General features: G+C 39.8%; 4 protein-coding genes and 1 pseudogene across 7 annotated transcripts; all 5 read right to left on the reverse strand.

The window, feature by feature from the left end:
* Nucleotides 1–1,415: 1,415 nt before the first annotated feature.
* On the reverse strand, nucleotides 1,416–26,783 carry LOC116282977 (uncharacterized). Of its 2 annotated transcripts, none has more exons than XM_072974680.1 (5): nucleotides 26,651–26,783; nucleotides 9,242–9,279; nucleotides 5,460–5,586; nucleotides 5,042–5,137; nucleotides 1,416–3,005 (listed from the first exon to the last, which is right to left on the reverse strand). In XM_072974680.1, exons 2-5 carry the CDS (start codon nucleotides 9,254–9,256, stop codon nucleotides 2,116–2,118), a joined length of 1,128 nt encoding a protein of 375 aa, XP_072830781.1. In that variant the 5' UTR covers nucleotides 9,257–9,279; nucleotides 26,651–26,783; the 3' UTR covers nucleotides 1,416–2,115. The 2 variants fall into 2 exon arrangements, with proteins under 2 accessions (XP_072830781.1, XP_072830780.1); XM_072974679.1 differs by having other exon boundaries at nucleotides 5,460–5,634.
* EXO5 (exonuclease 5) lies at nucleotides 21,965–26,789 on the reverse strand. Its single transcript, XM_072974681.1, has 2 exons — nucleotides 26,651–26,789; nucleotides 21,965–23,478 (listed from the first exon to the last, which is right to left on the reverse strand). Exon 2 carries the CDS (start codon nucleotides 23,449–23,451, stop codon nucleotides 22,339–22,341), a length of 1,113 nt encoding a protein of 370 aa, XP_072830782.1. The 5' UTR covers nucleotides 23,452–23,478; nucleotides 26,651–26,789; the 3' UTR covers nucleotides 21,965–22,338.
* Nucleotides 26,790–32,364: 5,575 nt separating this feature from the next.
* Nucleotides 32,365–64,966, reverse strand: ZFP69B (ZFP69 zinc finger protein B). The gene is made up of 13 exons (XM_072975874.1): nucleotides 64,746–64,966; nucleotides 63,805–64,228; nucleotides 61,439–61,524; nucleotides 59,654–59,780; nucleotides 59,301–59,396; nucleotides 55,025–56,190; nucleotides 46,110–46,730; nucleotides 45,925–46,008; nucleotides 44,314–44,494; nucleotides 42,877–42,962; nucleotides 37,947–38,073; nucleotides 37,518–37,616; nucleotides 32,365–33,713 (listed from the first exon to the last, which is right to left on the reverse strand). The coding sequence occupies exons 2-13, from the start codon at nucleotides 63,929–63,931 to the stop codon at nucleotides 32,539–32,541; spliced, it is 3,975 nt and encodes a 1,324-aa protein (XP_072831975.1). The 5' UTR covers nucleotides 63,932–64,228; nucleotides 64,746–64,966; the 3' UTR covers nucleotides 32,365–32,538.
* LOC140700698 (cytochrome c oxidase subunit 6C-like) lies at nucleotides 39,305–39,517 on the reverse strand (annotated as a pseudogene).
* A 15,348-nt stretch (nucleotides 64,967–80,314) lies between the features above and the next one.
* SMAP2 (small ArfGAP2) lies at nucleotides 80,315–134,590 on the reverse strand. Of its 3 annotated transcripts, none has more exons than XM_072974687.1 (10): nucleotides 134,528–134,590; nucleotides 96,611–96,744; nucleotides 95,270–95,355; nucleotides 94,228–94,306; nucleotides 90,468–90,554; nucleotides 89,186–89,267; nucleotides 88,052–88,161; nucleotides 87,095–87,260; nucleotides 86,152–86,468; nucleotides 80,315–81,709 (listed from the first exon to the last, which is right to left on the reverse strand). In XM_072974687.1, exons 3-10 carry the CDS (start codon nucleotides 95,350–95,352, stop codon nucleotides 81,584–81,586), a joined length of 1,050 nt encoding a protein of 349 aa, XP_072830788.1. In that variant the 5' UTR covers nucleotides 95,353–95,355; nucleotides 96,611–96,744; nucleotides 134,528–134,590; the 3' UTR covers nucleotides 80,315–81,583. The 3 variants fall into 3 exon arrangements, with proteins under 3 accessions (XP_072830788.1, XP_072830787.1, XP_006215918.2); XM_072974686.1 differs by lacking the exon at nucleotides 134,528–134,590 and adding an exon at nucleotides 122,668–123,202 and having other exon boundaries at nucleotides 87,167–87,260; XM_006215856.4 differs by lacking the exon at nucleotides 134,528–134,590 and adding an exon at nucleotides 122,668–123,202.
* Nucleotides 134,591–142,996: the final 8,406 nt, after the last annotated feature.

Here is a 142,996-nt window from a genome sequence, read left to right on the forward strand (position 1 = left end):
TGACCTACACAGCTGCTCTCCCAAGGGGACCTCACGTCATGCTGACAGCAGTAGAGCCCCCTACTCCCTCCTAAAATGCATTCTCTTCCTGCAGTCTTAAGTAGTTTGGAGTCTCTTAGATGAGAAGCATGGACATGGGGAGAGGAGATAGGATGGGAACAGTGAACACTAGGCAGGGCAAAACGAGGATTTCATGTAGGAAATGAAACTGTTGAGCTGAAAAAAAGGCATGTCCCGGGACAATACATACCCAAAGAATTTGGCTAGCAAACTGATTCTGAAGACAATCCCAAAAGAAAGGTAATAGTGTAGTCAATACATAGCCTCCTAAAATAACTGGGAAAATATGAAAGAAAAAAGTATTCAGTGACATTTCTTAAAGATGACAAATGACAAGTCAGATTTTACTCAGGACTGGCGTGATAGGTAGAGAACACTGCAATGGGATTTTAGTGGGGGTGGGGAGAGATTGGACCCAGAGAGATTGAATACAGCATGGTCAAGTGGGAATTTATAGCCAAGGAGTAGGGTGGAGGGTCTGTGGGTGGAAAATTAATAAGAGAAAACATCAGGGGCAGGGAGGGTTCTGGCTAAACCCACTTAACAAAGTTCTTCCTGAAGACAGGACAGGGTGATCAGACATCACCTGAAGGATGATGGAGAATGAGGAATCTGATCAGATATTGAGGGTGGAGGGTTCTGGCTAAAATGACTTAGCAGGGTTCTTGCTAAAACTAGATTTTACAAGGGAGTGTATAGACGGACCTACGGGAAGCTTCAGGAGCCTGACTGAAGTTTGGTCAAGCAAAAAAATCTTTGTCAGCCAATGAAATTTAATTGAGATCCTTAAGTTATAGTATGCTTGTTCAAAAAAGCACTGTCATTCATTTATAATCATTACTCAACATTAAGTTCAAAAAAATGATGAATGAAAGAAAAACAATGCCAAGTAGTTGTAACTGAGCTTAAACTTGAAAAGGCTTGATTTCTGAATTTAGGTTCAAGCTGTTTTGTCACAACTCAAGACATAAATTTTTTGATATCATCAAGGAATATTGTGGATAGCAATAAAAACAGTAGCTTAAATAATGGCTGGTTCATCCTTTTAAGGGAATATAAGGAACTTACAAAATGTCACATTCCAAAGTGAAGTTGCTAAGCAAAAAACTTGCTCTTTTCAACTTGATTAATACTGCTTATGCTGTTACATAGAAAATTCCACACACACCTAGGGGCCAAGCCAGTATCAATTTCATACAAGAAAACAAAAACCAGACCGAAACACTCACTCCCTGAAAGTTGCAAAGTATCATGATACTCTACTGTATTAAAATGAAATACTGATGACAGCTCAGTTAAGCACTATTTGAGCTATGCTTACACCTTATGTAGATACACCAATGAAAAAGAACAGGTACGCTTGAAGTGCAAATGTTTTATTTACATACTTAAATACTTCTTTTCCGCAACTGAATACTTACTGTAATACGGAATACAACCGCTTTCCCCCTCTCAATCGGTATCTTGTTAAATTTTTTGCTTTCATGTTTACATACATAGGAAAACACCTTTATAACAAGTTTTAGAATTAAAGAGGAGACTCTGAGATTCAGCAACACTGCCATACCCATTCAAAGTGCCAGCAAATGGATGAAAATATTACTGAAACTCATACTACAAATTAAACCACATTTTTTCACTTGCATGTTGTTAGGATGGAAGAAAAAAATGGTGATATTTACTGCAGAAACTCTTAATAGATATGATTCAACATAATATATAAGCATATTTTATACTCACACTTGCATAAGTGTATAATGTATTACAAAAATAAAAAATCAGAGATGGTAAATATAGTTTTCATTGATTCCTTGATTGTTTAATTTATGCTTACTTTCCAAGCTCTACAGGCTATCATTTATAAATTAATGTTTTCTGTGATCTTTTCACTAAAAACTTTATTATCACTTTCAGAACATGATTGGCATCAAAAATTTTTTAATGGGAATCTATTCTTCCAATTCATTCAAATTGGTGGATTTCTCCTCACCATGAATTCTCTACTTAATAAGGTTTATAAAATATTTAAGGTTTTCTCATACTCTTAAGTGAACATTATGTATGAATTTTCTGATGTACAATGAGATTTGACTTCTGGGAAAATGCTTTCCCACATTTGCTACATTCATACGGCTTTTCTCCTGTATGAGTTATCTGATGTCTAAGGAGATGAGACTTCTTGATGAAGGCTTTGCCACATTCAATACACCCGTAAGGTTTCTCTCCTGTATGAATTCTTTGATGTGTAACAAGCACAGATGTGTTGCCAAAGGCTTTGCCGCATACGATACATCGGTAGGGTTTCTCTCCTGTATGAAACCTAGAGTGTTTATAAAGGGACGAACTATACCTGAAGGTTTTCCCACACTCCTTACATTCAAAGGAGTTCTCAAGGGTATGAGATTTCACATGTTGCGTAAAGGAAGAGTTCCAAGTGAATGATTTCCCACACTGACCGCATTCGTAAGGCTTCTCTCCTGTGTGGAGTCTCTGGTGGACCACCAGTTGTGCTTTATGCATGAACGCTTTCCCACAATCAGTGCACACAAAGGGTCTATCTCCATTATGGATTTTCTGATGAGTTGCAAGGTGTGCCTTCCTGCTATAGGCTTTTCCACAATCGTTGCATTCAAAAGGTTTTTTTCTTGCATGATTTTTTTCATGTCTAATAAAATGAAACTTCTTTTTGAAGGCTTTCCCACATTCATTGCATTCGTAAGTGTTTTCTCTAGTATAACATCTGTTATAATTAAGTAATTCTAAAGTAGGCTGCAAACTCTTTCCATATGACTTACATTTATATGATTTTTTTCTTGTAGGATTAAGACCTGTGCTCATATTACAACCATGGAGTCTCTCCACAGTCAGAATTTTACAGAATGTGAACAAAACTGAGTTCAAAACATTGTCTTTGCTTTCCTGGTGCTTGCCTGGGCAGTCAGCTTCTAAAAAGGAGTACAATAAGACATTCCTAGTTAATTTCTGCCATCAACGGTTATAGAAAGAAACTTACATGTTTTCAAATCTAATCTGTCATTGTGAAGCAAATCCTGTATTTGCCTTGCTCTCGAGCTTTAAGAATAAAACTGCTGAAGAGGAAACAGGAGAACAGACTGGCAATGAGAAGAGATGGCTTAACTTGTGAGCTTGAGGAAAGGTAGTAAAGTAGGTACAAGGTACAGTGGGTAGGGTACAAAGGAAATAAAGCTGTTCAACAAAGGTGCATGGTTAGCTCACAGAATGAAGAGAGCCCACTATGGAGATGAGATCAATGAACAAAGTAACCAGGGGAACAAGAAACAAGAAACAAGAGAGTTAAGGGAAAATAAAAAAATACAGCATGCCGGTTTTAGTAGGTGGAGCACAGCAGAATCAAAAGGACTGATACAGAGAAGATGATTGTGTACAGAGGATGCTGAAGAGTCCAACTGCCATGAAATAGGAAAAGATGGACAATTCTGGATAAACAAAATGGGATCACATTAAAGAAGGTCTTATAAGCCATTTAAAGACCACAGTACAGGTTACAAAGGAATAATTTATATTTATTTGTCAGAAGACTGACAAAAAAAACTAAGTAATTTGAATAAATCTTGCAGGAACATCTAAGATGAACCAGCAAATAGAACGGAATTGGCAATATAGGTACAGAAACAGCCTAGACAGCATATCAGGAATTAAAACCCATTTGGTTTATGTTAGTAGAAAATGGGGCCCCAGGGAATCTAAAATACACTTAATTGGTGTCTTACTCATTTGAAACATACTTCTTTTATGAGCTCTGTGGAAAGGGAAGATTTTATTTTGAATTACTTGGGTAAACCAATAGTTGAAATCATAGGTAATAAATCATAGGTAGTATTTAAGGAGAAATTCTTAAGAGAAAAAACCAAATCGCTTACCACAGTGATTTTGAGACTACAAAGCAACAGGCCAGTCATTACCCTTGATTGTAAAGATAAAGGTAAAAGGCTGAAGGATATTAAAAATTGGTTACTATGAAAAAACAGACAATAAAGCCAGGTGGGATAAAATTATGGGAATGGAAAGTTCATGAGGCAAAGAGGCTGAAGACGACACAAAACAAATAACTAATCTTCAGAGTGATGAAGTTTCTGAGGGAGTTATTGTGGGGAGAAATGCAGAAGATGGAAGAAAAGGCAAGACACAAACGGGGAATAAGCAGTAAGAAAGGGTGAAGGCATATTAGTGAGAACCAATTCAAATAAAATTGGACGAGAATTTCAAAAAAATATCAATATTGTCAAGTGAAACAGAAAGATGCACTAGAAGGCAGATATCCCAAGTGAACTTGAAGACTAAAGATGAACCAGGTGGGTACACAGGTGGAGTACTTGCTGCAAGAAAAGGGGTGACTTTTTTTTTTTAAAAAAAAGAAAAGAATTTGAGCATATGTTACTAACAGTTTTGAAATAAAAACAACATATACTGAACACTTACTGCCCGTCAACTAATTGAAGGGTTCTGCATCTATTAACTCATATAATCTTTACAAAAACTTGAGGTAAAGACTAATATTATCCCTATTTCATAAATAAAGTTGTGCTACAAAAGAATTAGGTTACACAGTGATTGGTGGAATAAGATCAAACCCACACAATCTGACCACATTATTAGAACTAGGTGTATGACAAGATCTGCAATCATGTTGAGGAGGGAAGAAGAATGAGGATTCTAGGAATTAAGAGAACCAAGCAAGCACTTAGATGGAACAGGCAGTGTGGGGAGCCAGAGCAGAGGGACATCCCCCCACACCAGAGCTGAGAAAGAGGAAGGGCAGCCACGTGGGAGAGTGGAAGTGAAGGTGCCACTTGGGGATCTGAGGATGTTGTGTCACCTCCAAAGGTGTGTGGCTTTTAAGAGGTGCTTCCTGGAAAGTATTTCAAAGGTGCCTGTCCCTCACACGCCACCTGGGATCCCCAACTCCAGACTCCCGTCTACTTGATTTTCGCTGACTCACCTGGAGTGCGCCAACGTGGGTTCTCTCCCTCCACCACCCATGGCTCCTGTCCTTGCTCCACCTTGAAGATCACTTTTGTCTTGCTGTCTGGACACCCTGTTCATGGGAAACAACACAGAATTGGGGACAAAGTGCTGGGGACAAACAACTATCTCACAATTTGGATTTGCCTCCTGGAGTCTCGGGGCCTGTAAAGGATGACAAACAGGCTTTAGAACAGAAAAGACCCTTTGCCTCCATCTGGGAAGCATGAACACACTATCTGACCCCCAAAAGGGATTAAGAATCTTTGACCACAAAAATTCAGGGCCAGACTCATTAATGCTTCAGAATGTTCACAGCTTCCACAAGTCTTAAAGGAAGGGCACTAATAAAACATTCTGAGTTTCAATGAAAAGTTACCACCCACTGTCCTTACCCACTGAGATGAGGTTTCTAAAGTTCTCCAACATCACATCCCAATACAGGGTTCTCTGATCACAGTCAAGAAGCTGCCACTCCTCTGGGGTGAATTCCACAGCCACATCCTGGAGTGTCACTGATCCCTGGAATAGTACATGGATCTTCAAACTAAAGTGTGCATCATTTGAGGACTTGCAAGAGAAACATGGCAGCCTCTTAGGATCATATCATGTCCACTGGTGAGTTTTCAGAAAGTTATGTATCATAACTACTGTACACCTGATTCAGAAACACACTTTGTGATAGAAACAACAATTGTGTTAAAAATATTCAACTAGTGCCAAGATAATTCAATGGGAAAAAGAACAATCTTTGAAACAAATGGCTTTGGGATAACTGGATAACCACATGCAAAAGAATGAAGTTAGACTCTTCCCAACACACACACACCTCACATCATATACAAAAATGAACTAAAATTGGATCAGAGACCTAAATCTAAGAGTTAAAACTACAGGTGACCCTTAAACAACTTGGGGGTTAGGGATGCCAACCCTCCCCACACTCAAAAATCCACACGTAACTTTACACCCTCCATATCTATGGATTCAACCAACCATGGGTCATGCAGTACTGTAATATGTATTTATTGAAAAAAATCTGCTTAGGAGTGGACCCACACAGTTCAAACCCATGTTGTTCAAGGGTCAACCATATATAATTCTTAGAAGAAAACAAGGGAGTAAATCTTTGTGACCTTGAATTAGGCAGTGGTTTCTTAGACGCTAAACATAACAGGAAAAGTATAAGTGACAAAAGAAAAAACAGACAAATTGGAATTCATCAAAATTTAAAATTTTTATGTTTCAAAGGACACCATGAAGAAATTGAAAAAGACAACTCACAAAATAGGGGGAAATATTTGCAACAAGATATCTGTATCTAAAACATAAAAAGACCTCTTACAGCACAATGATAAAAAAGACAATCTGATTTAAAAATGGGCAAAGGTTTGAACAGACATTTCTCCAAAGACACATATGGTCCATAAGCACATGAAGAGATGTTCAACATCATTAGTAAAATACAAATCAAAACCACAATGAGACATCACTTCACACCCATTAGGATGGTAAAATCAAAGGCAGACAACGACAAGTGTTAGCAAGGATAGGGAGAAACTGGAACTCTCAGACATTGCTGGTGGAATTCTAAAATGGTGCAGCAACTACGGAAACCAGTTTAGGAGTTCCTCAAAATGGTAAACATAGAGTTACCATATGACCCAGCAATTTTTCCTAGGTACATACCCAGAAGAATTGAAAACATATATCCACACAAAATATTCATAATAGGTAAAAGTGGCAAGAATATGGGTATCCATCAAACAATAAATGGATAAACAAAATGAGGTATATTCATATAATGTAATATTATTCAGCAGTAAAACTATAGAGATGATCCTTGAAAAATATTGTGCTAAGTGAAAGAAAAGAGTCACAAAAGACCACATATTGTATGGTTCTATTTGTATGAAATGTTCAGAATAGGCAAATCCATATAAACACAAGGTTATTTCGGGTTGGGGAAGAAAGGAGTGGAGAGTGACTGCTAATAAGTATGGGGTTTCTTTTGAGGGTGATGAAAATGTCCTTAAATTAGACAATTCACAACTATGAGAATATATTTTTTTAAAATACCAACTAAATTGTATACATTCAAAGAGATCAATTTGTAGTATGTGAATTACGTCTCAATAGAATTATTTTAAAACACTGCTTATATGTTCTTCATTCACTCATAACAGTATTTAATGAGGACATACCAAGTACAATACTAGTTATACAAAAAAGAACAAAATTATTACTGCCCTCAGAGATCTTACAATCTACTAGACACTGCAAAATAAACATGTTAAGTGTAATAAGATGTTTGTGAGGCTATAAGGGTAACAGGCTAGCCTCACATAAGCATAATAAAATAGAAAAATATAGATTTCTTATATGATAAAATATATCATCTTAACCATAAAGTCAAAATCGTGTTTAACTTAGACTGAAATTAAAAAAGGCATGTGGAGGGGGAGGGTATAGCTCAAGTGGCAGACTGCATACTTAGCAAGCACAAGGTCCTGGGTTCAATCCCCAGTACCTCCATTAATAAAAAAAAATTTTTTTTAATTAAAAAAAAAAGGCATATGGCAACACGTCCATCACAAAGAGATAGTTAAAACTATGTAGAGCAGCGGTCAGCAAACTATAACCCACAAGCTAGCTTCCTATATTTGTAAATAAAATGTTACTGAAACATAGTTATGCCCATTTGTTTACTTATGCTACAAGGGCAGAGTTGAGTAGTTGCCATAGAGGGTATATGGCCTTCAAGCCTAAAATATTTACTATCTGCCCCCCGCTTTTTTTCTATCTGTCCCTTTAAAAAGTTAAGAGACTAGGTAAGGTTTATCCTAGAAATGCATAGACAGTTCAGTTTTGGGAAATGAAATCTTTAAACTGCTGTATTAAAATAAAACACAAGATTTCATTGACAGGTATAAAAAAAAAGGATATAAGAAAAGAGTTCTCAATTTACGAAAACAATCTTGAGCTAAAAATCTTTAACTTGATTTTTAAAAAAAGCCAAAAAACAAAAACCAACCAACCAAACAAAAACTATCTGCCAGAATATAGGAGGAAACAGTAAAACACTGGGAAAATTGCCATTAAAATTGGAACAAAAAAGATTTTGGCTAGCAATAACATTCAAAATTAGTTATGAGAAGTCTTGCCCATTACAATGAGACAAGAAAAAAATGGAGACATACATATTGGGCAAAAAGGGACAAAACTCCATTTGAAGAGTTTAGGATGGTCTACCTAGAAAATCTAAGAAGCAAGTATAAAACTCTTGGACTTAGTAAGAATTCTGTAAGTTGACATAAAGTCAAATAGATAAACCTATACTTTCCTATATACCAGAATAGCCAATCAGAAAATATAATGAAAAAAAAATCCATCCTATTCTCAATAGCAACTTAAACCATATATAAGAATAAACATTATAAGAAACATACAAGAGTTATGATAATAAACCTATAAAACTGTAATGAAGGACCAAAAGAAAAACTGAATAAATGGAGAACTCATTATTGAAAAGTTACAAATTCTCTCCAAGTTAATCTAAAAGTGTAGTGCAATCACAATAAAAATACTCTTATGAACCTTGGCAAGCTGACTGTAAAATTCACATAGAAGAGAAAATGCTCAAGAATTCCTGAAGACTCTGGAAAAGGTACAAGGTTTACTTATGGATCCAAATGAACATTAAAAAGGCTATGTACCTGGGTTTACAAATTGAGTTCATGTAGCACTTCTTGGCACTAGGTTCCCTGCTTATTCTAGGGAACAGTCTAAGAAAGTCATAGAAAATCTGATGTTATATTTGTCACAGGATTGTCACCATCAACAGTGTTTCTAATATTATCCCTATGAAATCCAAATGTAAGATATTTTCTTTGGAGAATTGTGCCAGGAAAAAATTTTACTTATCTGAGGAATTGTTTTGAATTATCCTCACGGAAAAAGCCAATACTTTAACTGGTTGGCTATCCATTTCCTATGATCCCCAGGAAGATTGGTTATACATATGCAGCTCCAACTACGTACAGAGCCTATAATCTGGATATCAACTTACCAATTTTCTGAATTTCCTTTTGGATCGAATCTACATTTCCCCTGACTACACAGTTTCTTTTTATACGGATTTTTAAGAGATTTAAATAACAGAAAGTGGGTGCCTTACCTTGAAGTTGATCATTTCTGCAGCACTTGCACAGAGATCTATGAAAGCAGAAATGAGGAAGAGAATAAAGACATGAAATACCAGGACTGCAATATAGAACCATGCTCTATGAGAACAGAAGCACACACATTGCAGCCTCAGAAAATGCCACCCAGTGGGAGAATGACGTGCCTAGCAAGTCAGAAAATTCCTATTTTATAAGCAACTATCTCTACTTGTGTTATGAATACATGGAGTTTGATATGTTATACATTTCTGTCCTACAGACCTAAGAGCAAGTTGTTAACATTTAAACCAGTGCCTTTTTTTCTCAGAAATTTATCCTAAGTAAATAATAATGAGTTAAAAGGATAACTAAAAGCCTGATCTCTGAAGCTCAGTATCTTTGGAAGCCATTCCTTCCTGTGATTCTTGGTCTCTGTTCTATAGCTGGAGTAAGACATCTCAAATTAGGTCTCTTGAGAAGGCTGGATGGAGGGACTTGGGGAAATTTTTTTTTTAAGCAGGAGTTTTCAGTTTAGACTCTAGATCTGTTTCATTCTCTCTGGGAACTCACCAACTGCTATGAGCCCAGTTTGGGCTTTTTGAAATTCCAACCAGCACTTCTAGGGCCCTAGAAAGGCTAAAATGTGCAAAAGGGACCCCGAGCTTTATTTACAGTCTTCACTGGAAAATCTTCAGACTCACCAAGAGATAATTGGAGAAAAAAAAGAAGACAAGCTGAAATTTACTCAGCATACATTACTGGAATAGTTCAAAAGGAAAGTAAGTCCAACACTTTATTCTTCAGGGTTTTTGTTTTTTTTTTCATCTTGCAGAAAGAATGGAATGTGGAGAAAACTCATCTGGATCTGAATCTCAGATCTTCCACTATACTAAACCGTGTGAGTCAAGGAAAGTTAACGTCCCCTCTCTCAGCTTTAGTTAATTCATATGTAAAAGGGAGATAACATTTATTTCAGAAGATTGTTATGAGAGCATCCTAAGAAGAGTGCACCAAACTTTCTCTAGAAATATTTTCTTCCTAGATCCCTTAAAATAGTTTAATATTTCCTTTTGCAAGCTCTGGTACAGCAAACGGTGCTCTTGAAATCAGGAAAGGTGCAATCTGATGCAGACTTCTACACAGTGATCTTTACTTATGAGGGCAGGAAAGCAGAGCTGCTCTACCCCCACCTGGGATCTAGGAACCCACCCAGTGGCAGTGAGACCCTTCTCTTGCTTTCTCTGAATTACTCCAAAATTGGACAGGACCCACACACCCAAAATGAAGTTACCGCACGTGAGAGTTTTAAAGTTTTATCTTCGGTTGAGTAAGCTAATAAACCAGTCCCTTTCCCCCCCCTGCCCTTCCTGTATGTCCCCCGAGTTCTGCAGAGTCATACCTGCCAGCCTCGCACCATCACGCTCCCAGCTCCGACTCTAAGCTGTTTATCAGGTTAGAGCTCTCCTACATCTGGGAGAAACCCACTCTCACTTCAGGCGATGCTGGTTGGAAAATTACGGAATACCGACTACTGCCCCACTGCGCGTGTGCGGAAGTAACTACCCGCCCGGAGTTCCCAGGCTCCCCTGCGGTGCAGGCTATTCATCTGACACTACATTTCCCACAAGGCCTGTGGAGTTGGTTTCCGGTAGGTGTCGGAGGCTTTCTGCTTCTTTGAGGAGATATTCCTGGGTTGGTGTGTCTGGCTATGCTTAGAGAGACGCGCTCATTTTTATAAAAGGGAAATATGTCTATCATTAAATGATAGACACCAGAATTTTTAAGTACTGGAAAATCTAAATCAGCAAGATGCTAAGGGAATACGATACCCTTATTCAGTTGTTTCTTCTAGCAATACACCAGCTTCGGTTGGGACATGAAGAGGACCCAGTAAAGAAGACTGAGAGAATAATCTGTGAGGCAGATTAAAAAGCAGTGTTTTTGTGATACTGTGGTTTAGACTAAGAAATATACTTTTGGCCTTCATCCCCAATTCTGGCTCAGCATTCCTAAAACTTTTGGAATTTCCTAAGTGATGAGAGCAATAATGGTGTCTTTTGTTACATTAATTAGGTGATTTTTGGACTGCACTTAAGGATGGGGCCTGGTTGCCAAGAAAACCAACCACGTGATTAGAAAGTTGGAACTTTCAGTTCCACACCTCCTAACCTTTGGGAGGGGAGAGACGGGTGGTTGAATCAACTACCAATGATTTAATCAATCATGGCTATGTAATGAGGCCTCCATACAACCCCAAAAAGATGGAGTTCAGATAGCTTCTGGGCTGGTGAATGTATGGCGGTGCGGGGAGAGTGATGTGCCAAGAAACAGCATGAAACTGCCATGCTTTCCGCAGATCTTGCCTTATGCATTTCTTCTAAGAGCCCCGCTGTTCCTGAGTTATATCCTTTAATAACAAACTGGTAGTAGAGTAAGAAAAATGTTTCTGAGTTTTGTGAGCCACTTGGGTAAATTAATAAAACCTAAGGAGGGGGCTGTTGGAACCTCCAACCTATAGCCAGTAGGTCAGACGCACAAGTAGATACTTGGACATGTAATTGGCATCTGAAGGAGGAGCAGTGGGGCAGTCTTCAAGGACTGAACCCTTAACCTCTAAGACCTGACATTATTGCCAGGTAGATAGTGTCAGAATTGTGTTGAATTGTAGGACAACATCTGGTGTCTGAAAATTGCCTGTGGTGGGGAAAACCCTGCACATTGGAATTGGTGTGAATAAAATCGTAGTTTTGTCAATGACTATACCTCCAGGGCCTGGCACATAATAGATGCTAAATAAAGAGGAGTGAATGTGAAAATGTCTATAGTTCCATTTCCATAAATGCATCATGCAAGCTGTCTGGCTAGGGTCTTAAATCCATAGATCAATTTGAGTGAAACTGACATCCTAACAATACTGAGTTTTCCAATCCATGAGCATGATACATCTCATCATTTAATTTAGGTATACTTTAATTTCTCTCAGCAATATTTTCTAGTTTTCAGTGTACAACTCATATATTTTTGGTCAGATTTATCCCTAAATATTTCATATTTTTGATTTTTTTGTATCCCTAAATATTTCATATTTTTGATAAGTTGTAGTTTTGAATTTCCATTTCCAATTGTTTGTTGTGACGATGTAGAAATACATTAAGTATAATGTTAACTGTAGGTTTCCTGTAGATGCTCTTCATGAGATTGAGGAAGTTCCCTTTTAGTTTTAGTTTTCTGAAGGATGGATGGTGAATTTTCTCAAAAAATTTTCTGTATCTATTATCATGTTTTTTTCATTTTTGGTATATTAATATGGTGAATTACACTGATACTTTTAATTTTAAACCAATCTTACAATTCTGGCATAAACCTCACTTGGTCATGGTGTGTTGTCCTTTATATATATTGTTGGATTCTATTTGCTAAAACTTTATTCAAAATCTTTGCATCTATGTTCACAGGGTACACTGCACTGGTCTATAGTTTTCTTTTCATGTAATATCTGGTCTGGGTATCAGAGTAATGCTGGTATCATTGAATGAGTAGGGACGTTTCCCTCCTCTTCCATTTTCTGAAAGTTTGTGTAGATTTTATTTGTATTTCTTCTTCAAATACAGAGAGAGGGAAAGATTGAGATTGAGAGAGAGAGAGATGGATGTTTGGAATTGGTTCAAGCATTTACGGAGGCTAAGAAGTTCTCCAAGCTGCTGTGTGCAAGCTGGAGAACCAGGAAAGCCAGTGTGTGTAATTCAGTCTTGGTCTGAATGCCCGTGAACCAACAGAGCCAAATGATGGTGTTATGCCTAGTCTGAAGCCAAAGGCCTGAGAATAGGAGTGGAGTGCATGCACTAGTGTGAGTCTTGGAGTACCGGGTGCTCCAATGACTGAGGGCAGAAGATGGATGCCCCAGAACAAGGAGAGAGCAAGAAATTGCCCTTTCTTGACATTTTTTGTTCTTCTGGCCCTGAACAGACTGGATAATAACTGTCCACTGGTAAGGGCAGATCTTCTCTACTTAGTCAACACCCTGATTCAAATGCTAATCTCTTCTGGAAACACTCTTACAGACATACCAAGAAATAATGTTTTTTCCAGCTATCTGAGCATCCTTTAGCCTACTCAAGTTGACACATAAAATAAACCATCACAACTTCCTCCTCTAGTGTACCTCCAGCACCCTCTACTGACAAGCTTTCTTTGGAGTAATGTTAACATGGTATATCTTTTTGCATTCTTTGAGTTTTAACCTATTACTATCTTTATATTTAAAATGAGTTTCTTTTAGGAAGCTTATATTCGTCTTTTTCCTACAATCTGACAATCACTGCCTTTTAATAAGTTCTTCAGAACATTTACATTTAATATGATTGGTATGACCAGTTTAAACCTACCATCTTACTAAGTGTTTTCTATTTCTCCCATTTGTAATTTGTTCCTTTTTTCCCCATCTTCCTTTGGATTAAACATTTTTAATGATTTTTAATGACTTTATTTTAATCTTCTGTGTTGGCTTATTAGAGCTATATATCTTTGTCTCTTTAGTTGGTTGCTTTAGCATCTACAGTATACGCTTTTAATACAGACTACTTTTCAAGGTATATTATACCACTTCACTTACCAGAATATAAGAACCCTATAACATATAATGTTACATGTCAATTATATCTCAATTTTTAAAATGGCATTTAAAAAAAAAGGTTACAACAGTAAACTTTCATTTCTCCCTTCTTGCTTGTTATGCTTTTGTCATACTTCTAAATACATTATAAATCCCACAAAACACTCTATTATCATTACTTTATTAAACGGGCAAGTTACCTTTTAAAGAGATTTAAATAATTTTAAAGTGTTTGTATTTACTCACATAGTTACCACTTCCTATGGTCTTCTTTCCTTTGTATATATCCAGATTTCATTCTGGTATCATTTTCCTTCTGCTTGAAGGACTTCGTATAACATTAATTCTATATAGGCCTGCTTGTGATGAATTCAACTTCTGTATGTCAGTAAGTCTTTATTTCACTTTCACCTCTGAAGAATATTTTCACAGCATAAAGAATTCTAGGTTGATAGTTTTAATTTAAGGACCTTAATAAAGATAATGCTCCACTGCTTTCTGTGGCTTCTATCATTTCCAACAAACAGTCTGCTGTCATCTTTATTTTTCTTTCCCTCTCTCTTTACTTCCCTCTTTATTATTACTATTATTTTTTTGGTTACTTGTAAGATTTTTTTCATTATCACTGGCTTTAAGCAATTTGATTATTATGTGTTTTAGTTTAATTTTCTCCATGTTTCTTGGAGAAGTCATTAAGCTTCTTGGATCTGTGTGTTTATAGTTTTCATTCGATTTGGAAAATTTTTCATCATTATTTCTTCAAATACTTTTCCTGTCCTCTGTCCCTTCCCTTCCTTTGTGGACAACAATTACATATGTATTAGACCATCACTTACAGTTTTCCCATTGCTAATTGATGTTTTTTCATTTTCAGTACTTTTTTTTTCTGTTTCATTTTGGCTAAATCTGCAACCACTAATCTTTTCTTCTACAGTATCAAATCTGTCATTAATCCCATCCAGCTTATTTTTCATCTCAGACATTGTACTTTTCATCTTTAGAAGTTCAATTTGGGCATTTAAAAAGTATCTTAAATAAATTATTATCAAGGTCTATTAAAACAGTGGATCTATGTAATTAATTAATGACTACTCTAGACCTCTGAGAATTATGAGTTCCAGTTTCAAAGGCTAATATGTCTAAAATTAAATGGAAGAGAAGTTAAGAAGTCCAGAAAACACTTGATCTTGATCACTGGATGTAACATTTTCAAGATTTAGAAAACTAAGTGACAGATGAAACAATTATGTCTCTAAGTAGGAGTCTAGAGCGTATGTTAGGAGAGAATGTATATTATTATGTTCATAATGCAGCAAATGAACCATGAGATTAAATGATAAAACCTCTATTCATTTTTATATGAACATAAATCTAAAAAAAGAAATATATCCATAGCCACTGAGTGACTTGCATGTAAACATTCCTAAACAATTTTTCCATGAATACCAATTTTATATATTTCACTCTACTCAAGGTACTAATGAGATTAATCTCCTAGATATCATATTTTTTAGTTAGAAGCTGTACAAGTTGTTAAAATGTTCTCCCCAAATTGCACATGTAAGAGTTTCTCTGTATTTCAATGCATAAAAACAGTAGAATAATGGTTACCTGGGGCTCGGGCTGGGGCTGGGGCTGGGGCTGGAGGGGTGGGTTGAAATTGGGCAGCTATAGAAAGGTATAAAATTACAAACAGTAGATAGTAAGTTCTGGAGGTCTGATGCACAATATAGTGACTATAGTCAACAATACTGTATTATAAATTTTAAAATTGCTAAGAGACTAGATCTTAACTGTTCTCAACACAAAAAATGATAATTATGTAATGTGATAAAGATGTTAGCTAAGAGGGGAGGGTACAGCTCAAGTGGTAGAGCACATGCTTAGCATGAATATGGTCCTAGGTTCAATCCCCAGTACCTCCTCTAAAAAATACATAAACCTAATTATCTCCTCTACACACAAAAAATAAAATTAAATTAAAAAAATTTTTACAGATGTTAGCTAAAGCTACTGTTGTAATCATACTGCAATATATAAATGCACCCCCGAAAAACGTGTTTCTCTGGCTCTATTGTTTCTCTTTTTAATTTATACCATTGAAAAAGCCCTTATCATACTGGTTAACAAAGTAAATAACTCTCTGAATGAAAGCCTTACCTTCATTTTTATAGACTCACTCTCTGTGTAATGAATATGAATTGTGTTACAACTGAAGACTTTACCATATGTATCACATTAAACAGTTTCTCCCTTTTGTGAATAATCTTTACAGTAAAGACCTATGTTCTGTTTGAATCCCCACCACATTCATCACATTTAATGGTCTCTGTGTGGACTTTCTGATGAGCTCAATACTCAGGTGAAGCATCTACTACACTTGTTATGCTTATAACATTTATTCCTTATGTGGAAAAAGGGAAATCAGAGAACAGTGAGATTTTGTGGCATGAAAAATAAATCACTGAACAAAAACTTCAATGGCTTCTTGAATAGAAGAGAAAACTGGAAAAATGTAGGAATCTTACTTAGTTAACTAGATAACAGGTCAAAGAATTCTTAGAATGTAAAGATAAAAAGTAAAAAGTGAAATATGAGACAAAAGATAATAGATATGGAAGGCAGATCAAGGAAATTTAATGTACATATAACAAGCAGTCCAGAAGAAGGGAAGAGAATAGAGGGATAATACTCAAAGAAATATTTTCTAAGTTGAAGAAGTTGAAGACCAGCACAAACAATTTTCTCAGTATTAAGAGAAAATGACAGAATAAAATAATAAGAGGAAAAATTAGGAGATGCAGAAAACATATATAATAGAAATTATAGAGAAAATAAGAGAAGCAACAACCAAAAAAATAATAGTTGAAAAAATTTAAGGAGTACTTTCTTCCTTACATTTTAATGTACTTTTATTATTCTTTAATGTATTTTTTGGATTTTTTAGATCATGAACATGTGGAACATGTATTATTTAATCAGAAAACTCCACCATAAGGGAAATTACAAGACATGCAATAAACTGGCTTTTAAGAATCATTTAAAAAGATTAAAATCCTCATTAAAAATGGGCAGTGAATATGAGAAATTCATAAAAGTACAAATTATCAATAAATAAAGGACAGATATTCGTCTTCCCAGATTATCTGAATAGTGCAAATTAAAACATTAAGGTTAAAATACCAATTATCTCACACTGGCATCATTTTAAAAAATTATTCTACTACTGTTAGGGTGTAGAAGAACATACATTTTTATGTACTTCTTTTTAGAAAATAATTTTGAGTTATTATGTCATATGATGATAACAGTGACAAGTACAAAAGACCCTTGCTTTGGGGAATCCTAGAGACTAAAAGGTATAATATTTTCGCAGGGCAATCTGGATCCAGATGTATTTTAAATGTGCCCATGTTATACCCCAAAATGTCTAGGCCTTGGAATAAGAGGAGGAAAATTAGAAAAATATTCGCAGTATCAATGTTTATATACAGGCTGTGCACATCTATGTGTCTATATTTATCCCTGTATGTGCCGACAGGGAAGGAATAATTAAATGATAAATTATATCACACCTATAGAATGAAATACTGTATTATCCAGCTGCTGATATGATACTAATATGAAAATATGTTCATGATAAAACTTGACTGAAACAAGCAAGTTATGGAGGATTTTTTGTGTCTAATCACATACACCCCAATACACACATATTTGTTTTATACATAAAGATATATTGATATGTCCATAAAATGTCTTGAATAACCTTATCAACTTTCTATCAATGGTTATTTTGGGATTCAGGATTAATAGGTGTGTATGTGACAGCAACTTTTACTTTCTACTTTATATACTGTTACAGTGTTTGTAGTAGGAAAAGACAGGAAATAAGCTAAGTGTATGTAAATAGAGGCCTGGTTAGATAAACAGTAGTGTATCTTTACAATGGAATCCTTTGAGCTGCTAAAAGGAGGTAAACTATAAATATTAATATAAAACAACTCCAAAATATATTGATAAGTAAAAGAAAGTGTCTTGAAGTAGGAAAATAATGAGACACAAAAAGCACTAGTAAAACATTGAGACTGGTCTTCATTAAATTTTGTTCATTAAAAGACACCATGACAATAAAAGGTAAGTCATACACTTGAAAAAGATACTCCCAGTAAAGATACACAATGAATGCTGTGGTTACTGGAGTCATTATGGAAGACGTAGAAGTTAAGTTCGGAACTGGAGAAACTGATGCTAGGATGATGATTCTTACCTTATTTATGCCCCACATTCACAGATTTTGCTTATGGGGCCTCCATCAATATTCCTGGGATACTGACCTGGAATTCAAGGCAGCTCATTTTTCACTTCATCCAGACCTTCAGGGCTTGGAGCCTCCCCCTGGTTCCATAACAACAGGACCACTCTGCATTTTCTGCTTCCACATTTGAGGGTCTGACAACTACACAACATGGTGGACTGTGATACCGCTACAGTATTTCTGATCTCAGATCTATCTGAGATAAATCATTCTGCAACATGTTCTCTTTATCAAGTCAGCTCCCCTTCTGCAACACTACTTGGCTTCCACTTACTTTTAAAAGTTACCGACACAACTGAATATTATTCAGTCTTAAAAAGGAAGGGAATTTTGACACATGCTAAAACACAGATGAAAGTTTGAAGACATCATGCTAAGTGAAATAAGCCAGTCACAAAAAGACAAATACTGTATGATTCCACTTACACCTACAGTAGTCAAATTCATAGACGGAAAGTAGTATAGTGTGACTGCCAGGGGCTGAAGGGAGGGAGGAATGGGGAGTCAGTGCTTAATGGGTAGAGAATCTCAGCTGCGGAAGATAAAAAAGTTCTGAAGATGGATGGCAGACACGGATGTACAACAATGTGAATGTAATGCCACTGAACCGTACACTTAAAATGGTTAAAATGGTAAATTTGATGTTACTTATTTTATCTCAATAAAAAACAAATGTTTTAAGATATTGAAAATTGAGAAAGAGAAATTAGGGGCAAGAATTTAATCAATTCTCACTCCCAAACTTTAAACAAGATTTATAAGGTCTTATTCTGTGCCCTGCTTATCTCTCTAGTTTTGTCTTCTCCCACTTCCCTTCATCCTACTATCTAAATTTAATACATTTTTTTGATCTCTGAATGCACCATGTTCTTTATCTGCCAGGCTGTTGCACGTACCATTCTCTGCCTGAGACATTACCCAAACTTTCTTAACTCAGCTAATTCACTTTGTTCAGCAGTCTTCACGCCCACCAGAAAGCTTTCCTGATCTCTAAAAGCCCAGTGCCGATTTCCTAACATCTTGTCCGGATTTCTCTAATATCTTGTACCACCCTATGCGAGCTCTTATCACATGGCTCTATCATTGCCAGTTTACCTGTCTGTATTTTCTAAACAAAGCATGAGGGCCAGAACTCAGTTATTCTTGGCTGGATCCTCTCATACCTGCTCTCTTCTTTGTGCCATGAGATGTCCAGAATCACCAGTTAAGACCTCAAGATTTCAAGGCCTTGAGGCTCTGCCTCCTGTAGGCCTCCAATGAGTTTGGAAGTATCAAATCCTAAAAGCTGACCTTGTGAGTCTGATGCTTTTGCCCCAGAATATGCAAGGCAGAGAAAGAATTGTTCAAATTCCATCTAGCACATGACATCAGATTTTTAAAATCATGAGTCTTAACTTAGTCTTAACTGTCAGTTCTGACACATTCTGGTGCCAGGATGGAGTTGTGGAGATCGGTTAAGGACTAGTCATGTTCCATCTTCCTCCTTTCCCCAAGGGTGTACAGTCCTTGGCAAGGCAAAAAGTGCAAGCTCTGTTACCGAAAATCTCAGTGGGGCAGAGATGGCAAGCTGTCACTCAATATCCATTCTCCGGTTTTTGCAGTTCACAGAATCTTGTTTTTGTCTGCACATATGCTTTCTCAGAATAAAAATGACATATCCCAACCTCCCTTGTAGCTAGTTATGACCAGGTGACCACGTTTTGGACAGTGGGATGTAAGCGCTGCAAATTATGTCCTTAAAATGATGCCCGTTTCCTATTTGAGCTTTATGCTGAATGTGTAATGGGTGATTGGAATTTGGGCAGCTGTTTTGGACTATGAAGTAGGAAAATCCTGTTGATTTCAGAGAAAACAGAGAGAAGGAACCTGGACTCCTGACATATGGGTCATCATGACCTAGACTAACGGTACCTAGGGTTCCTTTTCATAAGAGAGAAAAAAAAATTCTATTTTAAATACCACTGTCTTGGCAATTTGTATTGTGAACAGTTGAACCTAATCCTAATTAAGGTACTTAACCTATTCTCTGGCCCAGGAAGCAAGTTTTAAAAAACAAGTTAAAAAAAAAAAACAAAACAAAACATAAAACCACAAAACAACCAACCCCCCCCCTAATTAAGAAATAGCTTTGTTATGACATCTCTTTTTATTTGCTCACTCACTGAACAAAAATAACCAAGAGGTTCGTAATTTGTAGGTCAGACCTCAGACAGAATTCACAAGGGAGAGATGACTTTATTAGATATGTGGAAACTGCAAACCAGGGAAGTATTTCCACTAATTCTGAGGTGATTCCAAATATAGGTGCCTCAACTATCTTGTGAGAAACCATAAAGTGATAACTGAAAGATGTTAATTTAAAATAAGGATTTGAGAGCTCAGGGAATTACTGAATTACAGAATTCTGACTAAATTCTATTAGTCACTGTTTAAAACCAACTGATTTTCTCTTTTTCCTCTTTTTAAAGATTCTGCTATAACTAAGATGATGCTACAGAACCTTGAGCAAGTTCTTTTCTTGAAGACTATTTGCTTAATACTGCTTGTCCCATAAGGTCTAGTTTACCATGCCCCAAATTTGATTCCAAACTTCCTAGGGCTTAGAATAACGTACAGAGCAGGCAGCTTAACACAGCCAGAAAAGCTTCACAGCCTAATAGATAAGAGCGTAGGCACAGACATATGTCAGCTAAAGTCAATCACTTTCAAACTGTGGGAACTTGGGCAAGTTTTAGAACCCTCCTAAGCCTCAGTTCCCTCATCAGGGATACTAATGGATACATAAATTTAATCATAAAATGTGCTTAGCACAGTGCCTGAGACATAATACTCACTTAGAAAATGGGAAGAGTTATTATTAGAAGATTCCCACTGTTCATAAAAAAAGAGTACGTGTAGCTCAGAAGGCCTCCAGAGGCCACCTCTAACTCCCATAAATATCCTCATTTTACCAGTTCATGTATAACATGCAGTCACATTAACAATATCCACCATCTTCTGCTGGCTCTTGGCCTTCTAGTTCATATAGAAACCCCACCCCTGCCAACTCTTATCCCTCCAGCTACATTTGCAAATTCTCTCGTGGTGTCTCCATAATCAAGCCTTCTCCTTCCAGGTGATGCTCATGTCACTCTTTCCTCTGGCCTTGGTGATGTTTCCAGTTAAAGGCTCCACTGAGACTCCTCCAAGATGCTCTGAGGTTCTTCTCCATTACCTTTACACTGTCCTTACACTGTTTTTATTTTGTTGTTTTTCACTTTATAAAGAGATTATCATATCATATGTAACCTTTTGGGACTTATTTTTTCACTTAGTATTGTGGTGCTGAGTTTCATCCACATGGTTGCATGTTCTTGTAGCTCATGTGTTTTGGTTGCTGTACCACACCAGCCACTCTTCCAATGACAGGTACTGGGTAGTTTCTCGGTTTAGGTTTTGCTATTGTCAAAGTGCTACCAAGTTCTTGTTCATATTTCCTGCTGTACATGTATAAGAATTTCTCTTAGCATATACTTAGTAGTATTGCTGGATTGTACAGTGTGTGAATGTCACATGTTACATCATGGATTATGTTTTTCACATTTACTATTTTCATTGTATATGAATTTCTCTTTCTGCTTCACTTTTCCTTATTTCTTTGAGTATATGTATTATGCTTCTTTTAAATTCTTGCTCTGCTCATTTCACTACTTCAGAAAAATGTTTATGTATGTACTTAAAGGCTTGGAATAGCACACACACAACTATTTGTGGTGGTCCCCTTTGAAGGGTTGAAATTATGAAAAAAAAAACATCAGTTCAACCAACCTGGACAGTGTTTCACTTTATTTCATTATATAAAATGTAGAAACCTTGATTAAGAAAAAATAGAGAAGAGACTTACAAGAAACTGAAGATTCTTCTTAGAAAAGCAGTGATTGCTGAAGGATACCTTTGCTCCAGCCATGATGAGCCTCTGTCTTCTTGGCAATCTATGGCGAAGCTCCAGGGACAGTATAATCCCAGATCTCTCCCACTCACCCCTGAGCCTTGGTCATGGATTTGTGAGGTTAGAGGGTGAGGAAATATGAAAAGAACCAAAATAAGAACATTCTCCATGAATGTCAAGCTCAGAGACTGGTTCTGTTTTCTCTACTGAATATACTGGGAACAGGAAAGATCAAAGTTCCTAAGGGCACACCCGTTCATTTGGCTTTTTTGGCTTGTGGCTCTAGCACAGAGTTGGGCAAGCCACTGCCCTTCCTCCACTCACAGATATCTGCATAGCTGCACGTCCAGCATTTCCAAGCCTCCTCCACATCAACACCTTGAGGCTCTCGGTGGCCCATCCAGTAGGCCATATAGTGCTGCACTTTGCTTCTCACTTCCTTCTCTTCGAAGGCCACGATCTCTGTACCCAGCACAGTAGCAGTCTCTTGGTGGATATACTCAATCTTCAGGCTGTCAATAATGGGGAGGTCAGACAGTGTTAGAGACAAGAAGACCAGCTCCATGAGGTCACCCATGGACTTCACAGAGAAGCCTCCCTGCCGGGCATGCCTCAGCACCGAAGGTCCCAGTAGCTTTTCTGGATGCAGTTTTGTGTGGTGGATTAGGCTTGCAGGGGTCACTTTCCCCTGTACCATGGCATCAAAGATATATTTGTACAAGCTGACTTGAAAACAGTCTTTTTTCTTCTGAGCATCCAGAGGAAGCACAGGGCGCCTGCGTGTCTTGAGCTCAGCCAGTTCCAGTTCCCCCTTGGCTGTATAGTGCAGTTCATCAATCACTCCAACAAGAAGTACACCCTCCACTTCTCCAAACACTGGAAACTCTCTGACGCGCCCTTCTGACTGCAGAGTGGGAATCATTGATAATATGTTCAGAAACTTAATTGCCCAAGCATCTTCTTTAGTGGTGACGGGGATAGTCACAAGATCATGAACTTCTAGTTCTCTTGCTAGGTGGATGCTGGCACCAGTGTCCAAAACAGCTGACTTCTCAGGTGTCAAGAAACCAGGAAGCTCCTTCCCATATGCCATCTGCTGTTCACACCAGTTCTGAGCAGACAGGTCAGTGACATACAAGTATTTCAGACAGAATCGCTCCATAGGTGATGAGACATCCAATCCTCTTTTCCACTTTGGTAAGCTAATGAGTTTGCCATCCTTCCCAGAGAGTTCGGAAGAAGGGCCAGGCTCACTAGGTGAAGTACTTGCCTCTTGCATATCTTCCAGGTCCAGAAACTCTGAGTCACTCAAGTCTGAGAACCCTGAGGCCTCTGCTGACACTGCCTCCTCTTCCCCAGGCTCTGCCATAGTACAGCTGTGGATTGGGCAAAGGCCCTGCATATCATGTTAAAGAAATGCATTATCCAAATAAAAACATTTTCAAAAGCACTTTCAAATTCTAATAAGGTAAAAAAGATTCATGACCATTATTTATACACAGTCTTTAAAGATGCTTATTTATTTATGACCAATTAGTAACGCTATAGAGTTGTAGTACAGGTACAATTAACAATCGTAAGGCTCACTGCACCATCCTTATATGGACACTCGGCAAATTTTTTTTTAATGCAAAATAGTTTTATTCCTGAATTTGGCACTAACATAGTATATGTGACTTTAAGCAAATCATGTTCCTTGTTCTCAGTTCCTTCATTTAAAAGGAGATTTGAGGTTTGCCTTTTTTCCTTCAAAATTCTACTGACTTGGGACATTATTTCATTATTTTAAGTGAATATGGATCATTATAAATGCTGGAGCAATGTTTGCCAGTTGACCATGGGCCACTTCTACAATTTCTTTGATACAAAGTCCTTGACTAGGAAAATAAATCTCAATAACAAACTGTTCCTTGAGAAAAATCAGCTCTACAATGACTGTTTTCAAATGTAGCTCCCAGGAACATAGTATGACAAAACTCAAAGACTAACTACAGACAAATACAAATAGACCTACTCATACACAAAGCAAGAGCATGAAGTCATGAGAGAGGATATTCACAGCAACATGTGGACATCAGCTGCTTTTTGTATTTGAGATATATTTAAAAAATGGCAAGGAGAAAGGGCTCTTGGTGCGTTTTACTTTATCCTTACTGACTTCATAAATTCCTCCTAACTTTATGGAAATTGATGTTTCCCACTTGTGGAGGTTTTCTCCCTCCACAAGAAATTAGCTTATGGTGGAAAATATCTGTCAATGAACACTCTTAAAATATTACTGTATTTTGCTATAAGTAACAGTGAATATTTAGTGCACAGTTATGGTATGCTTAGACACCGAGCCAAGTGCTTCACATCCAGTATTTCAGTACTCTCCTGTGGGACAAGTACCCTCTCATTTTACAACAATTTCACAAATACAGGAGATAGAAAGAACAGAACAATGAACACCACTGAAATAAACAACTATTGACATGTTGCTTGCTGTATCTGCTTCTTTTCATGTGCTTTTTTAAGCTGAACTATTTTAAAGTAAATTACAGACATCATAACACTTCAAACATAAGTGCTTCAGCATGCATTTCCAAAGAAGATTCCTATATTAACTACAATACTATCAGCACATCTCACAAAATTAGTAATTCCCTAATAGTCCTGGCCATATTCAAACTTTCCCAACTGCCCTAAAAACAGCTTGGATAGCTTTTCTTTAAACCAAGAAACAAAGACTATATAGTATGTCTGGTTATTTTGTCTCTCAAGTATTTTCAGTCTTAAGAAATTAGGCAAATTGTCCTGTGAAGATACTCTTTTTAAGCTTTCTTTCTAACCCCACATACCTAACTCTGTATAGAGAGAAAACAAAACAAAACAAGGTATGACCAGCCCACTAGTATTTGACTTTGGGTGCCAGGAAAATAACTTGACAGAGAATTCAAGCTGATTGAGGGAATTATGAACCAAGTTTCCTCCTTGCTATGCTAATGAGCAATGAATGAGCTGAATACACCAACTTCCACGTAAAACGCTTAAGATCTGATACTTTGAAAATGCTATTAATATTAGTTATCATTGTTCCTAACTAATTTTTACATAGCCTAAATGTCCCTAATGAAAGAAAACACAGATAGCTGGAAGAAAAGTTATTTGCAGTGAACAAAAGTAATACAATGCTGAGACTTTTGTGTATATCCTATAAAGTGATTGCTTTATAGGATACGTCAATAGTAATAAAACACAGAAGCTGCACATTTGCACAAGTGTCTTAAACTATAAATATGTCTTCGATGAACACAGTTTCATGAGTATGTTATTTGGACTATGAAGTCCCTGAAAGTGGGAAAAAATCTTTACCCTCCACCAAGAAACAAAAGTTAAATAGCAATTAACACATATACTTTGGCTTGTTCCCTCCCCACCTGTCACCTCCGTAGGGGGAGGGCACTAAATCCAAATCAACTGACCTTGAAAATAGTTTACTTCAAATATCTAGACCTGGGCTATCCAATATAGCAACTTAAATTTAAATTAATTAAAATTAAACAAAATTTTAAATTCTTTTTTTTTTTTTCATTTTCTCTTTCTTGCATTAGGTACTTTTCAAGTGCTCAGTAGCTACATGTGGCTAGTGGGTACCACATTATAAGGAACAGATATAGAACTTTTCCCTGATCACAGACAGTTCTTTGGACAGCACTGGTTTAATTATTTCATGTATATGTATCAACTCTCCAAAGAGAGAGTAAGCTCCTGAAATGTAGGGACTTCTTACTTGCTTTACACACAACATTCAGAACAGAGTAGCCCTTAATAGGTAAGTGAAATGTTTTGTAGAGATGACACAAAAAGGGGCATTCTCTGTGGAATTATTCATCTAAAGGAAAAAAACAATGCACTGAGGATGGACAATTTAGACCCAGATATGCCGCTTGGACTTTTCTACACAGAAAAAAATCCAGCCAAAGCATAATGCAGTGCATGGTGTCCCAAAACACATTCTGTATCTTTCTGACAAGAGATGATTTTATATGGTACATAGATCAACACCTTTAGGTATATGCTAGAATAAATATAAAGCTATTAGAGCATCCATCAAATACATAATTTCTCATATAGTGTTTCTCAGGATAAGTTTGATTTTTTAAAATAAATGTAAGTATAAAATTAAAAATATGAGAAAAATAATACAGGTAGGCCCCAGGTATGGCAAAAATCATCAGGTGGTAAGTGAATGAGACGTTTGTGAAACATCAGCATAGTGTCAAAAGTCTGCCGGTCCTACAGATCTGGGTTCAGAACCTGATCCTAACTAGGTCAGCAGTAGTAGTATGCTACTTGCCTTACGAATACTCTTATGCAAGTTTCCTGTTTTCTGATACATCTTTAAAATTAGAATACTCCTTCCAAACACACTCAGCTACCCAAACTATTGAGTGATGAGACACAGTACACATCCTGGCACGCAACAAATGTGGATCTCCTTCTCCTTCCCAAGGAAGAGATGAGGCAGTATATCTATTCCCTCTGACAAATGAGTAAACTTTAGGAGAGTGGAAACTTCTACTCACCTGGGACTTGGATGATCTGACTTCTCAAAGGAAAAGGCAGAATGCTGAAATGACGAGGCTGAGGAAGGAGAAAGGAGTTCTGAAAGTCTGCAATCGAAGAATTCAGATTAGCAACTCTGGGCCTTGCTGCGGTGGAACCGGAACTTTTGGTCCTTCCTCACTTGTCCCTCGCATTGTGGCGCTTCCTCCTCTCTGGTCCACACTGCACAGACTGTTGCCCAACCCAGATCCTAGGTGACGCCTGCCTCTCTCCGAGGGCAAATTCTCCATGACTTCTTCGTTTTGCCCATACCCTGGATGCAGTTATTTGATCCAATCCCTGCTCCCTGCAAGTGAAAGGGTCAAAAATAAGGCCTGTCCCCCCAGGAGCTCCAAGGTCAGTTCCCTCTTCCGGCCCCAACCTAGGTCCAGAAGCTCAAGCAGAGATCTCAGATCAGAGGCTTTTCCTCTCTGACGGGATCCTGCTGTTGCGGAACTGCCACTGCCTTCACCCTCAACATCCTGACTTGTTAAGTGCAGCCCAGACTTGTGGGCCCCGAAAACTACCGCCTTCAGCGGGAGCCTTCCCACCGGCCGCAAACCATTGTCTTCCCGGGAGTTTCAAGCATGCCCGAAAGTTTACTGAGCACTCCCGGCAATATCCTGGAGGAGCGAGCAAGGGGTCGCTGGCCTTGGGAAGGGGTCCTAACCAACAGCAGGGTCCTTGGAGGGCGCAAGGTCCTAAAGGCACAAGAGCAGACAGACGAGATACACCGCTGCCACGGAGACGTTCCCAGCCGGTAGGCGGACGCGGCAACCGCGGGGACAGATTCTTGGGCTCCAAACCGCAACACCTCCACCAGCCACCCCCATTCGCCGGCCTTCCCCTAACCTCGGATACTCCTCTGAACTCCGCAGCCTCAGAACAGCTCCCCGACTCTTACCTTCGATGCGCACGCTAAAATCCGGAAGAGGCCCTTTGCTTTCGTGCGTTCTAAGAAGCCTCCCGGAGACCAGGCCCAGAATGCCCAGCGGCTGCCCAAGGACCGCCCCTCCCAGAGGCCTCAGCGGCACCGCTTAGTCCTCGCGACTCCGCGGATCCCGCGAGAGCCCGTTGGCTGCGGGGCTGAGGAGGGTCCTGATGCAGGATACAGCTCTGGACCGGTCCTTCCCGTGCGCCGCTAGCTCTGCATGTGTTTTGACTCGGGACGGAATTGTGCTGTCACTTGACCTATAAGCGACTCCCAGCCATCGGTAGCCACTAGCCATGTTTAGCTCTTAAGCACTTGAAATGTGGCTAGTCCAAAATGAGACGTGCTGTAACTATAATATACTGTATTTTTAAGACTTAGTTAAAAAAATTAAATAACTCACTAATAATTGTTATACTGATTACATGTTGAAATGGTAATATTTGGATATATTGAGTTAAATCTATTTTTAATTAATTTTACTTATTGCTTTTAATTGTATTAATGTGGCGGGTAGAAATTTTTAAATTATTTAGTATGGTTCACATTTGTGTCGTGGCTCACATTATATTTCTCTTGGACAATATTGCTCTTGAGCATCAGAACCTACGGGCAGGGAACTTACCTTGCTCAAATTTGTGTTCCCCACAGGTGCTAAAACAATCACTGACATATCTTTAACACGCTTAATTGAAACCCATTGACAGTATGAGAAGATTCTCGTCACCATATAAGATCAGCCTCTCCTCAGCCAAACACCAATTTCTGGTCATTGAAAAGGGTATTACTTAGTTGGAGAAAGCCAGAAAAGGTAGCCCTAAGTTAGAAAGTCAGGGGAGGTGGGAATAAGTTAAGCACTTAAGACTGAGCCAAGCTTCTGCTAAAAACAGGCAGCCTCAAATGTAGGACATTTGAACCCTTGAATCAATTAGGGTTTATTCTTTTATCAGTTTGAAAACCCAAGAGCTCTAGCTTCAGGTGAGGCTTGATCCAGGCATAAAACAGTGTGACCAGAATTGAGATTTCTGTCTCCATTTCTTGGATTTAGTTCCTCTGTGTTTCTCTATTTATTGGCAGCCTCCTTCCTCTTCCACTGCCAGTATCTCCCAGGGCAACAGTCTTCCAGATTTATGTCCAGTGGAAAAACAGGAAGTCCAGAAATTGTCCCATTGACCCTGTTTACTGAAACTGGGGTTATATGCTTGTCTTAGCCAGAATCTTCTCAGAAACAGAGCTTGAGGCAAGGACTGGAGGCTTTTTTTTTTTTTTAAGGTGCAAACCCATGCTAGCAAGGGCAAGAAAAGAAGGAAGTGTAGCAAGCAACAGTGTGAATCAAATTGAAGTGGTATAGGACTGGTTATTGCTTCATGTCAAGCCATGGTCTTCCATACTGATTCCAGAGTAATTTTGTAAAATTTAAATCCCATGTTAGCACTTTCTGGCCAAAAATCCTGCAGGATAAGGCCGATCTCTTTATTTAGTAAATTTAGCCAAGAATTCAAGTGTTCATCCAAAACTTCACAAAATGTTGTGTAGTATTCCCTGAGGATGTGACACGAACTAAATCTGGGAGGATGAGTAGGAGCTAACTAAAGAAGTTGGGCAGAAGGAAGAAAAAACTCCAGCACAGTTGATGAGCAGAAACCATGAAATAGCATGGAATATTTAGAGGACTATGAGCTCTTTATGGCTGGGGAAAAGTATGCTTGGGGGGAAGTTTGGGAGCTACTGCTAGAAAAATAGGCAATGCTCTATACCAATTGTTCTATTAAGGAATCTGTCCTTTATAAGAAACCATTTAGGGATTTCAAACAATAATTTGATCAGTTATGTGTTTTAAATGATCTCTCTAGCAGCAGTGGGGAAGATAGAGAGATGAGTCCATTAAATACAGGAAAAAAAAACAGGAATCTATTTAAGCAGTTAGGAAATGCTAAGAGCCTCATTAAAGCACTGACAATGGGACTAGAGAGGAGGATACATACTGAAGAGATCCCAAATAGGATACATAGGACCTAGTGATAGATTAGGGGAAATGATCAATGAGGGAGAGGGAGAAGTATAAACTGGAGAATTGGATGAGTGGTGGTACCATTTCCTGGATTAAGGATTACAGATTTTATTGAAAAAATTGAGTTGAGTTTTGAACATACTGACTTGGAGGTGACTATGAGATATCCAAGTGGAGATATCCAGTGGGATGTTGAATATAATGTTCTGGAGCTCAGGAGAGATTTCTAAGATACAGACATAGATGTGAGACATGTTGGGATGTTAACAAGATCAATCAGACAAAATGTATAGCTTGAGAAGACGATATGCCTAAGGACACAGCTCTGGGGAAGAACATTCACATAACCGCAGAAGAAGTGCCTGTGGGTTAAGTAGAATGAATGAATAGGCTCTGATAAAAGGCAGAGCCAATGGGTAGGCTCTGAAGCATGACTTTTGAAAGATCTTCTTGGGGCAAAAGGAGATCTAAAAAGTAAAACCCTTATAATGGCAAAGTGCAGATATGTTAAGTTATTAAGGGCAAGTGTTTGGAAAGCTAGGCTAACAACTCAGAGAAAAAGTGCTCGAAAATATGACTCAGGTGAAAGGACATGAGTAATTAAAGAAGAGGATTCTCCATTTCTTCATCTATAAAGTGATGTTTCAATTAGGTGAATTCATAGACCCTCTCCAATTCTAAAGTTCTGATCTGAAGAGCTGGCATTGAAGAGTAAGTAGGATTCGGAACAGCAACCCTTTCTCCTGCTCTCCCACCGCTCCAGCAGCCCTCCCCATCACCCCACCCACCACCTCTTCACACCATCCACATGGTTCCCACAGAAGCTGCAATCTCTGCCTACAAGTGACTTGTTTAGAGGTGGGCAGCTGACCAAGCTGGGCCAGTAAGAGGCCTTCCCCAGGATTTTGAGATAAGTGAGAAAGAGAAGACAGCTTTTCTCTGGGTGATGGAAACTGAAGATAGTAAAATCTAAAGCTGATGGTAAGCATGATTTGCAATGAGGTGTTAAAAAAACCTAGAATGAAGAAAACACAAAGCAGAGGTGAGAGATGGAGAGAAACCTGTGCCTAGGTTTTCCCTGTTTCAGGTCCTGGTCTCTGTCCACTGTTATACTGTATCATTGCCTTGAATTACACGAGATACACTAATATCCTTCTATTAACACCTCCCTTTGAGACTTAACTAGCCTCAGTTGATTTCTGTTACTTGCAACTTAGAGTCTCAACTAATATATTTGATGTAGTCAGAGCCTGTATGGGAAGAAGTAAATGGAAGAGGAAGTTATAAAGAAGACTAGATGTAATGAAGGATCCTAAGTGCCAGGATTTGGTTTATAACTGGAGTAGTGGCTGTGGGGATGGAGATAAGGGGAAATCCATCAACATTTTGCAGAATCACTAAAACTTTAATGAAATTTTACCAGAATGAAAAATGAACATGTACAAAATCATTGTGGTCCTGACCTTGGCACTCAGCTTTCACAACATAGTAAGCAATGTCAACTAATTAATTAATGCTCATTCATTAATTAATGTTTATTAATTAGACAACTGTGTCCTAGCTCGTTTCTGTCTCCCTCCACATGTGAACTGTAACTTGCTAACATAGCCATCCTTTAAAATGCTACATGTGGTCAGTTGATCGTCTGTGGTATACCCTGCCATCTTAAGTACCCTGATTCAATTGTCAGTTTTCCTCCATTCCTAACAAAGGGGTTACAGTCAAGACTATACTTACTAAGGCAGGTGGACCAGTCTCTTTAATGGGACTCTTATTCATCAGACAGTTCCAGGTTCAGAAGTCAGGGACTAGAGAAGTTGGTGGAGGGATACCTTCTCCTTGTCCAACTGAAACTTTGGTGGGTTTGGCTGCTATTCAATAAGATGCAGATTTCTCTCTGGCTTCAAGGACGGCAAGTGCTGCTCCTTCTGGGGATGCAGCTCACCTGGTACTTCTAGACTGTTATTGAGAGAAGCTGATACTTCTTTGATGGATGATGATAGAGCTGTTGGTCCAGGAGATGCTTCAGCACCGGATATGGTTCCTATAGTTCTATGTCTCACTGGTGGGAAAATAAATTGGTCCAATCTCTGTGAAGGTCAGTTTGGCAGTATCCATTATACAAATGCACATAAATCCCAGTTCTAGGAACTTACCCTATGCATGTACTTATATGCATGAGAAATGAAAATGTTATGACTACTTATTGCAAGATCATATAAACAAAAGATCAGAAATCCAAAAAAGTCCATCTGTAGTGAAATGGCTAAAGTATATTCAAATCATGGAATACTCTGCAGCTATGAAAAAGAATGAGTAGGCACTTTATTTACTGATATGGAATGACCTCCATGATATACGGTGAAGCAATAAATGTAACATGCAGATGCATCTGTATAGGAGGCTGCCAGTTATTATTAAAAAGAAAAAATGTGTATTTGTATTCTCTCGGATATAAAATCTCTGGAAAGGCGCACAAAACACTAGTTATAAAAAACGGTTACTTCTAGGTAAATTTTGTGGTGGGGGATGGAAGAAGGCTTTTCACTTGTAAAAATGACTGTGTCTTATGAACTTCATACCATGCGAAAGTTTTTCCTTTTAAAAAAAATAAAATTTTAATTAAAAAAATAGGGGTGGTGATATTTCAAACAGTAGTTTCCAAATGCCAGTCTGAAAAGTCAGTCATTGCCCATGAAGATATTTAATCTACCATGAAATCATAAAAATAATAATGTATGAATTTTCTATTCTGTTGAATTTAATTTGAAGGGTCATCCTTTATTCTTGATTAAGTACTTTGTATGGAGGTATCAGTAGTTACCAATGTAGCATTTATTTACATGGTGGGCAAAATCAGAAGTTGGCATCATTATGTCAATTCCTCAGATTTAGAGTCCTGAAATTCAAAGCATAGAATGACTGATTTAGACTTGGTTTTTGTTCTCATGTTGAATAATCTGTTTTAACGCATTATTTTGGAAGGCATTCCTCTTGTGTATTTCATGGTGTCGAGTAAGAGATGAATTATAGCTGAAGGCTTTTCCACATTCATTACATTCATAAGGTTTTTCTCCTGTGTGATGCCTCTGATGTTTCTTAAAGGATGAATCATGCCTGTAGGCTTTCCCACAGCGGTTGCATTCATACGCTTTCACTCCTGTGTGAACAGTTTTGTGGTTGCTAAGGTGTATCCTCTGCCTAAAGGCTTTCCCACATTCCTTACATTTGTAGGGTCTCTCCCCGGTGTGAATTCTCTGGTGATGTGTCAGATACGCTCTATGACTAAAAGTTTTACAACACGCAGTGCATGCATAGGGCTTCTCCCCGGTATGAATTCTTATATGTTCACTAAGGTGTCTAATCTGTCTGAAGGTTTTGCCACATTCATTGCACGTAAAGGGTTTCTCTCCAGAATGAGTCCTCAAATGTTGGATCAAGCTAATGTTCTGGCTGAAGGCTTTCTGACATTTATCACATACGTAGGGTTTCTCCCCAGTGTGAGTTCTATGGTGCTGATTAAGGGATGAGCGATGTCTGAAGGCTTTGCCACATTCTTCACATTCAAAGGGTTTCTCACCAGTGTGGATTCTCTGGTGTGTCGTAAGGGATGCGCTTTGACTAAAGGCCCTTCCACATTCCTTACACCTGAAAGGTTTCTCACCCGTATGAATTCTCATGTGTTCAGTAAGGTGAATGGGTTGTTTGAAGGCCTTTTCACATATATTACACTCATAGGTTTTTGTTCTTATGTAACTCGTTGGATGGTTAATTACATCTAGTTTGTATCTGTTTCGCCTTCTAGGTGTGTCACACTTACGGCGCTTCTGTTCTATAACAACATCTGAACTCACAATATTTTTGCCGAATTTGTCAGTTTCTTGGCCTCTCCTCTTGTGAGTCAAGATGGGTTGTCTCGCGTCTCTTTCAGGGGTATCATGGTGCCTTTCTAATTCATCATCATATTTAGAGACTTTTCTCCATGTGGAATACATGACATCATCCCTCATGAACTTTCCCATCATCGTGCCGTAATTTAACTGTTTCTGTAAAATGTCTTTCTTTGCAGTTGACGCACTGGTTTCTGTCTTACTCTTCAAGTCTGAAAGAAATGGAGAAATGCACATAACTCATCTTCATTATGCTCTGAAAAATCAATTATTATACTGGGTATGGAATAGAGATTTAGATAACAATACATATAAAGTACATGAGATTTTGACTATATTTATATATGGTTATGTAGCCTGGAGAGGAAATGGGAAATTAAATTAAGAAACAATGACAGCAGATTTCTACTGTATAGCACAGGGAACTATGTTCAATGTCTTGCAGTAACCTATAATGGAAACAAATGTGAAAACGAATATATGTATGTATATGCATGACTGAACTATTATGCTATACACCAGAAACTGAAACAACATTGTAAACTGACTATACTTCAATAAAAAAAAAAAGAACAAACAGGGTAAAAGTGTGATTTTTACATACAGAGTTAAAAATTGAACATTTTATTCCTTTTCTATTAATACTAAATAATGAAATTTCAGGGCTGTGTCTTAACAATATGCCTTTTTTAAAAAACTTTTTTTTATTGAGTTATAGTCATTTTCCAACACTGTGTCAGATTCCAGTGTAGAGCACAATTTTTCAGTTATACATGAACATACACATATTCATTGTCACATTTTTTTTTTGCTGTGAGCTACCACAAGATCTTGTATATATTTCCCTGTGCTATACAGTATAATGTTGTTTATCTATTCTACATATGCCTGTCAGTATCTACAAATTTTGAACTAACAATATGTCTTTTTAATTGATAATTACTTTGGAAAACATTCTCAGAAAGATGAAAAGATTTCCCTTTTCCCACTTCAGCCAGTTCAAAAAATAAGGTTTGAACTAAGAACATTCACAAGAATGTCAAGCTGTCTATTAGTGAAACTTGTATTAATATTTACACATTGTTTTGCTTCCTGTAGTTATTCACCTGTCCCAGGAAGTGTTATTTACGTAAGAAACCCAGCCTGCTATGTTGCAACGATTGCTATGTTCTATGAAAATATCCTTTAACCTTTAAAATTCTGACTGGTTTTTTTACTTGATAATTTATTGTACCATGACTAATATTTCAACTGACAGCTCTGCATTCCTGAATAGTGTGACTTCTCGTAGGATTTTTGATCAACACAGAAGGATCATTAGTACTTCCAAATTCCAAATTCTAAATGAATAGAGGCCATAATAAAGTCTGCGCTCTGCAGGCCCCCAAATAGGGAAGGAGGAAGAGAAGAAGAGGAGAGGGAGAGAGAGAACAGGCCATCTATGACCCCCTCCAATTCAGTATCCAAGCTGAAGCAGGTCCAAGCTAGGGGAGGAGAGAAGATTTAACTTTGAGGTTGGGAGTTTTTATTATTGCACCGAACTAAACATTTCACTAAAATCAGACTGTTCTTGTTATTTAAAGGGACTGGACTATCTACAGGACCTCTTTGAGATTTCACCCAGAGGCAGGGAAAGAACATTTGTGGTAGCTTTTATTATTATTTTCATTATTATAAGTTGAAAAAGACAAATCCCAGGAGAATGGACAAATGATTGGAATTAATAACAGAGTGCAACAAGGTGGCTGGCTAGAAGATCAAAACCAATCATGTTATTACACACTAGCAACAAAGAGGAGACATCATTTAAAAAATTTATAGCATCTACAATAGCAACAAAATGTAGGTTCTTCAGGACGAATCTGACGAAGAATGTGCCATGTGTAAAAACCTTTTATGGGGGAAAATTCTGAAACTATTTTTTTGAATTGGTAAATATCAATATTTACCAATATTAGTGGAGCAATATACCATGTTCCTGGACAGGAGGACTCACTGTCATACTATTAATTTTGCCTCCCCCAAATTGACCTATAAATTCAAGTCTATTCCAATCACTGTGTGTGTGTGTAATCTGATGCATGCATTATGTAGTTCAAATGGAAAAGCATGGGGCTGACGACAGCCAGGACGATTTTGAAGAACAAAATATTAAGTCTCACTATGAAATACAATAATTAAGACAGCTTGGTATTACAGTAGGGATAGAAAATAGAAAAATGGAACAGAATAGAGTCCAGAAATAGACTCAAGGAAACCTGGCAGGTGACAGTGGCATTAACTATTCAATAAATGGTTCCTGGACTGATTATCCACATGGAAAAAGTGAAACAAGATCCTCACTTCACACTACATATAAAATAAATTCAGATTTAAACCTAAATAGGAAAAGCAAAATTAAAAAAATAACAAATAATATATATATATATTTCTATACATCAATAAGGAAAAAAATAGAAAAACTGGCAAAGGATATAAATAGGTAATTTACAAAAAAAGAAATCCTGGATGGATGGTCAGTAAACATGAAAATATGCTCCCTCTTATTAGTCATCAGGAAAATGAAAGGAACAACAAAATACCATATTCACCCACTAAATTTATAAAAATGTGAAAGGTTGACAATGCTAAGTGTTGACAAAGATGTTGAGTTCTGGAAACGCTTAAAACCTGCAACTGGTGCAACTACATTGAAGAGCAATTTGGTGAGACCTAGCAAAACGGAGGTGCATCTCCTCCATGGCCCAACAAGTCTGCTTCCAGCAAGTATCTCAGGGAAACACTTGCTTATATGCATAAGAATATACATACATGAAGATTTACTGCAGCATCTTTGTAACCCCCAAATTCAGGAACACTACAAATGTCTATGAACAGGAAAATGGATAAAGTGTAGTTTATGAATACAATGGAAATGAATGAACCAGAGCAATATGGGTAAATATCAACAGTGTTGAAAGAGAAAAGCAAGTGGGAGAAGCATATATACCATTTATTTAAAGAATAAGAACATGCAAAATAGTATTATATATTGTTCGGGGATATACACCACATGACATAAAAGTATGAAGACACATATAGCAATGAAAATATTTGAACTCAGAAGAGCTGGTTATTTCGAAAGGTAGGAGGGAAACAGCGGGGCTTCAACTCTTCTATTTCTTAATTCAACTGGAAGCTACACAGAAACTTATAATGTTCTCTATGCCTTTCTGAATGTCTAAATATTTCATAATAAAAGCAAAGTTGAGGAGATTGTTAAAGACCACTGGATTTGATGAGAAGGAATCCTGTGGTAATTTTTCTTGCAGGAATTTCCATAATAAAGTAGTCACAATAGATTCAGATACATGAGTTTAAAAACGAGTGAGAACAGAATTGGGATTGTAAAATGGAAGTCGGGGGACTGTGGAGACAGAATGCAAGAGAGAAGAGTAAAGATCTGTAGAATGTGATGGCAGTCCTGACAAGAGATTTGCTTTCTGTGAGGAGAGACCACGTACATCTGACTGCTTAAGAAAGGAACTCTGGATTGGCAGACTTTAGGATGCTAAAGAAAGAGGAAAAATCAAGTTTAACCTTAATAAAGAGAAGACTTCTCTTCCCTCCAATTCCAGAGAGAGCTTTGCAAGGTCAGATGAAGGAAAAGGGTGGCGAAGAGAGGGGTGAAATCGGGTTCAGTGCTTGTCCACTGGCCTCAGCCTTCCCCACAGCCTGGGGAGATGTGGGGCTCTCTGGCCTATATATTGGTTGCCTGAATGTTCTTATACACATGTCCCGTGAATGCAATTCATATCAGGTGGTAGGGACTATGATGAATGTGTTTTTTGTTTGTTTGTTTGTTCTGTTTGTTTTTGGGGGGGGAATTAGGTTTGTTTGTTTGTTTGTTTATTTAATGGAGGTACTGGGGATTGAACACAGGACCTCGTGCATGCTAAGCATGCACTCCACCACTGAGCTATGCTCTCCCCCTCTCTGGCCTACATATTAAAAGGTACCATCTGCCTTGGTCTCACCTGAACTCAGATCTCCTGGGCCTTCTTTCTCTGTCATCCATGGCTCCTCTCCTTTCTCCAACTGGGAAATCACACTAGGTTTGGAAAGTTGATATCCTGCTTATGGAGTGAAAAAAGAGTATGAATATTTCTGCTAAGGTTGAAGAACCATCCCTGGCATGTAGTTCCAGTCATCTGGCATTTAGGGTCTCTCAGAATGGAAAGGGGCACCGCAGCACGTCTTTCTATTCTCGTTCTACAAAGTAAAATTGTTCCCCCAAGAAAGGAGGTTCAGATACGCTCTAGCTTGATTTTCAAAGGAATGAGATATCAATCTCCAATACTGAACCCAAGGCCAAACTCCAGGGAATCCACAACATTTAATAATTTAGAAATTATGACTCTCCTGTAATACGCAGGTTTCTGGATGTAGGTTTAGCCCATCCTTACCCACTGAGACTAGGTGCCCATAGTTCTCCAGCATCACTTCCCGGTACAGATTCCGGTGAGCAGGGGCCAGCTGCTTCCACTCCTCCTGGGTGAAGTCCACACATATGTCCTTGAAGGTCAACAGTTCCTAGAACATCAAATATATTCCTTTTCAGTCAGACCACCTCCATCAAGGTCCAAGATGTCTGACAGTACTCTAAATCCTGAGAGATTCTAAACTGGTTTTACTGGGAGCCTCCTCTGGATCTGTTTGGCGATTCTCTGGAGATTAAGTAACTAAATATAGAGAAGTAAGAAGTAGATATAAATAAGTAACTAAATATAGAGAAGGATAGATGGTCATATGTGTCTTAGAAAAAAATTAAGCAGGATAAGGGAACAGGGAGAGTCACAGTGAGGACCTTTCATGCAGAATAGCTGGGGAAGGACTTCCTGCAAGGGTGCTATTTGACCAGAGACATGAATTCAGTGAGGAAGAGCCACGTGGACATCTGAGGGGACAGCATTCCAGGCAGGGACAAAAGACCTGAGGTGAGAGCATCCTTGGCTTGTCTGAGGAACAAGAGAGTGGCCAGCATTGCTGGAGGTGGGCTAGCGAAGGGGAGAGTGGGAGAAAATGAGATCAGAGGGGCTGGGGGAGGGGAGAGAGAGGCTTTCAGCACTTACTGTCACAAAGAAACCAGTGTGTTCCTGCCGAGCTGAAATTCTGGGGCCCTGCTGGAGTTTAATGCAAGATGAACGGAACTGTCTGGAACTGTGGTCTTACCTCTCCTTAGCTCAAATACTGAAGGGATTGAAAAGGATCAGCCCCTCAGCAGAGGTAGCTGGGTTAATCAGAAGTGAACTCAAAGTGTATGTCAGCCAGAACTCAGCCACAGCTCTAGGGAAAACATGAATACTCAGTCCCTCACCTTAACCACCAGTCAGAGGAAAGGGCTTAGAGTCTTCTGGAAATAAACAGAACAGACCAAACAAACAGACTATATCTATCTATCTATCTATTCATATATATTTTTTTTTTTGGTGCTCAGTGGATATTTATTCACTTCACTTGATTTGATTTGATGTTGCGAATAGTTCATTGCTTCTTCCACTCAGTTTTTTTTTAAACTTCTTTTTAATTGAAGTATAGTCAGTTTACAATGTTGTATCAATTTCTGTATTTGACATCTTGTAGTAGCTTAAGGTGAAAAGGAATATGAAAACGAATATATGTGTATTCATGTATTTTTAATTTTTTAATTATTTATTAAGAGAAACTAGTCCTTGGCCCAGATAGTCACGTTTCAATTGAGGAACACAGGTCAGGGATAAACTTCCATGGAACTCAACCCAAAGAAATTCTTCACATTCCAAAATCACTTTGCACTCTGAAAGATACCCACCTTCCTCATCTCCTCAAAACCTTTCATGGAATCCTAATTTCTGCAGAAATCTGCATATGCCCTCTTTCTTGGTTCAGCCACAGCAAATTTATAGTAGGCTGCAACCCCCAGGGATACAACAAATGTTCCAACAATATGAAATCACAGATGCTTGGCCAAAAGGCCATGCATCCGAAGTTTTGTCAAAGAGAGTTAATCTCCTCAACACCAAAGTCCTTCCAGGCTGATGGAGAAATGGGCCTACCTATGCATACTTCACTCTCCACTGTTCTTGTATACACAATACCTGAATTGCAATAAAAAATTATTAGACATGTAAAGAAGGAAGAAAATCTGACCTATAATCAAGAAAATAAAAATCAAAAGAAGCAAAATCCCAGGTAACCAAGTCACTGGAATTAGCAGACAAGAAGTTTAAAGCAATTGCTTAAATGTATGTTGAAGAATTTACAATAAAATATGTATAGGTGAAAACACCAGGGTAACCGAGGAGAAAGAAAAGCTAAAAAAGAAGTAAAAGAAAATTCTACAACTGGCAAATAAAAGATCTGAAAAATTTACTGGCTACACTGAACAGCAGATTGGACCTGATGAAGACAAGATCAGTGAAATTTAAGGCAGGTCAATAGAAACTATTCAAACTGAAACACCGAGAGAGAGAGAAAACCCTGGGATAATATCAAATAGCCTAATATATATGTAGTTAGAATCTCAGAAGAAGAAGAGAGAATGGGCAAAAAAAAAAGTATTTGAAGAAATAAAGGCCAAACAAATTTCCAAATTTAATTTAAAAACATTAACCCACGAATCCAAAAGCTCAACAAACCATCCCCCCCAAAAAAACTAAAAAAAAAGTACGTCTATGCAGCTCATTAAAACTTCTGAAGAGCAAAGATAAAAGGGAAGATCATAAAAGTAGTGAAAAGAAGGTAGGAAAGGAGAAACAAACAAACAAAAAAACCAAGAAAAGTTGGTATAAAACAAAGAAACGAACAGAAAGACGTCACATTTATGGGAAGAATAAGAATAATAGCTGACTTTTCATCCGAAACAATACAAGCTAAAAGATCATGGAACATCTTTAAAGTGTTTAAAGGAAAAAACAGCCACCCTAGAACTCTATATCCAGTAAAAGATCCTCAAATAGGAAGACCACATAAAGACAGATGCTGCGAGAATTTGTCACCAGAATACCCACACTACAGGAAATGCTAAGAGATGTTCTTTAGGCTGAAGGGAAATGATGCCATTTAGAAACTTGGAACTAAAGGAAGGAGTGAAAAGTGCCTGAATTGGTAAATATGTGGGCAAATATGAAAGACTCGATTTTTTTCCTTTTCTTAATTCCTTATAAGACAATTTACTGTTAAAAGCAAAAATAAGAACAATGTACTGTGGGGTGGATAACATGTAAAGTGAGAGGCGCAATGACAATACACAAAGAATGGGAAGGGTAAGTGGGGAAATGAGGCTTTCATATTATATGTGAAGCAGTATAATATTCAATGGTGACATGTTAAAAATGCATATTGTAAAAATATGAAAATGAATATATGTATGTACATGCATGACTGGGACATTGTGCTGTACACCAGAAACTGACACATTGTAATTGATTGTACTTCAATAAAAAAAAAAAACAAATAAATAAATAAATAAAAATTTTAAAATGCATATTATAATGGCTAGAGCAACCACTAAAAACAGATCAAAGAAGTATAGCTATAAAAGTCACTAGAGGACATAAAATGGAATGTTAAAAGACTACACAACCTAAAAGAAGGCAGGAGAGGAGCAACCAAGAAACAAAGAATAGATTTGACAAACAGCAAACAAAGAACAAGAGTATACACTTAAATCCCACCATATCAATGATTATGTAACTGTAAATGGGCTAAGCAAGCAAGACCTACCTATATTTAAGAAGGTCACACTTTTAATATAAAGACACAGATAGGTTAAAAGTAAAAGAATGGATAAAGCTATACCATACAAACAATAACTAAACACTGAAGGAGCTACGTTAAATCAGATAAAGTGGGCTAAGGAAAAAGAATATTATTAGGCATAAAGAAGAAATATTTCAAAGTGATAAACGGTCAGTTCATCAAGAAGATAACAATCCCACACATTTCAGAATTCAAAATAAATAAAATAGAGTTGACAGAACTAAAGGGAGATTTAGACCCTTTAATTAACCACATTAATTAGAGATTTTAACACTCTTTTCAGTAAATGAGAGAAGTAGACAAAAATTCATCAAGGATATAGGTTTGAACAACCTATCAGCCAACTTAACCTAACTGACATTTATAGACTACTACCAACAACTGCAGTATATAGATTTCTTTTTTAAAATAAACTCTTTGAGATTATACATTTATTATATATTAATATAATTTCATTATAGATTTATATGCAGTTATAAGAAATAATGCAGAGATCCCATGTATTCTCTACTAGGGGCAAAACAGAGCTTTGACTGGAAAGGGGCACAAGGGAACTTTCTGAGATGGTGGAAATGTTCTGTATCTTGATTTGGTTACATGGTGTATAAATATGTCAAAATACAACTAAACACTTTCTTCAGTGTATTTTCCTCTACGTAAACTAGAGCTCAATTTTAAGAAGTTTAATCTTTTCCAGTGCTAAAAATCCCATCAGTTTCTGATATATGTCAGGAGATAAAAAATCAGAATTCCAGATAAGTTGAATGTGGAGATAACTCTTCAAACATTAGACTATTATTACTGCTTCTATATTACTGGAAATACTCCTGGAATGCATTTCAGTCCTACAGGGTGTTAGTATCTGAATTAGCTGAGGAAACTGGGATTGTAAACACCTAAAAAAAATCACTGAGCAAGTAGATACAAGAGATAAGTTCAAATCCTATACTACTTTCAGAACCCAGGTTCTTCTCTCTTAAAACTCTTCTGTCCTTGAATAACATCGCTTACTCAAGTCCTCATCTCTCATTTATTCCATAGTTTTCCTTTTGTTTCACTTCCACTTCCACCAGGCGGTGAGGACACCGTTTCCACACCCTGTTGTAACCACACAGCGTGTCTAAAGTGTGTGGTCTGACCATTTCTTCTCCACTCACGTCTCCTTTGGCTGCAGTTTCGGCTCTGCTCCTGGTACTATTCTAAGGACCACCTCATGAAGTGATATGTGCACCTCACGAAGAATGTCAGAACTTTCTTTCTCACAAGTTTTAAGTATAAAATACTCATAAAAATTAAGGTTTAGCTTAGATCCCAGGGGTAGCTGTTGGGTTTTAGGGGCTAGAATTATGTCACTCATTTTGCTTTCTCTACAGAAATTTTCACAATGTTAGACCTAGATGTCGGTTAGAAACAAGCTTTCTATGAGTAGAGAAACTGCTGCCACTGGGGCCCAGTTTTCTATACGAGAGCAACTTGCACTGGGCTCCCTGGGTTGAATTTGTTAGCCTCAACACACCCCAACTCCAAAACAAAAGGCAAGTTATAATCTTAAAAACCAAGAAGCATGTCAAGAAAGTGACGGAAACTCCAACCCACCTGGAATTTTGCTGTCGGGGACCTGGGGGTCACTTCATCCTTTAAACTTTCTCCCTGGGTCTCATCAGCATCCTGAGACAGCAGAGCTGAAGAAGGAAAAGAGCTATGACGTTTGTATCTCCCCAAATCCCCCAAATAGAAAAGCTGCCTGCAGACCTGCTGAATGTGGCTCCTCTCTCATACATTCACAAAGACGGACACTGAGAGTGACTCAAGAGCAGACTGGAGCCTCCTTAGTGAGGAGGTGCTGCAGGGCATTGCTTTGGGCATTAATATTTCCCAATGGTCAATGATGGTCTAAAAGCACAGATCCACCAGCCCATGTCTTTGTTCAAAGATTCCTGACAAGGAAGAACAATATAGACACTTCCCATGGACTTCAAGGTGCTCTACAAGCTGCCTGAAGCGTTTCTCCCCAGCACTGATTTCCTCTAACCGCCATCCTTTACCTGTGGGACACATGTCAACCACATTCTTAACCCTGTTAGACTGGAAGAGTCTCCATTCTCTGAACCACTTTTCAAGGCATCCACTTTTGTATCCTTTCTCTGACTCTTCTATCAAAAACTTAGACATCTTCTAAAGCCCAGTTTCATAGCATCTGCTTTGTGAAAATTGCTCTAAGTACAATCAGAAGATTGTTTCCTGTCTCCTGTCTTCCACAACAATTTTACCATAGAATAATCTTGGGCTCCATCCTATTCTTTTGATCTGGGTATGTGTCTGTTTCTATCAACTCATAATTAGCATTAGGGATCATTACTCATTTTTCCATCTGTCAGGATGCTTAGCAAAGACCCTGCCTGACAGAGCTAGAGTACAGCAAATACAGGCTGAATCTGAAGACTTAAAGGTATGAACTAAGAGACCACATGAAACATACGAATTCCTCTGTCCATCCATCTATCCTGATCAGACCACTAAATATTGTGTAACCTTGGACATGTTTCCCACAGAACTCATACATTTCAAGGTAAAATGAGAGTAACCAAGCATGTCATTCCTTCCACTTTGCAGGAGAGGAAAAGAAAGAAAAAATATTGGTTTGGGGCTAAAATGAATGAAACTTAAGAAGGAAAACCACTGGAGGGCTTAAGGGGGTAGAAACCTTTGACCCCGCTGTCTGTGAATCGCACGGATACACTTGGGAGCTGCTTGTGGGTAACACCCTGGATTCTGTCTTCTGTCATGTGTTTATTTGAGGATAGGGGATGGGAGCAGCATGGGGAACGTGTGACTGGGATCCAGTGCTGAGAGCCCAACATTTTCTCTCACAGCTGTCCTGTCCCCAAAGCCATAAGCATGAGCCCCAAGGAAGTGCTTTCCTCCAATTTTCTCCCCAGAGGGCTCCCTCCATGAAGTGTGTACCTATCCTTCCGCACATAACTAGAGAACCCTTCCCCCTCCTCCCTCCCGAGTCCATCATTCTACCCTCACCTTCTCCTTCAAATATCTTCGTCACATCTTCCCACAGGGGCGGCCCCTCCTTGGCCTTCTCTGGATGGTGCAGCTTCACCCAGGTGCTGGTGTCTGTGGGCAGGGTGATCAGGAGCTGCTGCAGCATGATGCTGCTGCCTGACTGGCCTTGTCCACTTCCCAGTGAGGAACCGGCCAGAGCCTACGCTGAGAGGCATCAAAGTTGCACGGTCCTCCTCTGATCACAGCCTCCTGCCCTCAGGACTTTGGCGCGTCCCTGCGGCAGGAGAACCTGGTGGCTCCTAGAGGCTGACGTGGCTTTAACAGCTCTGAAACACTGGCTCCTCTCTTAAATCAAGTACTGCCTCCTTGGGAGGCAGCTGGTTGAGTAGGTCTGAGTACATACTTCTTTATATTCTTCTAGCAGAGAAAAAGGCAGGAGACGAGGGATCCAGAAAACCGATCATACAGCTCCAACCTCCAGAACTTGCAGAAATATACTTAGAGCTGCAAAAGATCCAAAAACAATGATTTGGCTTCAATATGGGAATAAGTAGAACCAATGCTTTGCATGTGGCTCTATCTCCCAGTTACACACACACACACACAGCCAAAGACCCACACACACTCAGAGGCTCTACCTTGACCTCCCTCCTTGTAAGCACATGTATCTTCTGCCTGGACACAGATTTGGGAGGTAAGAGGATAAGCTTAGACCTCAGACAGCCTGGGTTAGAATTCTGACATTTGTACTTAAAAGCTCTAAGGTACTTCAACTCTCTGAGCTTCAGTTTCTTCATCTAGAAAATGGGGATAATTGTACTTCATAGGGTGCACTGATTAATTGAAACAATGTTTGCATACAGTAAACCCTCAATAAACATTATTATAGACCTTTTGCTTTAATGTTGCATCACAGCATTATCTAAGTTTAAAAATAAAACAATTACAGATCTGAATTTAAAGTCTGAGTATCTCAGCTGATGGAACAATCACATAGCCAAGTTTTCACATGGGCAAGCAGTGACAGACACATTGCCACCCACATGGATGTCCAGCAGCGGCAACTCCTCTAAACCTCTCTGTTAAGACGCACCCTGGTTTCAGAAAATGTAAAAATTGGGGGAGAGAGGTATGACTTCAAATGGAGGAAGTCGAGAACTTGATGTATAATGAGGACTATTGCAAAACTGTTTGTAAAAGGAAAATTTGGAAACAACCCAAATCTATCATCCCATCGAACCCCCTAGCATCTGAACAGGTCTCCACAGCGACCAGGTCCAGTGTACCTGGGCCCCAAGAACAGTCCTAGTGTTAGCTCCGTGGAAAGAAAGCCGGCCTAATTTTTTGAAGTTTGTGGGGCAGGGTATTTGGCTTCTTTTTGTTTTTAGCTGTGACTGATGCAGAGAAAGGAGCCTATGGATTGGAGCATGTGGAAAATATCCTGCCCCTGAATATATAAGATGTAAAATGGTTTGCAACCCAAGTGGAGAAACTTTCAAATCTTACTTAGGAAACAGTTAAAGACAGAGAAGCTTTATTTCGAGGATGCCCCTTCTCATTGCTCCCAGACATGCCTACCTCGGACTTACAGACTACAGACACAGGCTGCGAGCGGAGCCTCCTACTCACCAGACCGGCCTTGGAAGCTGGTAGGATCAGAGATGGGGGCGCGAGAGCACCCGTTCTTGAGGCTTTCAGCTCCAGAGGGTGTCTCTTTAGAGAAGACTGGGGATAACAGACTTTGTTCTTTCCCAGCCTTTTATAGGCAGATCGCATCCCTACCCAACACAATGATTCTTCAAAAATCGCCCAACGTTCACACAGGCTTCCTTCGGAACACCAGAGGACTGTCGGCCTCCGGACTGGGTGGGGGTCTTTTCCAAATTCCCCAGAGGCGGCCTAGGGCAGGTGCTGCGGCACCAGATCCCCCACTGCCCCTCCAAGGTGTCCTTTCCCAGCCGCACCCTCAGGAGAGGAGCTTTGGGGACCGCAATGGGACGGGTGCCTTGAACCGGCTTTCCGCAGACAGGGGCGAGGATGCACCTCGCCGACTGCTGTTCTGATGCCGGGCCGGCGGCAGCGGCCAGATCCACCGGCGCAGCGCCTCCTGGGCCCCAGCCCTGGTATCTCGGCGCCTCCGCCCTCCCGACGCGGCTTGGCCTTTGCCCGCACCCCGGGTCGCCCTCACCCCAGCCCGGGCAGCCCCGGGTGCGGTCCCTGGACACAGCAGCGTAGCCACCAACCCCAGAGCCCGCGCGTCTTCCGGCGGGTTCCGCACGCCCAGCCGCCGGCTCCGCCCATGGGGAGCCGCCGAGGGCCCCGCCCTCTCGGGGAGGCAGGCGCTCGTGAAAACCCGGAGTCCGGAACCCCCGGAGCACGCCCCCCAGGGCTGCCAGTCCCTGGACAGCCCCACCCTGGCAGATCGCCCGCGTTTCCTGACAGAAGTCCCAAGAGAACACTTGGCCGCCCAGCTCCTCCGGTGGGGAAGCCCTTTCTCTGTCATTCATTCATTCATTTGTGCAACAACTATCTTCTGAGAGCCTAAATCCTCCACACATTGCTGCAGGCTCCAAGGAGATCCCAGTCATCAAAACACAGTCTCTTCTTTCTTGGATCTTAATTCTAGAAGAACGAAATAGATAATAATAATGTGGAATGGGAAGGTTGCCTGTCATACCAGTAAACAACCAACTGCCCACCATGAAGCCATCAGCCACGGATGGTGCACCCTGAGGGGAATTCAGGCTGGAGAAAAACAGGAAACATTCTGTGCTCTGGATACTGGCCCCAGATAGTTACCAGATGCATATCTAAGGAATAACTTCAATAAGCCCAGACTCTTCTATTTTCCTATACATAGAACAGCACTAAAATCATTAACTTGAGATGTCTGGGTGTTTTTGTGATTAACAGTAATCTTTTTATGTTTGACTACATGATTCTCTTCAGCAAAAACTCCTGTGTATCCTGGCTCCCCTCTTCGGAGCAGTTCCTCAGAGCTATCTGAGAGCCTGTCTCCCAGGCTATAGTCCTCAGTAAGGTCCTCAAGTAAAAATTAACTCACATCTTTCAGGTTGTGTATTTTCTTCAGTCCACAATAAATAGAAAAATAAAGAGTTAATATCTCAGGTGATGGTAAGGGCTATGAAGAAAAAGGAAGCAGCAGGTGGAGAGGGGGATAGAGGATGGCTGGAGTTCCTCTTTCTGGTAATAGTGGGCAGGGATTTTTATACCAACGCAACTCAGAAAACAACAGTCATGTTAAAAATAAAACTCTGTAATGAATATATATATATATATATCTTAAAAGGAATGTGTTACTAGGGCTTCCACCTCAGCTGACATCTTACTGAAACCCCATATTGAGTTCATCCTGAGCCAAAAACTCCCACCTAAGCAGCCTGTTAATTACTGACCCATTAAAAATATGAGATTAAAAAATGTTTAATTTTTTAAGCAATTAAGTTTTGGAGTTACTTGTCATGCAGAAATTCCTAATTAATACAGTGGCAAATTTTGATAACTAGCACAAGCAGCATTGTGACAGCTAACTTATCATCAGCAATAATGGAAGTCAGAAGACTGGGATGAAATCGTCAATGTGTTGAGAAGAAATAATTAGCAACCCAGAATTCAGTGCAGAATTTTCAAAAAATCTTTCCAGAATAAAGGAGAAATAAAGACACTTTCAAACAAACAAACAAACAAAAATCAGAAACAGAGAGTTTGCTACCAGCAGACTACAGAAAGTTTAAAGAAAATTTTCAAGGCAGAAAGAAAATGATTCCAGACAAAAGGACTAAAATGCAAAAAAGAAAGAAGAACAATGACAGCAAAATATGTGCCTCAATCTAAATGAGAATTAATGATGTAGAGTAAATATCTTAGTAATTTGTGAGGTTTAAAAAAATCAAATTAAAATATCCGAGAAAAATAACATATAGGTTGAAAGGGGCATGAATGAAGTTAAAGTTTTCTAAATTAAAGTGTCATAGTTAAAGTGTTCAAGGACTATTGTGGAGGAGAGAATTATTCATTAACATTAAATTTTGGTAAGTAGAAAATGTATATTGTTAACTGGTAGACTTATATTACTGAATATGAAAACCTATTATAAAGTTATAGTAATTAAGACAATAAGGTAGGTATTAGTGCAAGAATAGACAAACTGAACAATGGAAAATAAGAGTCCAAATTCAGACCTATGTATAGACCATCACCTGATTTAGGACAAGGGTGGAGAAAAAGAAGATCTTTTAAATAAATTGGTGATAGGTCAATTGAATATTCATATTAATCCTTACTTTACAACATAAACAAAAATCAGTCCAGTTGGATTACAAATCTAAAAGTGATAAGTAAAACAATAAATTTTTTAGAAGAAAATAAGAGAATATTTTTATGACCTTGAAGTGGCATACATTTATTACATGGGATAAAAAATGCTAAACTTAAAGGACAAAATTGAAAAATTAATCCACATTAAAATTAAGGACCAGACATTTCAGGTGCTTTTGGTGAGAGTATAAACTGGTACAACTCTTTCAGAAAAGTATTTAGCAGTAGTATTTACTAAAGCTGAACATTATGATCCAGCAATCTCATCCTTAGGTATATAACCAACAGAAATGCATACAAACATTCACCAAAAGACATATTCTAGAATGTTCCTAGAACACTCTTAATATTAACCCCAAACTGGAAACAACCCAATGCCCATCAGCAGTGCAGTGGGCAAATAAATACTGTTATATCATACAATGTGGAGTACACACAACAATGAAAATAAACAGACTACAACTACACACAACAATGTTGATGAATCTCACAAATACAGTATTGAGCAAAAGAAGTCAGACACAAAATAATACATATGATTCTATTTAAGTAAATTAAAAAAACAGGTTAAACTAATCTATGATGTTAGAAGCTAACTTTTATTTTTTTTAACATTTTTTATTGATTTCTAATCATTTTACAATGTTGTGTCAAATTCCAGGGTAGAGCACAATTTTTCAGTTATACATGAACATATATATATTCATTGTCACATTTTTTTTCTCTGTGAGCTACCATAGGAAGTTACCTTTTAGAGGACAGTGACTACAAGGGGGCTCTGAAAAAAGAGTATCTTAGCAGAAGGTAAAGAACTTGAGCTGGGAGCATGTGTGGGCATATGCATGGATCACCAAGGAATGCCATATTGCTTGAGGCAAATCATGGTAAGAACATAAAATGGATGCTTTCTGGAGAATAAACTGCGGGGGATGCAAGTGTGCAATAATCTGTGTGAAAGAAAATAGGTGGTAGCAATGGAGGTGATGAGAAAAGGTATATTTTGAAGACAGAATCGACAGAATTTTCTGGTGGGTTGAACATAGTTTCAGAGAAAGAGGAGTCAAGGATGATCTGATTGAGCAATTGGATGTTTCTATTTATTGAGACAGGAAATACTGGGAGCAGAGCAGGTTTGGAAATGGACTTGTTAAATCTGAAATGCCCAATACATACCCAAGAGTCAATATGCAGTTGGAATTAAGAATCCGAAGTGCTGAGAGAGATTGTGGCTGGGAACATAAATTCGGGTGTTCTATAGTCTGAACGTTTGTGACCCTTTCAAACTCGTATGCTGAAATCCTAATAATTGATGATGGTTAGGAGGTGGGGCATTTGGGAGCTGATTGGGTCAGGAGGGTGGAACTCTCATGAATGACATTAGTGACCTTAAAAAAGACACCCATGGGTCTGTCTCCCTAGCCCCTCCACCATGTAAGGACACAGCGAGAAGTCAGCAGTCTGCAACCAGGAAGAGGACTTTCACCAGAACCTGACTATGCTGGTATCCTGATCTTGGACTTCCAGCCTCCAAAACTGTGAGCAATAAATTTCTGATGTTTAGAAGCCACCCAGTCTATGATATTTCGGTTATAGCAACCAGAACAGACAGAGATGGGGTGTTTGCAATATACATGCAGGGAGTTGGGGGTGTCTGCAAGGGCATGCCTGAAGCTGGGTAGGGAGACAAGGGAGGATGTGACGAGTAGAGGTCGGTGAAGAAGTGATACGGCATTGGTACTAGCGGGTTCGAAAAAATTTTCAAACTGGGTACTAGAGTGTGTCTGTTGGAAAGAAATACATCCAAAAATTTTTGTGCATGTACTAAAAATAAGTAATAGAAAATTTAACATCTTAACTACTTTTAAGTGTACAGTTCCGTAGTGTTAAGTATATTCAGATTGCTGTGGAACACATCTCCAGAATTTTTTCATCTTGCAAAACTAAAACTCTGTGCCCATTAAACAATGACTTCCTCCCCTGCCCCACTTATTCCTGCAAACACCACTCTACTTTATGTTTCTATGAATTTGACTACTTTTGCTACCTCTTAAATAAGTGGAATCATACAGTATTTGTCTTTTTATAGCAGAATTTTTACATTGGTAATATCTGGGTACTGTCATGTTTGTTTTCCTATATATCTCTGTGTTTTCATAAAGGAACATTTGCTTTTTAAATAAGTTTAAAAACCATAAAATGCAACATTAATAGTTTCTATTTTTGAGTGACTCTGTATACCAGTTATAACAAATTTGTTGTGGAGTGCCTATTAAAAATGCTTCTTTACAGATGGAAAAATAAGATTAAGAAAAAATAAGTAATTTGACCAAGATCACCAGCTAGAGGTGGTGGTGGTAGAGCTGGAATTTAAATACAGATTTTTATGATTCCTGAGTGCAAGCTTTTTACCACTCTGCTATGAAGGCTCAGGATCTGAGCATCATTTAATATTTAGTAAAAAACAATTTCAATTCTAAAAACATATAAAACCTGATTCCATCATGTAAAAGCACACATAGGCAAAGAGGACACAAAATAACAAAAGTGAACTTCAAATTTACTGTGTACTGAATGTTGACATTGGCACACCCCACCCCCACTCCCCAAACATCACCCATGAATAAGTATTGAATTTTTAATACTTTTAGAGAATTAAAATAGGTGAAAGAGAGAAAGGAGGATGTGGGGAGAGGACACAAATCCAACAGAGTTGGGAGAACTAGTGTGGAATACTAAGGTTTATTCAGAAGTTTAAGTAGGTATAATACTGTACGTCTGCTCAAGCCTGGGTGGCTTAAACAACAGAAATTTATTTCTCACAGTTCTGGAGGCTGAGAAGTCCAAGATCAAGGTGCTGGTAAGGAAGGTTTCATTCTGAGGCATCTTCTTTTGGCCCATAGGCAGCCACCATCTCATTGTGTGCTAACATGACCTCTTCTGTGTGCTTGCAGGAGTGAGAGACAGAAGAGGAAAAGGGAGAGTTCATTGTCTGGTGTCGCTTCTTAAGGGCACTAATCCCATCACGAAGCCCCACTCTCATGATCTCATCTCCCTCTAACAATCTCCAAAAACTCCTTCTCCAAATGCCATTACATTGGGTGTCAGGGCTTCTCCATACATATTTTGAAAAGGAACTTTTAGAAAAATAAACATAGAGGAAACTTGCCAATGTTTTGAAATCAATTACATCTATTTTCATAAAAACATGTCTCATTGGAGAAATTAAAAGTCACATGAATGTCACACACAGCCCAGCTTCTGTCTCAGGAGTTTAAACCAACCAACATTTTGACTGCTTAGCTGTTCAACCCCATTTCATTGAGATGATGTAGTTTAAATAAGGTCATCTGTGTAGATGTACAGAGTGTGTTTGGCACAACCAGTTGAAAGGGGATGACAAACAATGAGGGGTATTCAGATAATTGACTAGCAATTTGGAAATAGAAATGTTTAGATCTCAATTATATCGGATGTAAAAACACAGACTCAAAATATAGGAAATAACCTTTTCAGTGACGTTGAGATGAACAAAAGTCAAAAAATAAATTCTATATGGAGGGATGAGTTAAAATGGGATAGGAAACTGTTGAAGGGGCCTGGCTTTCCCTGCAAGAAGGGGCTGCAGGTGCCACAGCTCAGACTCCATTTCCACCTTGTTTCTACCCCTGTCTCTAGTGTGTCTGATGTCCCCAATTCCAGAGCAACTCGTCCTTTTCCAGAGAATAAACTCTGGTCTCCTTTGGGATGAGGGAAGGTGGTAATGTAAATTCGTGTTTACAACACAAAGATAAACTCATTCAGTTAAGCAGCCATATTTACCTGTACTTTTAACAAATTAACTTAAAAATGCCCCTCTGTCTTAACAGTATGTCAGTTACGAGTCACAGCTCTCAGGGGGCTTATAAATCCTGATCCATTTGCAAAGAAATAAAAGAAACAAAAAGATTTCCCTACCTGTAAAGTCTAGGTGAGAAAGTATAGGAATTACTCTACTGTCATCATAGATATATAATTCAATTCACTTCAAATCAAAATAATTCAACAAATATTTATTGAGTCCCTACTATGTGCCAGGATCTATTCCAGATCCCTGCTCTTGTGTTGGTACATAATAGTAAGGGGAGATAGCAGTAAATAAGCATAATAAACACGTAAAGTGCCTAGTATGTTAGGTGATATGTGTATGGACAAAGAAAGAACAAGTTAAGGGGGGTTGGGAAAATTGAAATTGGCGGGTAAGGGACAGCTGCAATATCAGAATAGACATCAGTGAAAAGACAAGATTTGAGAAAAGATGAGAAGAGAAAGGTATGAAAAGGAGCAGCTAGTGCAAAGGCCCGATGGCAGGATCAGGCTGGAGTTCAGAAGGGAGATCTGGGCTAGAGATGCGAATTTGGCATTTAAACCAAGGTGACATTTTAAGCCATAAGACATGAGATCACTGAGGCACAGGTGGTAGACAGAGAAAAGTGATGGTCATGCCTGTCACTAAAAGAAGCAATCAGAGAAACCCAAATTCTTGGGAAATCTAAGACCATAGAGACATGGAAGAATGTATATACAAGAAACAGTGTGCATCCCCACTCTGTCCTTCTGCCCATCAAAATCATACAAACTTAGGAGTTAGAGGCTAGTGTAGAATTTTTTTAAAAATATAATAGGAAAAATCTAGGGATAATGGTATATATATTCTGGATTAATAGCTTTACTTTTGATAGTTCACACAATGCACAGGCAGTTAAATTCTTTGTTCTGCCATTTAAGAGTAAGAAGTTGAACTTGACCAATCTCCAGTTATGTTCAAAGGACGCAATATTTATTAATACAGTGAGGTACTATGAGTCAACTCCTCCACTCCCTCTCTCACTTCCCTGCCTCAGTTTGACCCCTGTAGTCACCTTCTCCCTGGTCCTCTTTGGTGGGCCAATAGATGTGTTTCTCTGGGGGTTATCTGAAAGACCCTCCCACTCAAGAGAAAGCATATTTGAATCTAATCCTGCACACTTGGCAAGTGGAAAATTAAAAACGATGAAAATGGCAGCCACCAATCTCAATACATCTATCTTTAAAAAGGCATAAATATGTATTAAGGAATTCTGGCCTAATTTTTTAAGGTGTAATAACGGCACTGTGGTTAAGTCTTAAAAGAGTGATTATCTTTTAGAGACATATCCCAAAGCACTTGTGGATGAACAACAACAAAAAATCATTATGAACTGAAGTCTACGTAAATATCTCCATAAATAATTCACAGGTTTCCACAATGACATTACAATTGTGATTTTAAGAAACTTTTCGCCACAAAAAGGGATTGATAAGGAAATAAGACTTAAGATATAAACAAACATACTAATTTGACATTAACTGATAATCTATTGTCAACAGCAGTCATCTTACATGTTCTATAGCAGGAGTGGCAAACTACAACCCTCAGACTAAATGCAACCCAACACCTGTCTTTTAAATAAAGCTTATTGGAACACAGATACACCCATTCATTTACGTCAGTGTTTCTCAGCTAGAGACTGTCTTGCCCCACAGGGGGCTAGCAATGTCTGGGGAAATTTCTGGTTGTCACAATGGTTGGGAGGACTACTAATATCTAGTAGCCAGGGATACTGCTAAACACCCTAAAAAGCACAGGACAGCTGCCCATAACAAAGCATCTGGCCCCAATTATCAGCAGTGCCAAGGCTGAGATGCCCTGGTTTATACATTGCCTCTAGATGCTTTTACACTGAAACAGTAGAGATGAGCAGTCCTGACCGAGGCCATATGGCATATAAAACCTAACATATTTACTATCTGGCTGTTGGCAGAAAAAGTTTGCCAATTCCTCTCTACTAGAAACCATAAAATGTAAGTACTTCATGTATAGTACATTATCTATCAAGTCTAGAAAACTCCCTTTAACATTATTTCTTCTAGAAATGAGACAATTGACATTTTAATTTATACTCTTCTAGGCATATAAAGGGCTCTAATAAAAATTATGATATATTTTGATTCATTAAAGGGATATTTAAAAGAGTGATTCTCAAAGCCAATCCACAGATCACTGACCTGCCATGATGATTTCACTGGCCCACAGTGACATGAGAAAAATAAAGACAAACTGGGGAGATTTTCATAAAGCTGATTTAATTCAGTGTAAAGGGCAGTTCTTCATGATTATATCTTTCCTATATTTTTAAGTATTACAACGCCCTTTCTTTTCTGAAACAATGCTGGCAAAATCTTTTCTAAAAAAATGTGGCAAAATTTAGAAGTTGTATTAGTGGATCAAATCAGTAAAAATAATTATTGGTTCTTGAAATCCAAAAGTCAGAAAACCACTGATTTAGAGGCTTTTGCTCCAATTTGGGGATTTTCTGATGTTGAACATATTTCATATATCATTGCTGAAGGTATTTCTTAAATGTGTTTTGCAATGTCGAATAAGTGACGAACTACAGCTGAAGGCTTTTCCACATTCATTACAATCATATGGTTTTTCTCCAGTATGAATCCTCTGATGTTTAGCAAAGGATGAATCATGCCTAAAGGCTTTCCCACAATGACTACATTCATAAGGCTTCACTCCAGTATGGACTCTTTGATGGATAGAAAGATGTATTCTCTGGCTAAAGGCTTTCCCACATTCCTTACATTTATATGGTCTTTCCCCAGTATGAGTTCTCTGGTGCTGAGTTAGGTATGTGCTGTGACTGAAGGTTTTACTGCACACATTACAAATATAAGGTTTCACACCACTATGAATAATCTCATGTTGCCTAAGATGTCTAATTTGAAAAAATGCTTTTCCACAGTCTTTGCATTTAAAAGTCTTCTCTCTGACATGAGTTCTCAGATGCTGGATCAGCCCAATGCTCTGGCTGAATGCTTTCTCACATACACCACATTCATAGGGCTTCTCCCCAGTATGAATTCTAACATGTTGAGTAAGAGATGATGGATGTCTGAAGGTTTTCCCGCATTCCTTACACTCGTAGGGTTTCTCACCAGTGTGGATTCTCTGATGTGGAATAAGGGATGAACTCTGGCTAAAGGCTTTTCCACACTCCTTGCATCTGAAAGGTTTCTCTCCAGTATGAATTCTCATATGTTCTGTAAGATGAATGAGCTGTTTGAAGATTTTTTCACAAATACTACATTCAAAGGTTTTCATCCTTGTATAACTCCTTGAATGATTAATCAAATCTAAATTGTATCTATTTTTCTTTCCAGATAGGTCATATTTATGGTGTCTTCTTCTTGAAGGACCTATTGGTCCGGGAACAACTTTTGAGCTCACATTAATACTTTTCTCAAATTTGTTAGGTTCTTGGCCTCTCTCCTGAGTGAGTGTTTTCTTGCGGATCAAGGGGATTTGCCCCTCACCCATTCCTTGGTTCTCCTGGTGGTTTTCTAACTTATGACATTTGGAGACTCTTCCCAATGTGGAAATCAAGGTGCTTCCTCTTGTGGACCTTTCCATCATCAAGCCATGGTGTAATTCTTCCCATGAAATGTCATTCTTTAAAGTTGACTCTTTGGTTTCTGTTTTGCTCTCCAAGTCTAAAAGAAATTAAAAAATATAAATGACCCATATTCATTGCACTTGAAAAAATAAGCGGCCGTACTGAGAACAGGAGGGGAAAAAATAACATATACTAGATACAGGAGGCTTGGGCTGTCTTCAGATATGATCTTGCCACCTAGAGAGCTGATACAAAAGTAAAGGAATGGTCAAAGGAAAGAAGCTGTTAAAAGTGAAGTGACTTTAAGAAATTGGGAGGAGTTCATCCGTGTGAACTGGAAGAAGAAATGGACTAAGAAGAATCTTGGCATCATTGTACAGGCAAATATCAAGAGATAAGACAGAGATAAAGATTCTAACACCATATCTCCTCAAGCCCATATTTCTATGACAAAATTTTCTTTATTAAAAAAATTCAAGTCTTCATCTATAGTTTTTGCATGTTAAAATAAAACATTATATAAAAGTAATACATTTACTAAAAAGGGATAGCCTCTGTCAATCTCATCCCCATTCCTTTCAGTCTTTTAGGATTTTGAAATGCATTTGTTCACACATTTCCCAACAATATGTATATGTAAAGGTGTGAATTTGTATATAAATGGTGATATACATTTCTACAAAAAAAGGGGGATCATGGAATGCACACAGTTCTGCATCTGTTTTGTTTTGTTTTAACTCAACTATATCATATGGGCTTCCTCCCATGTCTGCACATTTAGATTTATCTCATTCTTTTTAACAACTGTATTGCATTCCACTTATAGATACATTATTTTGACTTTTCCTTACTGAAAAATACTTAGGTTGTCCCAAAGTTTTCACTTTATCATTCATTATACATAAATTTGTATACTTGTCTGTCAATATTTCATATGATTTATGAAAGAGGATGTATTGAGTTATAAATATGTGTGTTCTCAGTGAATATGGGTGCCTTTTCCTGAAAACTCACTGGATTTTATCAACCTTCATAATTTTTGCCTACATAAGAGATGAAAAATGGCTTCTTAATTTGTGACAAAAAACTGATTACACTGTAAAATCTTAAAGGATAGAGAATATATATTCTGTCTATAGTATACATGAGACAACAATTTTGGAAGAGGGAGTGTCCTGGAGTTTTACCCTCTAGTCCTATCCAACCATTCTGGACCATGCCATCCTAAAGAGGCGATGTTTCCCATTCACAGCAAAACCTTATTCCCCAGGATTTCTAACCTCATTTTAGTAATAGCCCATAAATTACTCAGTGATAGCTGGATGAATTTTGGAGTAAACTTAAAAAGCAAGTAAAGATATTTAGATCACTTACTACAGGGAATAAGGAGTTACTTGACTTTTCTTTTAGGGTAAGAACAAGATAAATGCGATATTTCATGTGGTCAAATCTGGCAGTAACATTCAAAATGATTCAGAAAAAGAAAATAAGACATCAATAAATGCAACTAGAAATTACAGTGATTGGCATGAGATGACGGGGACTGGCTTAGCAATGCTATCCACGGAGATGTAGACACTGTCTAGCAAGTAATATTAAAGAAGGAGCCACTGGGAATGAGGTGAAAACAGAGCAGAAAGCATGATACATTCTTGATATCATGATTTCCAGTCTCAGAGGCTGAGAGAACAGGAGGACTCAGGATGAGAATTTGTTTGGGAGAGAAAAAAGCTTCTTTTTTTGGATCTACTGGGTTTAAAGTGACAACATCTATATAGAGATGCCCCAAACACCAGGGATATGCAGGAATAGAGTTCATATGAATGGATAAGACAAAGAGGAAAATATGAAGAAGACAGGTGTCAAAGGGATAGCTGAAACCATTACTGTGCATTTGTGGGAGATGGTACAGAAACAGAGGAACAGCGTGAAAGACAGAGGCCCCTCAGGGGTTGTGGGAGGGGCCATGGGGTGTCCGCTGAAATCGCTCCTCCCCCATGAAGTGAATGAGAGGGCAAAGCGATGTGAACCATTCCAGGCTGGCCCCTAAAAGCCTCCCCAATAAGCCTTTTCTCCCTACTGCTGGCTAAACTTAGACAATATTGCAGCCCTAGGGGATGGTGGAGCCACCATGTGGAAGGAATCTCTGTACCTGAATTGCCAGGTGGAAAAGAACTGTCCATTGAACTAAACAATTCCCCAGACCAGTACACGAGAGAGAAATTCCTATTTTGTTTGAGCCAAACCTTAGAGTCTATTTACTACAGTAGTTCAGCCTGTCCTAACAGAGGCGTAAATGATATATCTTCATTAAAAAGGATACTTATGAGAAGCACTGAAAAAGCAATAAGAGAGGGGACAAAAATTATTAAGCTAGCTGGTAGGAAAAAAGATGCCAAGAAGGTAGTGAAGTCTGTATAACCTAATGCTGCCCTGCAGAATAGTGCCATAAGACCGTGAACCATGGAGCTAGGATGATTAGAATTCAAATACTGACTGCACCAAGTAGCAGCTAAATGGATCATGGACAGATTTCTTAAGCTAAGAGCCTTCTTTTCCTTTTGCAAGATGGGGTTAAAAAAGGCTCAGAACTCACAGAAGCCAGCCTGGAAAAGAGCTGTCATAATTACTGTTCCTAGAAGCTGAAGAAGACTGCTAAAAGCCATTGAATTTGGTAAGAAGGAACTCTGCAGTGATTTCTGACTGTCATAAATTATCTGAAATAAAAGTTAAATGGCACAAGTTTGAAAAAGTGTTGGAATTGAACCTATGAGCACAGAATAAGATTTAGGAAAAAAAAATTTAAATGGAATCATCAAAGAAAGTGAAAGCCATGATTAAACAACTTGAGATTCCAGGGAAGGATGCTGTCTTTAATGAGGAGAGATCCATGAATATCTGAATGTACAGGAGAAAGAAACCATGATCAGGGTAAGGTTTGGAACCCGGGGAAAAGCAAGGAAACCACAAAAGTCAGGTCAGGAGAGATGGTGAAGGCAGCTAACCCTGATGAGAAAGGCATCTCTTTTCTTCTGACTCCACAGAAACTAACGAGAAGAGGCAAGTGCAGGAAAGCAGGGACAGAGTGCTAATCAGGTTTCTTGTGAGTCTCACCCAGGTGGCCTCAGCCACCTCCATGGCCTGCAGAAGCCTTTAAGCAGAGCTCTCTGGCAAACATGACAAAGGCCCTGTCTGCCTTGCTCTTACCTGGACTCGGACCTCCTGAAACCTCTCTCTCCGTCAGCCATGGTTCTTCGCCTTTCTCCAACTGGGAAATCACACCAGGTTTGGAAAGCTGATATCCTGCTCATGGAGAAGAAAAAACTGCATGTGCTGAGGTCAAAGAGGCATCCCAAGAATTTTCTTTGTCTTTCAGGCCTTCTGAAGGGTAGAGCAGAAAGACCAGGGCAGAGAAGACCACAGGAATCCTGACTTGCTATTCAGAAGGAACCAGAAATCTGTAACACAGAACCCAAAGCCCAAGCATAGCACTTCGCTTAGAAATAAAAGATTTTTATTCCAATAGGCAGGTTCTAGTTACAAAGGGAGCCCATCCTTACCCACTGAGACCAGGTGCCCATAGTTCTCCAGCATCACCTCCCGGTACAGATTCCGGTGAGCAGGGGCCAGCTGCCCCCACTCCTCCTGGGTGAAGTCCACACATATGTCCTTGAAGGTCAACAGTTCCTAGAACACCAAACATGTCCCCTTTCAGCCAGAGTTCAGGAAGTTGGTCTAAACTTGTCGAGATGCTAAGAGACTCTAGCCAAGTTTCTCTGGCCACCCTCTTGAAAGCTGTTCGGCTGATTCTCTGCTGGAGGTTACAAAACAATGCAGGGAGTGTATAAGTTGTATTTTTCAACTTACAATTTGGCTGAAGGCAAAATACTCATGAACTCTATGAAGAAGGTGACAGAACAGTATACAGTAATTTAGATTAAGGACAATAAAGATTAGGAAAACTTGAGAAAGGGGAAAGTCCAAAAGGGGCTAAGGCAACTAGAGAAGACAAGGACCCTGGTGGGGCTGAAAGAACTGGTTAAAATGAGAACATTTCAGCATGGGTAAAAGACCGTGGGCTCGGCATTTCTGTTAGTAAGAAAAGTAGGCGAGAATAGCACATTTTTGGAGAGGGCGTGACTTCCACCTAGTAAGGAAGTTCCTTTGACCAAGGCAGACACTACTGTGAAATATAAGAGCCAGTTATGAACAATCTACACAAATTAAATAACCATTAGACAGTTATTTTTATAAACGTTACCAAATGTGAAGAGAACCCAGGAGCCAGAAGGCTGAGATAAGAACAAATTCCTTAAGGATGGAGACTATTTTAATGCTTTTTATGCATTGTAAATAATTCTGGAGTGCAGTTCAGGCCTATTGGGCTGACACTGGCATCCATCTCTAAGAATATCTCCTTCTGTATCAGTTTTCTCTGATTTCTCTGTAATTCTCTTGAGTTTCCCTATGCTTCTGGGATTTGCTTGTGCAGAGCTTTGCCTGCTGCCAGTGCTACTGTCTTCTGATGAGCTCATTTATGATACACAGACACTATTGGGCCGCCCTTGGAAATTTCCCTTCCTTGTCTGCTCAGCTGATTTAGTTTGTGCCCTTTGTGACCTGCCAGTAGCTTCTCTACTCACTTTTCTATTCATCTACAATTCTGCTCCAGGAACATGACCAAAAATCCTCTTTTAAAGGTCATTAATGAAGTTTATACAGCTCCAAGAATATCAGAACCTCACTCTGTTCTTTTTAAAAGGTTGCTTTAAAAATGTTTTACAATGTTTGTTTTTCCCCTGGAGGACATCCGGAGAGGTTTAAGGGCAAGAACTACATTATATACTTTTACACACACACACACACACACACACACACACACACACACTCAACATGACTTGTAAATTTGTTGGATTAATGGCTAGAGGTTTGCTAGAAACAAGAGGGTTCCTGAAGAAGGTTACTACCAATGGTGGAAATTATCTGTGAAATCAATTCACACAGCTTGGTTTTGAACAAGCTAAGAAAATATAATCCAGGAAGTCGAGTCAAAGAAAATTAAAAGTCCAGGGCTCTTAAAAAAAGGGATAGACTGGGATTTCAAAATTGTAGAACAGATAAACAAGATTACACTGTATAGCACAGGGAAATATACACAAAATGTTATGATAAATCACAGAGAAAAAAATGTGACAATGAGTGTGTATATGTCCATGTATGACTGAAAAATTGTACTGAACACTGGAATTTGACACAACACTGTAAAATGATTATGAATCAATAAAAATGTAAAAAAAAAAATCTGAGAAACAACTGCAGGAAAGTTACAGGAAATTCCAACCCACCTGGGGTTCTGCTGTTAGGGACCCAGAGGTCACCTCATCCTCAAAACATTCTCTCAGGGTCTCATCAGCATCCTGCAATGGCAGAGCTGAGGAAGGAAAAGAGCTATGAGGTTTGTATCTCCCCAAACCCCCAAATAGAAAAGCTGCCTGCAGACCTGCAGCTATCTCACACATTCACAAAGAGGGACACCGAGAGTAACGCAAGAGCAGACTGGAGCCTCCATGGTGAGGAGGAGCTGCAGGGCACTGATTGGGGGATGAATGTTTCCCAATGGCCAATGCTGGTCCAAAAGCACAGACCTATCAGGACATTCCTTTGTTCAAAAATCTTCAGACGTTTTCCATTTACAAGAAAGAAAAATCCAAGCACTTCACCATAAACTTCAAGATCCTCTACAACCAGTCCAAAGCTGCTTCTCCAAGTATTACCTGCCTCTAAACACCATCCTTTGCCCACTGGACACACCCACTGCATCATCCTATTCACCATTCTTTGACTATACGTGACCTATGGCACCCATCTCAGGACTTTACCCCAAATCCTACTCAGTGAAAAACTGAGGTATCCTTCTAGACCAGTTCAAGTGAAGCTTTCTCAGACCCCATTAATGAGAAGAAAGCTTCCTCTCCCTTGTATCCCCGTAAAGCTGGGTTTTTATCTCTGCGCTGGTATCTAACTCAGGCTACCTCCTATTATGTTTATTTTTATAATTATCTCCCCCAATTGAGTATTATTAGCATGCATAAATGCATAGAAATTATATCTGGTTCATTTTTTTCCATTGTTTAAGTTAAGCTTAATACCCTGCCAGGCTGCTAGAATTCAAGAAACACTGGCTGAATTTGAGGCATTAAAAATATGAACTAGTCACTAAGGCACACGAATTACTGTCCTTGTGTTTTTCCCCTAACTTTTTATCATGATATTGAACAGCCACATATCTACTACCTACATTCAACGATCGTTAACATTTGCCATATTTGCTTCATCTACCTGTATGTTTTTTCTGAACTACTTCAACATTGCAGACATCATGATACTTCCTCCCTAAATACTTCAAAGAATCTTCTGCATAACCATAAAAACATTTATCATACTTCAGAGAGTTAACAATAATTCCATAGTATCATCTAAATATTCAGTCCGTATTCAGACTTCTTCAGCTGTTCCCAAACTGTCTTTTATTCTGGATTTTATCCAAACTAGGAGCCAATCAAGGCTCATACAGTTAAAGGGGTTGTTATTCAAAGTCTCTCTTACTCTAGATAGTACTTCCCTTCTTTTTTAAGACATTGGCTTTTTAAGAGACCAACACCATCTTACTATATCCTCATGATGGGGTTTATCTTACTTCTCCATCCCCTGTAATTTCTTTAAAACAGAGCTTAAGCCTTTAAGCTTAATTTGTATCAGGCTAAACACTTTAAACAGGGATACTTCATGGGTGATACCATGTGCTTTACATTATATGACCCAGAAGGCTCAAACAGTCAGGTTATCCCATCACTGGGACACTTGGTTAAGATGGTGACCACCAGATCTTGCGGTTAGAAAAGTATGTTCTTTCCCTGGCATTTAGCAAGTGATTTGTGGGGGCAATACTTTGATACCATGTGAATATTCTGTTCCCCAACAACCTTCCAGTTATTCCACTTACAGTAAAATATTCCATCATTCCTTCTACATTTATTATTAGCAGGTATTTTCTGAAAATTATCTAAAAAGCAAGGTAAATGCTGCATCCTTCATTCCCATAAAAATCTATTTTCAAAGTGATAAATCAGTGTATTAGCCACTTCTAATGTTGGCATGAGTTTTCCCCTGCTTCTTAATTTTAAGTGTCATCATGAACTTACGGAATGTTATTTACTCAAGATGTTACAATCAATCTGGACACTTAAAACTGTCCTAAGTTTGAACTGGGCTGTTGCATACTTCTGGTACACGTCCATTAGTCTTTGAGTTCTTCTTTACTTTTCTAGCACAAGATACTCCAGGCTCACTTGGTACTTTCCCTGCTGCCTTCTACTTCGGACCTACCCACCAAGCACCTGGACAGGTCACTCATTTCATTCACATTTCTTCACTGTAATATCAGGAAAATCAAGCAAGTCGTCCCAGCCCCACACAGCCATGGGGAAGATAAAAAGAAGTAACATACACGGTCATGACACTGAAATACTGGTTTTAGGTTGAGCTAACCACCACTATGGAAAACACCAGGCCAGAAGCAATAATCAAGTAACTCCAGAGATCTTTTACCCAGTTGTCTCCCCCAAGAGATGCTTCTGCTCCAGTGTCTACTTTCCTTCCCACACTAGAGGATGCTGCTTTTCCTGCCTCCCACCCAGCAATCTATTCTCACCTTCTCCTTCAAATATCTTCATCACATCCTCCCACACGGGTGCCCTCTCCTTGGCCTTCTCTGGATGGTGTAACTTCACCCAGGTGCTGGCCTCGGTGGGCAGGGTGATCAGGAGCTGCTGGAGCATGATGGCTTCAGTGTTCCTTTCTGGGGAACTCTGGTGCAGCCCACAAGGCAGAGAGTCCTGCCTTGGCTTGTCCACTTTGATGAGGAAACTGCTGGAAACTGTGATGGGAGGTTAAACAGATGCACAGGTGTCCTCCACTCTCAGGAACCCTGGGAACATACAATGCCAAAATCCGGAGTCTGGACCTTTTACTCTCCAGGCTCTCAAGGAATATCTCCCATTCTTGAGCTCCATCTGTCTCCTCAGCAGGCAGGTGGAAGCTCCAGGTCAGGGGACCTTTACAGTCCCCTGACGATGCTAAGCAGAAAGCATCAAGAGTCAGCAAAAGGATCTAGAAAGTTCACTCACATGGTCAGAATTCTAGAACTTGCACCAATCACTGAAAAGTTTTTTTTACAAAAGATACACGGAGACAGTGGATATACACAGTTTACATGGTCTGAAACACTATGCTGGTGTCGTGAAGCGTAAAGAGACAAATAAAACCCAATTCTTTGTTTTAGGCAGTACTATATTTAAAGTAGTCTGAGATTTGTAATCAAGAAGGATCTGGGTTTGAATCCCAGCTCCTTCACTAGTTGGCTGTGGCAAATCGCATAACCCCTCTTACCCTGTTTCCTCCTCCTTAAACGGAAAGATAAAACCTTTCTCCTGGGCTGGACCGGCCGGTCCCAGCCCTCGCAGCCTTTGTCTGAGACCGACTCTGGGGCGCGGGGCGCACCGCGCGCCACGGGAGATGGCGGGCCGGGCGGAGGTGGCGCTTCCCGGTTCGTCCCCTCCCCAGACCAAGAGAGCCCCCGCTCACCCCTCTCACCTGCCTGTACCGCACACCTTCGCCCTCTCGCCTCTGCGGGCGGGTCTCCGCGCTGCGACGAGATGCTCCGAGGTAGCGCAGCCCTGCCTTTGCGCGTGCGCGGCAGCAGCCTCCGCTCGCGGCTCCCAGCGTCCTCCGGCGTAGCCCGCCCGCTCCAGGCGCCTCCCGGGATGCGCGCTCGGCGGTGCCGACTCTCTGGGTTTGCCCGCAACCAGGGGCCGAACCCAGGTGAGGCAGCCGCTCCTGCGGAAGGTGTCGGAGCCTGTGTCGTCGTCCCCACCGGACACTACTGAAGAGAACCAGTTCTCCTCTGCCAGGAATTGACGTGTAAATATTTCCGTGGGGAGACTTGAAACCCTTGACAAAGGGAAACATCTATCTTTTTTTTTTTTCCGGTCGAAACAACATTGCTTGTTTTAAAAGAATGTATGCCACTTTCACGTAATATGAACGTGGAAAAGACTGAAAGTGCAATATAGTCAAATGTTTTCAGTAAAAGAATACCATGATCGAGTTGGTTTTTGTTCTACTGTTCAATTAATTCTTACGTTAATTGCTTTCCTTATATTTTGAAATGCCACAAAATACAAATTATGACCTATAATCTCACCAGGCAGAGTAAGCATTGCCAACATTTGCTGCACAAATGTACCTATCTACACGCACACGCACAGACTCACTCACACACACCATTTATGTTTTTGTTTTTTCGTGCATTTTAATTTTTTTTTGCAAAAAATGATTATACTGTAATGCTGTTTTCTCTTCTACATCAATAGCTTACAAAAATAACAATTTAGAAAATGGAATAAAACTGTGATCGCTAGCTGTTACGAACTGAATGTTTGTGTCTCCCACATCCAGCCCCCCAAATTCATATGTTGAAGCCCTAATCCCTAGTGTAGCTATATTTAGTATTTGTAGTAAGGAAGTACAGATCTTCCTGGACTTATGATGAGGTTACATTTGGATAAACTCGTAGTAAATTGAAAATATCATAAGTCAAAAATGCATTTAATACACCTACTGAAAATCTTAGCCTAGCCTGCCTTAAATATGCTCAGAAAGCTTACATTACCCTACATTTGGGCAAAATCATCTAAGAGAAAGCCTATTTTATAATAAAGAGTTGCATATCTTGTAATGTACTGAATACTGTACTGAAAGTGAAAAACAGAATGCTTGTCTGGGCACAAAATGATTGTAAAGTGTATTGTTTTGCCCTTGTGATCATGGCTGACTGGAAACTGAGGCTCACTGCCACCACCCAGCATCATGCGAGAGTATCATATGTTGAGTATCAACATTGCTAGCCTGGAAAAAGATCAAAATTCAAAATTTAAAGTATGGTTTCTACTGAATGCATATCCCTTTCACACCATCCTAAAGCTGGAAAAATCATAAGTTGTGGATTGTCTGTATTTAAGATTAACAGGTCCTAAGAATGGGCCCTAAACCCAAAGGATTTGTGTCCTTTTAAGAAGACACACCAGAAGGCTCAATATTTCTCTGAAGGCAGACACTGAGGAAAAGTCATGTGAAGATTTAGCAAGAAATCACCATGTACAAACCAGGAAAAGAGCCCTTACCAGAAATTGACCCTTCCAGATCTTGATCTGGGACTTCCAGCCTTCAGAACTATGAGAAAATAAATTTATGTTGTTTAAGCCACAGAAAGCTTTGATATTTTGTTATAGTAGCCCAAGCAGACGAATTTACTAGCATATAGTATTTACAGAGTATGAAGGTTTCTTTTTAAATGCACAACGTATTTTAATAAGTCCTCTTAACAACACCTTGAAGCAAATACTATTATCATTCCCACTTTACAGATAAGAAAGCTGAGGTTTGGAGAAGTTAAATAACTTGCCTAGCATCATACAGCTCGCAAATAGTGGATCCAGGCAGTCTATACTCCTACCCACTACTCAACAAAAACACAGTATAAAATACAGTAAAATGCTAATGGTAGGGTTTAGGTATTGGTGCATGAGTGCTCCTGGAAAAATATTGCTAAGAATAAACAATAAGAATTATGCAAGACATTATATATAAAACCACACCAAAAGTTTGCTGATTTAAATGGAGAGAATAGTGACATACACCATATTTATGGATTGAAATAGAACATTATAAATACATCACTCTTCTTCCACTTTAATGCTCCCCAATCAAAATCTCAACTTTCAAAAAAAAAAAAACTAAATTAAATGACTCTAAAGTTGACCTGGAATGGTAAATATTCCAGAAAGGCCAATAAAACTTCCAACAATAATACAGTCAGACTTGACCTACCAATATAATTGTATATAATGGGTATAATTTGCCCTATTATCTTGTATTATAGAGGCATAACAATTAAAATAATATTCCAACCCTAGTAGCAGTGAGAAACTAAAATTATTCAGAATAAATTTAATAATAAGAAAATGTAGATGAAGAAAATGAAAATAAAAATTATTAAAAGTCATTAAACAAGATTCAAATAAATGTTAAAGCGTATAATATTTGAGGAAGATTTGATAACATAACTATCAAATAATATAAAACTTTGTTACAATTCCTATTAAAATCTCAACAGGAGGAGGGTGCAGCTCAAGTGGTAGAGCGCATGCTTAGCATGCAGGAGGTCCTGGGTTTAATCCCCAGCACCTCCTCTAAAAAATAAAGAAATAAATAAACCTAATTACCCACCCCAAAAAAGAATTAAAAAAAGATTTTAAAAAATTTCAACAGGGTTTCACTTTGACTTTGGAACTAGATTAAAATGATCTTACTGTGTAGCACAGGGAAATACATACAAGATCTTGTGGTAGCTCACAGCGAAAACAAATGTAACAATGAATATACGTATGTTCATGTATAACTGAAAAATTGTGCTCTACACTGGAATTTGACACAACATTGTAAAATGACTGTAACCCAATAAAAAAAAAGTTTAAAAAAATCTTAAAATTTACATGCAAGAATAAGGGTCCAAGAAGAGACAAGAAAAGTAAAGAAAAGAACAATGATGGGAGACTTGCCTTGCCAGGTATCACAACATACTGAAAAGTCATCTTGGCCATAGAATTATGATACTGGTGTGAGAAGTGGCAAATAAAACAATGGAACAGACTAGGGAATCCAAAAATAGATTCTAGTATATCTGAGAATTTATTAAATGACAAAGTTGGTAGCTCAATTCAGCAGGAAATGGATGAATTGCTTAATCAGTGAAATCTATAGAATTTTAGTATTTATCAATCTGGAAGAAAATAAAAATGGATCCGTATCTTAAACCATATTCAGAAATAATTTCAGTTGCATTAGACCCTTAAATATAAAAACAGAACAAAAATCTTGCAGGAAAATACAAACGATTACATATGCAATCTAACAGTGGGAGAAATGCTTTTAACTGAGTCTGAAAACTTGATCAAGATACTTGACTAGATAAAAATTGAAATCTTTTGCCGGCAAAAGATCCCTTAAACAAAGTCAACAGAAAGAAGACACATCTGAAAAAGATATTTGTAATGCAGATGACAGACAAAATATGTATTTGACGGACTCTAAAACATCATTTATTTTAAAACACACCATTATTTATGTACTACTAATAAAGGAAAATGCTGCGATTAAATTAAAGCACTACTTCTTATAGGATAAAATTTTATTTAATACTTAGTGGAGGAGCATTTTCAGGTTATTTTTAGGCTTAGATTTTTATCACATCTCGTGCTACTCTGTTTCTGTGCCTTTCTACGTACATCATAACTTTTTCATTGTAATGTCAAACCACTATGTAACTTTTAAGACATTTAACATAGTAATTAAACTCAGCAGATCCAGTATCAACAATGCGCATAACCTAACCAATGCTTGGGCACTCACAGTCTATGAATTATATCTCAACTACTGATTTCAAATCAGCTTCACTCATGTAAAAGAGGTAGAGGTGAGGGGAGAAAAAGAAATAGTCCAACAGGAAAATGGGCAAAGGATATGGTTAGACAATTCGCAGAAGAGAAATCCAAATAGTCAACATGCATGTGAAAAGATAGCCAAACATGCAAATTAAAGGTAATAATGAGACATCACTTTACACCCAAACTGTGCAAAAATAAGAACTATAACAGCTATTACAAGCGGGAATCCAGGGAGAGAATATTCCCATATGTTGGTGGTCAAAGCGGGTACCCCCCTTTCTGGAAAGCAACCTGGTAACATGTCTTAAAATAAAACATATATGCTCTTTTGACAAAACATCCCTACTCTGCGAATCGATCCCTTGGCGGGGAAAATGGCATTGTTACAGAGGACAGCTATACGGGGATGGTTACTGCAGAACTGCCTTTACCGAAGAAAATAGGAAACTGCTGAATAATTGATGATGGGCCCACGCCCAAGATTCTAAAAAAGGTCTTAAAAAAGAATCAGAGCTATACCATCACTTGGTGGGATTTCCGTGAGATATTTTTAAGTGAGAAAGTCTTAAATTAAGTCAAGTGAACTTGATATTTAATCAGCTTTGATATACAAAGGCAATTTCATATGGTTCAGACTAATAATTATCCCCCAAACATGTCCGTTTGTGTATATATGTATGTAAATATATTAACATACTATATACATACTTAAATTGGTGAGGATAATCTGAATAGAGAGAAAAATACATACCATACTCCTAACATGCATGAATCAAACAAAAGGAATATAACATGATCCAAAAGCAGGCTATTATGACACTGAGCTTGAACTGGGTATTTATGCCAAATGATGTTGGTTGCATCGTATTGAAACCCTCAACTCCCGTTTCCATTGTAATAAATGTATTGAAAAACAGAACACATTTTTCTACTGTAAATTGGAAAGCATTATATGTCACAAAGTATAATAAAAATATTAAATCCAAGAAATTAAAATTCTAAACAAAACAATGAAAAGAAACAATAATAAATCCAGCCAATTTACAAAAGTACATATCTACAAAATAAGTTTCTCAGTGTGAAGAATGGAACTGTTTATCAGTTTAAAAGTGGGGAGAGATATTTGGATTAATGTCACTTACTAAAAATAAAAAAGGTGGGCTTTTATATTAATAGGTTCCCCGTTTTCAGGTTTGGTATGATCCAGCACTGGAAATCCTAATTCACATGCATTCTTGGTGCATAAGGGCAAGGTAACTCCATCTCCAGTGCAGTTAGAAACTATCCAAAATTGAGAAATTTTTGTTTAATTAACCGTTATTTATCAATAGGACATCTAATACAATATCTAGAATTTGATCTTCAAAATGTGTTATTTGATTAAAGATCAAAGATACTGGAGAGAGGGTTTCTTATCTATTCATTGCTGCAATCAGATTCAGAGAACCCCTATGAAGACATTTTAGCAAGTCTTTCAAGTGTCTTTTGATAATCTTCAATATAATTTCAGAGAGTAGTTCAGATAAGTTAATCAACACATCATTTGAACAAGAGGAACCCAACTCATCGTTTTAAAAGAGGTACACTCCACCACTCTAGCTACACAACACTGTAATTTAATGTACTTGATCTTTTGAGCGGAAAACTGGTTTAAACCTTGCCTTGCAGGACTGTGTTTAGATCGTTCAAGTGATAAATCTGTCTGGAGCCAGTGCCAGTTAGGCACATGCGCTTACAAAGCGTACGTAATCCAGAAAGATGAAGTCATTTCAGCATCTTGAAGAGACACTGCTCTTCAATGGTTTCATTCAAAACCAATGAGCTTCTGAATGAAACAGAACCTGTTAGAAATCATTGCCCATCTCTTCATGGACCCCAAGAAAAAGGGAGAATTCAGGGACCCAGTCTTATAGTACTGATAATCTTATCAGCTTTATTCGGTGTTTATCTTAAACCTGCCATGCCCAGGTTCTCCCTGTGCAGAGTCAGTACATTTTATTCAGATCACCCCTTTTGTTCACATTTCTATCTCAATGTCCAGCCTTATCCTTTAGAAATACCATCTTTAAAAAAGGAGGTACTGGGGATTGAACCCAGGACTTCATACATGCTAAGCACATGCTCTGCCACTGAGCTATATCTCCATTTCCCTTACAAATACCATTTTCACCACTGTTTCGTGATAGAGTGAAAAGGAAATTAACATTATCAGTAATGATAGTGAGGCCCAATTTCAATTTTCAATTATAGAACCTTCTACATATTTTCCATCACAGATGATTGTCAACTTCCAGCAGAAGAATGCTGAAAAGAATGCAGAAGGAATCCTTCTATACTGTCTATAATACCCATGCTTCCAAGCACTTATGGTGGTAAGTTTAATTACAGTAGCTGATGCTGTCTGTGTCCTGTGCATATCCTTCAGACCTTCCAGTGTGCCCCAGCCATGCCTGCTGCCAGCATCTTTATCTCTGTGGCTGGGCAACGAATTAACACGTAATATCCTTCCACTGCCCCCACCACCAGCCCTCAACCATTGACTCCCGCCAGTTGGTTGGACAATGCCCAGTCTGCCCACTACTAGGCTTGTATTATGTAGTTTCCCAGAGATCCAGTGAGATTAATCTCCAGTCTCCGACAGAGGTAACTAGCTTAATAGTGTACCCTTGACTGGCTACTTTCCTTTCCCTGTCTCACTTCCCCTACTCCTTATTGGTATTTCCTGTGTTTCCCATATAAACTCCTTGCATTCCAATCCCTGTCTTGGGATGTGTTTCTGAGAGAACCCAAATCATTGTGTGAACAATGATCCCGTGACTCATGCAGTCCTTGTAAGGTGAGTGCCTTACCAACCTATGTTACCCTCATCCCAAGCAATAATCTCCTTGAAAGTCCATATTTAATGTACCAATTTTATTTCTTCTAGTACACATTAAAAAAAAACACCTGGACAATTCACCAAGCTGTAATTTGTGTACTTTCCTATATGTGGGAATAAATTAATTCAATTAAACAGTTAAAAAGATAAATTGTAACAATTAAAATTGTCTCTCAAGAGTCACAGTCACCCCTGGCTCTGAGTGTCTGCCTCCAGTGAATACATCCCGTTTGTAAATCATCTTGCCACTCCACTTAAATAATCCAGAATTTTGCTGGCACCTTCTTTCTCTTCAAAAGAACAGCCTTCACTAACACATGAGAGTAAACAGGTTATTTTCTCTTATCGTCTCTGGAACAATTCTCCAGGGTCTACTGGTTTCCCTGGGGATGGGCACTCAAAGCTAATGCCCCTTCTCCATCCTGGGAAACAATGGGACAGAATAAAGCTGCCTTCATCTTACTTTCCTTAAGCCCCCACAAAATTCATAAACCAGACTGTACAGTTTTATGATAACTTTCATGAGAGAGTCAGGGAAATTCAGAATCATAATTGTAATTAACTTGAACTCTCTTAAACAGAAATTACTTGACACTTGGGACATCACATGGACGGTAGTCACAACCCTCATCCCACAGGTGACATTTTCACTTAAGGCTCTTACCCTATAACTTCCTTCCCTGGGAAAATTACACTCTTCCCCAAAAGAAGGGTCTCATCCCCTGACCTTTCTGCCTTCCTAGTCCTTGTCTTGTGATTTGTAAGTTCTAGTTGAAGCGAGCAGATGGAACACATGTATTTAGCCCCACTCCCTCACAAAATCCCATCATAACTGCGGAAAAAGGGATGTAAAACCAAAGGCATAAACCCAGAGGGACACATTGAATGGAGAGGAGAAAAATAACAAAATTTTGGCAACTGGACAATGGGTGGCTGAGTGTTGACAGCCTTAAGAGTTCTGAAAAGGATGAATCCTAAGTGAGCAGTGAGGAAAGCCAAGAAGCAACCTGATTTACATGACACAACCCCCCAAAGCAAAGAAATTGGTTGCCTCTGACAATGTGGAGTGAAAGCAATGCTCAAGATAGAATGTTGGTTGCAAATCTGTTAGAAGCTGTTATGCCCCCAGCGTCCCTACGCTACTGCACAGTCAGGTGACTGTCTTCTTACCTGTCTGCAGGAGACTGAAGGAGCAGCCTCAGAAGAGAAATCAGGGGAGTCTCTGAATGAAGAACACCAAGCACAGTTAAGGGCAGGGTAATATGCTGGAATTGGAGGAAGGAATGGGGCAAGGATATCTGAAAATTTACACACTGAACTTGAGACTCTTAACCTTTTCCCAGAATGCTTCCACCCAGGTAAATACTATCTGGGAAGCGAATTTGAAAAACTTCTCCAGCGACTCCAGTCAGGCTAAGAGAAAAGATCTACAGATACTGACATTGAGGGTTCTCCAAGGATATGGTCCAGACAGACTATTACACAGTTCATGATGGGCAGGCAGCTCTGGTCCCATGGCACCTAGAATCTCGTAATCTGGGATCCAATCCACACCAAAGCCAGGTGGGGAAATATTTACTTCCCAAAGAGTACATGGCTTTGAAAACCATAATTGCCTCCTTGGTGGTTCTTTAACTGGGGCTCGTAAGAGTGTCCATACAGTATCCTGATCTGCTACTGATCTACTGAATCGTAAGGCCTGAGGGAAGAAGTGCCTGTAGCCTGAACAAGAAGAAACTTGTGGGCTCCACTTGAATTAGGCAGCTTTTCAGGTCATCTCCAAAACTGGTTGGGCCAACACACCCAACTACCATATATGTGCCTCACAATTCCAAAGGGACTCATCGAGTACTGTACTTCTTTTTTAATACGGAAGGTAGAAAGTTCAGCAACTCATTCCTTCCTTTAAAAAAGTCAGCCCAACATGCCTCAAATAATTCATCAATGTGGCAGGACTCCTTGTAGATTTTAGATTATATTATAGATTGCCTACTACTTCCTGCTTAAAACTTCAACAATCATTTATAATCTCTCACATAGTTTCCAAGTCAGAAATTCAGACAGGGCACAGTGCAGACAGCTTGTCCTTGCCGCATGATGTTGGGAGCCTAACTGAAGACTTGAAGGCAAAGAGCTGGGGTCATCTGAAGGTTATTCATTGCTGTGTGGGCCTGGCCAGGGCTGTTGGCCAGAAACCCAAATGCGATCTCTCCATGTGGCCTGGGCTTTCTCAAATGTGTTGGCTTGGTATGAAGGGCAAGAAAGAGAGTGAGAGCCACAAAGAAGCCATGTTGCTCTTTTATAACCTAGCCTGAGAAGTAACGCTACATCATATCTGCTGCATTCTATTGGTTAAGGCAGTTATGAAGGTCTACTCACATTCAAAGGGAGAGAAAACAGACCCCGTCTTTCAATGGAAGAATGCCAATGTCACATTTTAAGACAAGCATGTGGGATGACATATTTGGTAATTCATTCCAGAATTCCTTGAGTCTTGGAATCTTTTCTCCACATTATACAAAGGAATTTCTATCATCTCAGCTTTTAGGATTAGCCAATATAATCTTCAGCTTTGTTTCTTAAAAACACCCCCAGATGCTGGATCCAGGACATTAAATCTAAAATCTATGGTAGATGCACCCATTTCAATAAATACTGCCTGACCTTAAATCTCTTCTTGATTGAACACTCAATATTTTCATATGAATTCCTCATATTTTTTCCAATGACTGTATAAGCCTCTTCCTCTGGGTATTATTTGCTCCCTGGTGTGATATGATATACCCCAAATTATGAGATAGTCTTGCCAAAAGATTTAATCTGAATCTAGATCTACTTTCCAGTTTCCAGGTAGATGAAAAATGTAAAACTTTCTACCAGTTGAGTTGAGCCCTTTAAAAAGTAAATGTCCTGAAGAAGAAAGTCAGAGGCATTGTTCCAAACTAAAAGAAATCAAATAGACATAATAATCAAATGCAATGCATAAACCTAGATTGGATCTTGTTTAAAAAAAAAGAAATGAAAGATATTCTTTGGGTAACTGGCAAAAATTTTAAATGGACTGAATTTCAGGTAATATTAAATTATTGTTAATTTTCATTAGCATGAAAATGGTATTGTGGTTATATAGGAGAATGTATCACTCTTAGAAGGTGCACATGCAAATATTTAGGAGTGAAGCATCACTATGTCTGTGACATACTTCCAGATGATATAGTGAAAAGTATTTTCAACATTAAGTTTGTGAGATTCCTCTAAGTGGTTGTATATAACTGTAACTTGATAATTTCCATTGCTGTTTAGTATTCTATTGTATGAATATGCCACAATTTATTTATCCATTTTTCTGCCGATGGACATTTGGATTGTCTCCGGTTTGGTGATTTCATGAATGCTTCCTTCTGCAAACATTCTTGTGCTTGTCTCTTAATGCTCATGTATATGCATTTCTATTTGGTGTACACCTAGGAGTATAATTACTGAGTTATGGGTATACCTTAATAGATAATACTAAACCATTCTCTGAAGTACTTCCTGTCAACTTACACTCCCACCAGCTGTGTATGAGAGTCCCCATGGCTCCACATTCTTGCCAACACTTGGATTATCTTTTTTCATTTTAGTCATTCTGGTAGGCGTTTAGTGGCGTCTCACTGTGGTTTCTATTTGTATTTCCCCAATTGCTAATGAGACTGGATATCTCTTCATGTGTTCATTAGTCATTTGGGTATCCTCTTGAAGTGCCTAGTCAAGCCTACATTTCTATTGGGCTGCCTGTCTTTTTCTTATTTTGCAGCTCTTCATATATTCTGGATACAAGCCATTTATCATGTGTTCCAAGTATCTTCCCTTACTCCGTGGAAAGCCTTTCCACTCTCTTAATGGAATCTTTTGATAAATAGTTCTTAATTTTAATGTAATCAACATTATCAGTCTTTCTTTTTATGATCAGTGCTTTCAAACTCAGCTTTCCCTTCACCACAGTCAGTAAGGGATTCCTTCATATCTTTTAGAAGATTTATAATTTTGCACTTCACATTTAGATTTACAATCTGTCTAGAATTCACTTCTGTTATAGTGTGAGGGAAGGGGTCAATTTCACTTTTTTTTGTATATGTATAGCCTATGTCCCAGCACTCTTTTATTTTAAAAACTCCCTTTAATCCTAGGCTCTGCATTTTCATCAATGTGCGGGGCTGTTTCTGGGTTCCGCATTCTATTCCATTGGTCTATATGTCTATCTTGCATCAATTCCACACTGTCTTAATTACTCTAGTTCATAACAAATGTTAAAATCTGGTAAGTTAATCCTTCCAAATTTGTTCTTTCTTTTTCCATGGTTATTCTAGATCCTTTGCATTTTCATATAAATTTTAGAATCAGGTGGTTAGTTTCCACAAAAGAAACCTGGTGGAGATTTTTTTTTAACGCACTGATGGTGAATTGTCTTTTTCTCTCAAATTCTATCAATTTTTATTTATTTTGAGACTTTAAAAAATGCGTACTGGTTTAGAATTGTTATCTATTCCTTGTGAATTGAACCTTTTATTATTACACAGAAATCCTTTCTGTTTCTAACAATGCTTTCTATTTCAAAGACTATTTTGTGAATATAGTGATCTCTGCTTACTTTTAATTAGTAGTGGACTGGTATTTCTTTTTCTGTTCTTTTACTTTAAACATTTTCCTATCTTTATGCTTCAGGCAAGATTCAAAGAGACCTTCACTAAAGGAACTTCCACAGGATATACTGCATTTGAAGTTAAGTGATTAGAAGAAAAGTCTGAAGACGCACGTAGGAATGTATTTTAAAAATCCAACCTGGCAATCTCAATATTTTAACTGTATTTGTTCCATTTCTATTTATTGTATTTTTATGTTTTTGACTTGTTTCAAACATTACTTTTAAAATCTATTTTGCCCCACTTTTCTATGCTTGTTTTTTGTTCCTACCTTGATTTTTTTCTTGGGGGAGATGATTGATATTTTTACTCACTTGCAGTTTCTTATTCCAAGGTTCTCTTCTTCATTGGTTTGTAATTTATACAATCGATATTCTTAAGAGCAGAATAGTCTTAAAATCTTACCATGTATATTTAAGTTAATAGAGCCTGTTTCTCTACTTTTTCAACTTCTTCAATTCTCTCCTCAACCCAGCATAATCTGGCTTCTGGCCCCATCATTCCACTAAAACTGCTTTTGCAGATGTTTCCAAATGTTGAATTCAAAAGTCTTTTTATAAATTTATCTGTCACTGGATTTTCCTGCCGATTTGGCATTTGTGACCATCCCTCCTTCTTGATGTTCTAATTCCTAGAGTTCCTTGACACTGCACTTTCCTGGAGTTTTTTGTTTGTTTTCTTTTGCTTTCCATCTCTGACTATTCCTCCTCACCACCTCCCACCTTCTCTCCTTCTTGGACCCCCTACTATCCCCTATTAAAAATAAGTATTTTCCCCAAGGTTCTGTCTCCAGACCACTGCTCTTATTTTGAAAATCTACCTTATGTGATCCACACCATGCATTAACTACCACCTCTATGGGGCTGACTCCCAAATTCATTTCTCTACCCTGGCCTCTTTCTCTAACCTCAGACTCTTAAATCCATTTCTGGTTGGTCACCTTGAACTGGATATATCAGACATTGCAAATTCATCATGCTTAAAACCAGACTCCTAATTAGCCATATCTCCCCTCCAAAAGGGAAAAGCCAATTTCTCTTCCTCCTATAAATTCTCTCTCACACAAGCTTAAAATGAGGGATATTTCTTTGACTCCTCCCTCTCCCTCCATCCCACATCTCATCCATCATGTAGACCTCCCAATCCTACCTCCTATTTTTTCTGATTGTTTTCCCTAACTGGTATTCTATGGTTACTAGATATTTTAGAAAAACAGATTCCATGGAAAAATGAGTATTGGTAAATGCTAGAAAACCATGAAAAAAAAAAGTGAATAAGACAAGCTGCAAGACAAGGAGAAAATGTTTGCAGAAGACACATATGATAAAGGACTGTTATCCAAAATACACAAAGAACTCTTAAAACTCAACAATAAGAATAAACAAACAACCTGATTTTAAGAATGGGCAAAAGACCTAAACAGACACCTCACCAAAGAAGGTATACAGATGGCAAACAAACGTATGAAAAGATATTCAACATTATGTGTTAGGTAATTGCAAATTAAAACGAGGTACCACTACACACCTACTAAAATGGCCTAAGTCCAGAAACACTGACAACATCAAATGGTAGCTAGGATATGGATCAACAGGAACTCTCATTCATTGCTGGCAGGAATGCAGAGTGGTTTAGCCACTTTGGAAGACAGCTGGCAATTTCTTACAAAACTAAATAGACTCTTATCATATGATCCAGTAATCATGCCGCCTGATATTTACCCAAATGAACTGGAAACTTACGCTTACACAAAAACCTGCACACAGATGTTTATAGCAACTTTATTTATAATTGCCAAAAGTTGGAAGCAACCAAGATGTCCTTCAGTAAGTGAACAGATAAAATAAACTGTGGTACATTCAGATACTGAAATGTTATTCAGCACTAAAAAGACATGAGCTATCAAGCCATGAAAAGACATGGAGGAAACTTAAATGCATATTACTAAGTGAAAGAAAGCCAATCTGAAAAAGCTATATACTGTCTGAGTCCAACTATACAACATTCTGGGAAAGGCAAAATTATGGAGCCAGTGGAAAAAAATATTTCAGTGGTTTCCAGAAGTTATGGGGGAGGGAGGGATGGACAGGCAGAACACAGGATTTTCAAGACAATGAAACTATTCTGTATGATACTATAATGATGAATGTATGTCATTATACACATATCAAAACCCGTAGAATATACAACACCAAGATGAATTCTAATGTAAATTATGGATTTCGGATGATAATGATGTATCAGTGCAAGTTCATTGATTGTAACAAATGTACCACTCTGGTGCAGGATGTCAAAAGTGGAGGAGGTTGGGTAGGGGACAGGGGGTATACAGGAACTCTCTGTACTTTCTACTCAATTTTGTTGTGAACCTAAAACTGCTCTAATAAATCAAGTCTATTAATTTTTAAAAAAGGTCTTTACCACATGACTTTTCAGCCATTACTATTTGGATATTGTATTCTAGATGTGCAAGAGGTGACATAACATGCTCTTTCCCAAACTTATTTTAGCATTTTGATGCCACACCTGTTAGCATCTCACATGCCTCATAAACAGTTCATGAAATGCTGCTCCAAGCAGCTCCATTCCCTCTACGACCCTAGCCCTGCTTCCACTCTCACCCTTCTCTTGTCCCCTCGATCTGGTCTTGTTCCCTCAAACATGTGAGCTGCCTGAAACTCACATCTGACCAAGTCACTCCACTGTTTACAACACCTCAGGCTAGACTCCTTCCTAGGCTGTAGGAAGCCCCCGTGATCTGGCCCGACCCCACCTGTCTCAGCTCTCACCACACCCTGACTCACTCATACCTTAGAAACAGAACTGTTTGTGCTTCCTGGAATGTCCTGTGCTTTTGCAGGTCTCTGTTCACATGGTACTATCTGTCTGAAATACTCTTCTCCCTTCCCCCACACTGCCCACTGGTTAACTCCTACCTTGCCTCCAGGACTCAGCCCAGGTGCCTCTGTCCTTAGGAAGGCCTCCCGAACAGCGCGGTGCCCTTCAGCTCCCATAAAACATGGGTAAGAGATTCTAAGTCTGCTGCTCCATGATTCTGTGAGCTTCTTAAGAACAGGGACTATGTCAGATTCATTTTTTCTTATCTCTTCTTCCTGAATTCTAAAAGCTGCTGGGCCCCAAGGCTCAGTCCTCTTCTCTTTATTCTTTCTCCTTAGGTGACTTCATCCAGTCTCACAGCTTTACACACCATCCACATCCTCATGACTCCCAAACCAACACCTCCACCAAACAATTCCGCACGCAGACACCTACCTCTGCTCTGCTTTTTCCAGATCTCCACACAACTGGCTCCTTATTCAGGTCTCAGCTCAACTGTAATCTGCTTCTGACTACTCCATCCAAACGGTCCCCCTCCAACCAAGAGGTCCCACCCTCTCCCCTAAATTTGTCTTACCTTGTATTATTACTATCTGAAATTAAATAATTTATTTACTTATTTATTGTCCATCTCTCCTACCACACTGTTCCACGAGATCAGGGAGTTTTGACTCACTGCTTTACTCCAGAGCCTAAGACATTGTAAGCACTTATTAAACATTTGAGTGAATTAATGCCTAACATAGGTCTGGCACACAATACTTGCTAACATTCGAGTGCAAAGTGCCCAATACTGTGCCCCACAGGAATTGCTTCACCCTACCTTAAGTATTACCAGGAATCCCATCTTACAGAGACATAGTTTGCCCAGGTCACAGAGTAAGAAGGGATATGAACACTGGCAGCCTGATCCAGAGCTGACTTTCTTAGCCACTGTGCTATCCTCTCACTTACACCTGGAAGGATTCTCAAGGGGTACTCAGAGGAAGGAAGGTGGGGAGGGGGGCTCTCAGCTTCTCTAGCTGGGAGAGGAAAGGGGTGCTCCTAGTTCTGGTGTTCCAGGACTCTAGCAGGCACAGATACCTCACAACTCAGACACCACAGGACAAAGGCCCCCTTCCTGACTGCCTGAGTCTGGGCCTGGCCCTGGGCCCCTGTACAAAGTTTCTTAAAATACAGAAAGTGGGGGAACTTCCCCTGGAAAGCAGAGAACCTGGGTAGAACTCACCCACCTCCAAGAGTGACACACAGTGAGAGCCGTCCTTCCCTGCGATATTTATTAAGGAATTTACACATACACAGGAGAAAGGCAACCAGGAATTGTGGTTCCCACAGATGAAATCTTTTAAGCAAAGTTTTCTTGTTTTAATTTTCGAGTGGGGTGAACAGTGGCTGAGAGGAAAGCTGCCCAGACACTCTGCCTCACACACCTGGAACAGGTGGGGACACAGGGTAGCCTGGACACACAGGCATGAAAGAGTGACTGGTGGGATGGAGAGGGGAAAGGAGGAAGGGAGCTACCCATGAGACTGTAATTTTTTTAGACTATACAAAAAACTGGCAACAGTTTTAGGCTGTTGATAAATTAACTCCTCTCTGTTGTAAACCTAAAGCTAAAACAAAAACAAAAACAAAAATACCCAGAGCAGATGGGGAGAGAATGGGAGGCGGGGAACGAACACACACACACACACACACACACACACACACACGCTAGTACACATGTTAAGCTCTGCATTCCCACTGGAGGGGCTGGTCTTCCAGCTGCAAAGCCAGATCCTACTGAAGGCAGGATTGAGATGGGGAAAGGGGTGTTTTTGTGGGGGCCCTTCGTAGAGTCTTTGGTGCTAATAAAGGCTGACTGAAGCAGCAAGTTCTGAAGTCTCAGATCCAGAAAGCAATGAGGACACAGTAGAGTCAGATTTTTGCTCATTCTCATAGGAAGAGGTTTGCCTCACCCCAGGGCTAGGGCCAATGTGATCTAAGACCTAAGGAGTATTTAATTTTATTTCAGTACTTTCTTCATTCCTATAAATCAAGGGAGCACGATGCCTTCCTTTTCATCCCAAAATTTAAACACAGAGAAATAGCTTATCAACACATATAGAAGGACCTCTAAACCCTCCCTTCTGTGCCTAAGACACAACCCCTACAGAACTTTCTGAGTCTGAAAGGAGGTTTAACCCTGTGGGAAAGGTGCTCAAAGGTGTGCACGTTTATCCTGCAGTCTTAAGTGCCTTCTGTCAACAATTCCTAAGGTGCTGATGCCAGGAGAGGACCAGGGCTGAGGCTGGGGGGAAGTCAGGGCGGCGAGGGGACATGAACAACAACATAAAGCAACAGAGAGGGCTGCGTGTCTGGGACATGCCTGGGCTGGGCAGAATGCCAACCCCCAAATGATGGACTGAGCAATTTCTAAACCGAACAGAGAAGGGTAGGGCAGGGGGTGGGGTGGGAGGAGTTGGGGAAAGAGGAAAACCGGGGAGGGAGGGGGCCGAGGGGAGTGGGAGTCATACAGGTGTTTTGTTTTTATTTCCACATCTGAGGGCTGAGAGTCTGACTTGCTGCCTGTCCGCTTCCACCATTCATCGACTGTCCATAGCTCAGCACGCCATTGGCTCCACAGAAGTTCATCCCAGCCATCTGCTGGGTCATCTGGAAGGGAGAGAGGAGACTTTCAGACCAGGCAGTGGGCATGCAGCCAATCAGAGCAAAGGGCAGGGAAGGAGTCCTTCCGTCTGGGTCTGCGGGGAGGGGAGAGGGAGACAAAGGGGAACTCTGTTGTGATACAAAACTGCCCTGAACCCTCACAGATCATTTCGAGGACAGCAGACCACGTAAATGAAGGACTTTTTCAGAAGGGAGATGTTGTCAGGGACGGATGCTCAGGGAGGGGAAGCAGGAATCCTGGAGCTAGTCAAGATAAAAGCGGCATGAGGAGTTATTCTCTTTTTCCTTTCCGGTCTCTCATCCTGAAAAGAAGGGGGCTATTGTACATGGGCCGGAGCCAACTGGAGGGAACAAAGAGGAGCCCCCAGGCCAGCGCTCCTGTCTTATCTCCAGCAGAGAGTCACTACTGACAGTGTCAGGGAAAGTGCTGTGCACGCTCAAACAGAGAGAAAAGAAACTGGGCTGTTCAGAATGAACAAAGAAAAAAAAAAAAAAAGACCAACAGGTCCAACAGGTCTTCAGTGCATGAGAAGGGAAGCTGCTTGGAGAACAGAGTTTGGGGAATAAGCCTGGGTCGGGTGGGGGCCTCTTTATGAATTCAACTGAAAGACTGGCCTCTGGCAATGAACAGAAGAACCTATTTATCTGAGAAAAATGCCTTAAATTTCCCAAGCTTGGTACATTTTCTATATAACTTATTTTCCTGTAGGAGAAGGGCTATTTTTCTTCTCCCAACTTTCAAAGAATATTTCAAATTTACAGAAAAGTTGAAAGAATAGTACAATGAAACCCATCTCTTTCCTTAAATTCACCTATTGTTAACATTTTCCTAATTTTCTCTCTGATATATGTATATATATGTTTTTAAAATTTTTTGATAAGCACTGAAAATTGCAGATATGTAGTGTTAATACTATATTCTAATATATATTACATTTCATTTTTGCATCTCTTTAGCTTCCTTTAATCTAGAACAGTTTCCCTACCATTTTTTCATTTTTTTTCCAGACACTGTTTTAAGAGTCCAGGCCAGTTATTTTGCAGAAAAGCCTTCAATTTAGACTTATCTCATGTTTTCTCACGATTGGATCCAAGTTAAATATTTTTGGCAAGAATTCCATGCAAGAGATATTGTACAGGACACCAGGAAGCACATGAAATTAATGTGTCCCATCGTTGATAATTTAAAGTTTGATCAATTGTCTAAGGCAGTATCCACCATATATGTTTTCACTGTAATTAATGAGTAATCTGAAAGGTATTTCTTTGAGAATGTGTGAATACCTTGTCCTTTCTATGACATAAGTTGTCATTCTTTTGCAAAGAAGGCTTTCCCTTCCTCTACCCCACACTCGCTTAAAAAAAAATTACTACAGACTTATGGATTTTTTTTCCTTCAATGTGTTATATATAACCCATTAGTGTCATTCTTTTTGATGTTCAAATTGCCCCATATTTAGACAGTGGGAGCCTCCAGAAGTTGGCTCACGTGTCCTTTTGACACATTCCCATCAGTTTTGCAGCACCCCACTACGCATATGAATGAACATGAAGGAATGAAAATAAGTAAGTTAAAACTCCAACTATGAAAGCTAGAAAAACAAGAGCAAAGTAAATCAAAAGAAAGCACATGGAAGGAAATAGTAAAAATAAACCAGAAACTGAGGTAGAGAACAGAAAAATGTAGAACTAAAAACTAAAACAAAACCTTTTTTTTTGAAAAAATTAACAAAATAGATCACTAGTTAGCCTGATTGAAAAAAATAATAAATGAGAAGGGAGAAGGAGAGCACAAAGATACGAAATAAGAGATGACAAGGGAGAAATAACCCTTGAAATAGGAACTTTTAAAAAATCATCTCCAAAGACCAAGACTACATAAATCATCCCAAACCACAGCAAAAGGAAAACATGCGAATACTTTTCCTAAAGCAAGTACACCATTGATACCCAACCCCGATAGACACAGCACATGTGTGTGTGCGTGCGGGCGCACACATGCTGCTTGTCTGGTGTTCCCCTGTCTCTTTATTTCCAGACTTTGAATCATTTTGTTTCAGCTGTACTTTTTCTACCTAGCATAAAATTAGGCATTGCTTTGTGTATCAGTCTGAACAACTGTTTCTTTTAATAGAAGAGATACCTATTTATATGAATGATGTTTGGTTGCAATTCTATTGTATTACATTTTAATTGTGTTTATTATATTGGCTGTCCCTCAGCCTATGTATTCTATTGCTGTTTAAAAATTCCTTTGGTATTTATCAAGCATCCTGTTTTTGTTCTAGTGATTACTGTTATACTAATACTCTGTCTTTGGTCTCTGTATTCTGCACTCACGCTTCTACTATGTGGTTTGTCAGCTTATTACACCCTTTGACTTCTATTTCCCGTGCAATAATCAATTTATTCTACTTTCCCCTTTTTTTCCACCTTATTCCTCCCACCATTTTTAGTTGTATTGCTTCTGTCGTCAGAATGCAACATATATTCTTCCACTCTTGTCATTATCTTTGAGTCTTAGATCCTCAATTAAACAATCACCAGCAGTCATTTTGCCAAAATGTCCCCAGTCATCTCTCAGATGGATGAAGCTTATCTTCTGGTAGATTCCTCAGGAAAGCTTCTAAGTGTGATATTCCCTGATGTATATTTAAGATTTAAGATTCCCTTGTATATTTAAGATTTTTTAAAATAGCCTTGATACCTGAAGGATCGCTTGGCTGATTATAAAACATTTGTCTCACATGTACTTGAGTGTCTAGAAAATTCTACCCCCATTGCTGTCTTTTTGTATGTTGCTGTTAGGAAGTCCGTCAACCTAGGCGTTCTTTTTTCTTTGTAAATGACAGATTTGGGGGAGGTGGCAGGTAAGGAGAGGGTTGGAGCCCTGAGAATTCTTCTTGTTCCATGAAGTCTAAAGGTTCACTGGGATATGTTGGAGTTGACCATTCTGGGTCAGCTTTTCCAGATACCCAGTGGGCTCTTTCAATATTATAGTCGAGTCTTTAATTCTAGGATGTGTTCCTGTGTTAGTTTTAAATATGTTAATTTTGTTCCACTACTTTGTCTTCCTACTTTGGGAGTCTCCAAATACATTTATGTTAGGTCTTCTTTGCCTAACTTGTGTGTTACCTTCTCTCTGATTCTTTTTTACTGCTCTCTATATTTAGTTTTTATTCTCTTGAGCTGTTTCATGTCTTTCCTTAATGTCAAATATATTCTCAGCTGAATCTACTGTTCTTTGACTAACTTGTAATTCAGCTTTTATTTCTAAGACAATTGTGTCATTTTTCAGTTTGTTTCCTGAGTTCAGTTTCACAACTTCCATTTTTTTTGGTCCATTTTGGTTCTAAGCTTTTGAATTTCTGATTCAAGCTGTTTTGTCTTATCTGCAAGTGTTTGTTAAAGGACATTTAATTCAGGTTGGTGGACTATGTAAGTTTTCATCTACTTTGTGACTGGTTTTGGGGGTGAAATGTTTTAATTTTCATTTTCTATTTTCAATTCATAGTAGTTTTGTATGAATGTCACCTGCCACTTTCTGTTCAGTTTGTACCGCCTTATTTTTCTGAGTCACCAATAATACAGACAGGTGAGAGGGTCTGGGGAGACTTCCTAGGTTTCTTAGTTCAAAAGCGCCCTCTTCTGTTAACATAGTGAAATGACTATTTGGTGGGGAGGAGGATGATGGATCTTCTGATCTTGCAATTCTTTTCCATTCTCATTTCCTACTTCCCCTTCAGCACCAGGTCTCCAAAGGGCACCTACTCCTTCTAAGTCATCCTCATCTCCCCTAAAAGCAATGCTTTCCCAAAGCTACCACCTTTAATGCCACATATTTCAAGTCCCTTGTTTCCGATTCTTCAGGTTAACCGGGGATCTAAACCACCAAGTCCTAGGCCTCTTTTCAGCATGTCTCTAACCAGGGCAGGGCTTTCCTTTCTAGGGGTGATTATATCTATGTTCTATCACCTCCAGCCCCCTGCTCCCTCTCCTCACTTCACACAGTCTCTCTGTGATGCTGGCTCTGCTGGATTTGGGTGTTGATATGCCTGCTGCCACGTAATCTGATATTTGCAGTATTCAGTCTGTCAGATGCAGGAGTCACAGATTATAGGTGCTTTAATTTGCTCTCCTTATTTATCTGTATGGGCTGTTTTTGTTTTGTTCTGATGAATGTGTGGAGAGTTTTAGAATTAGGCAGTTACCCTTATTCTACCGGAACTCAAAACTCCTCAAAAAGCAAAAAGTCTGACATTAGATAGAATTTTTATCAAAAAAAAAAAAAAGCAAACCTCAGGATGTCTCTGGCGATATTTCATTTATACTGTTAAGGATTCAAAGGATAAGGGAGAGACGCTAAGCGAGACAGCCCTGAAGGAGGCACAAAACGCTCGTCCCAAGTGAAGGGGAGCAGCTCTCACCTGAGTGAGGTTCCACTGCAGCTGCTGAGCCGGCTGGACCCCGTACATCGTCGGGGGCAGAGCTGCCATGCCTGCCATGTAGCCGGCCTGCGGGGTGGTCATCATCCCATTTGGCACACCCATCATGGACGCCTGCATGCCGCCCATGTAGCCTGCAGGCATGGCCATGGGGGCAACCATCCCAGAAGCTCCTGGCTGGGCCACCATGCCCACTGTGGGGGGCATCATGCTCCCCATGATGCTGCTAGGAGGGGGAACTCCAGGGAAGCTGGGGTAGGCTGTGGGATACGCCATCTGAGCAGGAGCCATGAACATTGCTGCCAAGAAAACAAACATACATGTCTGTTAACGAGGAGCGTGTGTAAGGTCAGTTCAAACTCTCAGCGGCTGCTCCTTTCCAGCTAGAATTTCTCAGGACAGCTCAACTCAGAATACTCTTTTACACAGCAAAACGGTTAGATAGAGTCCCTAAAAGACTTGCTATGAGCACAGGGAACTATACTCTATCCTGTAGTAACTAATAACAAAAAAGAATATAAAAATGAGTATGTGTATATGTATGACTGAACTATTACGCTGTGCACCAGAAATTGACACAACATTGTAAACTGACTATACTTCAATTTAAAAAAAAAGCCATCTAATAATTGGAAAAAAAATGAAAAGACTTGCTATGGTTTCCAATGGGCTGCTATCCTAGCCACTTCCCTTTTAGGGTCCAGATCCAGACCAAGTCAGACTTGACAGACGTGTGACACCAGACCCCATGGAAATATGGCTCTGAGTTACACTTCCATCTCCTGATACCTGGTGGCTTCACAAGAAATGTCACGTCCAGGCTTGTCTGGCCCCCAAAGCAACTGCCCCATCGTAACAAAAAATTCCTGCATGTAAGTCCTCATGTCTGTCTCTGGCACGTGGCCATGACCCCCACGAGCTCTACCTTGGGCAGGCATCTGAGGCGTCTGGGATCCATACAGTGAAAGGATGGAATCTTTAGAGAGCTGTTTCTTGCCTGTTTCTTCAGATTTGCTCCCTGGCTCTGGAAATAGGTTCAGGTTTTCAGGAACGGAGCCGGCACTCCCTGCAGTTGGCATGGAACCTACAACCTTAGACAGAGCAAAGAGGGCAGGGGGACAATTGGCATAGTCTCTGGAAGGACTTCCCTCATCTCTCTGCCACTTCTAACATTACAATAAGAATTCAGGGCTCGAGTTCATAGCTTCCTGACATTTTTTCCATACAAATATCTAGAGACACCTGATAGTTAAGCTCTGGTACACACTGCTTTGTCCTTTAGCAAAACAGTGTCATTTGGTGGAAAACAAACACACAAACAAATAAAAATGACCTACAAAGGATGCAGCCAGGGAGAACTGAGTTAAGATCCCAGTGCAGTCATTTACTAGTTGGGTAACAAGAGGGTAGTCACTTTTCTGAACTAATGTTTCCTCATCTGTAAAAGCTCCATTTTGCAGGGTTGTGAGTATTTTAAGTCATAAATGAAGCATACAAAATGAGATACAAAATCATGTAGCACTGTGCCCGGAACATAGTAGGTATTCCACAAATGGCAGCCATCAAAGGTTTCATGTCTTTCCTACCTACAAACTCTCTGGCAATAATAACTCAGGCTGAGGAGCTGACCTACGGGATCAGCCTTTACAACCTGACACACCTTCAGCAGAAGCCCACTCAAAGGGCCCACTCTTTTCGGGCAGGAGACAAATGGAATGAATAGTTGTCTTAGCCTGTAACAGAGATGATGCAGCGTGTAGGAAAGAATCAAGAAAACCAAAGTCCAGTTCCATCAAGGAAGCATGATGTGGTTCCATGATTGAGTTATCAAAATCACCCTTTCCAGAATGCTCTTTAATCCCAAGGAGCCCACAACACTCACCTTTCTGGAAACCGAAGAAGAGGGAGATGGAACAGAGGCCAAGAGGTCTAAATCCTTCTCTAGGGTGTTGCTGGTCTTACTGTTTGCAATGGAGCAGGACACAGGAGCATCTGGAAAGAGAGAGCAAAGTTAAAACGTAGCACTGCTCATTAAGCCCATGCCTTCCTTTCATTCTAGACAAAAAGCAGAGAAGCCCCTTATGCTCCATCATATGGAGAAGTCTAGGCTCTGGAACATGTAGCTTAGATGGGGCATTTCATGAGAGGCCTTACCCCACATTGCCCAGAACACTCTGGAGAAGCCTGCAGCCCAGCTTCCAGGCACCGGGCAGCAGAAACCCAGGCTTGAAGGCTACATCAGCACTACCGCGAGGCTATCTGAGGGGCAAAGCTGTGCAGGATTCATTTTCAGAGAGAAATGAACAGCACTGACATTAGAAGCTTAAGTACCCAGTAACCTAAATCAGCAGAAATGGCCTGAAACGAGTACAGCCATCAGTGCTGGGAAAGGTAAGAACAAGCTCTATTTATGGAAGGGGCAGAACCACGAGTTCAGGGTTTCAGAAGTTTGGAGGAAAATGACCACAAGGTAACGAGCCATCTTAGAAAGAGGCTGCACCTGGAAAATGAGAGGGCACTAGGGGGAGAAGGGGGGGCACAGGGCTGACAGGCGCTAGTTTAGTGAAACCTGCTAACATTTACTGAACACTGAGCATGTACGGGGCAAGGAACTCAGAGCTTGAGAGGCATTGTCTCATTTAATCCTTCCAACACCACCTCTGATGTAGAGACACATCATCCTTGCTGCACAGGTTAGGAAAGGAACGTTTAGAGGTTAAGTAAGCTACCCAAGGTCACATAGATGGTAAGTGGCGGAGTAGGGCTTGGCTGCCACGCCCATGCGTAACCACTACTATACTTAACCACTACTCCTGACTGTCACCGTACTGTTCCCCTGAAAAATATCAACGCTTCTGAGAACAGCTGCTCGGATATAGAACAGGAAGAACATGAGGGTGCGATCTCAGTGATGAAGACACCAACTGAAGAACCCCATCTCGACCTCTCTTCCCAGGGCCACGGAGGATTCATCAAAATTCATAAACTTATGAGAGTGGGAAAGTCCAACTCTTACCAAGGCCCAACAAGTCCATGACAGGGGCTGTGGATTTCGGGGAGCTTTTCCGAGGTAGCTGTGGATCTTCCTTTTTCTGTGGCTAAGGTGAAAAAAATGTTATAGAGAGAAATAAGTGGGTGTTTTTGAACATTTTCCCTGCTCCCCATCGTAAAGCCACAGGTACGCTTGTAGCACAGTTGCTGTTATTCAAAGAGGGTTACGAAAGAAACACAACGCAGGAAGTGTCACGTGTCAGGAGACCCAGTGTATAAATCAAACCTAAAGTGAAAAAACAGAGCTATTGTGTTTGTTTGGCTTTCTGAAGAGAGAGATCTTTCTTTTATATGTGTATATATATATGGGGGCTAATTAGGTTTATTTATTTATTTTAATGGAAGTACTGGGGATTGAACCTGGGTCCTCATGCATGCTAAGCATGCGCTCTACTACTGAGCTATACACTACCCCGCCCCCCTTTTTAAAGAAACAGATCTTTCTGAAACCAAGACAACCACAGATCAGGGTATCCAACAGAAGCAGCAGTTTTTGGTCCCAGGAAAAGCTAAGAATAAAGGTAGGTGTCTGATGGTTCAACAGCCAAGAGCCAACACATCTTCCAGTGATTAGAAAACCTTTAATATCAACAGGGAGCTCAGTTTAAAGGCTACCTAATTCACTCTGCCAGTATCACTAATGACTGTGTTCTGCAGACAGTGAGATTCAGAATGATGATAAAGGACTCTTACTCAAGCAAATAGTAAAAAGCCCTCCTTCCCAAGATTCCAAACCCCTATATCAGAGTCTCTACTAGCACAGCCACCATACGTCCTGTGGATAAACAAAGGTGTCTACTTCAGTATGACAGAGCAAGAGTATAAGCAGGGACTGCTGGAAATGGATTCGTATGGCCTGGCTTCTAGACTGTTCTTCACTGCAACAGGAAAATGAAGCACAGACGGTCTAAGGAGAGAAGGACGAATGCAGCATCTGCTCAGAAGGCGTCGCACAGCCTTGGCATTCTGGCATGAAACGTGCCTCTCCCTCAGATGGGACAGATGCAGCCCCTAAGCTCCCATCTGGCCCCAAAAGGAAGTGTTACAGAGCAGAGAAGACAGCAACAAGGCAATGGGAAAGCAGCAGAGACGGCAGCAGGTGATCTCATCTAAATGTGGACCCCTTTAGTCCCAGGTGCAACGGTGCAGGGTGCTATCAACCACCTCCCACCCTACCCCTCCCCTTCCCTCCACACATGTAAAGATACCCGGGGCCATCCACACAGTGCAAATACTTCCCCACTTACCATTTTAACTTTCTCAAAAACAACAGGTTCCATTTTTTTCTCTGAAGCTGGTTCGCTCCCTCTTTTCCACTTGTCATCTTTTTCTTTCTATGATGATTTAACAAAACAAGACAAAGAACAGGCCCCGTGGTGACTAAGAGTTCAACCAATTATAACTCCAAATGTCCCGAAAGGACACAAAAATCCCTACTGAGTCTGATGCAGGGGTCTGACACACTCGGGGGTTTCTAGGTGTGGGGCGTGAGAGCTGGCCTCCTCCGCTCTGGCCTCAAGGCTGTAAGAGGCATCCCTCAAATGTCTTAAGCACCTGCCCTCCTCGTTCTAACCCACTTATGACTCTTGCCATGTGCAGACTCGGTTATCTACAGAGGATAAAATGTGTCATCAGTTGGCTGCCCCTTTTCAACCCAAGTTTAACTTGCTCATCTTGGTACCACTGTGAGTGATTAAGTTCATGCTCATCTTACTCGGCATACATCCTCTGTGATTTTACGAACTCAGTCAAAACTCCTTTCACTCTTCATCTCTCCTTTTTTAAAAATTAGAAAATAAACCACAATTTCAAGCTTAAAGATTAGAAAAACAAAAACCAGGAAAATAAGGCAAAAATGACTAAAAGGTTTAAAGTATCCCTATTAGGGTGTCCTGAATGTCACCTACATAGAACCAAAAAGCACATCAAAAATAAGATATTGGAAGGTCTTTCTTAGTTTGTGTTAGTTTCAGAGGCCGTTTAATAATACTCTTAGAGATTATTGTTACTGGTCACATTTCTAACATCAAATAAACATCTAAATGCAAAACAGAATCACAAAGTGAACAAGAACACAGGCATATAAAAGGAAGTACAGTATACATATAAAAAAATGTTCAGCCCTGCTAATGGTCAAAAAGTGAAATTTAAAATGCATTTCGGGGAGGAGAAAGATCTTCATAATAATACCGAATGTTGGTAGGGATGGTGTAAAACTACTACTCTTCCCCTATGCTGAGAAGACGGTATAAAGTAGTACAGCTTCTGGAAAGTATATTGGCAAAAGTGTGAAGAGACAAATAATGAAACCCTTTGACTTAGATAACACCATATTTTATAATATATCTTAAGAAAACAATCCAAAACATGGAAAAGGTTATATACATCAAGAACTTCATCCCAGAATTATTTACGCTGAAGAAAAATTTATAAACAACCTTTATGCCACAGAGAATAGTGAAATAAACCGTGACGTAGCTCCTTACTGAGTAAGATGCAAAAATTATAAGTTGTGAAAACTAAAAAGTAACATTAAAAAAAAAATCAACCCAAGATGTGTTAAGTCGAATGAAAGCAGGGGTCATTCTATATAATTGTATTATAATTACATCTTCAAAAAGTAACTACATAAGTCGCTCACTCTCTTGCCTTCTGAGACAGCCAGAATTCTGTCTGTGGAGTTTGTATCTGCTTTTACTCTAAACACCCCTACACCTCTCAGCCTCTCTCCCTCTCGCCTTTTGAGATGGCCCGCATTCTGCCTATAAAGTGTGTATCTACTAAGCCACTTTCCCTTTTGAGTGAGATGAACTGACTACACTCTGTCTATGGAGTGTGTATCTCTCTAAATAAATTTGCTTTCACTTTACGAAAAAAAAAACAAAAAAGAAATGACATAGAAAAGAAAAGGGAACTCCAAGATGATAATCATTAGTAAAGGTAAGAGCAGGCATGGATTTTCCACTTTAATTATCATATTATCTGTAAAGTGATATTATAATCACAAAGTACACATGCAGCCATGTCTGTTTCATACATAGTGTGACGCTTTAACACAGAACACTATTTATTCTTGTAGTTAAAATGTTTTATCTGTCCATTTAAAAAGAATACTCTTCAATTGACAAAGCCAGTTTCTTTTTTACTTGATATTAAATGTTTTCACTTAGCAAATACTAATTCTTGGCATATAAATCTTCACAAAAATATATTTTTTTAATTTAGGTACATCAAATTAAAAAAAATTCTTTTTTGCCAAGTCAAATAAAAATTTGTAAAGTAGCTCTTTGGCACATCAGAAATATTTCCTTCCTAAGAGAAAACATTCAGTAAAACAGGCTGTTTTCATGGGTACAGGACACCAGCAACATAATTACCAATGAACACTATCTCCACACAGCAACTCTTCCCTCTTCTCTCATCTTCTGGATTAGCTCCGATACCCTTTCTGACCTCATCTGATTTCTTATGTTCTGGCACCATGAACAGAGCTAAGCAGACAGACCATAGTTTTCTACAATAAAAGGAAATGTTCATGCTTTGGTTTCAAACACTTTTTGATGATATTATCCAAGCTGTAGCTGTACCCTGTGTTAACTTTTTCTTGGAACAGTTACAATAACTCCTAGGTCCCTTTTCTGGATGGCTGTAAGAGTTCTTCACACTAAGTTGAGTAGTAATTATCTTTACCCAACTACACATATTACCCTTCACTTACTTGCTTACATTGAAATTCACCTTCCAGTAGTGCCCCTTTTTATACAAGCTCAAAAGATCAGTCTGGAGCTGATTCCAATTAGCTTGACTTTAAATTACCTGGAAGGGCTTAGAGCCCCATGTAAGCTTAAATTATTTCACTGGCTAGGACATCCTCCATTAAAATAAGTAACAGAGGGGGAAGGTGGTGGGAAGGGATAAATTGGGAGTTTGAGATTTACAGATACTATATATAATACTACTATATATAAAACAGATAAATAATAAGTTTATACTGTATAGCACAGGGAACTATATTTAATATCTTGTAGTAACCTATAATGAAAAAGAATATGAATGAGTATATGTATGTGTATGTATGACTGAAGCATTATGCTGTACACCAAAAATGGACACACCATTGTAAACTGATTATACTTCAATTCAAAAAAAATCCCTGGCCCACAGTCAGGATATAAATAGTGAAATAACTAAATAAATAGCAGATAGACAGATAGATGGGTCCTGTGCTAGAACTAGAGAATCCCATTTTCTCCATACTTCCATGGCTAGAGGGACAGTCAGCTATTCCAAAGCAAATTTACTGTAGAATCTTGCCAAAGGCTTTCTAAAGGTCTAAACAGTCATATTTATTGGTTCTCCTTTAGTTGTCATTAGTCGGGCATATTTTCTTCTCCTGGAAACCACGTTGTACCTCCCCCTGTATGTTATGCTTGCCCTAGTTACCACACACTATAATTCAGATCCTAACCACAGGCCTAGGATGGAAGGTATACTTGGCAACTAGTAAGACTCCTAAAACCCTTTCCAGGAACAAGGGTCCCGTTGGCCATCAGTCCATCAACACAATGGAAATATACGCTGGTCAGACTGAAGGAAACTCTGGTGATTTAATTACATCCAATTTTGTTGACTTCATTTACAGGAAAAAATGCCCATACACACGTATATCTGCATACACACATACCTACACACAGACATTATTCTATTGGATCTAGTAGACCCAGCGTGTCCATTTGAAGAAATAATCTGGAACTGGGAATCACTAACACCCAAATCCAGATCAAGGCAAAGAACTCACTGATGATGGTTTACCCTGTCCATCCCTGAGGCAAAAGTTTGTCCCATGATATCCCATGGTCTCAATTCAGTAATTGACCTTTTTCTCTACTTTTTTTTCCTTTTTGATGGTTGTGGACTATTTTGGTAGCTTTTCTTCAAATTCTTCCCTGGCCTGATTAATAATCAAATGACTTATTATGAACGAAGTTTGAAAGATTGACAACCAACCCTAAAAGCATTGATGTCCAGACTTCGGTCCATGTATTTCTTCTTCTCATATTTATCTCGAATAAATCCTTCAACAGCCCTGCAAAAAGCTTATTAAGGATAAATCAAATGAATCTTTCTCCCAGTATGAACATAAAAGGTCAGGGTGCATCCCGTGGAGCACTGCTCTCCTCTCTCCCTCCTGCCTGGTGTCTGCATATGGCTCCTGTCTCCTCACATGCAGTTTCCCTGACTGCAACCTTAAAGTGCCTCCTTCCTGGTTACTGCAGGGAATCACCATTACCTAGGGTTTTCCTCCAGAGTAATGATAGTAGCAAATGGGATTAACCTTCACTTTGACATCAGTGGAGACTGTGGCTGTTCTAGAATACAGGCAAAGCAGTCAATCATCCATTTTAAAGCAGATCTAAAACAAAGGTACTTGGGTGCCCCTTAAAAATATAAACTCTTATACCAGGTTCTGACCAGTGGGTCTCCCTCAGGGCACCAAATCTGAATTTTAACAGCTTCCACCTTCACCCACCCAAAAGCCAACTCTGACAAGAGGGCCCACAAACCACAGTCCACGAAGTGGTGCCTTCAGGGGGTCTGGTTTTGTGAGGGGGCGCTCTCTCCTATTGAGGGGGTAGAGGAAGAAAGTTACTGATTAAGCCAACAATAATTAATTCTTTCAGCTAGGACATAAAAAGGCATTAAAAACAATAGTTTTGCTGATTCAACACAGCACAATAAACTATTCTTTTTATCAAACAGTTTCAGAGATCCAAAAACTATTGGAGATGTCACTCTATGGAAGAATTCACAGTGAATCACTGCAGTCTTAATTCCTGAATGAGTTTCTCCCATGGGACCCCACCATTCTGACATGAGAAAGTGGACATGTACTTTCCGTGTGTCTTGGCTGCAGAAGAGAGGAAAGGCAAGACTTTGACTAAACCACACATAAAGATGACCCAGACAGATCGTGGGCCTTGAGTCTTACATGACTCTCTCAAAACACCAAAAAACCACTCAGACTTCTAAGTTGCTCCAGAAAAGATACGGGTCTATTTGAGGTCGCCGAAAGGTCTCAGGAAGGTAGGCTTCATAAAGTCGGTTTGCCTTTCCATTCCCCATCTCCTGCATGCACTGCGATCGAAGAGATGTGGAAACACAGAATGTCAGATCAGGAAAGAACTGAAAATCTTGTCACCCGATTGCACCATTCTACAATTGAAGAACCAACCCAGAGAGTGGCAGAACCAAGATTCAAACCTGTGTATTCTAATCTCCAGTCCATGAGTCTCTCTACTCCCAACCATTTGCCCCCACTGCTGTCTTTCTTGCCACCCTCTTTCCTTTCATTGAAAGATTTGTCTGACAAGATCTTATTTGAAAGTCCAAGACACACAGCTGCCAATCAAAATATCTACTTGGAAGGCAATAATCAGCAATAACTACAGTTCTGGGTTTATAGTAGTAATTAACCTATTCAGCTGTATTACCAATAAACGTGTTTCCCACTAGGCTTTTGAAACAGACTCCTTAACACTTGTGAGGGATAAATCCCAAGATTAAAGAAAAAATCTTCAAATTCCCAAATACCTCATGACATGCGATTTCCTTCATGAGATACAATAACGTATAACTGAAAAATATAACTAACCTTTCAGACCTTTAGTGAATCTTTATCAATTCTATATATAGATAGTAATATACATAGATAATCTAAAGTAACTTCTAAAGCCACTTTCTGTTAAACATAATCTCTTATTTCCATCACCAACGTTAGTAGCTGGTTTTCTCTGGAGCCTTTCTTTTCCCCCCAAAAAAGGAGGGAAAATATTTAAATTGCTTTAACAAGTTTCAATGCAGGAAGAGAATAGAGAACAACAAAGCCACACAAGGTGCAGATCTTAGGCCAGGCTGAACTCACTAACTTAAGGGTCTCACTCCCAACCCACCAACCTAACAGCAAGCAAAATTCATATATGCATTTTGTAATAAAACATTATTATAAGTCTGCATGTTGGAGGGTTTTTTTTTCAGTGAATATCTAAAACTACAAACATTAGATCTGCAAATGCCAAGGGTCCTAAAAAATAATCCAAAGAGCCCCCTTTATACCTTCCTGGATCCATGTGTTTTGAAGGAGGTAAGATATCAGTAGAGTAACTTGTACCTTAAATATATTTGTGTTTTGAAGGAGATAAAACATCAGTAGAATAACTTGTACCTTAAATATAAAGATCAAAATTTTAAAATATAACATAAAGTGTTTGATAACTAAACTTTCCTTTATCTTCACATTTGTGCCCAAGCTTGACTGAACTAAAATTCATCTGGAACTACTTTTATATGGAAATGTGGAAGCAGTTGACTCACCCTTGGGCTGTGTAAATACCTGAATCTGTTCTTGAGTCCACTGGTCGAGGTTAACTGATTTTACCCTGGATATGTGCACCCCGAGATTCCTGTGGATTCCAGCACATCGAATGCAGATGAACACACCAATGTTCCAGGAGGCCCATCGTGGCCCTGTGAAGGTCAGGAAAAGGACAAGAACAAATTAAAACAACATTCAGTACCCAAACTGGAATAGTTACATTATCAGACAACATTGCTGCTAGTACATAAGTGATAGAATTGTTACCATATCACCTTTTTTATTGGTTTTGTTCATTCCTCCAAGAATTAGCTTTCTTTTAAGTTTTAAATTTTTTAAGTGTGCAACACAGTGATTTTTAGTATACTCGTACAGTGGTGTACCATCAAAACTATCTAATGCCAGAATATTTTCATCACCCCAAAACACAATCTCAAGCCCATCAGCAGGCACTCCCCGTTTCCTCCCAACCCCCGGCAATCCCAGACACTGGCAACCACAAATCTACTTTCTGTCTCTGTAGATTTGCCAATTCTGGACATTTCATATCAGTGGAATTATATAATATGTGGGCATTTGTGTATGGAGCAGTTTTTTACAGTGTCTGATAGTATGAGTGTTGAAATGCAAATATTGTAACACTATTACTTCTATATTTAAAAAAAATCCCAGGAGAACAGTTCAGAGTCATGTCACATTCTATTTATTCCCTCAAGAAACTTTTCAATGGTGGTGGGGCCCGGATTCAGTTTTCCTACTAGGAAAAAAGATACAGACATGCCATGCCAGCTCAAGGCTCAGCCTGAAATTTAAAACTTTGTTTATCCTCCCCTCCCCACCAGGCCTATAAAATATGCATCCAGATTAACTTAATAGGATCCTTTCCCCTTGGGCTGATGTCCCTACTTTACCCAACTACAGAATGATCTGGATTCAAGACTGTCGAATAATAAAGATGCTTCTTGCAATAAAAAAGAAACCTCAGATACGTATTCCAGTAAAAAGCTGTTACATAATTTCCCATCTCTTGCCAACTTTGCTCACTCTAACAATCACTCTGGAAGATTATCAAACTCCTCTTCAAAATTCCTATACAGGATAAAAGTGACTTACTTTTATATGATGTCTGCCAAAGATTTACTGAAAAATCACTAATATTTCCTTCTCCATCATTCCGCTAGGCAGAAATTTACCATGTAAAATTAGCATGATGTCAAAGCTAGAGACTGTGATAAAGAGGTGCAAAGACACTAACTGATTTTCCACAGAGATAAACCAGACCTGCACTTGGAACAACAAAGGACACAAGATTTCAGTTCTGCTGGACACAATGATTTGGTTCACCTGCCAGTTTTGACAGCAGTTTTAATGAAGGAATGCTAGAACCATATTGCAGAAAATTACTCTTAGAAATCTGAATCCTCAATTATCATAAATAAGAATGTAATTTCTGGACAAAGCTATCACTCATATACTATGGTGAAAACTACAAATACAGAAGGTTCAAGTCCTCTTTATGACCACCAGGTGGTGTTCTCAGCCTGAAATTTTATCCCAATACCTTCTTATTGCTATACTCTCAAGAGGCTCAGATTTATCTTCTAAAAAGAACTTCAAGTCCCTTCAAATCCCCACAGATTTGCACAGTAGATCTGCCATGAAGCTAATAAACACAGAGATAATCCATACACTTCTTTCAGTGGCAAGGAGTTACATAAACACAAAACAAAAAACCTAAACAGATGTGAATGAGGTTCTTTAGGGTGCTGAGTGTCTATTTCAGGTTACAGTTTTCATAAAGGAACTCAGATAAAATCTAAGCTACCCAGGATTTAAAATGGGGCCAAAAGTTAACATTTCATGTTTCTTTACTATTTTCCCTTTGCTCTAGATTCTGGAACTCACAATAAGACAGTTAAACCATGGCTGTTTGCTAACAAAATCAGAAGCCAAAAACACTAATCAGAAGTTAGCTGTGGAATGTTACGCTCTCTGCTTCCTGGGCCTAAGTCTGGAGAAGGTGATTCCCGTACATCTAAGCTATTGTCACAACTGTGGAATTTCTCCTGATTCCATTCCAGAGTATTTAAAGCCTCTTTGCCTCTGAGGAATACAAGGCTACGTCCTGATATTCTGAAGCCCCTAACAAGACCTCAGTACAGAAACACAGGCAATGGTATTTTCATAAGAAGTCAGAGGAAAGCCTCCTCTGCCCACTCTGACATCCCTCCTACAACCTTTTCCTGTGAAATACTGACAGTTCTATCTCAGACACTCAGCCTCGGTTAGTTTTAAGCAACCAGATTTATTAATCAGTAACTGCATGTTCCAAAAGGATTCTGAAACTGGAGAAAAGGAAAACACAAGAGAGTTACTTATATGGCTGACAATGTGGGGAAACGGGGTTGTTATTAAAAGCATAATCTTTGCAGCCAGAAAAAAGCTTAGGTTTGAAGGGCACCTTCACCAACGATTAGCTGTGTGACCTTAAGAGAGATATTGAAACTTCCTAAGCCTCAGTTTCCTCACCTACACAATGGGTACAATAATATCCACCTCACGGTGCCTAGAGTATGGAGCGGTAATAATAAAAGAGAGCTACATATAAGAACACGATATAGACTGAGATTTCCAGAACCCATTTCCCATTCGTCGTCTTCACCGATACGGGCAGGTTAATTCCGTCATACATATATACCAACACTATGCAGCACTACAGAATGCTGCTTGTTAGACAGGAATAAGCGTTCCAGTCCTAAAACATCAGAGCCAGAATCAACTGACTAAATAGCAGAAAGAAGAAATTTACCCTGGATACAATTTCAAAGTCTTCTAGAAAACATGAAATTTTAAGAAGCTTCCTTTATCTCTCTCAAAATATTCCTTGAAACTATTTCACCTAACCCTGACCTGCTCCCCTTTTCTGCTGTACACCCCCACCCTGCCCTTGTGCCCGCACACTTTCACTACACACACAAAGGAAGGCGGAAAGGTGACAACCTGACGTGCCTGGATTCCACAGGGTCTGGTGTTGCCGCTACAGGGCCAGCCTACTTAAATATGGGATACATGCAAAGATGACCCAATTGTTCAGTACACACTGGTCATGGCAACCGAGGAGAAAATATGAAAGATATCATTTTGAAGTTAAACACGGAAAGAGACTCTGAGAGGCAATATTCCAAACAATTCTGAAAGCAGAGGATAGACAGCAATATAAACTGGTAGTGATTAGCACAACACAAGAGCAAGGTCACGGCTAAGTGAGCATATTCAGGGGCCTCTGAGCAGGCTCAGGAAGCATTAAGCAATATTAAAACTAACATATAATCACTCTGCAATAAGGAATCAGTGAAAATGAAGAAAGTATATTGATTTGGTTAATCTGTTAAGAAATCGGCTGTACTAAGTCCAGCCCAGTATCAGGGAAATCTGGGCTTACGCTGCCCGGTTGCATGCCTCTCGACAAGTCTCTCTAGGGCTTATTTTTCCATTTGTAAAATGGAAAGCATATGAGTAAATCCAATTTATTCAACTACTGGACAGCTTCTACACACTGAGTAACTATTGCTGCCTGGCTGCAAATTTCTCTTGCTGCTAAAACTTCCCCCATCACCAGAGCTGCTAGGCTTAGAAGAGTTCTGGGCTTGAGAAGTCAGCAGAGAGAAGAGAACTAGAGTTACAAATAGCTTGAAGCTACTATTATAATAATTACAACTCACTGATCTCTAACCTATGGAGTTTCAAAATGTAAATGTTGAGGGAAAAAAAAAACATTAAGAATGTTTTTTCAATGGACACCCATAGTTAGACTTGCCAGCATCACAAAGCTGCTGAAAAGCTCTTTAATAGGAAGGGCCAAGGAAAGGAGAGCAATTCTCTTCCATCCTCCATCTGAGCCCTGTTGAATCTACCTTGGAAACTTTCCCAGAATCTATCCACTTCTACATGGACCTTCTCATAGCTCACCTATAAGCATTCATTCTTTTAATATTATTTATTAAGTACCTACCATGTGCCAAGCACTCTGCCTCCTAATACCAGAAATACAAAGTCAGAGGCAATTAAGATGAGATTCCCTAATTCAAAGAGCTCATAGACTAACAACTAATTGGTCTCCAGACTCTCATCAGAATAATCTCTCTAAAACACAAACTAATACATATCAGGCCCCTGAATATAAATCTTTCATGTAGTCTCATATATAGAGATGAAAGTGTAAATTGGAGCAAATTTTATGAATAGCATATTCTAGACTGAACTCTCAGTCTCTTGCCACAAAACTTGCTCTTCCTTCATTCTTCTCCATCTTAGTCAATTACACCTCCATCCATTCAAATGCATCAGGCAGAAATTGATCCAACACTTTTGATGCCTCCCTTCTTCAACCGCCATATCTATATCATCACCAAGACCAAATATCTCTCAAGTCAGTATCTCTTCTCTCCATCTGCAACATTACTTCTCTAATCCAAAGTCAACAGATCTCTTGGACCAGTGTGATAACCTCCTAATTAATGTCTCTCCACTTCTACATTCACTTCTCCTCCAACCCCAAACGAAAACCATTCTCTACAAAACAGTCTGCTTGAGCTCTGAAAGAAGCAAAAGTGACCTTATCACTCAGCTGCTTAAAATCCTTCTATGGAATGCTTCCTTCTATCACTGTTGGATTAAAGGACAAAATCCTTAACAAGGCTCTGCAAGGTCTTACAAGATCTGGCCTATGGCTACTCCCCATCCTCTCAACTCTGATCACACCAGCCTTCTTTCATTTCCTCAAAACACCAACACGTCCCTTACTTAGGGCTTCTGGCCTTTGTACATGTGGTTCCCACTGCCTTAGAAGCTCTTTCCCCAACCACCATCCACCACTTCCAGCCTGGTCAACTCCTATATATTATGAAGGTCTCAGCTGAAAAGTTTCTCCCTCAAAGGAGCCTTTCCTTGATGCCCCCATCTAAACGAGATTATATTCTCTCTTCCCTCTTTTCTTTTGGTAAAAAAGATTTTATTTTTGTAAAAACATTTTATTACGGAAAATTTCAAATTTACAAAAGCGGAGTATAATTAACTAACAGCTTCAGCAATTAACAACTTCTGGCCAATCGTATTTCAGCTATACTCCCACACATTCAACTCCCAACTTTGGAATATTTCAAAGTAAATTCCAAATATAATACCAATTCATCTGTATATACTTTGGTACATTCTCTAAAAGGACTTTCTAAAGGTTATAAACTTTCATTTACCCTTTACCTTTTCCTTCTAAGTTGTACCATATTTTATCATATTATTTGCGTGATGGTTTGACATGTCTTTTCCACTAAACTATAAACGTCACAAGAGCAGACAGCAGATAGGTGATGTTCACTGCTACATTCCCAGGCACAGCACAGTTCCTCACACACAGCAGAGAGGCATAATTTGTTTAAAAACTAATTAAAAGCAAGTAAATCCTTTGACTCCTCCCTCCCCCACCTCTTGTAAGAATTCATCAGGGAAACAACAGACCAAGTACTCAAAGAAATGTATTAAGAATGTTCATTCATATAATATATTAATATTCTTAAAAAAGTTAGAAACATCAACAGATTACATAAAGGAACTGTGACATCATAAACAAGGGAAAAAATTATGTAGCTCTTAATATCATATGTCCATGTTATATTAATTATAAAATCCAATTTTAAAAAGTATACACAGAACTATCCATTTTTGTTTAAGAATGTGAATAACTGTATACATATACACAGGAAAAATATCTAGAATAATATGTCTAAGATATTAAAAAGCAATTATTTCTGATTAATGGGATTGTGAAATATCTATTTTCTTTTCTATTTTTTAATATACTCTCTGAATTGTTTGCAATGAACTTCTATGACTTGTGTAATGAGAAAAACAGTACAGGTATTTTAAGGGGGCAGGGTATAGCTCAGTGGAAGGGCACCTGCTTAGCACGCACCAGGTCCTGGGTTTAATCCCCAGTATTTCCATTAAAAACAAACAAACAAACAAACCTAATTACTTCCCCCTACCCAAAACAAAAACAAAAATAAAAGGGCACAGCCATCCATGGCTCCTTACCAGCTGCAGGATCAGTTGAAATCCTTAACATGACAATAAGCCCTTTAAGAGCCTGTAATTTGCATATGACTGAGTAATAATCATTCTGAAATATGCCATGACTCAAGCCTCATTGCCTACACCCACCTGGAATGGCTTTCTCCCCCATTCCCTACTTGACAAACTTCAAAGTCCAGTCCAATTTTACCTCTTTTGTGAGGCCCTCAATGGAATAAACCTTGACCTCCCCTATGGCTAGTAGTCCTCTGTACACTTTGCTCTTCTAACATTTCATATCTTATTACAGTTAGTTGCTTACAAGCCTCTCTTGCCCTAAATAGACTGTCAGTTCTAGAAGGCAAAGACACGTCCCTTCATCGTTTATCCAAGCACTTAGCCCAAGGCTTGCAAATAGTGCATACAAAATAAATATTTATTAAATGAAGTCATCAATAAGTAAGATAAAAGTATACGATTTTGCCTGTTTTGCAAAATGAAGGGAGAAGTTTTCAAACACCTTAAAGGCTAAGATACTACACAGTAAAGAGATTAGGTTACTTTGGTGAGGCTCCAAAGGCAGAACTAGCACCAATGAGTAGAAGTTGATTTTAGCACACTCTGGGGAAGAATTTTCTAACTAATAATTAAGGTTGTGTGAAAACAAATGCAGCATATCCAGAAATAGTGGAATCCCAGTAAGCACAAGTGTTCAAGCAGAGGCTAGATGATCACCTCTCAGGGACGGCAGAGAAATGATCCCTGCGCAGTGGGTGGGTGATCCACGAGCTGTAAAGTCCCTTCTGCTACTACAGTTCTACTAGCTGACTTGTAGGAAATTTTCAGGTACCTTCCTGCTTGAAATTCAGTGGTTCTGAAAATGCAACATGAGATTATCTATGAAGACGTTAGGTCTTGATGAACCTAAAAAAAACTGAAATCAAATTCGGTTCATGGAGCCTCTCACTGGCACTGAAAGCTGGCTTAAATATGATAGACACATAAGGAAGGACCCAAACCAACACACTCTGATTTGAAAATAGAGGCAAATTTCTCTTGATATGGCCTGTCATTAACTCCAGCATTAAATGTGGGAGACAAAATGAAGAAGCAGTATTTAAGAACAATTTTAATGCTAGTTACCTCAGTTCCACTTATAATATCCTTTCAACCCCTGATTCACCACAAAGAATACACAAAAACATCTGTGCCATCTTGGAGAACTTAAGGAGGGCTACCAAGAGGTATGTTTACTAGGCTTTTTCCACCTACACAAAAGGGAATTCACCTAGTTCCCTATTCCTAAATAACAATAAACAGCAACTTTGAATTTCTGTACGTTTTTAAGGAAGCATTGAGACCAAAATAAGAGCTTACGCAATCAACCTCTGCTCCCAGAATGCTCTGCAGGAAAAGCCCCTTTCCATCCGGTCCATCTTGCAAGAATGTTGTTTCCTTTTGTCAAAAAGAGACACTGTTCACATTCAAATATTTGAAAAAAGCGGAAGTTAAGCTTTCTAAATGTTTAAGACAAAGCACATTGAAAGATTTTTGAGATTGATTTGAGAATAAAGGTAAATACTACACCAAGAAATTTAAAATGGGAATTTCAGAGACGGAAAGAATATTAGAAGTCATTAAGTTTAACCTCCCACTGAATGCAGGCAGGAGATCCTTCTACAGGTGACCACCTGGTACCTTCCTCAACAGCTCTGGTGCTAAGTCAGTTATGTACCATTTCAAAAGGAAGGCTGTTCTACTGTTGGATGGCACTGAATTGTAGAGATGCCTTCCTTATACTGAATCCCATCAATCTGCCTTCTTACCATTTTTACCTTCTGGTGCCACTTCTATACTCCTCTCATATTTGTATAAAATAACAAAAAGTACAAGATGAAGATAGAGGTTTGGAGACTCTTAACAGAAGAGAGCAGCTATTCATACACTCAACCAAAATACAAGCCAGTTGAGCCAACTTAATCCAGGAGGTCAATGATAGAACAGATGCAGCAAACGGACTGCTATGACATCAGTGGAAATGAAGCAAAGCAACACTATCCTCCTACCAGGTAACCAGACAAAGAAGGTTAGTGAAGTAGAACACTGCTAAGCACTCACTGATGAAATGGTTAGTCAATCTATCTAAATCTATATCTGCAGTTAACTTATAATGTCCTTTCTCTTAAGACATTAAAACTTACAACACTAGGATAGCAACAGGAAAGCAGACTGGGAACTAGTCCCCACTAGGAAGGAGACATTCTTCATCTTCTTTTGTTAGCAGTGCTTACAGACAATGGATATGCCTTAACTTTGCTCTGCTCTGGGCAGGAGGCGGACCGCACAATGAAATACCACTGAAAGAGAGTCTACAGAAAGGAATAAGTCTAAAACAATAAAACAGCCAAAGGGTCAGGACCAAAACCAGGCACATGCCACAGCTTGGTGCCATAGCCTTCTCAGCTTCACTATACACTGGCTATTCATTTCCTTTAAATCCTAGGAAAATCAGTACTTGCACTGAATCAGTCCAGTAACATGCTACACATATCTCATGCTACCTATCTGGCCCCGTAAAGCTAAAGATATGGGTTACCTAAGCTGTGCCACTAATCAGCTGTGTGACTTTAGACAAGTCAATTCACTTTTCTGAGAGTCAATGTCCTTACCTAGATTCGATTATTTCTTAAAATCTTCCTCTTCCAAAAGATAGTAATGGTATCTCTAAAATTCAGTAAACTACTCTGAAAAAACTAAAGGGTGGGCAGTTAACTTTTAGTAAATATTGCTGCATAGAAGTCTTATTTTCTTTATTTTACTATTAGAAGGTAGTGGGTAAGGCTGAAATGCTTCCTTTCCAGCTATCCCATTAGTGGATGGTAACTAGTATATATTTCAGTGATGTTTCCGGTAATAAAGAACTATCAAGTCAACCAATCTGTACTGTTATTACTTCAACTCTACTTCCCAGAATTCTTCAGAAGGAAAAGGACCAGGTCCTAGTTTGAACTTTCTTTGTGTGTAGCTCTGAATAAGGACATTCTGCCAAGGTATGTTCTGATGATGGTACTGCCCATTCAAATCATGTAACTAGACCTCTACTGTGAACTGAACTCCAAACTTCTAGGTATGACTTAAATTCTTCCATGATCTGGTCCTTTCTAGCATCAATTCTTATTACTCCTCTTCTCACTTCTAAACCCCAACAAAGACATCACTTCGCCTTAAAACTGTGTGCCAAAGTGCCAGCTGCCATGTTCTGGCCACACAGAGAAATCTGAGAGGGTGACTCCTACCCATGGACACCCAGAGGCCTCTTTCTGATTTGGAGATGAGAGGCAGACTAAGGGACTCCTGGACAAAGTGAGTCCCTGATTCTAACCAGAGGGCCTCCGACTGCCACAAAGATGTCTTTCCAACCAGCCCTGGAGCAGCTGTGCAGTGCTATTGGTGGTGCTGTCTAAAAGTGTGAGGCAAGGCCCCAGTCTCTTGGGGTTTCCTGGGAGGTTCTGGTATATGATGCCATGACTGTTTTCCACAGTAAAGAGCTGATATATTTTAAGGATGGGGAAAGAGTTAGCCCGGGTTGAAGAACCTCACAAAGTCAGTGAGAAGGTTAGACTGATCACACAAGCTGATGCTTCCAATGGAGGCCAGTCCTATGACATTACAGACACTGAGTACGGCAAAGCCCAATACAAATCTGAACAGGTCCAGCTCTTTACTGAGGACATAGTAGACTTTCTCAAGAAAGAACTAAAAGTGAGTCCCCTAAACTTTTATTTCACAGAGTGATGATGGCTTACCTTCAAGGACATACCTGGTCACTCAAAGATACATCAAAATCTCTCCAATTCCTAGTGACTGGTGCCAAAACACCCTAAAAATATCTCAGAAGAATGTGGAACAACATCAGAGGGAAAGAATGGATGGTATGGTTGAAAACACTCATTTTCAGGAAAGCCTAGGGCTGCTTTCCCAAGAAGATGCAGATTGGAAGCAAAGAGTGTGGAACTATGGAAAAAATGCTTGAAAACCCACATACATGGGATGAAATAAGTTTACAAAAAGAGCCAGCTAAAAATCTATGACTGGAACTGCTGGAGAGGATAAATTTGCCTGTCTCTTTAGAGATTACATGGATGATGCTGATTTGGGACCAGACAAAAAGAATGCATCAGAAAATGGAGACCATATAGACGATGAGTCAGAAGTTGATTCGAAGAAATTCATCCATGCTGTTAACTTAAATGTCCCCTTAAAAAGGCTTGAAGGAGAAAAGCAAGGAACATTTTAAAAATTACATGAAGGAAATCAAATGAAAAAGAGTTTACAAGTCAAATGAGAAATGTCCCAAACTAAGCAGTCATTTTTGCAATTTGAATATTCATAGATTGAAAGTGAAATTCAAAAGCTTCAGCTGAAACTTCAATTACAGACTGAACTACGTCAAAAACATATAAAAAAACTTTGCAGAAAGTTAACCAAGGAGGGAATTCACTGCTTAGAAATAAAGAAGAAACTTCCCAAAGTGTACTAAAACATCAGCAGTATACACCAGAAGTGCAACTCCTACTGAAAGCTGGCCAAAGACCTAGAGAGAGAATTGGAAAGACTTCCTTCTGTCAAAGATGGATCATGTCCCATGAGAAAAAAACCTCAACAAAGTTGGCTGGCATCTCTGTCGACTCAGAGGAAGCTCAGCGAGCTAAGAAAAGATACGGTTGCAGGAGACACAAATTGGCTAAAGAAGAGTTTAAATCTCAGCTTTCCCCCAGTGGCTCCTCCACTTTGCTATTCAGCAAGGAGAGGCCTGAGGCGGTCGGGGGTTCATCGGGTCTCCAGGGAAAGAGGAGGCTAAATCATGAGCACTGAGGGACCCAGGGTCATGTCCAGGTTTGACTTAATTCCACAGCAGACACCCCTGAACATCCACAACCACAGCAGGACATCTGCCTATGTTTTCTCTCTTTAAAAGTCATTTTTATTTCTCTCCTTTTAGTTAATGGCTGTTATTCAATTGATGCTAAACTTGCTTTTATTATAATTCCTAAGATAGGGTTTAACATAATGCTTAAGAACATATTATTTCCACTTCACTGGACTCTCTAGAATTAGACAGTATTACTGTTGTACTTCGACTGCAATAAAAGATCCTCTATTACTTAAACCATTAATAGCAGTTTGACATGACCAGGTGGAGACATTTGAGACAATACAGGAAATGCAACAAGCTGTCATGAAAAAATCTATAAAAGTAACAATATTTATCCTAATAAATTTTGATTGGCTTTTAAAACAATGTAAAATAAACAAAAACTAAACAACACCCCCAGCTAAACTTAGTAATACGTTTATCAGTTTAGCCCTAAATTCAAAGATTATGGGAATTGACACTTTGCAATTATTTGTTTCTTGATTTTTAAATTTCTTTTTAACCTTTGTTATTTTGTTTAGCATATACTTTGCTGTTTCAATGTTTTTAAATTTTATGCAGTCAAAATCAAAGTTTTCCCTTCTGAAAAAAAAAAAAGTATGTCCACAGTTCTTGTTAAGTAAATGGTCCCCTGAGAGACCAGTATGAAAGTTGTGGTATGTAGTGCTGGGCCTCCAAGTGGGAAGCCCCTCTCCTGCTGAAGAATCTTGAGTTCCACCTGGAGGATGCCAGTAACCTCAGGGAGGGGCCTGAATGCCCATTCACTGAGAAATGAGTAAAAGAGCCCAAAGTGAGCAGCAGCATAACAAGGCTAGTTTGGCTTTATCCTCTAGGACAAGTTCTCTAGAGAGACAATTCTGGGTGGTGGGTCCTTAGATGGCACCTTTCACATGGGACAGGGCCTGGTGCTGAGGAGAAAGAAATCAAGCAAGGTAATTAAGTATCCACACGGGTCTTACGAAGCCAAGGCAAGTGACCCTAGGATTATGAAGCAGAACAAGGACTGAGAACAATCCCAGGTAAGCCAGCAATTAAACCTTCAAAAGGAGACTATTTTTTTAGTTTCACATATTTTGTAAAAGTTCCCTTTTTTTGGTTCCCCCTTTCTATTCAAAGTTCTGAATGGTGTTAACGGGGCTAAGAGAAAAGAACCAAAGAAGGTGATTTGTGTCCATAGATGGGCCATAGCTTTAGAGCAGAGGCAGCAGTGTGATGAAAGCAAGCATAATCCAGAAGACGAACCCAAAGCGAGAGAGGGAAGCAGGACACACTGGGGCCACGTGGACAACCTGCCATCTCTCCCTGTGGATTCTCTTTCCTGAATTCGTATTTTGGAGGTTCTCAGTTTTGACCTATAAGGAAAGCTGGACTACTTGCACTTTCCAGATCAACTTAAGATCTCTCAGAAATAGCTCTACATGGGCTATTACTTCTTTTTTGCAAAACATCATTTTGTGAAAATCTTGCTCCATCCACTTTCTCCATCAAGCCTTTTTTCCTTCCTATTCTGACTCCCACAGCCCTCTGCTGTTCTCCTGTGGCACTCAGCTACGGTTATTCTGTGCTGGGGTTTTATGTTTGTTTTTATTTTGTGAGCTCCTTTAGATAACAACTGCCTAATTTAGTACACTTAAAAAAAAACAAAACCTAGTGTAAGTATTTTTCTTATGCGGACTTGGGATTTGATTTGCTTATTACTCAGAAAACCACACAGAGGTAATTGAAGTATCCTACATAGAAAATTAGGGGAAAGGGTATCCTTAATGTTCCTTGTATCCCAGTTAGCCCATGATATTTTGACTCTAGCCAGTTTCCTCTACACAAAGACCCTGCTTAAAGCATTTATGAATAAGCTAGAAGAGTGGTGGCTGAAACACGGCTTCTCTGAAAAGGGGAGGGAGGAAATAAAAAATAGCTGCTTTCATCAGGGGCAGGAAGGAGATTATTTCACTAGGAGCTAAACAGTGAGACTATCTCAGTACAAACAATTGTTTGGCTTGAAGGCTCCATGTGGCCAATTACTCCAGCAAAGGCTCAGCTGGAATGGAGCACGGGGCCTGCCAGGACTGAGGGACAGAGACTGACACAGGCTCAAGTGTCTCAGTCGTGGCTTTGGGATCCCAGAGCATCCCAACAAGGATGCTCACAGAACACACTCTACCCCAAACAGCAAACAGCGTCATTCTGCACTGAATCCAGTCAAGAAAGCAGACTGCAAAGAGAAGAGGAAAAGATGGCACTGGGGGCAAATGTAAAGTAATTCAACCCAAAACCAACATTTTGTGGCAAAAGTAACAAAGATAAAAACCACACCTTATAAGAGAGCTAGTACATTTCAATCACCGCCTCAACGGCTAACAGCAGGCTGGGGGAGGAAGTGTGCAGGGATGGACTGCTGAGCCAATAGCTAGGGAATTATTTCACAGTCTGCCGGGTGGACCTGAAATTTCAAAACTTGACATTATAATTAAAGTAATTTCCTATCACTCATGACCTCACTTCAGGGAACAGATGTCAACTTGGTTCACTAGAATTTACTATCTTCACCCCCTGGGGACACTTAGTTCTTTACTTTTTTTTGGTTACTTCCGGTTAAAATCTTAACTTCCTCTTTGCAACAACCAGTATCTACTCATGTTCTGAAAAAACACACTGAAGATGAAAAGTGAGCCTGCCCACTTGGGGGAGGCATATCTTCAAAAGAAACTACCAAAGGTGGGTGACAGAGCTCCTGACCAATGAGATTGCTCTTCACCCTCCATCTCCAGGATTGGTAATAAGCAGAGGAGAACCAATATGAAAACAGATATTAAAAGTAGCCCACATTTAAACAGTTCCACTCTTCTCCCTCTAGACCAGTGCCTCTCAACTGAAGCAGCTGTCCCCCTAAGGGGCCATGACGTCTGGAGGCATTTTTAGTTGTCACAACTGGCAGAAAGTGGGGGTGTTAGTGGTATCTAGTGGCTGAGTTCAGGAAAGCTACTAAACACACAGGACAACCTCTCAACAAAGAAGGATCCAAAATGTCAACAGTGCTGAGGTTGAGAAGTCCTGCTCTAGAGAAACCATCCTTAAGCCAATCGGTTTGGAGCATGTGAGATATACTTAATATACCAATTCTGTGGAAAAGCCTCTTCTCTTATTTTGTAACGAACAGATAAACATTTAGATACAGAATTCCCAAACTGGAAAGATACTGAAGGATTAACTAGCCTAAGCACAGCTGGAGAAACTAAAGCCCAGAGTGGTTAAGTCATTTACCCAAGTTCAGAGGAGAAATCATCAGCTGGACTGGAATGAGAAACATCTTTCTACACCCCAGCTGTGTGTTACACACGGCAGATGCTCAGTAACAGTCGCTACATGGTTGTCCTGTTCTGCAGGTGTTGTTTCCTACGACCACACACAGTCACTCCCTGCTGCAGGGAAGCCCAACATCTTAGCTTGTGTGTGAAGGCTCTTATCCACAGCCCTTCATGCCCACATTCTGCTTCCTCCAAAGAAGCCCAGAAATGGAGAAGAGTGTAACACACTAGAGCGCAAGAACCAGCAGCCAGGCAGAACTTGGTTTTCAGTTGTTTGAAGCGAATCTCATGCCTTTCACACAGGCAGAGCCTTTTCACTCAGAAAAACTTCCAAGTCAGTAAACGAAGCCTTGTGCAAGACCACGGACTCGTGAACTTCTCTCTTCCACGACGGTGTGAGGCCACTTTCCCAGAACATCAGAGGAGCCCCAACCAGCAGCAAACAGACAGAAAATCAGTGCCAGTTTAACTGAATCACAACCATATCCAAACAAGCTAGAGAACTTTCATTTCTAAACAAAGAGCAGAATAGAAATGAATTCTGGGATCAAAGTACAGACGGTTAGTCCGGTGGCATGTTAGTCATCAAAACAGCCCGGGCTTAAGGGCGCAGAGCAAGAGGTGAAGATTTGCCCTTTTAAAAGAAGACATTCACTACAATGGGTCAAAAGCAGGTGTTTCAGAATTGGGTATAATGAGGTCCAGGTCAGAAGGAGTGGTGCAAGGGCCAGGGCAGCTACGCCATCCGTGTGCATGGAAAGTTCCTGCACAGGGAACATTATGCAGAGGAACCCAGGGCAGGTCTCTAGGGAAAAAAATCGCAGCTTCACAAAAGCCAAAGCAAGGTTCTTCAAATTAAACAAACCTGTGCCAGCAGGGACAAGGAGAGCTTCTGAAACTGCTGCAAGGTTATTATTAATTTGTAAGGCACCTAAGAATGGTGTCTAAATATTTACTCCCATCCCACAAAAAGACTAAGGGACTGATAGTTTAGCCTCCTGTTTCACACCCCCTGCTACATTTTCCCCAAGATGATGTATCACACTAAGACCTCCTACTGAAAAGGCAGGGTACTAGCTTCCTGACTGGCTCCAGCTTTCAATGCGGCACAGATGCCAGAAGCACACAAAAGAAATGGCACAAAGAAGCAGTTCCCCCAAAGCAACCACGAGATTCACCTGCTCGGCTTCCTGAAATGTCACAGAGCTTCAAGGAGGAAGAAGGTGACTTTCAGAAAACAAAACAAAACAAAACAAAGATTATGATCTGAACACACATTACTGGAATAGTGTTCACGATGGAGACACAGACACTATGTACCAGATGCTGCGCGTCAGGTAACAGGTAACAGGTAAACACGGGACATAGTCCCTGTGCTTGTGGAATTTCCAGTCTAAGGAAAGCCTTGTAAAACAAAAAACAAAAACCAGTAGCTGTTACTCCCTTTCCACCAATATAGGGCTTCTAATCCTCCTTCCCAGTGGACTGAATTTAAGTGAAGGAGGCCTGAATGAACAAGATAAGATGCTGATAACGGCACAAAAGCATTTCCACATGTCAAGTAGATAATGCGGAAGACTGTGAGATACAGGCCTACACCTTGGCCCTTCTTGCTGTGACCATGTTCCATATATGTGTTCCTCATGGTCGAGCCTGGATTCCCCCCAGCTCTCTGCTTCTTGCCCCAAATGCCCACAATAGTGAAGCAGTTCAAAATGACAGCCCCCACAGCAAGGCTGTCTCTGCATGGGCTCAACCCAGAGGACTCCCTGACAACTTTTTAAAATTAGAGGGCCCACATAACTATTCAACTCTGAACACATCAATAACCCATCAGTCTAACAGCAAAACAAAAATTCACAACATCCCATTACTTTATAACACTGGAAAATTAAAACCCAAATGTCTAGCAATTGGGCAAAAGTTAAGTAATGACATATTCAAATGATGGAATACAATAAAGGCATTTAAATGTTTTTAATGTCATGAAAAATGCTTATGATAATGTTAAGCAAAACAATAATATAAAATGATTACAGTATAAGCTAGAGTAAAAAATGGGTGATAGGATTGTGTAAAGTATCTTCTGCATTGTTATACTTTTTCATACTTTCCAATGATTTTCACCAGAGATATGAATAACTTTCACAGTGAGAAAAAATTATTATTTTTTTTTTTTTAGAGAAATAGCATTTAATGATGTTTAGCTAAAAAAGCACAACTCGTCTGAGAGGCTGTTCCTATGGTAACAAATCTTTTCTCTCCTTAAATGTATAAGAAATCTAATGAAACAGCCTATTTTTACTCTGCCCATAACATGGATCCTCAATTTGAGTCACTTGTGTCAGGCTCCTGTTCACAGATTAGGCTCAAAACCAAGTCAGAATGCTCAGAGGAGGTGATCTGGAGTCTTCCTGAATCCAATGCTATATCTAATGATGCTTACTTTCACATAAAAGCTGGAAACATTAATCTAACACTCACACCATAGGAAAGACCTTTTCTCAAAATTCTCCTCAGTCTGAAACAGTTCTTCTAACCCAGCTCCTCATGCCTACCTTCAGAGAGTCAAGGTCCCCAGTTCCAAACAGCTATTCTTTCAGTAAAAATGCTTTCAACATCACAGAAGAGCCTGAATCTTTTTTCATTCTTTCTCAGATAAGCTGTCACACTTAAATTGATTTCCATTAGCTCCGTTGTTTACAGCTACTTTGAACACAAGCACCATGATAAGAACAGGGATTTTCCTTCCTATTTCTCGTCGGAGGCCTTGGGTCAGTTATAACCCAACTGGGAAAGTTATCAGTAAGAAAAACACACCAATGCCCTCTCTCTCACCGTCTTTATACTGCAGCATAAGATGTTACCAGTTCACATGGAAAATTCTGTAAGGAATTATCTTCCAAAGATATAAGCACAGAAACAATATTAAGAAGAAAATTTAAACTCAAGGCTTGAAATACTAGAGAACTCATGTCTAAATCCATGCTCACAGTGGGGAACTTCCAGTAAGATAAGAAAAGAGGAAGAAGTTAAAATTTACTTCGTGTGCACTTCAGGAAGTAACATTTTAGGATTAACACAGAAACCCACATCTAAAGATGTAAGCTCTGTGCTAGAGGCCTGGGGATTTATGGCCTTCCCGTCTCTAGTAACTGCTGCGAAAGACAGAATGGCTATTTGAAATAGAGGAAAAGAAAAGGTGCTCTGTTTTCTCACATCACTCTGCTGGGACAGGCTTATCAGCCACAGCTGAGTAGGTCTCTCTTCCTCCTGTACTTGCTTTACTATTTTCAGTACATTCTAAAATGAGAAAGTTACACATTTGTTTTTTGGGTGAGGAGAAATGACACGAAGCATGAGGTACCCAGTTCTTACTGTTTCAGATTATGACATTTCTTTCTGAAAGTTCTGACCTGAAATTAAGTAAGGATCAACAAAGCATTCTCCAAGTGGGCTTATGAAACCTAGCACTTTCTAAATAAACCATATCCCATAGGTATTTAAAAGCAAACCAGAATACCCAGAGGAAATATAGAAATGGGGGAAAAGAGGGCCGTGGTCAACAAAAATGATCAGAGAACTAGTTAATGTTGCTTGAAAACGAAAACGAGCAGTAATAATAAAATCCCAGCAACGTGTTACAAAGGTGAGTAACAAAATCCTGCTATCACCCAGCAATACACTACAAAGGTGGGATTCCAGGGCAAGTTTCAGCCACACAGGAGGGAGCACGGTGGGTTAGGGGAGCGGTGGACAAACTGAAGACAACCACCAGGGCAACCTTACGCTGACGGGTGGCCACATCGGAAGGGAGGTTTGGCTCATCTCTGGGGTTTTCCACTGGGAAGGGGCCTGCAGTTCAGCCATCAATGGACCAGCATCCACAAAGCCTGTGGGGAAATACAGGATCCAGAAGAGTCGGGTAGGGAAAGAGAAAGTTTGGAAAATGGAAGAGTCAAATACAGTAACGAAATATGGTAATTAATCAACGTGAGGCTTGAGAAACGCACAGATATACGTCATAAGGTGAAATGGACTGGCTGGGGAGAACTGGTACTCTGGGAAATGGGCTGATACGCTCTGTACAATACCAACTTACATTTTAATTACATCTGTGAATTACAGAAGTACCTCTGAAGAGGAAATTAATTTGGGTGGAAAAGAGAAAAACAATGAATCCTGTGTTTTTACTGTGGGTAACTCTACTCAGTGAGGGTCCCTTATCTGCAGCTTCTGTGGAAAATAGCAGTCTGAAGGCAAACATACTCACACTCCACTGAAAGCCTTTGCTGGCCTAGTGCCACCAATTGCATTAATGTGGCAGGAGCCCAAAGGCAGGTGACCTGATTGACGAAAAAAGCACTTCTAGAAAGTGCTAAACTTGTATCATTAAACACTTTATAATCAAGAAGAAAACTAGTAGCAATAAGCTGAGAAGTTTTGCCCTTAAATGGAGCAGCAGCAACCTTCCGAATAACACTTTTCAGGTCCACTGATCTCACCTCCCTCCCCCAGTGCCAACCTATCTGAAGTGGGGGGGAAGGGTAAATAACAGACAAAGATACATGAGTCAAGGAAAACTGGCTCCACCTTAACAGTCAAGAAAGGTCTAATCTGTACCATGTTTTAAGGCTGCAAGCCTCAAAACCCTCTTTGTACATCGTAAGTGGTACTGACTCAAGTTTTGAGCTGTAGATGGGACAAGCTCAATGTACACACATCATGCCTAAGACTTCTCAGAATTAACAGGGTGGGAACTTATTTTCTGAGTAACCAAACGATAAACTGCTCCTGGAAGAGACCAAAAGTCAAATATAGAGTCAACAGAAGCCACATATCCTGACTATATAGGCAATGGCTGAGTTGCTACATTATTCCCCAGGATTAATCACTGTTTCGGCAACAGTTAAGATCCTTTCCAAGCACAAGAGGTTGTATCTGCCTGAAAACTCCTCTTATCACTTGTCCAAAATAACTCAACTATTTACTAAAAAGGAGAAAGAATTACATCTAGGAGATTTTTTAAAGTGCCTAGGTGCTTTTGCCTGATTCAGCTTGGATCCTACCCTTGCTCCACTCCATCAAAGGGAACTATATCTCCCAGGCTCCTTGTCAACTGATTTCTGGGCAAGTACCATCAACGGGACCAATAAGGATAAGGCAGGAGAAGCGGGAGCCAGAGTAATGCTCTCTGTCATACTTGGTTTGAGTTCCAGCTGCTACCAGACAGCTCTTTCCACGCTTCGGGCTCACAGGAGACGGCTCAGGCTTCTGGCCTTTGGTGATACCAGCACCTTCTAATTTCCTCAGGGACCTAGGAGCTCCCAGGTGTTGCCAATCTCTAGGCTGTCTCACCAGCCCATTTACCTTCTCGGCTTTTATATCACCTATGCAACCTATTTCATATTAAATTCCCTCTGCTTGTACCGCCACCAAGGGTTTCTGTTTCTCTGAAGGATCCCTGACTTCAAAATATATTTTATTAAGCTACTTTCTTTTTAATGGAGGTACTGGGGATTGAACCCAGGACCTGGTGCATGCGAAGCATGTGCTCTACCACCGAGTTATATAGCCTCACCCCCTAAAATACATTTTAAAATGTAGCTTTCCTAAGAATTATACAAATATTTGGATAACCTATAAAAGGTGTCTTCTAATAAGAAACAAAGATTTTATATTGTTCAAGTATTTACTGAGGCTCTGATCTTCGCCAAGAGGTGCTCTAGGTGCTGGAAATACTACAGTGAAAAAAACGGACACAAGGCCCCTGCCCTCGGGGAGCTTCCATTCTAGTGGACGTGTTAACTGTGGCAAATTACAATTTTAAAAAGTTGACCAGTACGGGAATATTTCTTTAACAATAGAGGAATTTGGTAAAAATAAATTAACGTTAAGGTCCAGAACTTCTTCCAAGTTAGTATCTACTTAAACTAGCAGCTTGCTTAAACAGAAGTATGACTGTGATAAGGATTTAAGCAGACACAATAACAAAAGTCAGGCATTGTAATGCTTAGATGTAAAACGTATGTGCTTCATACAGATTCTTGCTGGGCATCTTTCTCACAGGGGATATTATTCAGAGGAACTGAGTCTGAGTCCACTTAATAAGTCACTTTATCCCTTCTTTATGGCACAGGTAAGTCCCAACATAACATACAAAGCATAACATACAATGTACATAATGAGTCAAGTGTTGTGAGCTCCAACTGCATGACATCATTTCTGAGATGGAATTTTCAGGCAGAACAGAAACAGACAATGACTCATGTGGTGAACAGTTATGTAGACAACTGTACCCAAGAAAGCTGCCACCTACATACCATAATGACGTCAGATGAAAAATGCAGAAAGAAGACAGTTTTCTGATTTATTTAAAAGCAATCGATTTGCTGAAAAGTGTACCCAAGAGATGTGGCTGCAGCTACCTGTTTACACATCCTAAGCACTGAGCAACCAAGAAGCACACATCAAATATTCAACACTATTAGACTGCTTGAGTAGGAAAGCATGTTTAGCCTCAAAAATCAACATCATCAACTCCAGAAATGGCATGACATCTACTGCTGGCATTTCACTAGACTCTTCCAAGATACTTTAACATCGTCATGATGGTACAAGTCCAGGGGATCTAGTGGGCACAATACTCAGACCTTTTCTACTACTCAGCAATTAGAAAGCATTTCATATTTGCAATATTTACAATTACATTTGAGTATCAGGTGGACTTCCAATACTGTGGGCTTCTTACACAACAGAGAGTCTACAGCATATTCATAATGTCAATGCCGTACAGCAAGTCACTACAGAGCTAGGATTTTAACCTTACTGGTCCCTACCTTATCCCTTGCCAATCCCCAACATGTAGTCAGAAGATACTGAAAAATCATGCACACGGGATGGCACATCTTGGAGCCTTTGTACATCCTGTCTCCTCTGTCTGGAATGCAAAGTCTCCTAAACTCACCTGACAAAGTCATGCTTATCATTCAAGACACAGCCTAACTGTCTCTTTGAGCCACAACTTCCTGAGACAGACTTGCTTGCTTTCTTCAAAGCTTTCATTTCTCCCTGTGCATAATGCCACAATGATAATTACTACACTGCATCATTTATCTGTTTACACATCTGCTTCCCCATTAGACTATAAAATCTTTGAGACCAAAAGCCCTATCTTTTAACCTACATAACTTGGTACAGTGTCTGACACAAAGTAGGTGCTTAAGAACTATTTTCTGAATAGGAAAGTATCTCCCAGGGAACAGGTTTAGCAAGTTGATATTAAAAGACAATCTAATGAGGACTTTGATAAACTACTTTGAGTAAAACTGTGTCAACCTAGCCATGACTGTCAGAGTTAAGGTGCATTAGCTGTAAAGACCTGGAGAGTGATCTGATCTTGGCTGGAGAAGGATGTTTAACAACTAGAGATGGAAGCAAAACTCCTTCTGTTGTCCAGATCTGATGAAATTTTTAAAAATCTCTTAAAAGGGGCCACAGATACAGCTAAAACAATTTTAAAATGATAGGAATGTTGATGTTCTAAGGAATGATATTTAACAAGCAATGATTTAGCTACTGACAAAAAAACAAATGTAAAGCAAAACTAAAGATTAATTTAAAGAGTTAAAACTCAGGTAATATTTTTACATTTCTACACAAAGATTCCCTAGTCTAATCTTCTGAAGAGTCAGGAAATATCCAGAGAGCATCCTCAAGGGTACCATAAAGTACATTTGTAAAAATGCTAGAACCCCATATATAGGAAATGGTTTTGGCTTAAAAACTAGGGAATTATTGGGTGAGTCATTCTAACTGTGGCTTCCAGTAACCAGAAGGGAATCAAGTCAGAAAGTGGAATGAATAAAACCAAGCTAAAATAAATAAGATCAGCAATGGTAATGATAAATAATGCTTACATTTGTGTTAACACTCTAGTTTATGAGGCATTTTTCATTTTTCAAACGTGGAAAATTAAACTGAGAAGTTAGGTGGCATGCTAAAGGTCACAAAGTTAAAATAAGCAGAGTAGAGGAGTTGAACCGGACGTTCCAAAATCAAGTCTACAGCTCCTTCTGCTACTCTGATTCTTTGCCACCTGAAAGGTGAGCTTATATGTGCTCTGGATGGGCCTTAGGACACTTTCTAAGATGACTTCAATGAGAACAGAGAGTTTCCAAGTTACTTAAGCATATCCTTCAACTTAATACCTTGAAAGAATGAGGACACTCTTTAATGTGTCTCAGAGGGAATCTTCACACCTTCCATGTTACACTCTCTGTTGAAAGATGCAAGCTGCTGTGAACTCTGGGTAACATGCTACTATCTGCATAAAAGCACTGCAAAGGTATATATTTAAATGCAGTGGTTTGTCTATGCATATATTATCTCTTAAAGCACATAAGAGATAACCAACAGTGGGTACTTCCAGAACCACTGAAAAATGATAGCTAAGGGATCAGGGACAGGAACACAACTTTTCAGGGCACATATTCCCTTTTGAGCCTTTTGAATTTTAAACCACATGAAAGTGCTACCTTTTTCAAAAAGTATATTTAAAGTTAACAATACATAATGAGAGTTGGAACAAAGGCAATGGTTAGGTGATTTGGGGTGAAACATTTCGGAGATAGGATGTAGCAGAAGAATAGAAAAGTAAAACGTATTCCAAAGTTTCTGTCAGACTCCATAATTCCATATGGTGTTTCACAGTTTGAAGTAAATATTCCTCAAGACCATCAAATTTCTTCCATTCTAATTCTTTGCTCATTAAACAGCTCTCAGTTTTTTTATGAACCTTGATACTGAGGTAAGTGTGTCCTAATCGAGGATACAAGCATTCAGGTCATCAGAAAGGTAAAGCCTTTCACAGTAAATAAGAGAGTGTCCAGCTTAAACCAGTCTCTGAAGAGGTTGATGAGGAGTTATGCCAGACACACTGATAAAATATGGAACTGCAGAGCTAAAGACTAAACCTTGGACCAGTACAGCCCCACCAACGGTCTATCCAAAAATGGGATCCGGCTGCAACTAGGTGGAATTAACCATTGACACATCTGAAATTTTCAGTATGTTTGTCCTCTGTTCTACCACTACTTAAGTCAGTCCAAAATTTTTACCCTAAAGGTCACAATAACTTAAGGGTTTTGCGTATCTTTCAGCCTAAAAAAAGTCATGGTATTTTTTTTTTTTTAAGGCAGTACCAAAGCAGCTTCCGTTCTCACACAGAAATTACTTCAATGCCTTAGAGGTCCAGGAAACTGGTGAGTCTTGTGCTCAAGGGAGTTAAAAAAAAAAAAAAACCCAGGACCAACAAAACTTGTACTACATAAAGAAACCACACGCTTGTTCTCTATTCTGATGTTCAAATTACATACTTAAAAGATAATATCATTCTTAAATCAGTATAAGATTTTTAAAAGAAGAGTCACAGCCAGAGTTATTTTGGAACATTACAAAAATACACACTCATAGCTCTGCAATCCAGGGCTACATCATTTGATTTCACATTAGTGGATTAGCAGTCACTCACTAGATTCTATACAATTGAGCTCTCAAGCTCTTTCTAAGTAAGGAAGGACATGAGACAGACCGATAAATACTCAAATTCAAAACTCATTTTAGCCCATAGTTTTTAAATTCCTCCTCCCACCAATTTTTTTTTTTAACCGGCGCCAACAGGTAACAATCTACGGATGCAAGTGTCTCTTCCCTCCGTGATCTGATAGTTGTCCACATGATCATTAAGACAACCAAAATTAGGAAAAAGGAGGGGGAAATGAGTGAGAGGGGTTGAAAGAGTAGAAAGGGCTAGCTAATTCACAAACTGGATAAACCAAGGCCACAACAATTAAATGTCTTATTTAATTAAACTGGAAGATTCTTGACACATTGTCATCTTATTTTTAATACGATGGCCAAGTCACTGAAGCCACCAAGCTAAACTGTAAAACCAATTTGTGAAAAGAAATTGTTTCAGGAACCAGGATTCTATCATGAAGAGCAGTTAATAAAGTTTATAAGCTGGCAGTTACTAGCTCTCATTAAGAACTGACTAACGTTTCAAACGTGATCCCCAGTAATTCTATTGATAAAGAGCAATGGAAAATTTGGAGGAAGAAGTGATGAATCAACCTTTCTTCCATGTGCTATATTTTACTGGAATATGAGTAAGTATAAAAGAGGTAAGCGAAATTGGGGGGGGGGGGTACTAATCATCGAAATGTCATCTGACTCCCCAGGTGTAGCAATGCTCACTCAACTGATGTGCTTTACTGTGACTCAAGATCTGTCAACTGAGGACACAAGGGAATTTGAGTAAAGCCAAGAGATATACTCCTAAATTTTAAACCGAATCTTCCAACAGATCTAGCACAAGATCTCACAAGAGTCAACTATAAGAAATTAACCTACTCAACATAAATTGATTCTAAAGTACTTTTTAAAATGAATTCTTGCCAATGCAAAAATTCAAGAAAGACGTCTGGGGACCTGTACATGTCATTTATCTCTTGGCCAAGGGCACTAAAATATACTATGAGGTGTCCAAATCAATGCATCCCTCCTCTGTTCTCCTTACATAACCTTATTTCTCTAAAATAAAAGTTAATTAACTGAAAATATCAATCAAGAGCATACTTTCTTTCTCAATATTGATAAAGGCAAATACAGCTGTTGTGTACTATATGCCCAACATGCTATATAGAAAACAACCCAGGCAAATCGACTGCATTATGAACAAAAGTAAACGATCGCTCCCAAAACCTATCCCTTTCTCTCCAAAAAAGAATTTTCCCAACTTCTCCAATTATATTCCAAAGAATTCAGAAAGAAAGAAAACAGAATAAATGTCGATCGCAAACATTTCACTAATAACCGAGCTTTCCTAGCATACTGATTTGTAATTGTATCAAATCATGAATCTTTGAGGGCACAGAAAACAAAGACTAAATGGCCCTGCCAATCTACGATGATCATAGTTCACCTTTAGAAGGGTGATCGCCATGGAAGCAAATTCGATGCATCCCTTGCTTCCTTCTTGGCACTGATTAAGCCGATCCTGCACTGCTGCCACAATCTGTTAGTTTCAGCCACCACACACACATCAGGCCTCTAACACACTCCACGAGCCAGGGCTAGGCTGTCTAGAAATCCGCACTGTGTCACTGCATAAGGCAGTTTCCCCCTCCATACATCCAGGAAGAGGAAAGCCACCTAAGCACTCTGTCAGATCTCAGCAAGACTGTAAAATGACAGAAAGAGCTGCTAACCAGCAGGCTGCAACGCTCACCACCTTTAAAAATCGTTTAAGCAGTTTTAGTCCCCGTCATCTCACTTCCCTCCTCCCCTTCCCTCCTCTTCTCTCTTTCTGTCTCCGTCTCTGTCTCTGTCTCTCTCTCATACACACACACTGCAGTTCAACCCCGGCTTCGCAAGCGGAAGGCTGAGAGCTCTGGACTGCCTCTGGACTCACAGTCGGCCCAGACTCATTCAGAGCCCTGAAATACAGACATTCTCACCTGCACACACCTCACCACTTCCACTCCCACCATCACCGCCTCCGCAACCACACTCACTCGCCCTCGCAACCTCTCTCCACACCAACCCCGGCGCTGCAGAACCCCTACCAGCCTCATCAGCAAGGGGAGCACACGCTACCATTTAGCTCATCGGGGCCACCTAAGCTCCAGAAACCCCCTCCCCACACAGGCCACCTCCCCGCGCCACCTGGAGCCTGGACCCCCCGGCCGCCGAGAGGGATGCGCTACCTTTAGACTGGCAGTCCGCACAAAACTTGTTATCCTCCTCCAAAAGCAGGTTGGCCAGGACCGCCTGGTACCGATCCACGTCCTTCACCGATTTGCCCGTCATGGCCAGAGTGCCGGCGGGGGCAGAGAGCGACGCGCCCTCCTCGCCCCCAGAAACCCCTACCTCAGCCCGGAGGTGAGGACTCCCAGCTCCCCGCCCAGGGGCACCTCCTGAGCGGGGGAGAGCCCTCTCCCCCGGCCCGGCCCGGCGCCCCTTCTCAGGTCAGCCGCGCCTGCCCCCTACTCTGCAGCCCCTCAGCGCGGCGCCCCCTGGCGGGCTTAGGGAAAGGCCCGAGTCCCGACGAGGCTGTGGGACCAGGCAGAGACCCTCAGCCCAGGCAAGGGGGGCGCTCGGGCCTCCCGCGTGCCGGGCGCAGCGACGACCCCCCGGCCTGCCTGTCTGCGGGCCGTGCGTCCCGCGCCTCGGTTTCCCTGGCAGCTGCCGCCTGCTCGGCCACCACCTCCGCCGCCTACTTCCGGCAGCTCTTCCTCTCCTCCTCCACCCAGCCCAGCCCGCGCATGCGCCCCGCCCCCACCGCTTCGGACTGGGCTCTTCCCTCCGCTCCGCCAGTCAGGAACCAATCCGGGCAGAAGTGAGGGGCGGAGCTTGGGTGGGGCGGAGGGAGAAGTGGGCCCGCCCCCTGCATGTCCTTGGAAAAGAATGAATGGAGCTCGGCGGAAAGGAAGTGGAGGGAGTGGAAGAAAGTGAACGAAGATCACAATTAACATTTCCTGAGCTCTTACTATGTGCCAGGCACTGTGCTAAGCGCTTTATATGAACCATCTCAATATAATCCTATAAACGTCTCTCTGAGTTAAATATTTACCATCCTTATGTAACCTGGGAGTTGTGGATACTCCGAAGTCCTCTAGCTTATTCTTTTCTTCAACAAACAGATGGGCCCAAACTCCTAATCCAGGGTAAGGGGACATCTCACCCTCCCCAAATTTTCCTAGGATTCTAGTTACCTCTCACTTGGAATGCCTGCTTCTGGTGAATTCTGTTCCCCGTTCACTAGCTCTCCTCTTGTGATTAATGTCATCTTTGGACATTGTTTTTCCTGGTGCCTAGACACTTTTTTGTTTCATTTCTAAATCTTCCTGAAATAGTGCAATTTTTCATATTATTTTCCATTATGATTTATTATAGGATATTAAATATAGTTCCCTGTGCCATAGAGTAGAATCATGTTGTTTATTTTATATACAGTAGCTTGTATCAGCTAATCCCAAACTCCTAATTTATCTCTTCCCCATCTCCTTTCCCTTTTGGTAAACATAAGTTTGTTTTTTATGTCTGAGTCTGTTTCTGTTTCATAAATAAATTCAGTTGTGTCATATTTTAGATTCCACATATAAATGACATCATGTGGTATTTGTCTTTCTCTTTCTGACTTACTTCACTTGTTATGATAATCTCTAGGTCCATCCATGTTGCTGCAAATGGCATTATTTCATTCTTTAGCATGACTGAGTAGTATTCCATTGTGTATATATACCACAACCTCTTTATCTAATCATCTGTTGATGGATATTTAGGTTGCTTCCATGTCTTGGCTATTGTAAATATTGCTGCTATGAACATTGGGGTACATGTATCTCTTTGAATTAGTCTCCAGATATATGTCCAGGAGTGGGGTTGCTGGATCATATGGCAACTCTTTTTTTAGTTTTTTAAGGAACCTCCATACTGTCCTTCATAGTGGCTGCACCAATTAATGTGTAGGACGGTTCCCTTTTCTCCACATCCTCTCTGGCATTTGTTATTTGTAGACTTTTTAATGATGGCCATTCTGATAGGTGTGATGTGATACCTCATCATAGTTTTGACCTGTGTTTTTTGAAAAGAACTTGCTAAATGGCAAATCTGGTTGAATCACTATCTCCTGCTTAAAAATCTGTTAGTGGCTCTCCATGATCTATGACAGTACTTTTCAAAATTTCTCATCTAGAGAGAGATTGCCTAGTCTGGTAGTAAAGCTCACAGACTAGGGGACCCGAATGACTGAGTTTATGTTCTGAGCTTTACCATTTACTATCTGTATGACTTTTATCAGGTAACTTAACCTCTCTGTGCCTCAGTTATTTCATCTATGAAATGTAAATGATAGTGATATTAAACATACTTATTTCATAGGATTTTTGTGCAGCTTAACTGAGATAATGCTTGTAATATATAAGAATAGCTCTTGGCACATAGTGAGTGATAATTAATGCTCTTCACTAAATGTTTCTGGCTTTCTGCCCTCTGGGCATATGGTAGGATTTTATTTCATGGCCCTGTCATGGTTTGGTATGGCCATTAAGTTTGAGCAGAAAGGATATGTGTCACTTCATGCCTGAAGAATTTATTTACTGCTTTGAGACAGATTCTCTTTCCCTCTGGCATGGAAACCATCAATGTTCAAGATGGTGATTGTCTTAGTTCAGAATATCATAAAGAAATACCATAGGCTGGGTGGCTTATAAAGAGAAATTTATTTCTCACAGTTCTGGAGACTGGGGAGTACAAGATCAAGGTGCTGAAAGATTCTGTGTCTGGAGTCCACTTCCTGATTCATAGCAGGTGATGTATCACTGTGTCCTCACATGGCGGAAGGGGCAATAGAACTCCCTGGGACCTCTTCTATAAGGGCACTAATCCCATTCATGAGGACTCCACCCTCATGACCCCATCACTTCCCAAAAGCTGAACTTCCTAACACAATCACCTTAAGGGGTAGGATCTCAACATATGAATTTTGGGAATTATGTTCTTAAACATTCAGACTGGAACAGTGGTTGCTCTATTATGCTAAATTCCTGAGTACTTAATAAGTGAGAGCCCTCTGCCAACACATAAAGGACCTGTAGCATGAGCAAGAAATAAGCCTTCTTTGTGTTAAGCTACTGAACTTTGTTTTTTTATCCCATGGCATAACTTAGCCTATCCCAACTGATACATCAAGTATTAGCTATTATTATTATTATCATTATTATTATTATTATTATCATCATTCTTGCAAAAATATTCCCTCTATTTCACAGTGTGTCCAATACCCAGTACCTCTATTAAAAAAATATTTAAAAAAAAGAAAGCTGGATAATTATGTTCCTTATGTTACTGCTAGCTCTGTACTATTTGTGACATATAAATGAACTAAGGGCCTCAAACAAACTCATCATCTATTCAAAAGCTTTCTTTAGCCAACTCTCAAACTTTTTCTCAGTGCAGAGAAATCATGATGGTTAAAAAGCTTCCACTGTCTTGAAAACATATCTCTTCTCCATAAGCCAACTCTTTGAGCCCTGGGGCTGAGCAGCCTGCCCCTCCTCTCCTGCTCCAGTTCCCATTTGTTCATTTCCATAGCCTGAGACTCTTGGAAGAGCCTGGGTTTTCCATTGCTGGTGGAGCGCTCCAGGAGAAAACCAGTGTCTCTGCTAACAACACAATTTCTTGTGCTCACAGCACTTCTTGGCATTCCAGTGCTGGTCCCTTGCAAGGACAGAGAGAATGGCCTCTCCCCTATTCTGTCACACATTATCGTTTGGGCCCCAAATTACTGGTATGCAGTCTCACAAAGGCAGCTTAGCTGGCTTTTGAACCTCTCCTACTAACTTGAGCCCCTACCTCTGGTCCCTTCTCCCCCTTAGTTTCACAAAAAAAAAAAAAAAAAAACCTCCCATGACTATTAACTAGTACAAATCTGGGAGAGGAGGCAGGGTTGTCCATACTAGCAAGTATCTGAATCCCAGACTGACTCACTATCATTGCGATCTTGCTACGTTGCCCACAGGTGCGTAATAGTGCCCAGACATCATACATGAGCAGTTGCATTGCAACTCTGTAATGATGCAGGAGAGCGGGAACCTATATTCATATTTCTTGCATTTGCAGGACCTGGAAGGGATTGAGCAAGTATACCTGGCCTACTCTGGAGACCCTGTTGTAAAATGACAGAAACTTACCCCTCACCAAATAGCAGAACACTGAGGGAGAGACAAGATCCTAAGTTTCCAGAAAGGAAAAAACAAGTCACATAAAAAGGATCAAGAATCAGATGGGAAGGAAACAGCTTAGCAGTAGAGCGATTGCTTAGCATGTACCAGGTCCTGGCAGCACCCCCATTTAAAAAAAAAGGAATCAGAATGGCACAGAGTTCTCAACAGTAACTCTGGGAGCCAGGGGACAATGAAAACTGCCTCCAAAATCCCGAGGAAAAAGAGTTGCTGGAGGAGGAGGGTACAGCTCAGTGGTAGAGTGTGTGCTTAGCATCCATGAGGTCCTGGATTCAATCCCCAGTACCTCCATTAAAAAATAAATAAATAAATGAACCTAATTACCCCCCTTAAAAAAACAAACAAAACAACAAAAAATAAACTTTGAAAAAAAGTTGCCGAACTAGAATTCTATACCAGCAGAACTATCGTTCTAGAAGCAGCAGTGACTAGAGACCCATTCAGATATACCAGATTTCAAAAATGCACGTCTTATGCTGGCTGTGCTCCGTTGCTCTCCACAGCCTCTCTCCACCCTTCACCCTGTTCTGTGCCCTGAGAGGCAACCTTTGTGCACGGTATCAATCCAGCTCCCCTGCACACTGGCCTCTGGTTGGATTCAGCCAGTTGGAGGCATGAGCGGGAAATCAGAGGGCAGGGGTGAACAGAAGTTGAGTTATTTACTTTCTCCGCTTTCTCCCTGCTAGCAGAACTACCACATTCTTAAGTGATAGCTAGAGTGCCTATGAGGTGGCCCTCTCCTCTGTCTGTGGCTCTCACCAGTTCTGGGAATACCCTCTCCTCTTGCCCCTTCAGGCTCTGAGGGTACAACTTTCCACTGTAGTTAGCCTCAGGGTACATCGTGCCTCTGGGTTTGTTTTTTTTTTTTAAATCCTGCCCACACTTTGTAAAGTTCTCTAAATTCTCTTCAGTTGCCCTTTTTGTGTTGGCCATATATTTCCTGCTGGAACCCTAGCTGATTCACCTCCCATGCATACTTTGTCAAAAATGACAGAGTAAATCAAGAAAAAGGAAAACACCAAATCCCCAAAACAAAGTATTCAACAGGAAAGAGATAGAGGTTATTCCCAGGCTGATGGCAAAGGGAAATTCCAGGGTGACAGTTAGGCAGCAGAGTGGCTACCCTAGATGGGAGCAGTAGAACAGAAACATTAGAATGGCCAGTGCCAAGAATAATGAAATTTGTAGATTAGCTGATGTATTGGAACTAAGAGCAAATTCTCTTCTGTCAGAGAACAAAGGTATGCATTAGTCATAGATTCATTGAAAACTAAGCAAATAACCTATAATGAAACAGAATATGAAAACGAATATATGTATGTATATGTATGACTGAAACATTATACTGTACACCAGAAATCGATACTTTGTAATTGACCATACTTCAACAAAGAAAAAAGGAAAACTAAGCAAATAAAAAAGCAATTATTGACTTTAAAAGTTTAGCAGGAAAAAATGTAATCAATGAACACAAGGCTCAGCTGTCAATAATATTTAGTCACCATATTAGAGACATTGAATATTGACATAGTGGCTGTTCTGATACCACTGACCAAACAGCCCATAAAAATGCCCTGTTTTGGCACACACCACATTTGAGAACTGCTGAACGTGAGGGTGAATATTCAGTAGTCTGATAAGGGCAACGAAAAATGATAGAGTCTGGGTGCTGACGGCTTTGTCAGGTTGCTGAAGCAGTGTAAATAACTGCCCGGCCTCTGGAGTTCTTGTTCTGTGAGAAAATAAATCACTATTTGTTTAAGCTAGGGTGAGTTGGAGTTCTTCTGACTCACATTCAAAAGCATTCTGAATTTACAGAGAGCTGGACTCTGTAGGAAGGGCAGATGGAGAGAAAAATCCAGAAGGATGCTTATCTGAGGCTAACAGCATGGAGTAACAACTGCCTCAATGGGAAATATTTTGAAGCATGGACTCCTAGAGTCCATGGTGTTGATCGTAGTAAAATTGTGTTTTTTTAAGATATTCGGTTAACTATTTTTTTATCAAAATAAGCCACGTATAGAGTTTAAAACGTCTAGTTATACAAGGTTTATAATGACAAAAGGTCACTATAAGCCCTGCCCCACCCCTACCCACCCTGATCCCTCCTCCTCTGAGGCAACCATTTTCAACTCTTGCTGTTTCTTCTGGAATTTACAAATTTACCTAAATGACATGCTTATACTACCATTATATACCTTTGGGGCTTTGTTTATTCATATGGAAGCATTCAGATTTCTTTTTCTGTATACTTCCCCCTCTCCACACCACATACTTCCTGTCCCATGTTTTCCCAATATAGTTAAATAACAATATTTTGTTTAATTAATACTCAGTGTCTCTACCACAGACATAGAATACAAACTTGTGGTTGCCAAGGGGGAAGTGGTGGGAAGGGATAGACTGGGAGTTCAAAATTTTTAGATACTGACAGGCATATGCAGAATAGATAAACAAGATTATACTGTATAGTACAGGGAAATATATACAAGATCTTGTGGTAGCCCACAGTGAAAAAAAAAATGTGACAATGAATATATGTATGTTCACGTATAAGTGAAAAAATCGTGCTGTACACTAGAATCTGACACAACATTGTAAAATGACTATAACTCAATAAAAATGTTTTAAAAAATACTCAGTGTCTCTAATATGATGAATAAATATTATTGACAGTCGAGCCTTGTATTCCTTGATTACATTTTCTGGCTAAACTATTTTTTCTCTCTAAAGTCAATAATTGCTACATTTTTCATTCATCCAGGTAGACTCAACAGACCTCCAGGCAACTGTTAGCACCTCAAGTAAGGTGGGAATTTCCCTTGATTCAGCTAGTTGGGACCCTATTACCCAAATATATTACACAACTAGTGGCTGAACAGAAAGTGACCCAGATTTGCAAATTGCCACACAGATTTAATTTTGCACCAATAATACAGTCTTGGGGGACAGGTGGTAATTAGGTTTGTTTGTTTATTTATTTATTTTAATGGCAGGACTGGGGATTGAACTCAGGACCTTGTGCATGCTAAGTATACACTCAACCACTGAGCTAAACCACCCTTTCTGGTGGTTTTATCTCTTACTAGGAAACAAATGTCTCACCCATTTCACCAGCCTACTTTCCCCTGCTCTTGGAGTCCTCACTGATTCCTGGACCTTTTCTGGTCATGCTGTTATGGTGCTATGGGGTAGAGACCTCAGATTTGCACACTGCTTCCTGTACCCTTTGCTAATCTCCAGCAGAGTACAATGGGTCTGATCTCATTCCTACCTGTCTGATGCTGGTGTACTCCGAGGTTACAGCTGGTTCTGTCTGGGTCATGGCTGATTCTTGTTGAAGGTCATGGCTGGGGAAACCAGTGACTTCTCTGTTGGCTTCCCTGGTCACACACCTGCTCCTCCTCATTGATGGGGAATTTACCACCACAGCCTTTGAGGGGGATGGAGGGAACCATCCCCCAACCAACTTGACCCTATGGAAAGGCTGGAGACAGTCTCTGCCTTCTGATTCACCGGCCCTTTGCCATTTCCAGCAACTGCCTATGAGATCCAATATTGGACAAGGTGCTCCTGTGAATGACCTTAGGAAGGATGGAAAACTGGTGCTTGGATTGCAGAGAAAACAACACCATAAAGGTTGTCTTGAGGGGTAGAAATAATAAAGAGCTCTCCACTTACTCTCTGTGTGACCTTAGGCAACATACTTAATCTCTATGTGTTGTGGTGTCCTCATCTTTAACATGGGATTAAAAGGGTGGTTACGAAAACTTAAAATAATATATAAGAGGTATCTGGGATATTGCAGGTGTTAACAAATGGTGCCTATCCTTACTATTAACTACAAAATGCAGCCCTATTTTTGACCCCACTTTATCACTAAAGTCACAAAACTTTATGCATTAAATAACACGGCATCAACAAGAGGCAAAAACAGTCATTTAAGAGAAATTCTCCGACAATTGTGGGAGAATTTAATAAATTAAACGTCCCTAATAAAATAAGGGTAGATAATATGAGAGGCACCTTGACGAAAGAACAACAAAATGATTGGTAAAACATGAAGAATGTTGCTCTCAATGGAAATAAATACAAATTAATAGAATAATAAAATCAGTTTCACCTATCATGTTAGCAAAGATTTAAAAAATGACAATACCCTCATTTGGGCTGGGAGATAGAAAACCAAGAATCTTGTATACTGTTATGGGCAGAGGTACGTGACTTGTTAACCCAATTCTGGAGAACAATCCAGAAATATATAGTAAATGTCTTAGAATATTGCATATTCACTCATAATGACTCCTCTTTCAGGAATTTATTCAAAAGCAATAATTATAGTTGAATGCAAGGATATTCTTTAAGCACTACTTATAATGCTGAAAAATTGAAGGCACATCAAAATCAGTTTTAAAAGGTAACTACCTAGAGGCTATTACCACAGGATTTTCAAAGTATAAATACCATAGAAGAATTTACATGCACAAAAAATTTAATCTATATATTTTAAAAGTCATAAATTATATATAAAAGCAAGCAACAAGCTGGAAAAAAAAATCACAAAATTGACAAAATGTTAATATCCTAACACTACACTGCAAATCAATAAAACGCCCTCCAAGTGGGAAAAAGAAGTGAGGTTTGAATAAATGATTTCTAAGCTAAAAAAAATTTCAAAATAAAAAAAAAATGCCCTCCAATAGAAAAATGGACAAAGAATTACTTGAAGACAATTCACAGAAAAAGTATAAATGGTCAATAAACATAAGAAAAATATTTAGCCTTATTAGTAATGAAAGAAATGCATATATAAATGAGATTTTTAAAACCTTATCAGGTTAGCCAAAGAAGTTTAATTATATTACCCAGCATTGTTGAAGGTATAGGGAATTATGCATTTTCACTTACAATCGTTGGAAGCTTAAATTGGCTTAAAAAATGTTTTTCTGTAAAACCACCAGCAGTATATTAAATATCTTTTTAAAAAATCAGACCTTGAGCTCCTATTCTAGCACTATACAAAGGAGACAATCCAATAAATCCACAAAGAATTATGTCTAGTAACTTCCCAGCATTACTCATACTTGTGCAAATGTAGAGACTGGTTAAGTAACATATCTCCATAGGGGTGGAGGGTGAGGGCAGGGAGACCAATTGTATTAATCTCATTATCCAGCGCCTCGATGTGTATTCTGGTGGACACCACAGACATACGAGATATACAGATGATCTGACATAAAAATGATATGACAGATACAAAAATATACTAACATATAAAAATGAATTGAAAAGTATGACATGTGATAGAAATTACAGGATTGAAGACATTTTTCTAACGTAAGAGGTAAGAGAGAAAGAAAAACTTCTGCTGTCAGGCGTTCCCCCTTTTCCCCTCCAGCCTCATGCAATTTTAGATTTTCTAAGTCAGGATTCTCCTCCCCTCTGGGCTTCCTTTGGCTGTTCCCCTGACCGAAGACCACAACTTACTCCATTCCCCTCATCCCCATTTCATCCCTCCTCTTCACTTTGGCGAGCTCCCACACAGATTCAGACCCCAAATCATAAGAGGAAGCCCTGGAAACAGAAAGCCTGGTTATATTTAAAAAACAAAACAAAACAAACTTCTCTCAAGAATAATGTACGTTACCGTTGGGCGGGATGGAGGGTTTGAGACCTCCAAGGGTTTTTGCTCCAGCAACTGCCTTCAAAGAGGGTGGGTGAGTCTGGTTAACAGTCGGGCTTTTATTTTGCAAGTCTGGGCCAGAGATGAATTGCTTAGGACAATGGTGGAGTTAGAGAATACTTCCCTCAATAGGTCTCCCTCTCCAATCTTCCTTTATATAGTGTTCAGCAGTCTGCTGAATACATTTTGAATAAATATTTAAAGCCTGTTGGTTTAAGTGGGTGCCAAGTTAGCATCCTGCCCAAAACACTCCAGGGCTCATCTAGCATGTTTCAGCTCATCTGCAGGTTGCAGCCTAAACATCACTTTCACTGTTGTAGTCTCAGAAGTGAGCACTCAAAAAATATTATAGAATGAATAAATCAAATAGTGGAGTAAAATGGAGACAGGGCTGATTCTTTCAGAGAGGCTTAACACAAAACTCAGAACCTGAAAAAGAAGATGGTGAAATAAGCCCGTTTGTAACCTGGGGCTTTCTGTTCCCATCCAGTTGCTTCCTGCTGTGGTGGGTGGCCATGACCTAGAGAGAACAGCATGGAACTGGGATTCAAGAGAGGTGATTTCTAAACCTGGTTCTGCCACGTGTGGTACAGCTTTGGGGAACTCATGGGAACACTGGAGGTACTGAAAGCATTAGGCTTGTGAAACAGTCGGTATGATTCTGATTAAAACATCTATTTTCATAAACACGGAGTGAAAATGTCAACTGGATCAAAACGGTGTCATCAAAATGCCTGGCACAATCTCCCTACTGATAAAAAGAAAAGGAACTGGCTATTGCATGTTTTTCCTATCACAGTTGCAAACACGTGAAAGATAGATAAGGTCTGGTGTTGGTGGAAAAATGGCGAGGCTCACCAACAATGGTGGGAACATAAAAGTAGTCTGATACCAGGGTGGTCTCTAAATGCACCTACAAACAACTCTTCTGGAGATGGACTCTATAGAAACAATAGCAAAAGTACTTTAAGCTGCACATTCAGTGGCATCCACTGTAGCGTTTGTGCAATCCAAACACATCCAAGCAGCCCAGTCTTTGCATGGAGTCACATTCAAAGATGTCCAGCAATCACAGATGAACCTAGAGATGATCATACTAAGTGAAGTAAGTCAGACAGAGAAAGACAAACATGACAGGATATCACTTACATGTGGGATCTGAAAAATTGTACAAATGAACTTATTTGCAAAATAGAAACAGACTCCCAAAAGTAGAAAATAAACTTACAGTTACCAAAGGGGAAAGGGGGACAGGGAGGGATAAACTGGGAGTAAGGGATTAGCAGACGCATGCTATCATATATAAAATTGATAAACCGCAACTATATTCAATGTCTTGAAAAAAACTATAAGGAAAAATTTTTTAAGAATATAGGTATATACATATATATATATATATATATATATAACCAAATCACTTTGCTGTACACCTGAAACTAACACAATATTGTAAATCCACTATGCTTCAATTAAAAAAAAAGGATGTTCAGCAATCAAAATCAAGTGTAAGTAGAAAGAAATTTCAGTCTTGTATCTCCCAAAGAGCATTGAAGGGAAACTGCAGCATTTCATAAGTTGCAGCAGCACCTCTGTTACTCTCCAGACTTCTTCCTGGCCAAACTTCCAAACGCTCCGCACTCCAATCTTCTGTTCCCTCCCCCTTTCCTCTGGCCTCTTCTGCCCCCTCTCTCTACCTGTTCCTGATTTGGCATCAAAAATCTGGGAAAGGACAGAACTTTGTGTACCAGGTGAGATAGTGGCAGAGGGAGGGGAGAAACTGAGCACAACCAGACTTGACTTTGGTTGGGGAGAGATTGCGCCTAAGGTTCAGATTGGAGAACGTTGATAACTGCAAAATTGGAAGCAACATCAGTGTCCTTCACTAGTGTGATATAATTCTAACACTCTGTTGTTATACAAAAGAGATGAAGATATTTGAAAAATGGGAAAATATGTACTGATTAGGAAAGAAAAGCAGATTGTGTGTGTATGTGTGTGTGGGAGAGAGAAAGAGAGAGCACTTGAGAGACCAAGCATTTTTAAGAGGTAACAGTCCGGGTGCTACTTACATACTATTTTGTTTTTCTCTCTCACACACACACTCACCCCCAATAAGAAATAAAAGCAAATAAATGTTACCCTTTAGAGTTGAGGAGTCTCCTTTCCATGCTTGACTGCCCTGGGGTGTGAAAGTTGGGGCTGGAAGTGTTGCTTTCTGAGCTGGGAATCAGCTGAAATCACCAGTCATTAGCGAGGCAACTGTCTGGCCGTTCAATGCTCTCACTCCTGCCTTTGTCATTCACAGCTCAGCATCCCCCCACGAGCATGATGATTGCCTTGGACACCTCTGACAAAATCCGTCAGCAAATCCTGCAGTGAGATTTCACAGAACAGAATGCGTGAGCTGGAAGGAATCGTGCCTATTACTTCTCAAAGCAAACTCACGAAGAGCCTATTTCATAGTGGACTCTCGCCGGGCACACACAGAGGACATAGCAGTGGGGAGGACACAGTCCCTGCCCTTGCGGAGTTTACAATCGAGTAGGGGAGACTGAAAAGTCCACAGGTCTTCCAATGCCATGTGACACACCCTGACTTGGGAAAAGTGCTGGAGGATGTCGGAGGGGGACATCTAGCTGAGGGAAGGCTTCCAAAAGAGGATGATGCCTCGACTAGACCCAAAGAATGAGTAAGGGTGACCTGGATGAACAAAGATCTTGGTGGCAGCATGGGAACTGCGCGGGTGCAAGCCGCTCAGTGTGGCTGTATTGCGGGTGCTCCAGGCAGGACGGCGGGGGAAGGTGAGAGTGTCCCACGGGTAAGGACAGCTGGATCACAAAAGTTGCTTTATAACAGCCACTGAAGGAATTTGGTCTGTATCCTGAAGTCCACTGGGAGCCATTTAAGAGTAATTTTTTTGATTTGTTGTTTTGGTTCTTTATTGAGGTATAATTGACATGTAACATTATATTAGTTTCAGGTATACAACATAGTAATTTGATATTTGTATATATCATGAAATGATCACAAAAGAAGTCTAGTTAACATCTGTCACATATGTAGTTACATATGTAGTTACAAAAAAAAGTGTTTTTCTTGTGATGAAAACTATTTAAGATTTAATCTCTCAGCAGCTTTAAGTTATGCAATATAGTATTATTAACCATAGTCATCATTCTGTACATTACATCCCCGAGGCTTTTTTATTTTATCACTGGAAGTTTATACCTTTAGATCTCCTTCACCCATTTCACCCACCTCCGAACACCATGCCTCTAGCAATCACCAATCTGTTCTGTGTACCTATGAGGTTTTGTTGTTGTTGTTTTTTTTTTAAGATTTCACATATAAGTGAGATCATACCATATATTCCTTTCTCTGTCTGGCTTATTTCACTAGGCATAATGCTCCCAAGGTAAAACTCATTTAAGAATTTCAAGCAGGGGACTAACATGATTGGGTTTTTTTGGAAATATCACACTGGCTAGAATTTGGAGGGCTGTGGTAGGCAGAATAATGGCCTCCCAAAGATGTCCACATCTTAATCTCTGGAACATGTGGGTATGTTACACTACATGGCAAAGGGGTTTTGCAGGCATGATTAAATCAAGGCTCTTAACATGAGATAATCTATTCTAATTGCGGGTATCTTAGATTAACCAGATGGGCTCAGTGTAATCACGAGTATTCTTAAAAGCAGAAGTAGGAGGCAGGAGAGAGAGGCAGAGAAGCTATGGGAGGATGATACGAAAGATGTGTCATTGCTGGCTGTGAAAAATGGAAAGTGGGGGGACCATGAGCCAAGGAATGTGGGAAGCCCTTTAGAAAGTGGAAGAGGAAAGTAAATAGACTCTCCCTAGAGTCTCCGGAAAGGAAGGCAGCCCTGCTCACATCTTGATTTTAGCCGAGTGTTGGATTTCTGACCCACAGAACTTTAAGATAACAAATTCGTATTGTTTTAGGCCACTACGTTTGTGGTGATTTGTTAAGACAGTGATAATGAACTAATCATACCGATCTGGTAGTGCTGTAACAGACACCCAAACAACTGGAAATGACTTTGGAACTGGACAGTGGGAAGAGGCAGGAGGTACTGAGGAGCATGAAAGAAAAAAATTAGACCGTCTTAAATAGACCTTAGTAGAAAGTGAGGGCTCAGAAGGAAGTGAGGCGCATGGCAGGGAAAACATAAGCCAACTTGGAGAATACCTACACAAGTGTGACCAGACTTGGTAGCAATGTGGGTGTCAGAGGCGCTGCCGCTGAGCGCTCAGGCTCAGAAGGAGGCGAGGAACGTGTTAGTGAAAGCTGGAGGAAAGGCTGTTTCATAGTCCGGGGAAAACGCTTAGCATTGTGTGTCCTGCAGTTCTGTGGAAAACAGAACTTACAAACAATGGACTTGGATATTTGGCTGAGGAGATTTCCAAGCAAAGAGTTGAAGGGTGCGGCCTGCTTTCTGGCTGCTTATGGTGAAATGACAGAGGAAATAGATACACTGAGAGAAGAGCTGACAAACGAAAACGAACCAGGACTTGATGATTTGGGGAAATCTCGGCCTGTCTAACTGGCACATGGTATTGAAAAGGAAGCGACTCACGGCCAGGAAAGCTGCTTTGAGAGAAAGAGCTGAGGGTGTTCTGGACAACCTTTTGTTAACATCTCTGAACAATGAAAAGATCTGAGTACTCCGTCACACAAAGGGCTGCTTGGGGAGATTAAGCGTGTGACACATAGATTCCCCTCAGCTCTCTCAACAGCAGCCAAAAAACAGAAATGAAATTATCTTGGGAAGATCTGCAGAGGAGCCTCCTGTCTACTGGCGTCTAATCTTTGGAACATATGTGAGAGACCCACACAGTTCTTGAGAATTTTATACCAGGGGAAACGATGGAACTTGGGCTGAAAGGGACTAAGAAAGGATGAAATGAAAGAAGGCTACGTGACTCCCAGATTCTGCAGGCAAGAAACAGGCTGATAAAACCAGCCTTAAAACTGGAACTCTCTTTCATGAGAAAGGAAAAATGATTCAACGGCAGAGCTGTGGGCCCAGGGGGCTGAGCCTTGAGCTACAGAGTATTATTCCTAGGCCTTGAAACTTCATGGAGTTAGTCCAACTTAATTTTGTTATTACTTGGGATCGGTGACTCCTTTGTCTCTTCCGTTTTCTCTCTTTTTGCACAAGAGCGCCTGTGATCGTTATCTTATGCCAGTACCACCGTTCTATTTCGGGAGCAGAGAACTTGTAACCTTTTCCCCAGGACACGTTATACTGAGTGTCGCCCCATACCTAATTTGGGTGATTTCCGTGATGAGGTTTGGGACTTTTGAGCTGATGAGGTTTAAGACTTTGAGTTGATACTTTAATAAGCTGAGACTTTGGGGGAACTTTTTGGAAAGAGGTGAATGTAATTTTCACCTAAGATAGACATGAATTCACGTAAGAGAGACATGAATATTTATCTGAGGGCAGAGAGAGGACTGTAGTAGACAGAATAAGAGATCTCCAAAGATGTCCACATCCTAGTCCCCAGAACCTGTGAACCTGTTACAGTATGTGGCGAGAGGGTCTTTATAGATATAATTCAATTAAGGATCTTGAGATGGAGAGATTATCCTGGATTATGAGATTGGGTCCAATGCAATCACAAGGAAGTGTAATTTTTAAAAAGTGGAAGAGGAAAACATAAGAGAGAAGCAGAGAGAAATTTGACTATGAAAGAATAGTCAGAGGGATATAACTTTTCTGGCTTTGAAGATGGAGGAAGAGGATCATGAACCAAGGAATGTGAGAAGCCTCTAGAAGGTGGAAAAGGCTAGGAAATTGACTCTCCCCCGCCCCCAGAGCCTCTAGAAGGGAACACGAGAAACAAACAAGAGGGAAAACAGAGGCAAAGAGTCAAGTTCAGTGGTGGTTGTCATAATCCAAGCAAAAGAGAATGGGGTCCAGAGTTGCAGCGGGGATAGATTAGATAAATACATATGAGTTACGGTGACTGGAGCATGGTGATGACACTTCTAGGGGAGAAGAGAGGGAAGAGTCAAGGCTGACACCCAGAGCTTTGGCTAAAGCAACAGGACAGAGGAACCATCGACTGTGTGGGACACAGAAAGAAGAGCCAGCTTAGGGACAAGCAGATCATTTCATTTTGGACATATCAGGTTGGGGGTGCCCAGGAGCATCCAAGAGGCAGTTGGATAAGTGGTTGGAAACCCCCAGGGAAAACATAGGTGATAGTTCAAGTCAATGGAGTGGATTGGATGGCCCAGGAAGGACATGGGCAGTAAGAAGAGAAGGACAAGACAGGACCCTTTAGAGTGGTAAGTAAGGGTGCGCAGAGAACAGAAACCCACGAAGGACCTGAGAAGGGACAGCTAGAGAAGCAGGAGGAAAACCAGGAGAATGTAGCTCGTGGAAGCCAGCACTGTGGTTTATCAGTGTCATACCATAACTGGGAAAGAATCAGTTGGAAGAATTAGGGGGACGTAAGGAACCAGGACAAGGACTGGGCAGTTCACGGGAGTTCGGAGGAGCTCTGCTATAGCTGGAGAAGAAATTATGGTGGTTAGCATTTCCTGCCCAGGCATATGAGGGCAGCCAGAGTCCAGGGGAGCAAACCTGCTTAAGACTGGGGCTCAGCTGAGAATGGGCAGCTGGTTCCAGGAAGGGCTTCTAGCTCCTCTCACTGTGCTATGGTTAGGAGACCTGTGCCTCCCCACCCCCACCCCACTCCACAGGACTGACCCTCTTTTCAGCAGAGAAGAGGGATCACGTCACCTACATTGTGTTCTGAACATTCGTCCTGCTCCCTGCCTTTGCTTACAAAGTTCCTTCTACCCAAAGCCTGATGGGCACTGTGCTGAGCCCTTCATAGACATCAAGAGGCATTGGTGTTCTCTCCACTTTACAAATGATTTCCTGGAAACTGAGGCTCAAAGTGGTGAAGTGACTTGCCCAAATCACACAATTAGTTTGTGGTAGACTCAGGACCCAAGTCTAGATGAATACAAATTCTAAGCTCTAATTCCCCAGTAGCTAGGATTCCTCCCTCATTGAATTCCCACAGTGTTTTCATCTCCTCTCCCCATTCCATCTCACTAGGAATTTTTCTTCCTGGAAAAAAAAAAAAAAAGCATTTATTTACCTTGTCGTCAGCATGGTGTGATGCAGCATAGGACCACCAGGTGGCACTAGAACACCAGACAGCCTGATTAAACTACGGACCAGGAGTTGAACTCTCCCAGAGAGGGAGGAGCACGTCGGGAAGGGAGCCTGGCCTTTTCTCCTTGACTTTCATGCCCACACCTGCTTCCCATCAGAACTGCAGAGAAAGGATCAGGTAGTTGGAAGGTTAGAGATCAGAGGTCTGAGGATTGTAAACTGGGGTGACCCAGTTCTCAAGTCGAAGAGAAGATTCTAAGAATTCTCTTCTAAGAAGGGCTGGGAGCAGCAAAATAAAAGCTATGGCAAGCTTATGGCCAGGGCTGGATTTCAGTCCACGCCTTGCTCTGTCATTCATTTTTGTGCAGAACTCAAACTGCACAACCATATGCTGTGGTCTTAGTGGAAAAGGGAGGAAATACACATTACTGGTAACTACCGTGAGCCAGAAACAGTGGAAACCCAGCTCAGCATCCTTGGGGAAATCACTTCACTCCTCTAAGCCTCAGTCTTCTTTACAATTTTAGAACATTTTCATCATCTCAAAAAAAGAAGCTCTGTACCTACTAACAGGCACTCGCCGTTCTCCCCAACTACTTCCCTCCCTCAGCTCTACAGTCATTTACTTTCTGCCTTTATAGATGTACCTATTAGGAACATTTCATGTAAGTTAAATAATAGAATCTGTGATCCTTTGCAACTGACTTCTTTTCCTTAGGATCTCTTCAAGGCTTATGCATGTTGTAGCATGTATCAGTACTTCTTTTCTTTTTTATTGCCAAATAATATTGCAATGTATGTTGCTGCATTTTATTTATCCATTCATCAGTCAATGGATATTGGGGTTGTTTCCACTTTTTGGCTACCGTGAATAACGCTGCTGTGAACATTTACATACAAGTTCTTGTGTGGACATACGTTTTTATTTCTCTTGAATGGAAATTTCCACCTAGGAGTGGAAATTCTGGGTCATATGACAACTATATGTTAAACATTTTGAGGAACTGCCAGGCTGTTTCCAAATTGGCAGTAACATTTTACATTCCTATTAGCACTGTGTGAGGGTTCCAATTTCTCATCCTTGCTAACTCTTGCTATTATCTGCTTTTTGATTATAGCCACCTTCATGGGCGTGAAGTAGTATCTCAGTGTGGGTTTGATTTGCATTTCCCTAATGACTAAAGATGTTGACCATCCAGGCACTACCCATCCTTTGGGAGAGATGAGGCTGGTAGGGTGTGGGGTCAATGTTTCCTTCTGGACTAGTACCTGGCTTCTTGGGCTCCCATTTTCAGGTTTATTCTCGCAGAGGAAATTACTATGGTAGGTGGAAAGACAAGAGCAGATATTTGAGATTCTTTTTTTGGCATTTTGAAGTGATCTTAAACTTTTCTTCTTTAATAATGTGGTGAATTTCATTAATAGATTTTCTAATTTTAAAAATGGTATGAAACCAACTTGGTCATGATGTATCTTTTAATAGATTATTGTATTCAATCTGCTAATATTTTAAATAGGATTTTTCCATCTGTGTTCATAAGACAGATCGGCCTCCAATACTCCTTTCTCTTCCTGCCCGTCATTGGTTTGGATATCAAGGTTACATTAGCCCCATAAAATGTGTTTGAGAATGTTCTTTATTTTTCCATTCTCTAAAAAGCTTGTAGAAGATTCAGATTAGGTATTCCTTTGAAGTGTTTGATAAGGCTTCTTTTATTGAATTGTAAGAGTTCTTCATATGTTATCCATATTAATTCTTTGGTAATGAATGTATATGGTGAATATTTCCTTTCTGTCATTTAATTTTATCTATACATTTTTATTATAAAGACATCTTAAAAGTGTTATGAAGTCAAATTTAAACATCTTTTCATAGTTTTGTCTATTGCTCAGGAAAGTTTTCATTATCACAAAATTAACATTTTTTCTGAATTTACCCTTTAATATTTATTTACTAATTGATGCTTTTTTCAATTATTTTAAATTTAACCTTTTATCACAAACTAAATATATAGATACTTTTATAATAGGTTAAATATATGTGCTAAGTGTGTGTGTCTGTCTCCTTTCTCTCTGTCTCCCTCTCCTACTTTGGGGGCTGATAAAACACTATTTGAATAACTTGCTTTATAGTATGGTTTGATCTCCTGTGGGGAAAGATGTATCTCATTTGCTTTTAAACATTTTCTTGGCTGTTTTCATACCATTTGTCTCCTAGAATCTCTTTATAATCAGTTTTTCAAATTTCATGAAAATTACATTCTGACTTTGATTGGGATTGCATGGAATTTATAGATTAGTTTGACATCTTTGCAACACTGAGTCTTCCTACCCAGGAATGTGGATATATGACTCTCCATATATCCAGGGTCTCCCTGCTCTTTAACAGCTATTGGCTGGACCCCCTAGTCCGTGTCTTGTGTCTAAGATTTCTGTTGATCAACTCCTGCTCTGAGCTTATGCTTCCACTGAATTGGCTCAGTTTATAAGCACAAGTGTTGTAGATTGTATTTTCCAAAGATGGCTGCACCAATATATGTCCCATCCCCCATGCTTTTCTTGAAATGTGACATTGACATTCATCTATCAAGAGATGGGGTCCTTGTTCCCTCCTCTTGAAACTGGGAAAATCTTTGTAATTGCCCGGACCAAGAAGGCGGTGAGATTGATACTGTGACTTCTGAGTTCTGGGAGGCAATTCTGCTTCAGCCTGGCATTGTCTCGCTCTCTCTGAGCTGCCATATAAAAAGTTCAGCTACCTTGAAGATGCCATGCTGGAGAGACACTGTGGAAAGTCCACAAAGGCGCAAAAGAGAGAGCTGCCCAAGAGATTCCACTTGTTCCAGCCCCAGCTATTGGCGGCATCCCAGTACAGACACCAGACACGTGAATGTGGCAGCCTTCTGGATGACCCAACTCCAGCCACCATCTGACTGCAATGTCATAACAGACCTCAAGTCAGAACCAGCCAGCAGAGCCATTCCTGAATTCCTGATCCAAGAAATGGTTGTTTTAAGCCACTCAGTTTTTAGGTGGTTTGTTGCATTGTGAGACACAGTTATACTAACATGTGCTGTCCAGTTGTGAAGCTCATCCCCTTTCCCTAGTTTCTACACACAAAAAGGACATGTACTCCCTGTAAGCTATTGTGTGTTTAGCCCACAAAGAGAGGAAGAAATGAACAACATAAAACTAACAACTTTAGACATCCCATTTCTTAGAAGTAATGTTTGCATTGACCCCACGCACCCCCAGCAATGCCCATCACCCTCCTCTCATCTCCTCCTCCTCATCTTACTTCCTGCAAACTCCAAATTCTTCCCCACTCTATTGGGCAGAGCAGTTAGGTTCTCTCAAGCCCTCTTCCCCAAACTCAGCTCGGGAACACCTTTCAGAGCCCTTTGCCAACATGCCCAATGGGAGGTGGACTTCCCTCAGTTCCAGAGAGT

Source organism: Vicugna pacos, chromosome 13 (assembly GCF_048564905.1).
Source record: "Vicugna pacos chromosome 13, VicPac4, whole genome shotgun sequence".
Classification (NCBI taxonomy): Eukaryota; Metazoa; Chordata; class Mammalia; order Artiodactyla; family Camelidae; genus Vicugna; species Vicugna pacos.

Bases quoted from the DNA above. Each gene is read 5' to 3' on its own strand.
- ZFP69B (XM_072975874.1), bottom strand. From the start codon at position 63,931: ATGCTCCAGCAGCTCCTGATCACCCTGCCCACCGAGGCCAGCACCTGG. The intron at 59,397-59,653 runs GTAAGGATGGGC...CTCCATGAGCAG, and splicing joins TGGGCACCTGGTCTCAGTGG to GATATCAGCTTTCCAAACCT. The intron at 33,714-37,517 runs GTGAGACCAAGG...CATTTCTTTCAG, and splicing joins CCCAGGAGATCTGAGTTCAG to ACTTGAAGAGTAAGACAGAA.
- EXO5 (XM_072974681.1), bottom strand. From the start codon at position 23,451: ATGGCAGAGCCTGGGGAAGAGGAGGCAGTGTCAGCAGAGGCCTCAGGG.
- LOC116282977 (XM_072974679.1), bottom strand. The intron at 5,138-5,459 runs GTAAGGACAGTG...TCCCATGAACAG, and splicing joins TAGAAACCTCATCTCAGTGG to GGTGTCCAGACAGCAAGACA. The intron at 3,006-5,041 runs GTGAGTCAGCGA...ACTCCTTTTTAG, and splicing joins CCCACGTTGGCGCACTCCAG to AAGCTGACTGCCCAGGCAAG.
- SMAP2 (XM_006215856.4), bottom strand. From the start codon at position 122,770: ATGACGGGCAAATCGGTGAAGGACGTGGATCGGTACCAGGCGGTCCTG. The intron at 89,268-90,467 runs GTAAGTGGGGAA...TTTTCACCTTAG, and splicing joins TTTTTGAGAAAGTTAAAATG to CCACAGAAAAAGGAAGATCC. The intron at 87,261-88,051 runs GTGAGTGTTGTG...GCTCTGTCTAAG, and splicing joins CTTCTTCGGTTTCCAGAAAG to GTTGTAGGTTCCATGCCAAC.